The 144,179-nt window shown below is 41.3% G+C and overlaps 1 protein-coding gene and 1 long non-coding RNA gene across 3 annotated transcripts; both read left to right on the top strand.

Annotated features, from left to right (window-relative positions):
• Window positions 1–19,095: 19,095 nt before the first annotated feature.
• LOC120714632 (ephrin-A5b-like) lies at window positions 19,096–106,610 on the top strand. Of its 2 annotated transcripts, XM_040000964.1 has the most exons (5): window positions 19,098–20,003; window positions 88,162–88,454; window positions 99,160–99,225; window positions 99,362–99,442; window positions 101,464–106,610. In XM_040000964.1, exons 1-5 carry the CDS (start codon window positions 19,879–19,881, stop codon window positions 101,586–101,588), a joined length of 690 nt encoding a protein of 229 aa, XP_039856898.1. In that variant the 5' UTR covers window positions 19,098–19,878; the 3' UTR covers window positions 101,589–106,610. The 2 variants fall into 2 exon arrangements, with proteins under 2 accessions (XP_039856899.1, XP_039856898.1); XM_040000965.1 differs by lacking the exon at window positions 99,362–99,442 and having other exon boundaries at window positions 19,096–20,003.
• Window positions 35,331–67,476, top strand: LOC120714633. Its single transcript, XR_005691450.1, has 2 exons — window positions 35,331–44,902; window positions 44,968–67,476. It is a non-coding gene; the product is annotated as an uncharacterized LOC120714633 (long non-coding RNA).
• Window positions 106,611–144,179: the final 37,569 nt, after the last annotated feature.

A 144,179-nucleotide genomic window follows, 5' to 3' on the forward strand; every position in this document is an offset into this window, starting at 1 on the left:
TGAAGCCCACCTAGATGCCGAGGTGGTGCTGACACAGTGCTTTGACCTGCCTGCGGATGGGGGCGAGCGAAAAATCGTTTCTATTTTGGGACAAGTGAAAAATGGTTTCCATCTTGAGATCACCATTATCATGAGCTGCAATAACAGATAGCTGTGTAAACACTCAGAGGAGCCAGGAGACAATGTAATGGTCATATTATCATAAGAAAACAATGACTATTTATATCCACATGCATGCACACTCTATGATGAAGCTATAATATTTCAGAGAAGAAGAATCATGTGATCCCGTACTATCATGCAGCCTTATGAAAAGGAGAACAGTTGGGTTCCATCACAGTTTTTCAGGAGGCAGAGAAACCAACAAACTGCTTATTGTAAATTTATTCATTGACCAAACTGGCATATGAAATGCAAACCATTTCCATAAAGCGGCAAAAAGAGGCAGATGCAATACAAAGCTAATGGCTGCACTAGTAAAGTTGTTGTTTCAGTGCACTAATAGACTCTTGAGGATAAACTGTTGTTCAGAAGTCGTAGAAAGAAAATGACGTAATTATTCTGACAAATTAAATCATGTGGACCCCTGCTTTTGTCCTTAAGTTTTGATAGTCTCCATTAATGCAATTCGAAACAATTACTTGTCTCACTTTATTGGATTTCTTTGTAAAAGTTGCAGCAGATCCTCATATAAGTCCTTCCAAATGGTCCATGTGACTGCAGAGAAACAGGGTGTGTGAAAATCCCACTTTTACAATGGAGGCTATTAAGTTTAGTTGACTGTAACTGTTTTGTGGTGGTCAGGGAAAAGTCATTGTCATGGTAGATGGGATACATTGGGTTCTTTTCTCTTTAACCCAGCTCACTTCAGTCCATTATGTTTTGTTTCATCGTGACAAGGTTACAATAACCAGGCACCTCAGTGCCGCCAAATGCTGATTACCTTGAACTATCGCTGCCAGCTCCCATTCAGCCTCCCTATGAATCACTTCTGCTACATCCATTGTGTGACACAAACCAGAGATAGTGAGGAATTTACTCTCTCTGTGCACCTCTGCTGTCAGGAATGTCAAAGTTTCGTTCTTCTGGGGCTGGAAAATATATTTTCAGATCGAAACAATTTTTATTAGAAGACACTTGGTTTTTTTGAGCCCAAGAGATGCTGAAATATTTCTTAATGATCATCCAGTTCAATAAGCTCACCAAGATTGTAGTCAAGGGACTCAACCTTCTTAAAGACATGTGACCCATGCTTCCACTTTAAGCAGTCCCACACAGATTTACCCAATAATCCTTGCTGACAATTCACCAGCGAGAGCTTTCAGGATGGTAAAGGAGATTAGCTAAACAAATACAGCACCTTTTGGAGGCTAAATCTTTCTTCAAGGAGACTGGTGAGGAAAAGGCCTCTGTGCAGGGTAATAAAGACAATGAATGGTGTGCGTGTGTGACGACAGGATGATCAGATAGCTACCGAGGACAGCCTGTGCCCTGGAAAATCACACATTTCATCTTTACAGCATTCAAGCGTTACTCACTGTTGAAGTGTCCTTGAGCAAAAGCTTTATGCAAAAATTGAAGAACAAAAAACAGAAAAACAGTGACTTGCTTTTACAAGCCTCTGATCCTCTGGTGTCTATGACCTTTTTGAGAGTAATACAGGTAACAAGGTTTTTCTTTTGCTTTGTGTAAAAACAGGGAATTAAATAAAGGAGCCACAAGGTCTCCACCTGGAGATCAATAGGGTGCATTAAAACACTGACGAATTATGACTTTTGAGAGTGGTGGATAACTAATACAGTTTCATCATTCTTGCAACTTAATAAATGAGATTATAAGATGATCTGAATGTTATTATGGGTTTTCTCTTTTTTCCCCTCACTGCAACGTGCAGTGACATGAAAACCTCAAGGATGGACATCACATCAATTGTACCTTGTTGGAAAAAATAGTATTCATAGAGCAGTCCTTCAAGTACAAATCACCATAAAACAGAAATATATGTAAACGAAAACTCTGTCAGTCCCAATTCATGTTCAGCTAAGCCATTGTGGAAGTGTCAAAAATCTGCATTCTGCAGTGGCAAAAGCAAGTTCCTGCATAAACAACCCCTCTTCTCACTTAAGACTCAATTAATACATTCCTGTTCAATTTACACTTTATTAGAAACACTGGTTCAGCTGCTCACCAACACACCTAATCAGCCAGACTGCTTCAAGCTGATGAGCAATAGTATCCTAAATAACCACTCATTACAACCAAGGTATGACTTTGACCATAGCACGGTTGTTGGTACCAGAGACGCCACTCTACTGGGATTTTTCCCCTCAAACATTTCTAGGCTTCACAGGGAATGGTCCAAAAAAGTAAATATCCATTGAGTTCTCTGGCAGAAAATCTCTTGATGCTGGAGTTTAGAGGAGAATGGCCAGACTGCTGTGAGCTGACAGGAATGCATCAGTAACCACTTGTTACAAACGAGGTATGAAGAAGAGCATCTCTGAATGCACAGTACATCAAGCCCTGAAACAAGCAGACTTGCAGCAGCAGAAGACCATACCTGGGGTCACACCTGTCTGCTAATATGAGAAAACTGTTATTTGTTTTCTTTAATTTGGCAAAAGTGACAAACAATCACACTATGCTCTCACTATCCTTCATGCAGTGTGAGAAACACAACCCAGTCCATATGTCCTTGGAGAGACTGTCTGAAAAATACAGGCTGTTATCCTTGTTTCCCTTTCCTTACCTGATACGATGGCCACTCTTCACCTTCTAGGAAAGCATAAAAAATAGCTACAAACACAATTTGATTTTAACATGGTCAGACAGCAAACCTGAAGAATTTGTCCTGAGAGACTACACAACAGCTCTTATTCTAGCCTGAGAGTAATATGTAAAATTGTCACATTTTGAGAGGGGCTAAAATAAATCTGAAAGATATAAGCATGTTTTTGGCCCTCGGCTCTCACTGCTGCTAGTGAGAGCCGAGGGAAACAACACACACCTGTGCTTTCTTACCTGATATTGTTCGCTCCTCTTATCCTTATTTGTTTTCAGAATTACACTTACTTGTATCACATCTCTTTACGGTTGGTTGGGTTTTTTTCTTAGGTTTTGAAAAGACAAGCGTTTCCTTTGAGAGTTTATCTATTTGCTTTGTGATTGCCTCCTTATATCTCCTCTCTGTCTCACTCAGATAAATGTGTTTCATTTTTGTTGTGGAAATTGTTATAAGAAGCTCTGCCATCAGCTGCCTCAATGGTCTACTTGGAATCTTTCTTCACAGGTGTACAGAGAGCTGAACTGTGTAATTTTGTCTAAACAGAACAATTTAGTGTATGAAATAGTTTGGGGTATAATTTTGACTTAATGTGGGGACCTCCTGATGATTACTAGTGTACCAGCAGTGCCAGTCTATAGTAGTAAAGGCAATTTTAGCTGCAGATGTAGTTCTTGGTGCAAAAATGTTTACCATCTGTTATCTGTAAGAATTCTCAAAAAGACGATAGTTTTGTTCATTAATTAATTAACTTATTGAGCCCACAATCCTTTCTAGTCAGTCAAGGTGCACAGGTTTTCACACAGGCTGAAAGACTGGTCTGGTACCCTCAGGTTGCTTGGGAAAAATATGTATAATACTGATTTCTCTCCACATTTCTATTAAACTTACCTCCAGCTAAGCTTCCTAGATTCATGCAATATCTGACCTTTTTGTTATATCTGTTGTCTTTGATGCTTACTCTAACTTGAGACCAGAAGAGTCCTTGTTGCTGCTCTTCCAGCCGTAAACCGGGGTATGCCCCCTTTAGGGGACGCCCAAAAACAGAGCAGATCTACAAAATTGCAAATTTTACATAAGCTAGTCAAAACTGGCAGTTGGCATTGTGCAGCTATGCTTCTTTAACTGTACTCCAACACCTTGTGCCAAGCGGAGATTTATTTTAGTTTGTACCTGTGATCTGTGAAGCAAGACACATATAAAAGAAGCATCCAATTAATGGTCCTCTACTCCAGGCATTTGGAGGCAAACACTAATGCGAACTCCCATTAACTCCCAACATGAATGACACTCACCATTGCCCAATGAAATTTCTGTAACCGGGTACTAAATTGTGATTTATTTATTTTTATGAGGAAACTGCTCTGAGGCATTGTGGGAGATGGAGTTATTCAGTTAATGTAGTTTAACAACGACAAACAAGACGTGTCTCGTTTTCGTGTTCAAAATTCATGTAACTGTATTTCAAACGTGGAGCGTAATGTTGGTCTTCTGTTGCTGCCGGTGAATTTTGGTGCTGTCGGGTTAATGGAGGTGCTTTGTGTTTACGTCATTTTGTCGATTTCTTTTATATGCTCTTTTATTTGCTTGCAGTTTTAGCTGTGTTTGGTTTGTGTGAGGCTTTAGCTTTCAAAAGAGACCTGGTGTAGAGGTCCATGAAACTGGATGTCCCCCCCCACCCTGCCCCGGTACTGTGGGCGTTGGGGTTTAAGGGTTTTTTAACGAATAAATAAATAGATAATACTGGTCTCAGTAGACACAATGAAAAAGAAACTCACAAAGCAAACCTTTACAAATAGGCTCAGCTATAATTTGCACACTAACAAAGGTTAGACACACATCCAGTAATTGGGCAATCGAGGGAAAAACAGATTTACACGTCAAATGTCAATAATAAATCTGTAGCTGGACACTCATAGCATCAAAAGTCTTTATCATAACACTTTCCAGCTAACAGCACTGGCTGTTATGAAAGGCACTTTTACAGCATATCTTTGATGATCAAGAGCAAAACAAGCATCAGATTATCAATGAACACTTAATAACACTCTAACAGTCATTTATGCTGACAGCATGGTGACAGAGCATGAGAAGGGGGGGGGGGGGGGGGCATCTACGGCTAATACTCAGGATATATCCTCAAACTTTTCACCGTGCAATTATTATCCAAGAAATTCTGAATTGATTCACTAAATAGTGACATAGTTGATGCTTGCTCTTTTATATAGAAATGAAACCAGCTGGAAAACGGCTGAGTCAAAGCCCCTATTGCTAACAGATGAGTTCCAGAGGAGCTGCACTCATCAGCGCTGACTGACTCAGACTGATTGCATCACGTTGGCAGTAAATAATGTGAATAAATTAGACAAACCTTCACCAGCCTAGCTGACGGGGATTGTAGTATAAGGCAGACCGTGATTGTTTGGAGACGGGTTGACTCACATCAGGCGACCTGTGCAACTGCCTCGTGATCGAAAGTGGTTGCCTAGAGTTTAATGCTGTTGTATGCTCCACTTCTTAGTGACCAGCTAGTTGCTACAACTATTTGCAGTTGGTCTTCAACTGCACAAAAAAAAAAAAAAAAAAAATCAGTGCGATCATCACTAATGTTGCTGTCCTGTTTTGTTGTAGCCCATCCGAGCATAGCACTTTCATGCTTTGTGGTTTGCTTTTATCAGATCATTGCGAGGCTCTCCAGGAAATAATACTGAGCTGATACTAAATCAGTATCTGTCAGCAGATTTGTCATTGACATATATTGTGTAAATCTTTTTCTTATTAAAGTATTTCATAAAATTTGAATTCATCATAATAAAAAAAATACTGTAGCTATAAAAAAGTGGAAAATCAGTGTCCAGAAATCAGTGGATTCAAGGTTGTAAGTATTCCACACACTGCAGTGAGACTGTATTAGCTGTTATTCATATCTGTGCAGTGAATGCAATGCAGTAAATAAAACTTGTTAACCAAGCTAGACAAGGCTACCTGAAAACTTCTAAAGATGAAGCTTAAAAAACAGAGATCCATGATGGCTTCACTTCGATGGAGACACAAGTTAATGACAAAGGCATCAAAATGTACAAAAGACTTATCATGCCACGCCTCCAGCATAATTCACTGCTTCATTAGCCCATATGTTCAATATGTTTTTAATCATATTCAACAAAAAAACCACAAAAATAATTATATTGTATTACACTGCACTAGTTTACCTTGTAGACTCGCTACATGATAGAAGTAGTTCCAAACATGCAGATATTTTGCAGCTCTCTCTCCTCAGAGTCCGACTGTGCCGCTCTGCTGGGCTGGCACAGATGCCTGTGATCCATCATTACCAGCTACAGCCAATGCGAAGTCACCTCATCCCCACACTATCTCTGCAGGCTGTCTGCTAATTAGGGGAAGCACAGAGTTGTGAAGTAGCTGCGGTGTAATAAAATAACATCTACAGTTCGAGTTATGCGCACGCTCCCAACGTGGAGCAGTGATATTTTAGCTCGCTGAGGGTATGTTTAAATATGCCGTTATATCAAAAGTTTTCCTCCAAAATTAGATAACTTCCACTGGAAGCAGCACAAAATTGAAATTAAATGGAAAAGTGTATTCCAGTAAATAGCTCAAGCTGGAAGTTAAGAGCTCAGTGACACATGCTTTTAAAAAGTCCATGCAGCATGATTTAAAATGAGAAAAATCATGCTGATGAATGATTTATCATTGTGTATTTCTATTTTTTTCCCCAGGCTGTATTTTATTACAATTATGTGTCACCACTTGTCAGAAACCAATTTTAATTTTTCACAGCAAACAAATGCCAGTAAATGTTGATGACTGCTTTCAGCTGATCTTTGAAGTGACATTGGGTGTATCGCCCACATAGCGGTGTAAAACCACATGTCCTACCAATTGCTGAAATGCTACCGGTGCTGCACCTGGCAGCTGCTTTCTGTTGGCTGTTTCACAGCTTCACAATGATTTGGTTGCTCGCAGGATGCCATGCACAGATTCTTGGTGCTGCGCCAAACTTTGAAAGCCAGAGATACACAAATGAGGAAGGGTAGGGCTGACGTGCCATATCTGGTGCTCCGGGGATTAAATTAAATCATGTTGCAATCCACATAAGGGTCTTTGTCAGGTCTAAATGTCGTAATCTAATAGAATCCTGGGAGGGAGATACAAGCTGTAAGTACTTGTTCTTTATTTAATGGTATTTAGCACTCAGGGGGTATATGGCTATGTTTCTTGTGAACCATCTCCACTAGTATGCTTTAAAAGAATGCAATGTGTTTGAGATGAGCTGGCTGTTTTTTAATGTAAATTTTCAGCATTTTTAGCTTCAGTATCAGCTAAAAATGCTGTATCAGCTGATACTGAGTCATATCATCCTCAGTATCAGCCTGTTCTCACTCCTGGTTGAGGGCTGTATTGCATAAAATATGGCCAGAAGTATGCAGACAAATGAGCGTTACATCTTCCTATTTCCAATACTGCCATACTGTCTAAGCGTCAAGTGTCTTAAACTTACCTTAAACTTACCTGGATGTGCTTTGGCATTTGCGCTGATACACCAAAGTTAGTGAATAATGATGGGAGCCTTTCACTGTAATTCATGTAAAGCAGCTCTCAGTGTCATATTTAAAAGCATGTTTACAATGAATCCTGTGGAGTGGCATATGTTAAAAGTGAAAGCAATACTGTTGCAGCAGATGGCTTCTGCTCCCAGAGCCTGGTTCTGCCAGAGGTTTCTTCCTGTTAAAAGGGAGTTTTTCCTTCCCACTGTTGCCAAGTGCTTGCTCAAAGGGGGTCAGATGATTGTTTTCTCTAGTCTACCTTACAATATAAACCACCTTGAGGTGACTGCTGTTGTGATTTGGCTCTATATAAATAACATTAAATTGCACTGAACTGAAAACACAAAGTGAAGCACACAAAACAATATGATCCACGGGTCTCTTTGCTGCCACATTTCTGACATATTGCTCTGCTGCATTTTAAAGTGCCAAATGTGAAATTAATCAGTCTTTAAAAGAAATGAACTGTTATCTCTCGCTGTTCACTGTTGCCATGGTTGGTGCATCACTCATGGAGACCAAAGGAGAGTTTACATCTGGTGGCAGTGTTTTATGCGTTGACTTTATGCTGATCGCATAGGATAAAATACATAGAACAGGGCTCAGTTAGCCAAAATACCTGTCTACGTCTGTTCTCACGGGCACAAAAGACCATATAGTGTGAAAAAGTAGATTGCCCTTTCCATGACTGTTTCATGTTTTCTTGTGAGACTGAGCTAATTTACATCATAAAAGCAGCCTCACATTAAATGTATACAAAAGCATGTGGTCACGGTTTCATTTTATTTGGTGGTTGAGATTTTTTCAAGACATTAAACAGATGGTCAGGACTAATGTGTAAAACATTTTCTAGATATGCATTTAAATGAAATATGCACACACACAAAAGGAAGAAAATAAAGACCAAAAAGCAAAACTTAAAAATGAACCATGTATTATCAGTAGACAGTTTTACAATAAGACCCAAACAATTATCTGAAACACCATTACTGTCAAAACAGAAAATATATTGTCCGTACATTTGATATGCATTAAAAAGTCTTTGGGTTATTTTTAAATAAAAAATGTCCAGCTCCTAAAACAGGAAGGCTTGCTGACTTTCTTACTTGTCTTTTGCAATCAGAAGCTCATTATTGTTTTAAAGTATTAAAATAAGAGATCTCTATACAATGTGTTTAAAAACCAAATGATAAACTTTGAAGATAATCACTTTGATAAATCTGTGAACGATAATTAGCTGCAGCTCAGCTGTAAGTTTCCCCGTGGCTGGCCTGGTTATACTTGAACTATAACATAGCCCACATCAACGCTGCCACTCAGCAGCTGATTTTTTTACTATTAAGTGTTTTTTGCTGAACTATTCTGGAACTCTCTCCTGCAATTATTTGATGTTTCCATTTAAAATTTTGAGGGGCGCTTTGTCAGCCTGACTGCAGCACAAATCATTTATTTCCAAAATCTGTATTAAAGGCCACCAGCTTTATTGAAAAATGTCTGTTTCATTTTCACACAGACCTTCCCAGAGGGGGATCAGATAGCTGTCGGAAGCAGAGCCAGACAATGTAGTCCCTCCTACCCCCCCACTCCCCTCTAGGACAATGACCCGCCACCGTATGTCCCTCCCACCCCCTCCTTTTTCATCCCGCAGACATATGAGCTCATGAGTTCCCTCGATCATTATCTTCAGATCAATTTTAGCGTGCATGAAGCAATTTTGTCTGATTCACCGCTCCCCAATGTCCTGTTCACGAGCAAGTGCCCACTTCAGCCACAGATACCTTAAACCAAAGGCTAATGAATTAAAGCTAACTGGACTAATTTTAAATCATTTTTCATTGGATGAACTGAAAGGTGTAAGTGCACCGCGTATAATTAATCACATAAATTGCATAAATTAGCTCAGAGAGCTTTTTCTTATTTACATGTTCCACATATTTCATTGTACAAAATGTTTTGCTGTTCTTTTAAGAGGGGTCTTAGACCTGGCCACTTGGACAAAAAATACAGTCCAATCTATGTAAATATCTTTAGCTATTTTCCATTCTGTTATTATTCCTCTACCCAAATCTAATCCGGACTCCTGCAGCTTTAGAAATAAGCTAATTTCAGGCTGACAAAATTATGTTATGAGAATGGGAGTGACTGGATTGACAGAAAGGGCAATAAGGGACGATCAATGTGCAGATCCACGCTGGACTTTTAGCCCCACATTATAGAATTCCCCGAGGCAGATTTATCTTCGATTTTCATGACATTTAGACACTCGTTGTAGTCTTTGGAACAGTAACCCACAGCTGCGACTCTTCCCAGTTCATCCAGTTCAGCCCTGCTTTCCCACACAGGAACTGAATGATCAGTGCCGTGCTGAGAATCTCTGAGGGCCGAGGGCCTCAGAAAAAAAAAAAAAAAAAAAAAAAAAAAAGGAGAAACTCTTCTCCTGTGAAAGGGTGAAGGACTTCTTTCAGTTATTTTATTTTGATTCGCTGGAAGGGTTCTTCATCAGACTAAAGCTCCCTGGTCTGAAACGTAAAGCCGACTCACAAGTACATTCTTTCTAGTGGTCAATAGGGTGTGACTGCTCCAGTTGTAAAAACTACAAGATCTGTGATCTCAGTAAACACTTGCCTGATGAGTTTACGACCTCAAACGCTAGTTTCAAGCCTATGAATTGAACATGATGTTCATTTTGTAAATTATGGTTCTCCTTAGCATCCAGAAAGATACCCTTAACAGAGTATGACTAAGACTGTACTGTATGATCATGTAGTTTCAGAGCCACCCTGCATTTCAGAGAGCTAAAATGATGGTGACAACAAAGACACAGCTCAATCCTTCAAAAACCAGACTCTGCTAACCAGAGGGAGATGTCACGGATACCTTCTCTTCTATACAGTCTACGCCAGAAATGAAGCACTTCGGTCATTCTCGACTGCGTTTCAGAGCACTTTTGTTTATCACTGCTGTACTTTGTCCAATGACAAGGGTACTTGTGCAAAACAGCGAACTGGTCTTAAAGGCATTTTTGGCACACACAAATACTCCTTTGATGTGACATTAAGGCAACAATAGTTCCAGTTCATGAAGGCTATAAAGAAAGGGAGCTTTCATCACCTTCTGCCACTGGTATAAATGTACAAATCTGGTGAGAACCTCCCCCATCAGCATAGCAAGCATTCCAGTGTCAGCAGCCCTCAGTCTGAATGACTTTAAGCAAGGCGGGCTCCATGGGTCACAGGCATCACTTACCTACATGCAGGAAAACATCTCTGTGAAAACATGGATGGAGAGAAGTTTTTTTTTTCCTCCATAAAAACATGTAAGAGATGTATGTGTGTGCATATGTATATTTTTGTGAATTTGCACCCTCTGGCTTTTGTGCACAAGTGTGAGTTTGTGTGTTTGTGTTTGCAGAGGTCATGTATACAGAAGAGTTCAATCAGGTGCCACACACAGACCTACAAGTGCAGATTCAACGGGAATAACTCAGACCTCCCACGTCTTTCTGCGTCTGAGTCAACCTGTCATCATGCATCTTCCTCACACCCCACCACCCCCTCTCTCAACTCCTATTTCACCTTAATTTGTGTATTCTTCACCGCGGCCAAATCTTTTATTAGAGGCTATTCTTCTTCTAACCTTAACATCTAAAACCTACGTGGAGCAGTGTAGCGAGGCCAGCTGGTAAGGCTCAGGCAGGAGTTTTCGACAGAGCGATGAAGGAGAAGAGGCCGAGGAATAAACTAGTCCCTCAAGGGAGATATAAACATTTACTTTTCCATAAGGGGATGGTCGTAGCGTTGCAAGCAGTTGGAAAAGAGGCACAGAGAAAAAAAAAGGTGAAAGTAAAAGGAAGCAAGATAGATAGAAATGGAAGTGTGTGACTCATCAGTGTCCCTTAAAGCAGTTTATTCAAACGACAGCAGCTGACCTGGACACTTCTTTTCTAAAATCCTTTTAAAAACAAGCAGAGCAGATCATGTAAAAGTGACTGTAACCACCATCAGGTATTAAACTGCAGTGACCAGAATGCATTCTGTCTTTAATGAGAAGTTTTAACATTTAACCCTGACTTACCCCCAAAAATCTAAGCAGTATGCTTTGCTGCGTCTGTTATTTTTTTATTGGGCTAACTTATATTTTTTTTTTTTAATCCACCTAACGTCACTTTGTATGGAGCAAAGAGCCACATAGTCTGCACTCCCAACGAGCTGTTGGTAACACCACATTTAAATGTATTTATAGATCAATAATTAGTGGCTGATTTGCAGGCCAGGCTGTAATTATTTGGACTGTTACACTCGTCTTTGTTCTTTAAGCTCCGCACTTCAGCATTCAATTTGACATTTAAAAAATGGACACTAATAAAGTCCTTAGTCTCATCTGCTTTCATGGGGATTTTGCACATGGAGATGGGAAAACAGCATACAGGCGCTGTCCCACGCCTACGTCCTCCCATAACAGCGCAAACACAAGGTTGTAACCAACTGAATGAATCTTTCCTCATTTTAGGTCGACAAAGGTTAATTCAAAACTTTTCTTTGACTTTCCAGATGCGCCACGTTGCACAATGTAACCAACTTTATGTAAATGAGGAGCGTGCTATTCGACACCCCCCTCGCTCAAAATGCAACGCGACACCACAAGAATGCATTGCATGACTGCTCACACAGGCTGTGAATTCTAAGTGTGGAAATGATGGCCCCTGTGGACATGTACCTTCACAGGAAAGAGGTTGCATGCAGCTCAGTTATTGCAATAACTATATAAAAAAGGACAGTAAGTGGTGATGTCAGGCAATAAAAGGTGATGGATAACATTCATTAGATAAGAAAGAAATGCCAGTGAACAAACCTCAGAATGTGCCTCTATGGTCCTTGGAGAATGCTCTTGTAAGGAGCTAACATCAGAGACTAAGGCTTGCAGTATTTCTGTGTGGATAGATTTGGATTGCATGAAAAGAAATGTCCTCTGCATTTTTTACCCACAAAGTAAGCTCATACATTTGATTCATATTTTACTTGCAAAAACTGAAAATCTATGCAGAGGTGGGAAACCAGGCAAGGTTTGAAGTCTTTCATCATAACCATGTCTGCCTTTAGACCTGGTTGGATGAAACAAACGAGTCTAAAGCGGTTTGCTTTGAGTATTACTTGCATATATTTCCTCCCCAAGTGTTTCTTTTCCCACTCATATGGAAAACAATTTAATAAAACATTTAATCACTCTAACAAAAGTCTTAGAAAAGTTGATATGAACACAGATACTTTCATGTAATTTTGTTGTATGCGATTGGGATGCATCTGCTTTATGAATGGAGTCAAGCTCAGCTGCATATGTATTAGATCTTGATCTCAGTGCCCTTTTATTAGGTTTTAGTTTTTCTTATAAGCTATTGTAGCCACTTCAGTTGACCATGCATCACTGATGACTTTGAATATTCATTTTCATCACTCTCTTTGGTACACACCGTAAAAACTATAAGAAAATAAAACAAAAAGTTTACAGCACACTTCCCTCTGTCTTTTTCAAAATCTCTCATGTTTGCGTGCGACAAGAAAAAATCCCAAATATGCTGAAAGCGGCCGGTGCCTCTATAATGCTTTTCTATTTCAACTGAGCAAGCGTTTTGTTTTTCAAAGCACTTTTTACAGACCTCATTCATATTTTACAGACCTCATTCCCTACTAGCGCTTTTTTCTATACTTAACCATCTTGTCTAGTATTTCCAAACACACTTGTACAGATGCATTTAGTCACTTAAGGTTCAGTAGCTTGAAAATACTTCAGCATGCAGACTGGAGTGACCGGAGATCGATCCACTACTTTTCCATTTGGTAGACAACCTGCTCTACCTCTTAAAGCCGTGTTGCATAAAGTCACTCAAAATAGGTGTTACTGTCCAAATAAAGGTATATAGGCAACATCGCATGCAGTATAAACAAGTTAAGGAGACACAAATCCCTTTGGGGTTGTGTCAGGAAGGACATCTAGCATAAAAATCTGCCAAATAAGGAAGCAGCTGAAAGCAGCTTTTACATAGAATGTAAACAAATAAAGGCTGCACCTGTGCACCTGGACCACATGCAAATTAAGGTTGTTTTGGGACTGTATGTGTTTCCTCTGCATCTGTTCTAGCTCTCACCACAATGTCGTGCTCTCGACTAAACTTCGGTCATATGACCAGTTACAATCTACATGAACCAAACGTTACATAAAGGCCACATTTTCCCTCTTATTTTATACAGTTTTGATCATTTTTTAATAACTGAACTGTGTAAAATGTTTCTGGAACAGTTACGACTGCTTTTGCCTGCCTATAGGTGTCTCACATCTGCAAGCCACTTTGCAACCCACCTCTACCCAACTCTTCTTCATGCTGTGTCTGACACATAGTATAAAAGACTGAAGTAGCTGTGAAGCTGTGATGTCACCAATTGGTTTATCTCTACTTCATCTGTTCTGAAGTAGAGATGAGCATTCAAGCCATCGCCCTCTGCAACTGGATATGATGAAAGAGAAGGTGAGCTGACTATGAGACCACAGTTTCAAAAGATCAAGGTTACAGCTGTGCTGTCCCCATAGACTTCTCTAGAAAGGGAAGTATTTTTGCAACCTCAGGCATCGCCCTTAAATCCAGCTTTAAGGCACTTCTGCATTGGCTTCGGAAGCTACAGTACGCCCCTTTTTTATACCGTCTGTGGCCCTGTCCTGTGCTGAGGTGTCGCTGCTGCTCTCCTGGGTCACAGAATCGAATCAGGCTGCCAAATACAAAATTATAGGACAGAAGATAGGATTGAGCTTCTAAAGACTGTTGTTAATGTATAGCTTTTTCTTTTGTTTCATGTTTTTTCTCCACATCATATAAATATAAATTGGAAATATAAAGTCAAGATTTCACTTAAGATCTTTTTTAGCCGTGCATACACAAAGCCCGAATTAATCAACAAAACATAAATGACTCAAGCTGTTACAGCAGATATTTAACTTTTAGTAATAAAAAGAAGCAATTTGTTCAGTTCTTTGGTTGCAAGATAGAAATATTGAAATGGATTTTTCTTTACAGAGCACAACGTGATTACAGTCTGTTTACCAGCTGCTAATGGAAGAGGACTGGGAGGCTGTAATGCCTGTGTCACTACATAAACACTCAGTGGCACTTTGATGGTGCTCCTTTATTGCAGATTGCATTCATAAACAACAGGGGGAAAAAAAAAAGCTGAACAATCTGCACCCTCGCTCTGCTTATGTGTGTGTGTGATTCAGAACTCCTGTGGAAAAACTGTGTGTGATATATACATCAAAATGAAATCTCATTCCTCTCTGTGTGTGACAGTCGAATCATAAGGCCATGAGAAACATTAGGATGCTGTGTGTTGTGCTGGCAGCCCCACTGACCCTAATTTATAATGACTCCATTGTCTTGGGGAACACAGACGTATATCAGGCATAAATGAAGTAGGACAGGCACTTTAGCTGGGGAGATGAGGTGATTATAGCTCATGGATTAGTCTGCCTGGGTGAGGTGGATCATCAGCCCCGGGGTGTGCGCACACACATACACACATGCATGCACATGCACAAAAGTAGAATACGCTCAAACACGCACACACACAAATCACTTGACCAGCCGGTTTGCGTATGCACACTGATGAGTTTGCAAGACGCACACAAGCATGCACACTTGTGCACACACAATAACCTCACAAGAAAGCCAAACCAAACACAGCGTACGGTGGATTTACTGTAAACAAAGCCAACGGGAACATGAGCACAGCGTTGCCGAGTTCGGGTTCAGCTTGCTCCCAGCCTTCTTAGGATGTGTGGTGCACAGCAGGCGTGTGTCACGGTCGTTTCACGAGATTTTTTTCCCATGACTTTATGTATTTGCATGTGGTTCTTTGCCAGTTACAGGAACAGAGAGCTGTTTCATAATGGCAGTACAAGTGTAGTCAGACTTAATTCAGTAATCCAGGAAGTTTTGTTTGATTGAGGTGGTTTAAAAAGTTTGACCTTAGATATAATTAAAGAATATTCCTTAGAAAAACAAGTCATGGTAAATATAGCGCTTTTCTAGTCCCTAAGGACGCCAAAGCACTTTCGCAACCAGTCATCCACCCACTGGTGATGGTAAGCTACATTGTAGCCACAGCCACCCTGGGGCACACTGACAGAGGGCGAGGCTGCCGGACACTGACGCCACCGGGGCCTCTGACCACCACCAGTAGGCAACAGGTGAAGTGTCTTGCCCAAGGACACAACATCCGCAACTGTCCAAGCTGGGGTTCGAACCGGCAACCTTCCGATTACAAGGCAAACTCCCAACTCTTGAGCCACGATCGCCCGAATCCAGTCATGTCCTTGTCTGGATTAAGATTGTCCAGTGTTACAGCCAATCCAGGCTGGAACACTGTTTTCTCTGGAGTTACTCCTTGGAAAGCTCTTCTTTACTGCTGAGCTGTGAACATGAACCTTCTTTATACCAAAAACTTTGTGGTTGAAAATAAACCTGTTGCTGAAGTGCACTTCCTCCCATGTCCACTTGAGGCTCTCTTCAAAACTGAGTTAATTCCCACAGACTACCATGTGGGCAGCTGTGGCTACAACTGTAGCTTGCCTCCACCAGTGTGTGAATGGGTGGATGACTGGGTATGTAAAGCGCTATGGGGTCCCTAGGGGGGACTAGTAAAAAGCGCTATACAAATACAGGCCATTTACCATTTAAAATTACTTTACAGCAGAAATAAACATCATTACAGACTTTTACCCAAACAGTTTTGATCTCGGGTTGCTGCACACTACTTAATAGGCTAATTCAGGTCACTAGCATGACACTTCCACTGGTATTTGAAGCCTTTTTAATTATTTATCTGACACACTGTTTATAAGGTTGGGGAAACCTGCAGTCAGCTGAGACTGAAGAAGTCACTTGGATGAGTGACAAAACGTTTCTCCCACAGAAAACGCTACGTTCAGATCAACAGAATCAACCTTTTGGGATTTACTTACCTGGATGATTGAGTATCCATCAAGACATATTTATCTGACAGATAATACAGGTTAGGATCATCCAAGAAGTTTGGATTCCATTGTTTTGGTGAGTGAAATTCAAGTTAGTTGTAGGTAATGCAGCCATATGGGTTCAACTTGCTTACCAACTTAGCTATAACTAGACCATATCTTAGAGCTCTGAAACACAAAAATGATAAAAAGTCAACTGAAAAAGAGTTTTCACCGGACTCTCTGCAGTCCTGTGAAGAACTAAGTCCAGCCTTACCGCTTCCATAGGAATTAAGAAGGTAAATAGCAGCCAGGTTCTGATAATCGAATGAACCTGATTAAGTGATCATCCGGAATCTGACAAAACTTCTTTAAAAGCAGGAGTTTTGGGGTGTTGTGGGGATGTGGTAACACAATGCATATATGGTTTTTCCAAATTCACCCAGCAATGTTCAGAGAAACTTCAGAAAACCTAAGCGGTGTTTCTACAAGCTCTTGAGTCATGGGCTGTACTTACTTAGAGTCAAACTTTCTCTTTTACATGACTGTAGTAGCCCACAAAACAATAGAAGATCTAATGGTACTGACATCAATCTTTTCTATAGTCTGTGGTTTATACTTACTGTTTGTAAGAACATACTGTGGAGCACCCAGGTGTCAGGTTCAGTGCAGAGCAGCATTTTCTTTCATGCTGGAAGATACTGATGACAGGAGCTCTATAAGTGAAGATGTTCCCAAAGCTAGCGATGAGGATGAAATGGTTTATTTGCCATTTCTCAGAAAACTGATGAACGCCCACCTACCCAGCATCAAATGACAGAGACAGATACCAGCTAACATCTGAACATGCAACAGGCACTCTTGGAGAACACTGCACATAAAAGACTCAGTGGATAAAAACATATTGAAGCCATCTTTCTCTGAGGCAGCTGTGTGAACCACTTAACCACTCAGCTGCGGAGTCCCACTCAGAAAAACATTTGATTTGATTTACTGTATAAGGCATTTGATGTGATAATTCGATGTGATATCTACCCTATGCCCTTTCACTTTCACATCATTTCAAGCTGCTCTCACCCCAAAGCTTGCCTCCTGGTAAAATAAGAAAAGAGTGGGGGTGGTGGGTATCTCATCATGTGGAGGGAAAAAAAGTATTTTCTTCTCATTCATTTAACTGTTGCTTTTATTGAAGCAATTTCACATTGTGCTCTGAGTAGTTTTTAAAAACTGAGCTAAACTTTGAAGGAGGCGAGATGGAGTTCAGCCGGCCTTTTTCAGCTGGAATAAATCAAGCTGTTAGTGAACAGAAGCCACAGTGTGAAGAGCGACTGTTTAGTGTCTTAGTGCAGTTTACAATCCTCTTGCTGAGCCCAGTGGCACTCAGACGAGCTTCCTCGGTGGTACTGTTGTTATAAGGAGGATTAGTTCAACCACCAGGCTGAGCTCTATCTGCGTCTGCCTCGCTGCGGCAAGAAAATCTCACCTGATGACATTTATGTAGCCTAAACACCCCGAAACACACAATTTACTTTAATTAGTTAATATAATCTCGTCTCTCATGAGCACAGTGTTGCAATCTTCCTTAAAAAAAACTGACCCTCCGTGGATCCTCGTGATCTGTGGAGCTTTTCCTGTGACCACCACTACGTGGCGCACTGAGTCATAAACTCAAACCAGCACACACGGCAGGGTGCACATGCACAGCACTGGAAGCTATGAAACAAAGGTCTTATAATGCCTGTGTGTGGCCATGGAAAAAAATGAAAGAGAATAAAAAATAAACCCGGTTTCCATTTGTTCAGACAATAAAATATGTGGCTATTTAGAGAAAATGGAAATGTTGTTTTTTCTCTCCAAGAAAACAAGAGAAAACTCTGCCAGCAGAGCGCTTGAGATCGTTTTACAGGTTTGAGAATGGCAGCTTCCCAAGTGAAAACAGTGCTTTCGGGGGAAAAAACAGAAAATGAAATTAAAAAGCTTGTTTTCAGGCCACCAGAAGAGCTCTTTATTGACATAATTATGTCAGTAAATCCATTAAACGACTGTTTGAAACGGAATCTGCACGCTGATGTCACATTTGAATAAAACTTTTCAAGTAGAAAATGAAACTTGGACACTGGGAGAATGGCTGCTTAGTGAAAATGAAGCTGAACCAGTGAAAGTGGCTGGTTGCGCAGCGATCTGAGGTCTGTCTGCGGGCCTGTGGGAAGCCCGCACACACCAGCCACCCCCATCAATACCTCCCTCAAACCCTCTCACCCCCTCGAGTAGCAGAAGATGTGTTGTTTTTGAAAGCGAAACGCACGTCGTTCAAAAATCCAAAGCCGATGGGAGCGCGCGTACCCGTGAAACTGTACACTGCAAGAAATATCTGCAACAACAAACACCGCTGCAGCGGCTCGGCTCCAAAACCCCACCGTGAAGAACTTGATTATGACCCCCACCTCCCCCGTGCACGAGCACGGGACAAATAATATGGTGAATTTGTGAGGTTGGATCATTTTTTCATTCAAAAAAACGATCTCCTCGGGGGGAAATGGTTTATTTAAAAGTGGGAAAAAAGCAAAAATAGCCGATGAATCCAGGTTTTATTTGACTTATTTTCCTGGGAAAAGAGAATCAAGAAGACTGAACAGTCCGAGCTCTAGCCTCTCAACTGTCGAGATTTTTTTCCAGTGTTCCCCGGCTGGCCCAGTAGGAGAGAGAGAGAGAGAGAGAGAGAGGGAGAGAGGGGGGGGGGTAGAGGAGGAGAAGGGGGGTTGGTCCGGGAGAGCATGGCAGCGGGAGCCACACGGCGCTGCTTTTACTTGCTTCGCACCGCTTCTGGCGCGCTCTCGGTTACGTGGCAGAGCGGCTCGTCGGGGGACATTTAACCTGAAGACCGCGCGCGTTTCCACGAGAGCTTTGTTATCTCGTGCTGTTGCTCTCGGTCGCTTGGATAGGAGAGATCGGACAGCTGCGGATTCAGCCGGAGCTCAAGCTGCTGCTTTGAGTGGTTGTCGCTGGATCCACGGGGAGCCAGAGGAGAGGTCCCGAGCTGGCGAGAGCGGCGACACGGGGACTGGGTGTCTGCGCTTTTTCTTTTTAAAACCTCTGCGCTACCAGGAACACTTTCCCGCTGCTTCTTTTATTCTAAAAGACACGCGCACACACACATATATATTATTCTTCTGTACTGCGTAGATTGCGCAGGGCTGCCTCCTGTTTTGAACTGTTTCACTGCGAGTTGGAGAAACTGTTCGCTGCGCGGTGCGGAGTTGAGCCGTGGCTGAAACGGTGATTTTGTGGCGTCTCTTGACTTAAAGTAGATCCGATCGAGGAAATGATCTGACTGCTAAAACCCCAAGTTGCTGCTTTAAATGAAGAAGACGGCGTTTAAGCTCCAGGTACAGAAGAATAGAGCTCCATCTTTAAGGAAATAAAAGTGGACTGTCATTCACACAGGCACCACCAGCACACATCAGAGCTTTTAAACCTGATCCAAGAAGGACTTTCGGCCAATTTTCAGTTCATCGGAGTTCCACAGCAATTATGCCGCAGGTGGACATGATCCTCTTCCTCATCCTCATCATTGGGATGTGCGTGTACAGCCAGGACCCTGCTTCCAAGGTGGTGTCCGACCGCTACGCCGTCTTCTGGAACAGAACCAACCCCAAGTAAGTAATCCTGCTATCCCACAGGGACGCAGCGACACGGAGCGGGGAGAGGGGGCTCCCTGTGCCCCGCAGGAGCGCCCTGTGCGCTGCCCCGTGTGCAGCAGTGCAAAAGGCTGATTGATCGGTTGAGGTGGTTACACTCTCAGCTCCATTTGTGGCATTACAGGTGCGCGCAACTGAAGGTAATGCACTTTAGGAAGCAAAGCAAAAAACCCAATTAAATACTGATAATTTAATGGCTCAGCCGTTATCACACCTGTTTGTGTCCATGATGTAACGTTTGCCTTTGAAGTGCCACCATTTTTAAATCTTCAAACGCAAGCCTGGCAGATTGCTCGCTGCCTCACTCACCTTAATAATTGTTGTCGTTGTTGATGGATTGTTGCATTGATTGAAGATTAATTGCCCCTCATGTCTGAGTCTTCTTTGTAATGAACCGTGCACATTTAGCAGCATAAATCTCCCCGTGACAGCTCCTCAACAACAAGGTGTTTTTACACAGGCTGTCATTTACGTGCTGTTATCCATTAATGCTCACTGTTTGCTCCACATTATCAGGCTGGAAATTTGAATGCAGAAGTGTTACAAGTGCTGCTGGGAATGCGTTACTGTGCTGCTTTAAAAATAATGCTGAGCCGCTTGCAGTCTGCTGTCATCGATTAGAAATGACAGGATCATTTTGGTGCCAAATGGAGACTCATCCTGTGAGGGATTGCTGATATTCCCTGTCAGCTTAGGGTTAATGTTATTGATCTATCGCACTATCGCTGATAAATTGTAATCTGATGTGTTTCTTGCTTCCTGTTTGAGAGGTTTCTCCCAGAAACTTTTGCTCGGATCCTGAGGTGACATTTCTCCTCAGAAACTTCCTCTTGCTTGTGTCTGGGCGCCTCCCTCCCTCAGTGACTCAGTGCTTCACTTTTCCACCTTCAGCACCGGAGCACATAGTGATATGATGAGTGTTTGTCACTTTGTTTCAGCTTGAATACTTTCTTTATTAGCAGGCTGCAGTTTCAGAATGAGTCAATAAATAAATATTATATCAACATTTGCTCAGGGGCCAGGAACTGGTTTCTGGGCTTCAACAGTCAAAACACACATCAAGAGCCTTTGTATGTCTTTGTAATGGTCACCCTGAGGGCAAGTGTGTGTTACGGAGGAGTTAAACTGACAGGATGTTAATGATAGAAATGCAAATGCTGCAGCGGTGACATCAAAGGAGGTGATGCAGTTCTTGCTCTGCTGCTAACAGAAAGATATCTGAGTCTGATAACAGCCTTCTGTCACACTTGCTGGCTGCAGGTCCTCTCCTCCCTCCATTTTTGGCATTGAAGCAGTTCCCAGTTCCCAAGTCTAGTTTCTTGGTTGCCATGCTTCCCCCCCCCCCCCCACCCCCTTATCCAAGTGTCCCCTCCGCCTCGTCCGCCCTCCTCCTGGCCCATGCTGGGGCAGACAATAAGCGGGTACACAGGGGTATTTCAGCAGCGGCCAAGGCACAGCGTGGCGCTCAGTCTTGTGAGAGATCCACACATGCTGAGGTCACACACTTGGTAGTAACCAGGCAAGTTGCGGGTTAAGCAGCACAGAGGGGACCGTTGTCAGGGTCAAAACCAGGGCAGTACCGCTGGCCATGGGGCCCGATGACGGGCCCAGCACGGCACCCTGCCTGGGCTTTGTCTCGACAGAATAGGGACTAAATAAATGAGTAACTCTAAATGACTGTCTCCTTTTCTCATTCATGACTTTAATCTAAACCTGACCCTTGCTGTATAATGTAAAAGAGGGCCATGCTAAAAAGCCCAGGGGCCCCTGACCTGCAGCAGAACTTAAGAGTATTCCATACAAGCTGGCGGGTGCTGAATCCCCGCTGTTTAATGTAACCATACTCAGTGTTGGAGTCCTGGGAACCTGCTGCGGTACAGTCCCAACTTCCAGATGAGCTTTCTTACCCCCCTCTTCTCCTGTTTCTGCTGCATATTTGACCAAAGTGAGGAAAAATGGCATCCGGAGCAGCAGTCCATACTCAGCCATTCATGAAATGCCCTACAGGAGCTCTGGAATTGAAATGGGAAGTGAGTCGTGAAAAATGGAAATGCTTTGACATTTTCATGTTTTTTCCATTGTTTCAGAGGAGCTGGAAGGAGCCCTTTTTTGTAATTTCGATAAACGTTGCGTTCGTGTTTGCCTTGCTTTCATCTTGGGGAACAATCTTCCTGCGCTGATGCTCGGTGCTGATTAGGCTCAGATGAGCGGGACTTGGAGCGGCGGTGGAGGGATTTACAGCCCTCAGGATGGCTCAGCCTTGCCTGGAGTTTGAAAAGCTTTCACAGTCGGTGACAGCGAGTCGCTGTGCTTGTATAAGCTACTTAATGAAATTAAAGAGAACTCCAGTATCAGGGAGACTTGTTAAAAAGAAACAGCTCACACATAATTGATATAATGACTTATAGTTATTTTTTTAAATGTTAAATCTCTCAAAAAGAACTAAAAAGACTTCAGATTATTGTCAGCTAAATCTGTCTGGTGTAGAGGCTGGAGGAGACAGGAACAATCTGTCCCATTAGTTTAAGGGGGTGTTAGCCGTGACGCACTTGGCTGCTATGCTGCTTTGGAAAGCAGCTAATTTGGATATAAACTTTAAAAATGCTGGTGTTTTACATAAATCTGCAAAGAGTGTGTGTCTCCTCTTAGGTCAGATATTGTCTGTGTGGTGGCCGTGCCGTTTGAGAAGGTTAATAAGAACTGTGTACTTAATAAATTGTTCATAAAATATGAGTTTATTAAAGGAATTATGTGTATCGACAGATGTGTAGAAAGCAATTTTGCAGACAAACTTTTGTGTTCTCAGGTTGCAAAACATTTTTCTGCTATTCACATTTACAGCCCAACCCTGATGGAAGATTTAGTGAGATTTACAGATGCACTAATATTCATAGTAACACACCTCAGGGCGTTTTAGGACCTTGTTTCTGCAAAGTGATCCATTACTATTAGTATATTAGTGCATTAAAGCCAGTAAAACAGGCATATTGTGTCCATTACGTTATCTTTTGGGCCAGTTGAAACTCTCCTATGGTCCTGACACATGATATCATGAGACTATCCGCTTCTCTCAGGGTGTAACGGACCATTCCTGCTGCTCCGTAGAGCGGCGTTTTAGCCAGCTAGCCAGCTGCGAGCATGAAGATCCATTTGAGTGAGTCCACATCGTCAAGTGATGCTGAGCCCCAGCCACTTAAATCTGCGTTGGGATTATTCTGGGGTTCCTTGGAAGATTTTCTCCTCTGTAAGAAGTCTCTGGCCCCAAAAAACACGAGAACCTCTCATTTAGAAGGAGAGAAACATATGATCAAAAATAAAAAAAGTTTTTGAAATGTTGTTGGTGTATTTTCAGGTATTACGGTTAACTGCTGCTGCAATCTGCTTTAAAAAGTTGTACCAAATGTTTAAGAAATAACTTTAAATGTTTAGTTGAGCAGATCTTGGAGTGCCAACAAATATTTGTTAATGTCAAAGTAATAAAGCATTAATAACTTATCTATTACTATTAATTTAACGTCTATCCTACCTTATGAAGTGTTTTCCTGTGAAGGTTTTAATGCTCATAACAGTATGGAGACCACCTTTAGTAATAACTATATGAAGTATGATGTGAAAACTAGCAATAAATCCAGTTGTGGCTTACAGGCCCTCAATAAATTTTATGAGATTATATTATTAAATGTTCACCTAGTGTGATCCATCCTCATAAATGTAACATATGAAGCGTTTATTAAAAAAGTAACAGCAGGGTAAAAACAGCCCAGTCAAGGCAAGAAACCTGGAAAACAAAAACTGCAGCTTTTCCTTGTGGAAACACTCATGTAAGAAAAATGAGCCACAGATGTTCCTTGTCAGCTTAGCCGGCTGTGTCAGTAACCAAATGATGGAATAAAGTGAACGAGTTGGGTATTTAGTGCTGCTCTGACAAGGAGCTATTAGCGAATTCCCCGCTCACCAGCTATTTAGCTGCTTCATTAAAGCCCACCCGGGTCCATATGGCCTGCATGCAGGCGTTGCCTTCGCCCAAGGTGTTTATTTGTTGCTGATAGGTGGGATCAACTGAGAATCAGGGCTGAGTTCCGACCCTAATCTCCCAAGCTGTTTGTGTCTCCGATGCCATGGAAACTGATACCCCTCGTCATCAAAGAACCTCATTGGGTGGGACTAACGACCTGACAGCTGGGCAGAGAGGGATTCCAGCATTCAGGGGGAGCACTGTCACCCCAGGGGTTTCCTTTAATCCTTGATAATGCTCATCCAAAGCTTTCCACAGCAGATGCAACATATTTCTCCATAAGATAGTCAAAGAATCAGTGGCCTATTTTCATGTTTAAGTGTTCACTTAAAAGACCTCTGTGATGATTGGCCGTTTGGAGTGAAACCCTCCGCGTGCACAGTTCTCCTCATGGCAGAATGACCTCCGATATTTGTTTTTCCTACACCGCTCTCTTTTTAATCTCCACTTAAAGAAACAATACTCCATTTTTCACTTGGTGGCGAGTTGATGTTGTGATAGTTTCCCAGTGGCATTGTGAGTTGCCCCATTTGCATTGTTCCCAGTGTTTACCCTCGCTTTCCCCTCTCAGCCTTTTCCCGGCTCCCTGCTGCTTGGTTCCGCTTGGATTAAAAACGGACACAAAAAGGCAACCATGTCCAAATATTGACTGGGTCTCAGGACCGTAGTCCTCTCCCAGCGCTGGCACAGAACGCCTGAAAGGCCGCTATTGTTCCACTCGTACTCAGCAGCCCATAGCCGGCTTTTTAGCTATGCAGAGACAGAGAGGAGGAGGAGGAGACGGGAGAGGTGGAAGTGAAGAGTGTGCGTGTGCTATCTAAGGTGGGGCAGGGGATTTCTACGGAGAAACTTACGCATAAGAGGCCAGAGGCTACAGCAGGGGAACAGTGTCCAGGCCGCGGCATCCCAGGGTGGGGTCAGAATCAGTGTTTCCACCCTGAGGAAGTATCAGTCTCAAAAGGCATCAAAGAGAGCAGAGCAAATGTGATTTCCTGCACCAGGGGCTTCAGAAACTGTCAATAAACTGAGCACGAGAGGCATCTTATCTGAGGTTTACCTTCCATTTTATTACAGAGTGCAGAAGCATTAAGCCCGCTCGCAGCACTTCAGTCTCTCAGTGCATGAAATGAAAGAGCGTCAAATCTCAGATAAGAAATCTCCCATATTCAACTTCTCATATGTCCGTTTCCTACCACTCTGTGTACTTTAATCAGTAGTACCTTACAGAATGTACTTCAGGAAGGCTGAACCTTCAGGTCAATTAAACCGGGAGCTTTATAGTCTCAGTTTTCTGCAAAGAGGGGGAAAGCTTTCCTGCGGAGACCCGTCAATCTACATGCCGTCTGTGACTGCCTGGAGAGTGAAGCTGCCTCAATCCCCCCTTTATGCTCTGACTAAAGACTCCCTCATGGTACTGCGTTGGTGCTATGCGGAGCTTTGCATATATACATCTACCTGTTATAGTAGTTGACTGCCACTTGGGGGCTGTTTCATAAATATGTGGAATGCCTGGAAATATAGACAACTGCAAAAAGGTTTATGGTTTAAGCCAATCTTTCAGCCTGAGCGTGGTCACTGCTAATGGGTGACTAGCTGTTGGCCTTTTGTAGGAACGACCACAAATGTGTCTCCATCGCTTCTGTTGTTGGTTCAACTCCCACAATTCTAACACACTGTCATCAGCCTGGGACCATAAATCAGCCTTAATAAGGGCACGGCCCCAGGCTGCCAGGGAGTGACTGACAGGAAGCAGTGACTAAAGCTTGTGTAGTGGGTTTACTGGTTTACAGCAGTATCTCTTTTGTGGTCCAGCACAGTGAATGCACTGTAGATACAGCAACATATCGATGCATCTCATTTTCCTTCGCCATTTTTGTTTTTCATTGCCAGATTTTCCATCTTTTTTGATTCTAAATAGTTTTAGTTTCGTATTCGTGAGAGAAAAAAAAAAACAGCTGACAGTGCAGCACCACGACACCAAACAGATTGCAAGAGAAATCAGCTCACTTTAAGAATTTTCAGGAATCAATGCTGGAGAAAAATCACACTTAGTGGAAAAAATTATCTGTTGACCAAAATTTGAATACAACCTAATTTCAGCAAAGCAGGGGAAAAGGCTGATAGTAGTCTAGATGACTGTGTGTTAAATTACTGCAGTTCTCCAAAAATTTTAAGTAAAATTACTCCAAGAGTCAGAAAAATCTAAAGTAGTGCAAAAAAAAAAAATTCTAAGAAGTATAATTTCATGGTACACGATTAGATGGTTTTATGGGATAAACATTGATATATTGAAAGAATAATAAGCTATGCATAATTCAGAAATGATTAAAATCAATCATTAAATCTCCAATAAAGCACCTCAGGAAACCTGAAAATGTCTTTGCATGTAAAATAATAATGAAAAATCTCCTTTACATCATCAAAAGACTTTTTAAAGAATAATGCCACTTCTTGGATTTAAAGAAGTGGAAAAAAAAAGTCAGCCAATGAGGTATTAATTTAATTCGAGATACTTGTGAACGTGTGGTAAGAATTTTCTAACGCTTAGTATTTGCGAAAAATACCAAAATGAAAAACATCTGCCGAACACAATAAATTCAACTTGTTTTCAGTACAAATCAACGTTTCAAGTGTTTCGAAAGAAAGAAGAAAAAAGCAACTCAAGAGCATTAAAAGTGTATTTTCACAAAAGTTTAAAAGAAAAACGGCCTTATAGTTTTATAGTACAGTGTGAGTTACTTTTACTACAAATTCTCTCAAATCATTCTTTCTTGAAAAAGATCAAAATAGTTCAATTAAAATCATAGAGGAAAGAAAAACTACCCAGTTCTTGAATTTTATAAAGCGAAAAAATCTGCCCTTGCAGCATAACTAAAAATTCACACACATGTAAAATGTATGTGAATGTCGATATTATGCTTGTTAATTTGCACGAATGAAGAAAAAAGTCAGTTTGTTGCACTTTTAGGTTTCTTGAAATAGACTAAAAAGGCGGTGCTAGAGTCTAGAGTGGCTCTTGACATATAGAAAAATGTGCTTACTGTACATTTGAAAATGTATACTTTGCATCAACATGCGTCAGTTTTGTGAGGAATTCAGTAAAAGTGAGTGCAAGTTGAAAAAAGACAGAAAACGGTAAATATCATCTTTCGGTTTAAGAAAAGTGGAAAGTAGAAAAATGCTTATGCAACAAAACTTGTGTCAAGTTTTAGAAAAAGAAACCCGAATAAGGCAAAATGCCATTAAAAGTTTTTTGATCTAGTGAAAGTAAAGAATGAGCCAGAGCCTTTCACACATTGTCCTGTCAGTCATGCAAATCTGCTCAGAATCTAGACCAAGAAAAGGCAGATTACAGGACCAGACTCTAGAAAGGATCAATAAATCATGTCTAGATCGGTACAATTAGATTTTTGTAGGTGATTTTTAAAAGTTGTGATTAAAGATGAACCAGAAAGAATGTAAAATGTGAAAAATACCAATTTGTTTCAGGGAACCGGTTGTAATATATATATTTTTCAGATTTTTTCCCTTTGTGTTTAAGAAATAAAACTTTAACTGTGACTTAGCAGATCCTCGATAAGATCCATAAGAGTTCAGATCAGATACTGTGAGAGTTTGGCTTCTTGCGTTTGATATGCGTGACAGTCACTGTGTTAGTGGGAGACTCTTCAGGCCTGATCTCACACCGTCTCACTCCACTGCACAGAGCTTCACTTTTCTGCCGTTTTAATCTTAGCGGGCCTTTTTTGTGTGTATGTGTGTGTGTGTGCTCTTTAAATGTGAGTGGTGAAATGGCATCCCCTGTGTCTTTGTAGGCACCGGTGAGGGTATTAGCAAAGAGGCTCTAAGGGGCTTAAGAGGTCAGCCTCCCCTTTGTGTGGAGACACAAAACACTTCCTGTGAGACCCTTCACCCCTCTCTGTTCTTCCCTCAGAAAGCCAGGCCCTGCCTGACCATTCACATTAATCAGTCTTAACTCCTAATGACTGCAGTAAAGCTTCAAAAAAGTGCCTCCAAAAAAGTCCTAAGAGCCACTAAGCTGCTAACAGACTGGGCACGGCTGCCGCTGTTTGCAGGGCATCACTTAATATCAAAGATGGCAGGGTGGTTGCTCAGCCATCCTGGCGTCCCTTTCCGGACTCCAAAAACTGTCGAGACGTGCGTGCCGATTGTTTCTTAAATTGTGTGCCACCGTTCACACTAAAATCATCAGTTTTGGAGGAAAATGTGTGGGTACTGTGTGAATTATTGAGCCAGATTACCTCATGCAAACCCAGCGCCAGTCAACTTTAATCCATTTTTCTTGATTGTAATGCGTTTTTTGGCCTCACTCTATGTTGTTTCTTACCAGAAAGTAAGAAGAAGAAAAGTGCTGGAAACAAAAGTTCAAATGAAGTTGCTTAACTGGGACTTTTCAGGAGTTACGACCGATAAAATGACTTGACAACAGTGATAAATTTTTGCTTTAATGAAGTTAAAGGTGTATTTTACTAAGTAAATGAATCAGGTGGAAAAGTTTTCTTTGACATGTTTGGATTATTTAAAAGTGAATTAGTCTCCTTGAGCTTTTTTTTTTTTTTTTAGACTGATAAGGATAAAGGTTTGATTTTTTTCTGACTCAGCAAAGAAAAAGGTTTTGCTGTCTCCTCTGGTTTAAGACAAATGGATGTAATGAGAAAATTGGCACTTCGGTGGATTCAAATCATACACAATTACATCTGAAACCTAAACTGGCTTCAGATATATGCTTGATGAAAAGCAAATGTGATCATTTTGACAGCAGGGGCCAAACCTCCAAGTCAGTGTTTCTGGAACTAAATTTGGGTCAGTGCGGCTTTTGGAGGGAGGCCTGAAACGAAAAGTATGCGTACCTCCTCAATGGGACGATATTTCCTGATTTTAAACGGCTGCTGACTTTGGGTTTTCTGTGTATTTTGGAAGAAATTAGACAAAGCTGATGTGTGAGCGTGTTACTGTTCCAGTCAGTTTGTTGAATCATGTGTGATTCACAGAGCGATGAAGCTCTCAGAGCTTCACGTACCATAGGCATATTTTTTTTGTTGGTTTTAGCCACAAAGACAAACCAAAATATCCCTGATGAACCAAAAGCTTTTGTGGGAGACTCTGCTGCTGCCTAATTGCTTTTGTTTCTCGGGTTCAAATGTCTCGTGTAATCGTTTTGGTATGGGGGTTTATCTGATGCTGGTTAAGAGCTGTGATTTTTTTCATACCACAACAGAGAAGGCTTTTTAGCTGTTTGGCCATTTTCAGACTCCTGCGGTGACAAATATTGACTGTTATTTATCTGCATGTGTTGTTTAGTGAACTTGGTGTGGCTTTGCGGGACCTTTCGTGGGGCTCGCCGGCCTGTTGAAACTCAAAAGTGTTTCCTCCTGTTGGATTTCAGCAGACTTGGTGCTTTGGGACCCATGAAATATTAAAAAAGCTGTTTGTGATCTCACGATAGAGCCTGGACAAACCTTCACACGCAAACCAGGAGAAATCCAGGTCAGGACCGCCATGACTTTAGCACAAGGGTCGACACGATGTTGGCCTTTTTAAAAAAAATTATTATTTCTCACAAATCCTTTCCTGGCCTCTGTTGCTTTGGTGATGAATGACTGTGATTAAATTGTTTTTGGTATTTTATCACTGTACAGCTCGAACTTCAGGGCCATTAATTGAAATCTCAGACTGCCAAGATCTGTACACTTTCCATAGACGTGGCTGACTGACTTCCCCTCCTCTTCGCCTTTTTCTCTGCGGTGTGTGGCGGAGCGGTGCAGCACAGGCAGCCATTTTCCAAATTCGACTCCATTTTGTTTCTGGGGGAAAAAAAGTAGGTTACGAATCCCGGGCTATCACACGAGCAGTTTCTGATGTTTTCTCATTCCACACTACTGATCCTGGCGTATTTTACGCCTCCTACCGAGTCCTTAAAGTCAGGTTTTCTTCAATCGAGCGCAAAGAATCTTTTAAAATATTCCTTGTTTTTTTTTCCCCGAGAATCTTTTAAACGATTCCTTTTTTCAAGAATATTTTAAAAGTTTCGTTCTGACGTCTGGTGAAAATGAGATTTTTTTCTGCGTTGCCAAAATTCATTTTCACTTCTCTGAAGATAATTCAGGTTTTTTGGACTCGGTTATGGAGGGAAATTATTTGACAAATAGAATTTTTGTATTACTGGAGATAAAAATGTTTATTGTACGTCTGGAGCTTAAACTTTAAAAGAAAATAGATAAAGGCTAAAAGCAGCAGAGTAACTATCAAACTTAGCATGAAACACTAAACGAGACGACTGCAACTTTTCCCGCCCTTAAAAAGAGTCAAAAAGACTCGACATGTGCACTGAAATGAAACCAGATTAAACAAATCTTGGAAAATGACGTGGCTTCTAGTGTAGTTTTGATTTCTTGAGGCTTTTTCGAGCACTCCAGCCTCGAATGAATCAAAATTCAAGTCCAGTTAGAAAGAAGCTAGTTCAACAATGAGAGCAGGAAAAGTTTAGCATCTTAAAATTCTGCTTTTTCACCTTGTTGTTCATGCTGCTTCTGATTGACCCACTAACACAATGCTGAGCGTACACGCTGCGTTTGATTTTTGCACGAACCCTTTGGTGTGCGCCGCCACAGCTGCCCTTACATGAGCTGGTACCTTGGCTCATATCACTGGTCGCAGCAATGGCAGCAGCACGGTGGGAACACGCGGGCAGACGCTGCGAGCGCTCGCGCTGATGATCCCCTTTTATGTCTTGGCTCCATCAGGGCTCTGAGTTATTCTAGTGCATAATTGATGGAGGAGTTAGAATAGCAGAAGTAATGCGATGAGAGGGTGCAGCCAAGCGGAGCGAGGGATCGCGTGCGTGGGGCTGCAAACATTGCAGGGGACGAGAGGAGGGCATCTGGCGTAACAGGTCCCAGCGCTGAGTCGACGCAGCCTATGTCACCGTCTCAGCCAATCGCTGCTCTCCTCTTCCCTGCCAATGAGACTTCTCCGCCGGAGCGGAGTACTACGTTCTCATGAATCACACAAGAAGCTGTTATCAGCTGTTATTACCCCTCTTATGCACTGGTTTTAATCTTCAACTTGACGATGTGTAGCTAAGATAAATTTAGTGGTAGTTCTACTCTGATTGGTTTGGAATGCAGTAAATAACTTTGGGGTATTTTTGGCCCCAGAAGGCTTTCTTTGTCCCCGTAGTGCATTTCTTTAGGTCGACTGCGGGATCAGCAGGGACAGGGTGGATATCACACCTAGACGAGCACCTACAAAGAAAAACTAATGGCCCAACAAGCCCGCATTGTCTGTTTAACAAAAGGGACAAGGTCACAGATAACCTGCCACATCCGACATCAAAGACTCTGAGGAAAGGCTTAAAGAACAGGCGAGGAGACGGCTAAAGTTTCACTGCGGTTTAACGTCAAATAGTTATTAGACCAACAGGAAAGTAAAGGGATAAATGAACTGAATATTAAAAACACTCACAAAAAGTTTTCTTTAATTTCTTGGAGAAAGAAGTTACGTTCAGACTTAAATAAAACCTACAAATATTCAATTTACAAAGGTAGTCATGAGTTAATACTTGATTTAATCCAGCTCATAAATCACTCTAATTTACCCTTGCATACATGAAAATGTAGCTGTTTTTGATGAGGGTTTTTTAAAGTTTCAGGGAATTGGAATGATGGAATGAACGGATTAAGTCAAGAAAATTCCCCAACGTTAAAAATACTTAAACATTAATCACTGCTTTTGCTGAAAAATTACTGCTTTAAAAAGAAAATATAGGATTAGAGTGAACTAAGTGGAAAATATGTTGATTATTGCAGTTTAATAAGCACAGCCAAACCACCGATTTTCTATAAAACCTTTCATGGAACTAGTTTCTCTTACTCAGACCATATGATTCCTACATATACTGAGTTTGTTGTGTTTGAATTAGTCTCTTATGCAGTGTTTTAAAGTGCAAAATCGCTCACAGCTAATGGGAATTTATTGCAGCTTCACAGGCATAGAAAGTGTTTTTTTTAATTATCCAGCAGGCAGCGTAATAAAAACAGTAAGTTGTGCAGAGTTTTTGCGTGTGGCTCTGCAGACAGTAGCCGGTGGCTGAAGTCGGCTCTGAAACACAGACCTGTCCAGCGGAGCACTTAGAGGCCACTGGACCGGGAGTGTGCCTATTAAGATCATAAAATCTCGCTCATAAAGATGTTTTATTTGTTTCCTGAATGTGCCGGCTGCTTAGGTTTCCATCAGAAGTCTTTATGGCTCAGTACTCATATTTCTGTCTCTGGACGGAGGTGACTATTAAGTTTTAGTGCACTTCTGTAAGTTTCAAAAGCCTGGTCACCAAAAGTTCACTAATTATTTTTTCTTTGCATCAATGTACTTAAAAAAAAAAACAAAAAAATACAACTCGATGTTGTGGAATAAAAATCACAGAAGGGTGTCATTTATTTTCTTTTTTTTATGTCAGGTTATATATTTGTTACAGGGAAGAGAAGTTAAAAAATATTTTTTTCGTTAAATGTATAGTTTTAGCAACTTTAAGTAAATGTACAAAACTATATTAATAACTGTACTTGCATCTACAATAAATATGATCATATGTCTTCATATGTCTTTTACATAGTCAAACAAAAAACAGTTATACATTTGTAACTAAAATATGTAAAAAAAGTACAATTTATATCAACATACATGTATTTTTATTAAAAATAATTGAAGTTCATATTTTTCTCTGAAACTCAATTCATAGTTCATATGTATACATATATATTTATTATACAAGGTGTGTCAAAATAAGTTTTAAAGATATTATTTTTAGCACACATAAATAGCATTTCAAAACAGTCTTGAGCATTGATATGTAAGTTTGTAGTTTACTAGTTGTGTTAGACTTTTAATGTGACATATGACAGTATGGTGCTGTAAACTTGATTTAAATAATAAAATTCGAAAGAAATTAAATATAATGTTAAAGTCAAAGATTTTAATAATTTAGGAACATTTTTTATACCATGAAAAAATGTTAAAACAAAAATGTAGTCAATGTAAGCCTCCATTTATGTTTTAAATTTTCATTCAAATGTGGATTTTTTTTTAAACTTTCAATAAAGCATTCAGATGTTTAAATCTTATGACTGCTTAGCCTAAATTATGGGGGGGAAAAATTTCTTTGATCATTTTTCAAAGGCGAACTGGATTTGGAATGAACCTCGCCTTAATGCCACCACGTCTCGTTGGCGCTGGTTTCCCCTTCTGTCGCTTTACCTCAATTTCACTTATTTTGAACCTCTCTGATTATTGGCTGGAATAAAAGGAAAGAATTGATTGAAGAAGAAGAGGATGGGGGGAAAATGGACTTGATGTATGGGTGTCGAAGTCCTGTGACTGCTTCTTTGGGTCACATGGTCTTTCCAGAAGTAGTGCTGGTGAGGTCTAGACACGCGATACACAGGGGGGTTAGAGAAACACGCCGGCTAAGACGTCACACACATTTACCATCCACCAATCCACTCCTGTATGGAGGCAGACCCATTCTAAATTTTGCCCAGCAACCCAGCAGTGTAGTGGGAGATGTGGTGCTGTGGTGCAGCACGACTCTTTGACACACTTCTTGACTTTTCCAATTAGTAGCTATTATTTAGCGATTATTTGAAATCACTGCAAATAAAATTTTGATTCTGTGTGGGCCGAAAGTTTGCGTCAACTTTGTTATAATGATGTTAATTGTTATTTCGGGTGAAATCAAATCAACTTACGAGGCCAAAGCCCCAGCTGAGAAGTCTTTTTTTAACAATCTGGCGATATTTCGTCCATGTCGTTAAAAACCTTCAAAATGTTCAAAATTAGGTTAAAACCCTGCACACTACAGTGAAAATGGGTAAAATGCAAATTTGATCCAAGCACCCCCCCACCACCTTCCCTGATACCCCCACCACTGCACCCATAAGGAAAAAAAAAACTGGGTGTGTTCTTGTAGAAAGTCACCAATCAGGATTAAATCATAACCCCTCAGCAGCCAATGAGCCATGGACCAGCTGTGCTTTCATTGGCCCGCAGAGCACTGATAACCAGAACTGTGCCAGATACACCAGGGTAGAAATAACCCAGAATTACTGTAGCCTGAAGGGAGCAAAGCTCTTAATGCAGCATGTTGAATCCATGCTGCAGTAGCCTGCTGCTTTCTGGGAGATGTAAACTGTATGGTTACTATGTACTGTGGCACACATACACACTGTTGCAGTGCCCATGACGTGATAGAAATGTTAGATGGTTACATGGAGCTGAGTTTGCTTTTTTTGCTTCCACACCTCCTTACTTACTCTGATTTTTATTTCTCACTTTGCTTTTTAATGAGAATCCAAAACGAATGACGACAAAACCGAATTTGCAAAATACTAACGTGTAGCTGCAATATGACTTTATTAGAGAAACTGCCTTTGTATAGGTCAGGGTTAAATCAGTGCATGTGGGGACCCTGTTTTAGAAACACAAACTCTAATATTGAAAATGTATGCTGTCTCCCAGCTTTGCTGTCCAAATGTTAAAATATGTCAGAAGTCACAGAACTTCGATGGAAAAAAGTTAGACAAAAAATTGAAAATTCACTTAAGAAAAAAAGTAAATATATATATATATAATAGAAAATGTTTCTCTCTGTTAGCTAGCTTTTGCTCAAAAGTAGCTGGAACAGCTTTCTAAGTCTTGTATTGTGTTTGTCATAATCCCAAAATGTCTTTTTGGTTTGCCAAAAGTATTTATTATAATTGAAAAAGTTGTTAAGTCCCTACAAAACAGGTGCTGTATCCCTGTAGAATTTCCATGTATAATAATTTGAAGAAGAATTTGCATGTATAATATGAAAACCTTGTTTAGTAAAATACTGAAATGCATGTGAATCTGTGCATGCGTGAAACTAACACATTTTCATATAATTGTGTAAATATGTTGCTAAACTTAGAAACTGACCATGTAGATTGATGTTATTTTCTCTTCATATTCAAATTTTGGTGATTTTGACCAAAAAATGTGTTTAGCATCATTTTAGAATTTGTAAAAATCCTAGGCTTTGTAGAGCTTTAGTTTTTATTTACACTCCAAAATATCCATCCATCCATCCATCTTCATCCGCTTATCCGAGGTCGGGTCGCGGGGGTAGCAGCCTAAGCAAAGAGGTCCAGACCTCCCTCTCCCCAGCCACCTCCTCCAGCTTGTCCGGGGGAATACCAAGGCGTTCCCAGGCCAGCCGAGAGATATAATCCAAAATATGTTTAATTTAATTTGCCATTTATACAAGCTCACAGTAAAGCAGCAGAAAGCTGTTGTAAAGCAATATCAATAAAATTTGGGCCTCATTCCCAATTTTTTTTTCTTTTTTTGTAGGAACTCTTTTAAGCTAGCATGTCGTAAACCAAGCAAGCGTACATCATAAAAATATATGAGGATTAACAGCAAAGCTGCGCTAAAAAAACAAAAACAAGACAACAGTTCAGATTTTTAGTACATTTAGGACTTTCGTATTGGCTAACCCTGCTGTCCAGATGTTAGTCGACCAGCTGTTGCTGCTCTGCTATCAGAAATGAGAAGGGCAATTAAACCTTCTCAGACTTGACAGCTTTGTTCTACCGTGTAAAAAAGAAAGAATCCACTTTTACCCCTGGCTGCTCTGATAACTCCTCAGCTCTCGGCCAGGATTGAGCTGAGGTCCCTTCCTCCATGTGTGCAGCACACACCCAGTGGACATTTGTTAAAGCTTGAGGTTATTTAAAAATATTTTCCTCAGCTTTTTTTTTCTCTTTGCTTTTTGCATATTTCAGTACAGTATCAACTTGCTGAAAACACAAATGTTTTAAGCCTTAGTCCAAATCTGGAGCAGTTTTGTGACCAGATCCTCGGAGCAAATTGCTTTGGTTGTGATCCTGTAAGAAGAAGTTCAGGTGCTGCACAGATGAAAGTCAGCGCATTGGGGACTTTAATTTGGCGGTGTGCTCTGTGGCTGCAGACACACATTTAATCTGCTGTGGAAAATGAGTGTGCAGACTTTGGGGAGACTTTTACACACGCTCAAAGGCCATGCATGTCTGCACACAGAGGAAAACACACACACACACACACGGATGCAGACTTGTGTGCAGGGTGTCATATGTTTATCCTGTAAGTCAGCTGTTTGATCATAATTTGTGATTAATCAGCCATGAGAGCTTTCGAATTAAGAGCAGCTTTTCATGTCAGAGTAACTGCAGCCTAATCCGTCTGGCCTTGCCCAAATGCTTTCTAGTTTAGCGAGCAGATGACACAGAGCAGGGTGCTCATGCTCGTACGTACGGAGTCTCTTATAGCGAGAGTGGCAGGGATTGACTTCTGCCTCACTGATTAAATGTGTGTTTTGGGGGATACTTTCCATTTCGGGAGAGTCTGCTTTCACATTTAGACACTTTCATTTATATACAGTCAAGCAGGTGAGGAACCTGAGGAGCCTCTCTTTCTGGAAAGCAGAAACTGAAGGAAAATTACTCCATATTAAAAAAAACAAAGTGCAACGAGATGGATGCTTTAGAAGGTGTCAAAGTAGAATTACTCCACAAAAATAAGATTTCTTGTACCAGTCTTTCAGGGAAACTTGTCAGAAAACACTACATGTTCAAGTAGCGTCACTTCATTGTTTCCAAAACATTTATACCTTTAAAAACTTCACATCTTCCTTTTCATTCCGCAGGAATAACATGGAGTAAATAGACTAGCATGTGGCTGATAGCGCTAATAATTTGTCTCTCTCGATTTTTTCCAGCTTAGTTCGCGATTTGGAAGATAATTTAGCTCCTTTATTTTTTAATCGTGTAATGAATGGACTAAAGTAATAAAATATTTGTTACGCATGGACTGTTTGTACACTAATGTCTGGTTCTACGCTATTATAGTCGAATACGATATAAATGCTGATTCTTTTAGGAAATTTAAATGACCATTTACGATACAATACGGCATTTGTTTCGATGAAAGTTCGTTAAAAGAGGATCGTTTAGAGGTGTTGTAATGATTTTTGTGGATGTGTAATATGGCCGACTAAAGTCTTATGATTTAGCTAATAAATGTGCGAGTATTACCAAGACCCTTGTACTGCTCAATCATGTAATGCCACAGTATTTTGCTACGATGGTTAATACAGCAGCATTCCTGTAACTGTAGGGGAACGGTGACAATGCTCATCTTTCCATGCCCATGAAAGATCAGACTGAATTCGTGGTATGAGGTAAGGACATTCACTTATCTTTCACACAGACATTACTATAGGATTACTATAGAAACACTCAAATGGCAATATAATGGTAACCAAACAGCTGGCAGTATTATACTGTAAAGCTTGCCTGCTATGCAGCACAGCGGGTTGTGCTAAAAAACTGTTATTCTATTTTGCGGTAAGTATACACTAAAATAACAGTTAAAAGCATCTGGACTTCTGCAAAAATTTTATTTCTTAAAGTTCTTTTTTGGGTGAAACTGATCCTAATTTCCAAGATGATTCAGTTTGAAGCTAGGCTTTGATTCCAGACTGTGAAGTCTTCAATCCAAAGATTTGCAGACTCCCCTCCCATCTGGTAGAGTCAAGTCACAGCTCGGTTAGACCCAGACATTTGCTCAAAGCATAATGTGGACAAAGGGTGGACAGCGGCTCAGGCTAGTGCAGCTCTGATTTTCCTGTCATTTCTGCCACACGCTGCAGGATCAGCTGCAAAAATATCAGATCCTGCCATAAGGAACACTTGGCACATATGTATTAAGAAACAATTTCCCCCTAATCGCATGGGTTATATTGCCATTAAAATGCATCAAACTCACCCTGCATGGCATGCCCCGGGCACACTGTTCCCTCCCCACAAATGTTTCTCCTACTGCCCTTTTGTTCCGCTCCAGAATGGAGTTGACGCGTGTGAAACCGAACGTGATACCAGGGGCCCGAGAGTTCATTATTCCCTGCTGTTCTCACGGGGCGAGTGAAAAATCACTCCTTTGTGCCAAGGAAGAAAGAGCCTTCCTCTGACCTCATGGTTGCGCAGTGTAATGTGAAAAGGCCGAGAGGTTTGTGTGGTGTAGCCACACCCACTCTGTTGTGGAGCCGCCATGGAATCCGACCGGGGTCCCTCGTCTCTGAGAGTGAGAGCTACGGAAAAAAACCCTGCCTTTTGTAAACAAATGTTTGGATCCCTCATCATATACCACACTAATTGGACTTTGGCTGCTCACAGCATCTTTTTTGGGGGGGAGATGGGGGGTTCATTTTCTGCCTTCTCCGTACACTGACCACTTCAGACCACAGCCACTCTCCAATTAGGCTCTCTCTTTTAACAGACATCTTTTTTCCTTTTCACTTTCTCTGTGCTGCAGTGCTGTGCAGTACCAGATAAGTTGGAATTATAGGTTTCTTGATGTCTCCTCAGTTAGGGGCTCTCCTCTCCTCGTCACATCTCTCAGAAAGTCGACCAGCTTCAAACACAGTCCTCTCTTCATCAAAGTGGCTGCAGAAAGTTTCTTAAGTGCAGATCCTGTACGGTGGTGGATCTGAAGAGGCGTTCTCAAAGCTACAATCTGAATGCTACCAGATGACATAATGACCCACAGGAGCCTGCTGCCTTTCAGGTGTTACTTAAAGCTGTGTGTGGTATGTTTATATCTGTGTGTGTGTATATCTGAATGCCATAAGCATACACAAATACAAAAACTTCTTTTTTGGGGGAACACCTTGAAATGCTTGTTTTGTTAAAGTGAAAAAAAAAATAACTACACTTAGTGGCCACTTTTTTAAGTACACTTTGTTAGTGGTGGGTTGGACCCTGTTTTTTCCTTCAGAGCTGCCTTCACTCTCTGTGGTGCAGTTTCAGTGCAATGATGGAAACATTCCTCAGAGATTTTGGTCCATATTCATAACAACAGCATCACACCAAGCTGTGACTCTCATTTCACTGCATCCTAAAGGTGGATGACTGTGGAGGCCATTTTTGTAGAGTAAAGTTTGAGATGATTTGAGCTTTGGGACAGTATGTTACTCTGCTGAAGTCATCACACTGTAGTTGCAAAGGAATGGACGTGGTCAGCAACAATACTCAGGCTGTGGTATTTAAACGATGCTCGCTTGTTCCATGGTTGGTTTATGGTTTCCTGTTTCTAGCAGACAGAATTTGGACTCGGTGTGGTCTTCTGCTGCTATAGCTCATCCGCTTTGAGGTTTGACATATTGTGCAATCAGAGATGCTCTTCTGCATATCTTGGTTGTTACAAATTTTTATTTGAGTTACTGTTCCCCATCCCCTGAAAATTCCAGAGTTCATTGTGTGGGAAATTACCAGGAGATCCAGAGTTTCTGAAATAACCAGACCAGCCTGTCTGGCACCAACAACAACGCCCTGGTCAAAGTCACTGAATTAATTTTTCTTCCTGATTCTGATGCTCAGGTTGAACTTTAGCAGGTCATATCGACCCTGTCTGGATGCCAGAATGCACTGAGTTATTGTGATTTTCCAATACATTTGGGTTAACTAGTAGTATACCTAACAGGTGTGTCGGACAAAGTGGCTAGAGAGTGTATTTCCTGAAGAGAATCCCACTGTATTTCTTTTTTCTGGTTAGGCAATCTGCCATCATTTCTTGAAAAACAACAATTTCCATGAGTTTTATCCAAAAACACACTTCAGAATAAATTTGATAAAGTTAATGGGTAAAATTGGAATAATTTAGTTTTAATGAGCCCAAAACTGGTAAAATTCTCAACGAGCAACCAAAGATTATTACATTTCAAAATGACCATTAGACATCAATAACAGAAAGCAATGTCTCCAAATTCTTTCGACTCTAGACGAGAAATGGTCTCATTTTTAGAATATCTTGAAAAAACAATGTAATCAGTTTTTACGGTTTGATAAACCAAATTATTAAACTGTAAACAAATATGAGGGAGCTTTTTGGATGCTAATGTTGGCTTATTCAAGATTTTGACAACACTTATTTTATGGAAATTTCCTGAAGCTACAATACTTTTTTCCTAGACAACTTTTGCAAAACAATAACAGATTAAAAAATTACCTTAAATGATTTATGATTTTGCCACAGCTGCTAAAATCTTTTGCTTTACTCCATGATTTTTTTTCCTTTTAAAATTCCTGCTGATGCCAAATACTTAAATGCAAAATCCTTCACTGCAATCTGCAGCTTCTTCACGCATTCAATGTTTAGTTTTTACGAAACGTTTTAAAGTTTTAAGGCGTAATAATGCACCAAAGATGGTAATGTTTCTGCAGCAGCTGCTAAAAGCTTTGGCAGATCCTGCCCGGATCTGAGGCTGTAATGGAGTTTTCATAGAAAATCCCACTAACTGTGTGATATATGATCGCCAGCTTTAATCACTCATAATTATGACACGACTCAACCAAACCAGCGCTCACATAAGGTTGATTTTGGAAGCAGTTCCGACGTTCCATGCAGCACCTCCATCTTTCCGTCGTCTCCCACCTCCCCCATATAGCACTGCCTTCTTAGCCAGGAATGTGAAAACGGCGCATTTCTACAGAGCTAAACCTTCATGGGAAAAACGTTGCTTCTTCAGTGGAGGAAGAACTGTTAATGGATTAAGGCGCTGCTGTTTCCCACCCGGGGGGCCAAGCCGCGATCGTACCGCGGTTTATTCAAGCTACATGTCCCCCCTGCATGTGCACGCAGGCTAATAGGCATGGCTAGCGTAGTGCAGCTTTAGACCCTGGTCCTCCGCCATGAACTTGGCTTTCCTGCCCCTCTTCACCCCATTCATGTCAGCAGGCCCTGGCATTCTTGTTGGGCTTTTTTTAAATGTGTGCACTTTGGGCGGCGATGAAAGGAGTCGGGAGAACACGGGATCTTAAATCACTTAATGAGGGGAGACAGGCAACGCTTTTGTCCAGCTTGTTCTGGAGCTACGTCCAGCCAAAGGCCTCTAACGGGCTCTGACACCTCGCTCTGCTGCAGACCTAAGTGTGTGTGTGTGTGTGTGTGTGTTGGTACATTGCCAACATTGCTTCAGCCAGCTTGGCTTCTGCGTCCTTACAAATTTTTGCTCTTCATCTCAGCATTCATTCGCATTTCCTCACCAGTCTCGCATGTTTATTTGGTCTATTTCGTGTCTTTGGGCAGCGGGAAGCATATTTGAGTGTGCGGTGAGGGTTAAGTGGGAGTTAGAAAGAACCCTCATCATGGGTTAGGCACGGTGTGGAGGACAGGGTCGCTCCCTGTGGGTGTTTGGCCTTGGCCTACACTTAGCATGTGCCGACTGCAACAGAGCATGGAGGAAAAAGCCAGAGAAGGAAATAAACAAGTGGCAGCAGAGTCTGACGTGCTCATGTTTGGTCATTATCATAGCCTTGAATTAACCAACGCAAGCCTCTGTTGATCCGATGAGCTAAACACACAAATATGTTAATGGTGGGTGTTTAAAACTGTTAAACACTTTAATGAGCCCCAAAAGTGGATAAGCTTGTTTCCAAGTTCATTTTCTCAGATACTGAAAGTCATGCAACCCTCACTTTGTGTTTTACAGGGTGTATCAAGAAGAAGAATCCGATTTCAAAAGGCTATTTTTTTTAAAGTGGTGGACATAGAAGCGTGCAGTAAATTTTAAAATACATGGCTGAATACAAAGAGTGTGTGACCCTCCAGATGCACGGCATGTGTCCAAACTCATCCCGTCCTTTTTGTGAGCATGTCTGGATTCACTGCAGCCACTGCTGTTTTTGTGGTACCTACTGGTAACCATGTGAAACTCATGAATCCCCTCTTTCTAACACTACGTGTTTCGATCATTACCGGTGAACAGCTGCGGAATTAAAACACTTTGAAATCGTATGATTATTTTTGAGATGCCCTGTATTTTAGCAGCTTAAGCTCAAATTCAGAATCTGAGTAGTAGCCGTTTGAGCAGTACTATTAGCCATAAGGTGATTTTCCTTTTACAAATAACTACAAAAGAAGGTAGAATAATTTTTGTGTTTTTGTCCTTGCAATCATATTGTCGTGTCTGCCTCCTTGGGCACCAGCTGCTCTTAATAAACTAATTGATAATTATTTTTTTCATGTCAGTAAAATAGTATATAAAAATTGGACATCGGACATGTACAAAGGGACAGCTCTACTAAAACGAACAAAATAGCTCGCTATTCTCCAAATAGCACTTACATGACATTCACACACACACACACACACACACACACACACACACACACACACACACACACACACACACACACACACACACACACACACACAAAGAGTTCCCATCTCTTATGCACAATCCTGTCTCTGCATTCTCTTTGCAATTACAGATGCCAAAACCCAGTTTGCACTGGTGCAATGCGGAAGTCTTGTATACAATATTAGGATAGTATGTGCTCACATACTGCTGCTTGTTAGGTATTAGAAAGTCAGCTGAAATTGGCACATTAGCACCAATGCCAAGCTTTGAGATTTTAGGTCCTCGGTATCCACCAGCACTGAATTCACACCGTGTTGCCAGAATGTGTATTAAAATTTTGAAAATAAGTTCTTGAAAGATTATTGCGACATGGGAGCATGGGAACGTGTAACTAATCAAATAACTCGATTACTAAATGAGCCGAGCCTCAGATGCAAGAATTCTCAGATAGTTAACCTCACTCCGTGTTGCCTGTCGTTACACCATTTGGATGCAAGATTTGGTAAGATATTTGCCGCGGCTTGCCGAGGAGTTAAAAACTCAGAAAAAAACAGCTGCAGAGGCTCCTTTTAATTAGCAGTTGCATAAAGGTCTGGAGAAATAGTACCCTTAGTCTATGCAGCTGTGTAGTGTCACGATGCTCTTGGTTGAAACACAATCAAGAGCATTGTGGCAATGAATATCCATGGCTCATTAAGATCACATTTTATATCGCGACTACTGCTTCTGTCTATATATATGCATTTTATGAATGCCTCGGCCATCAACTTTTGTCCCTCAAATGACTCTACATGTGTGGGGTTGTCTTGAACCGTTTTGTTATTATTATTTTTATTTGGCAGCCAGATTTCAAATCAGACTTAATTACAAGATTGCTCATGTGTTTCCCCCCTGACTTAATTGCTCATATTTATTATTTTTAGAGAATTATAAACCTGTCGTAATTCCCAGGGTGACAAATACTGTGATTTTTTTTTTTTTTATTGTGGCTGGCATCTTACATATACACACAGGAAGGTCTTTGACATTGGTGCCTAAATTAAACCAGGTAGCTCTGGTACCTAAGCCTAAGAAAACAGTGAGCAAAAACAAGGCAAAGCCATCACGTTTATGCAGTCGGTATAGCTTTGAACAGGTTATTTTCTTTTGGGAGTCCAACAATGCCCGGCACAAATGCCCAAAAAAGTCCTCATCCTTGTTTTTTTTTGTTTTTATTTTATATACGGTACCCTTTTTTAAAATAGTTTTTTGCCCTAGTGGTCACATTAGAAGCAGTAATGGTGTCCACTGAACATCAAAGCTATCGATGTCTCCTCCTTTATTTAGATAGTGGCTTGTTAGCTGCCCAGTGGTGTTACCAAGATGGTTGGATTTGCTTGTAGAGCCACTATTATTGGAGATGATCTGAGATGCCACTTTCTTTGATAAAAAAGTTGTATTTGATAACCAGCTGGAGTTGCTTGATAATAGGACTATGAACTTGTCTCTGCTTCAGTACCACCGCAGTCATAATTAGGATCAGTATTTCTGGGCAGTCATGGGTCAGTTTTTAAGTCCAGCCCTCCACCAGCTGACATCACTGACCATGAAACATCCCCCACCCCTCGTTTACCTCCGTCTTCAAATCAAGGGCCAGCTCTCTCTCACTTCCTCGACACCCACTGCTCCACACTCCTCCAGCCGTGAGATGAGCTGCTCTCTCTCTGCTGTCTCTGCCACTGCTAGTTAAGTCTATTCACCTCCCTCAGTCCATTTTCACTCGTGCGCCGCTCTTAACACTCTCCCACATTCTTCACCCTGTACTCCTTCCTCCCCCATTTTCCTCTGACATTTCTACCCAAGGTGCGTGTTAGCGCTGGGATGGCTGTGTGGATTTGACACTCGTACTCCCTTCTCTGGCTCTCTCTCTCTCTCTCTCTCTCACTAATTCATTGTCTCTCACTGTCTGCCGCCATCTCCCTCTCCTCCCTGTTTCGCACATGCTGCACGCACGTATTTCACACATGCTCACGCACACACTGACTGCCTGGCAGTTACAGGACACCTTTCAGTGTTTCTCTCTTGTTCTCGATGTGTAAATGAGTTTTTGTGAACTCCTCTTCATTAGACTCGGCGCTTTTTTAAGGCCGCTTTGGGTGCCCTGGTACCAAACTCGCCTGGGATGACCCATTAGCATATCAGTTGCAAACAGCCACCACAGAGCTGCTGTGCATGTGTGTATTCACATGTGAGTGATTGCATGTCTCCAGAAAGTCAAGATTTATAAGTCGTCCTCAATTTAGCTTCTCTACAGCCGATTCTTGGCTGTTAGACCTCACTGTTGTTTTCAGCTGGCTCAAGTCCGGTTCTTTTCACACTCCTCCAAAACAAAAGAATGGCTTGAAGTTCCCATGGTAAATCACATTTACATTTTAGGCCTCAGGCAGCATTACAACAGACATCATGAGACTGGCTGTTTTAGACTCACATGGGCACTGCATTAAAAACCCATAATGGGCTAAACTTCTTTGCCACAGGTGCTGGTGAGATTTAAAACTAAAAAGAAAGTAAATTTAAAGGCTTGTATCACATGAGTATAATTTACAGCGGTTTATATTGCGGCGAGGCATGATGTTACAACCCTGCAACGTGAAGAAATTTCCTCAGGCTTCTATTTGTTTGAGAGTGTATGTGAATTAGAGGTCAAGATGTAGGCGTGCAATATGATGGTCTCCAACATAAAACTTAGAGGTGTAAATCAACTTCTTACGGAAACAAAAGGAGCAACAGATGATGCTGCTGTATTTTTTGGCAGCACACAGGGATCTTATTGGATGAAGCCAGGAAAGATTTTTGATGCTTTGTTGCTAGGATGCTAAAGAGTTGGCTATGACTGGATCAGCTGGTTAAAGGTAAACATATACATATAGCATGTAAATAACACAAGCGATAAGAGGTTTAAAAACAGCAGGCTACATGTCTTTCAAACACCATTAAGGCATATGCTTCCATTTGCTCTCTTAGATGACGTTTATTCCTATATTGTGACGGTCCAAAGCCAAACTAGGCACAAGGGTTGGAAATTGGCAATAGCTGTAAATCTGTTCAGCACATCAGTTTCATCTTCTGTATTGAAACGAAGTTAAACTGCATCATTTGTTTAAAATAATAATTGAAGCATTTCTGTTGGTTGACAGACAGAGTGAAGGGCACAGTATTCTTATTGGTGAAAAGTAACCATTTTAATATGATATCAGTTGTTTAAAGTTATAGCATGTTATGTTGGGGACCTCACGCCTATAGAGCCCTGACCCACACACCCCTGAGGGTCCCAGGACCCCACTTTGAAAACCACTGACCAAATAGGCATGGTGTCATTTCATTCCAGTTATGTCCCACTGTAAAGCACATTTAATACACTGTGAATGCACCATGAAGCTGACTTATAGTATTAGCCCTTATTTTAACAGCCTTTTTGTCCTTTATGATGAAACTTTTACCCTTATTATTATTATTATTATTATTATTATTATTATTATAGGGTGGAAACTGTAATTGATAAACCTGTAGCCATTGCTAATGTGGTTTTCTAAACTCAGATTGTTTATTTCAAAAAAAAATTTCACAAATTAAGACTTTTTTTATTTAATAATTTTAATGATCTGCAATTTTGGAACAACATTGATTTTTTGTTAGCATTAAAAAACAGCCGGTGCTATAGTGTTTAAATGAAATGCTCTTTAAACAAGTGAAGCTGAAGGCATGAAGGATCCTGAACCCGGTTTCAGGATCCCCGGCAGCGCTTTTGGACTTTTCCAGATGTTTACTAGACTAAATGACAAGTTTATGCAAAAAAGAAAAGAAAAGAAAAAAAAGAAGCACCAGCTAAACCGCAGTCCACCCAAGTAGTGGCTCAGGAACAAATCCCAATTTCCAGAGACTATTCGTGCCAAGCAGCCTTCTGCCAGTGCTGCCACATCTGTGCCTACTCAAAAGTTTTCTCGCTACATTCCTCGTCCTAGAAATATGTAGATATGTTTTCAATCAGAGGATCCCGGAGGGCTTTGGGCTTTAAGACAATGTGATTGTGATTTGATCATTTTTTTCCACATTTTTTTAATACAGAATTTTTCTCAGGCTTTTAAATTAAACTTTTTATTTTAGTTATGTGATTATTTATGTAAACACACCTTTAGCATTTTTGGCACTAGACTGCTGTCAGCCAACATCAAAAAGTGCAGAGTGTGAATTGCTCATATAAATATGGATTTGTGCTTGTGCGAGCAGACTACAAACAGACATTGTGTACCTTGCTTTGGAACCTCTTTGCAAGGCATTTGAATGGGCGGCTTGATAGGCCATGAGACCATGAGAAACACCCGACATGAAAGCCGTCGTCTGCACACCAAGGAAATTCTGCTGACACCTAATCACAAAAAGAGAGGAGTGAAAAAAAATCAGCCGGAGTCCACAGCGATCTCCATGGGTTATCTTGAGGGAGCGTAACCTTTGTGACATTGATAGGATTGTACACAAAAGAAGGCGCTGCGCTTGTGCATGCACCAACACACACAACTGCACCAGCCTTCTTTCACTGGGTTTTTTAGGGGTGTGGGTTTGCTGGGCTCTGAAGCTGCAGCAGAAGTGATGGATGTCAGGTTGCCCTCTGTCGCTGTTTTACTCGACTCGCCTTAATGGACCTTTTACAGACTCAAGTGAAATTGATGGGAAAACTACTTCAAAAAAATGAATCGGGGCTCTTTTCTCTTTTCTCAGGTTTGCAACCGCAGAGCGCCTTATCAACACCTAATATTTTACATGCAGTAAAACCTCCCGTAAAAATCTGTTTCTCTTTACCCCATATAGCTGGTCAGAGCTTAAGGAGCTGGAAGTCAGACTCAGGCTGGAAGGCACCCAGTGAAACCAGTCACTCCTCTCCTCTCACAATTATTTCTCAGTCTTTTTCTTTCTCATCATTTGACAGAATGTTCTCATGTCAGGCCAAACATGTGATTCCCTTTAAGCTCTGCCCTTAAGCAGCTGATAGTCCAGACATTTTCTCTCAAGACAGACAGTGGAGACAGAGAGAGGCGCGACTATTTATTATATTTACTTGTCTATGGAAAGCGGCTATTTCTAGTGGAGGTGTAAGGCCGACTTGATGAGGTGTTTAAAACGGCGGGATAACACCCATACCAGGGCGCTATGACAGCCTCCCTGTACCCCTGATGGACTGCATTAATGTTTTTTATGTCAAGTAAATAGTTTGGAATAGTCAAAAAATGGCCACACCAAAGGACCAACTGCTACGAATCTGATGCAATTAATTATTTTGATACTGAAACACAATCCAAGGTTGACACCCTTAATGTGGCTGGCCAAAATCCCAACAAACTCCACATATAAGCAAAATTTTCTGCTCGGTCTGGCCTAATCCTACAGACATTTGACTTTAGGATAGGAAACCATATGTCTGGAAACTTATCGGCTATCATCTGGTGATTTATCCTCCAGGAAGAGTGATTAATATTCTCAAGCCTCTGGTGTAGCCAGCAGATATCTAGGCCAGGACTTCCTGTTCTTTCCATCATATACAAATCACGACAGGAATTGAATCATTGGCAGACATCTTTTTGAGATTGAACCTCCCTCCATCGCTCTTTTCCTCGTAATGTGAACAAAGCATTCAAAAATCTGACTGATGGCTATAACTCTGATTAAATATGGAAACCCATCATTTGCAAAAATCTTGGCTGTTGTCTACATCTAATGCAGATTGTCGTCATCCCTAACTATTCCAAAATTGGCGATCAGGATGACCAAATCACATTACCTGTCTAATAATCCATTGGTTTAAATGGCAAAAGGTCCCTGTAGGACCATAGCAATGTGTTTCCCATTTACACCAATAGCAACAAAGCAACTATTGGTAGCAATATGGAGTGTTGTACTCTGCCCAGGACTCAGGCTATATATAAACTGTTAAAATGGTGGATTCTCCTGTTAAAAAACGTTTAAAATAATGAGGACCGTGGGAACCAAAAGCTCTTCAGGCTTCAGGCTGCTCTAACCACTTGATGTAAGAGAGTTTTTTCTACTCTTGGATCTATGTGATGTCAAAGAGACTGGATATCTCTAATATGGTCATCTCAAGCACACAGCTCAGCCTCTGTGGACAGCCAGTGCAAAGAAAGTTGACTTAAAGGGAGAAAAGCTAAAACATCTTGTTTAGACAGGGGAACTGAAGGGCTGCATGAAGGCCCAGTGTAAGATATAAGGACATTTTTGAACTTTAAATCAAATACTACTCTACTGCTACTCCATTATATTAGGAGCTACTCAAGTATAGAAACAATACGTCCCAATTAAGGTGTTTTAATGCTCAATATAACATCCTGTTGGAAAATTATTCACATCACGTGTGAATATTAGTAATAATCATAAGTTGTTGTATAATTCCAGCCAGGCTGTATGTAGCCATTCATAGCAGTGCTCTCTGTTGTTAATATAAAAGTGCAAGAAATAGATATGCATTGAAATCCATCTTTATGAAATGTGCTTCATCTTAATAATGCCATTTCACTGGACCTTTAATTTGTTTCTCTTGACAAGTTTTTTGTGCAGAAGCAGTGACTGTGAAAACAAGCATAGAGGAAGAAAAATAGAAGATGGTGGTAGGGGAGACAAAGGCGGAGGGGTGGACACAGGTAAAGCACCACCTGAGGAGAGCAGAGCAGATTGAATCCACTCAGATCTTTAGCTTTTCTGAGACTCTCTCAGCAGAGTCCAGGGTCCCGCCATGTGCACCGAATCACGACCTAATCTCACGTCTGCCGCCTCTTCACCCATGCTGCTCGGCCTCTCGATGCGCATGTGTTTGATGGCTCTCGACTCTGAAGTGCGTTTGTTGATATGTTGATATCGTTTCTGCCCGAGTCAACACCTGCGGCGAGTAATGGCGACATAACAAGCCCGATCTGATCAGAGGTACATGCGTGTTTGCACACGTGTGTTTAATGATCTTGTGTGTGATCAGCCTCTGGCTCAGAGATAAGAAGGCAAACAGCCCACAGGAAGTCGCTCCGCACACCCAGCCGGAGACAGACTCCTGTTCAAGCGCAAGTGTCAGATTCTCGGCGTGAATGCATCGTGTTTGGACCATGGGCGGTTTTGTTGATGTCATATTTCTTTGTATGACCATTAGTCAATCTGCACAGATGCTGCTGTTAATGTGAAACACGTTCAGATAGAACGACGAGCACAAATTTGTTACTTTTAGTCGAGATTTGTGTCGCCCAGTTTGTAGAGAATTTATTCTTTTCTTCTGCACTGTCTTCACGATATCTGGCTCCTATTGGGGATTGAAGACATCTACCGGCACTTTTGTTCACACTGTATTTTGTGCTGATTTTTCATGTGGTTGTGTAGTGTAAATTTTGTGGCATGTCCCTGCAGTGGTGCAGCTGTGTTAAAAGCTTGCTGGCATGTACGTTTCCTCTTACCCCTGAATCCAAAGAAGTTCTTCGCAGCAAGGCGTCAGAACGGGATGTGGATGAGTTAAATGAGACACGGATTTTTTTTGTTTGTTTTAGAACTCTTACCTTTTCACACCAGCTGGGATAATTTGCTTGACTAGGGAGAAATTATTGGACTCATCCCAGCCTATGTGGCGATACCTTCTATAAACCAGGATGAGCATGTTGGGGTGAAACAGAAGAAGAAATCAGCTATTTTAGGGGTCACCATCTGATCATCTGAGGCCACTGCTTAGTTTCATTATGAATAAATATAGGTCCAGAAATTTCAAAAGGAGGGATTTACATGAACTAGCATGCACATGAAGCTCCACTGACTACCAGTACAGAACAGAGAAGCTCCGATTACAACGTGCACAGAGAGTGTGACTTCATTCGCAGCTAAGGAGGCCATTAATCCATTAAGTGTTCACTAAACAAATAGTTGTTTGCTGCTAATGTTCACAATCTCATGTATATATAACCTTTAAATCTGAAGAGCTACATTAGTAAGAACTGCAGTGACAGCAGGAAATGATTGATGGTAGCATGATGTTGAGATCAAATGACAAGGCATTAAGAGGAAAACCAACATCAGTGCATTATTGGTTCCACTTTGCTCGTGTTATTTTGCGCCTCGATGTCAGCAGAGGTCAGTCGGTCTTGACCCGCTGAACCTCTGTTCTTCATGAGTCCACAAAAACTTCGGGTGTCACTCAAACGATGGCCTCCCCCCCCCCGCCTCCACCCGTCCCTCAGCCATTGTCTAAATGTCATCTGGCAAACAAAACGCCTGTTCATACAGAGCCGGAACAAAACACAGCATCCTCCGTTCACACTGCGACTGTCAAACACTCCCAGCAAACGCTGCCACCTCCTGAAAAACACGCCTGTCTCGTCTCTTTCTCTCTTTTTTTTTTAATTATCGGGGGCAGAGAACTTCTCACCCCAGATCAAAGGGGGTATCACAGCAAACATGGCAGAGATCCCAATCCTGAAACCCATCCTGTGTGTGTGTGCGTGAAAGAGAGAGTGTGTATGATTTGTGCATGGAGGCCATGAAAAAGCCCATTGTGGTTGCGCCAGTGTGCCTAATTAGTGTGTACACAACTATGTCAGTCGTTCTGTGATCTCCTCTTGTTCGGCTGTTGTGTGGGGCTCTATTGTGAGCCGAGTGGGAACACCGAGGGAAATGTAGATCTCTGTGTGTCCCCTATAGTAGTGTGTGTGTTATCAGAGACACACATCAGCGTTCCCGTCTGTCTGGTTGCGGTCTCGTCTTTGCCTCACCCGGCGAGCTCAGCGTCTTGGATGCAGCTTGATTTACAGCTGCGAGGCCCCGCGGCTCCAGGATCGGGTGGCGCTGCTGCCCTGTGTGCCAGCCGGGGCCTCGAGGAGTCAAGTTCAGCCTGCCTGTTTACTTTATGCACTTTAATAACTAACTTTATGCCCTTATCAACGGGTCTGAGGCCACTGTCTCTTTTTATCGTGCAGCTCCAGGGTCTGGTTTCCCCAATGTACCCGAAGGTCTCGCCTGACTTTTATTTGAGAACATGCATGAGTTGCTCAGATAACGCTTGCATTTGGGTTTTTTCATCAAAGCTAGTTAAAAGATAGTATCCTCTAAGTCAGTGGCGATAAGTAAACAGGTTTGATGAGTTTTAAAGTTTTAAACTTGACACTGAGAATTAAAAATCACTTTAGCTGGAAATTCTCAGGAGGACTTTGCTGACTTTTAGTACAGCCTCAAACAGATGCTGAACTTTTATCTTCAGCAAGAATAAGTGCAAAATCTTTGTGTTGTTCAAGTCAGGGGTTCAATACTAATAATATTCATTTTTATTTTCACCTTCTTTTTTGGCTGCAGTGTTAAATACACTCCCCAAGTGTATGAAATGCAAAATAAAAAAAAACAACAACACCTGAAAAGAGGAGACGAATTCAAGCCTTTGATATGAAATTGTATAAAAATGCATTCCCATCACCCAGGGATGCCAGGTTACAAAACAGAAGAGACATTTTTGTTCGATAGTTTCCCTCGAAAACAAAGCTCGGCGAGTTCAAACTGTTGGAAGATTAACTTTGACTTAATCTAATGTTTTCTGTTCCCCCCTGCCCTGTTTGCGCAGATGAAAGAGCTGACTGAATGGGCTTTGTACTGGATGAGGGATAAGACTATTGTCTGGACTTGGCTATTGTCACAATGCCCAAGGATTTTCAGTTTACCTTGTCGGTGTTTGAGCTGCCAGGTTTTACACCATGGAGACAAACTGTCTGACTTAGTGGAGTTTCTTTCATGCATTTCTTTTCATTTCTCAAAGTTTATTTGCAAATAAGATATCCTGTTGGGATGAAGATCATTTGATATTCCCCTGATAAAAAGGGCTCCAAATTACAACCGTGTCACTTTGCCACATGAAGTGTTGTTTTAGTGATAAACCATGTGTCTCCAAGTTTGGTATTTTTGAAAGATGACATCCTCAAAAGGAAAAGGGAGAAAAAAAGCCTTCAAACAGCCCATTCTGGTGATGCATGAGACGGCACCGCAGGAGCTAGATAGATGGGAGGAGGAGTTAACACCCCTATCTTGTTTTTGTGCTGATATCAGTAATCAGTATAATTCTGCAGTTGTGACTTGATAAAAATCTCGTTGTCGAGCAAAACTTTTCAGGAGGATAAAGCGTGCATTTGATCTCCTGTAAACACTTTAAGATGGATTCACCGTGTTGAAGCTCCATGCCGCCTGTCTCCACTAGAAAAAAAGAAATAATAAAATACAGGAGTATGTGTGGTGGTGTACTGGAAGACAAAGCAACATGAAGATAACACTGAGGTGTGTTATCATTCTTTGATGTTCTGGTATAGCTCTTTGAGTGTGTGTGAGTACGTCCTGCTTTATCAGCACACAGAGATGTGAGGGGGCCTGACCTTATCGCTGCGTCTCTTCAACCTCCTACATCCCATCCTCCCTTTCTGCTCTTGAGATCGTCAATACAGACACGCGCACACACCCAAACAAAGCAGATCAGAGGAAATGCTCTAAAACAGTTCAATACATCCATCAGTGACACTCTTTGATGGGAGAGGATGGCCGCCAGTGTGTAGTGACGCATCCCGGCAGCTGATATCGATGAATCTCTGGATGTCGATGTTGTGGACCGAGTGGGAAGGCCCCATCACTGACCTGTGGTCACTTAGAGAGGAGAGCCTGTGGTGGTAATGGATTTTTAAGCCATGCTTACCTGTGCTGTGCTACAAATGGTGTGAGAGTTAGCTTGCTTTGCTGTTTACTGAGCGTGTGTGTAAATGCAGCGATTGAACGCTGCCAGAAAGCAAGTGATTTACAGCTCAATACTGCGCCTGAACGCACCCTGTGCGGAAACATGCAACACTGAAGCTGCTGCCCTGCTAACATCCGCCTCATGCTGCTCCTGTACAGGCGACGTGAAGGCTGTCTTTATTTCCTGTCTTATCTCTAGGAAACCCTGCATTCACCTTGCTTGCACAATGTTAGAGTCAATAATCTCAATAATGCTAAACTTATAGAAAACAGGAACTTGTGGTTTCCTGTGTGCAATGGAAAATTATACCAACTAAACAGCTTACTACATCTTATGCATTGTTCAAAGCTGCATTCTATTATGGAAACATTTTAATCAGCACACATACAGGCAATGGAAATTTTCTAAAGCTGAAAATAAATCTTCTAATCGTCTGCACAATGACAACCATATTAGGACACATAGAAACAATAAAAGCATGTGACTTTGCTCAAATGACAATTTTAAAATAATCAACTCTAACATGTTTGTTTCTAAAAAATCTTCGTCGTCTAGATAATTTACATTAGTTTGACTTGGAACACCAACTTTATTGTCTTTTTTTTTCTCATATTACATCTTTAAATATTTAAAACTCTTACATTTATTATTGGAATTTTGGACCCCTAAAAATTATCTATCTATCTATCTATCTATCTATCTATCTATCTATGAATGATATAAATAAACACACACACATACATAGAGAGAGAGAAATATTGTAACATTTACTGGCACATCACCTTTTAGGTGTTTTTTTCCTTTTCCATATGCATGACTTAATCATCATTAGATAATGAAAATGAAAAAAGAAAAAAAAAAGTAGCTTTTCACCACTATTAGCACACTTGAACTTTTAACAATTTCAGCACTGCGTGGCTAATTAGCATGAGCAACTTGATCGCATAGCTAATTATCTTAACATATATCTGTTACCAAATGTTTTTCTCAATTTCTAATTCTCAGTCTATATTTTCACACAGTCTACAGCAACACAAAACCTGCTATTAAATTGGTCAAACTGAAGCTCAGTCGAACTATATTTCTCTCAAAGCTACGTTAACAAACCACTAGTGTCCCCGCAGCTACATAATCCTTCTCTTTTGTCTGTGTCTGTTAGTTTTAAAATATCACATTATTGCTTCTATTAGTAAAGAAATGAGACCAAGTGTAAAGCATAATGGCAACAAGGTTTATTGCGACATGAACAGCCAAGACTGTAGCCTCGCTGTCTACATTATACATTTAAAATAGTGATTTAAGTGTGTGGATAATATTTGAGAAATTTTAAAATCAATCACTGTTTAGTTAAAAGTCTGCTTTTTGAGCAAATAAAAAATCCGTGTTCTCAAGTGCACAGCAAACATCTTCTATGTTAATAAAGTTTAAAAGCAGACTGCTGCCTGATTATATTAAATACATCAGAGCACATGTTGTTCGTGCTGCTTTCTCCTCTGAACTCCATGTTTTTTTAATCGATCACATCGGCTTCTCTTGTCATCACTGTGCTGGGATGTGTTGTTCGTGACCTTCGGGCTTGCGTCTTTGGTATGAATCTCTATGCCATTTATTTGACGATTTTTGAGGTCTAGTTTCCCAGGGCTCGGTGAAGTCTGCTCGACTGTTTGATTTAAGGCTGTTATTTTCGCCCATCATTTCTCCACCGGAGGAGAAGGCCTTAATTTATGTCCTGTTTTTTGCAGTGCGACTATGCGGTCGCAGGCCTCATCTGTTTTAAAGCATGGAGGGGAAGTCATTCTGTAACCTCCACGCACGTGTGACTCGTTAGCTAACATGGCTATTAGCCACAGTTAATTCCTTTCTCCTTCGTTGCTGAAGGCCTTCCGAGAGACACATAAATATCCTGAGTGGAAAAATTTAAAAATGAGGACACGTGACTCCGATCGCTTCCTGACCACCAGCTGCCCATCTAAGCACTTTTCGGTTACGACAAAGACCTTCGCATACTTCATAACCACTGACACCGTGTTACAGTGGAGAAAAGGGACGTTCCCGGGTGTCACTTGGTCCTGATCAGAGTGAGATTTACGGTGACCTGACCCAGGAAACGCCAGCACGGGGTGGCTGGAATTATCCCAGGTTGACTCCTTTAGGGAGTGACTGCTAGAGGTCAGGGTGAGAGATCTAGATTTATATAGCCTGAGCTACATGCTGTACAGGCTCTTTCTCCATTTAGCTAATGGGCCTGCTGTCATAATAACCATCCTTTCAGGGGGGAAGAGTTATGGCCTCATTGTCTTCCTGCTAAAGTTGTTTGTGCGTTTTCTTCTTGGAAAGCTGTGAGAGCCGAAGGTTGGCCGCTTATGTAAGGAGGGTTGCTGGAGCTGCAAAAGCTACATTAGTGTCCTGAACGCTAAAAACATTGGGCCCATATTATAGTCCCACTATCACCCGAAGTTTTCACGTGTTCAGTAGCATCGTGAATGTGATTTCTTAAAGCAATCTGTCCAAAAAAAGAAAGAAAAACTGAAGCATATTCATACCTCATGGTACTGTAAGAGGGTGGGTTGAACCCACTTTACCATCCTGTCATTTTTAACATGAAAAAATAAAAATGAAACAACAGTTGTGTTAGTATTCAAAAGAAGAAACGCAAAGATTTTGTCAGCGTTCAACAACTGCAGCTCCTGCAAGATTTACACAGAATGCCAATACCTAAAGGGCGACACACACCAGCCGTGTCACGCAGCATCGTGTCATTTAATGCCGTTGGCGCGCACACCAAATGTGCCGTGCAGACCGAAGAAATAGTCAAGCATATGCCAAACGTGATAAAACTGCTGTTTTTCTACATCATTGCCTTATGTTAGGGTGACATTGTCACATATCAGCCCACGGTCACGCCCAATGGTGAGTGGGCTTACAGAGAACACCATGACGCTCTGGTGTTGTGAGTCATGTCCTCACATTGAACACAGCGTGTTACCCTTAAGTCATGGAATAAATCCTAAATACCCGTAACGCATCTGATTACGTTTGCAGGTGACGAGAAACAAAATGCAGAAACAAAATTATTCAGAGTTTTGTTGTTCTTCTCGAGAGCCTGAGTGGGTCGCTGTGTCAGCTCATCATCATTTTTAACCTCAATTTAAACATAAATGCAGTACATAGCTAATAACCGTTGCCACGGTTTTATCTTTTGAAATGTATTATTGGACAGTAGCTGAAAGTAAAGTTTCAATCACGAATTTCATTGCAAATTAGAACATTAATAATACACTCTAATAAATGGCTGTGAAAATACGGTAACTTACCGTTCTTAGTGACAGTATGGGCTCAGTATTATAGCTGTTTGAGGAAAATTTATTAATAGCAAACTACTCTATGTATTCATGTTGTAATAAAGTAGGCAGACACTTTCAGGTGCTCCGTTTGTGCCCAAGGTGGTTACCACAGTGGTCGGATCCACATATTCCGGGGGCCCTTCCTGTTGCAACGCTAACATTTATCCAGGCTTGCGACCGGAACTGGGGAAACAGAGCTTTCTAGCCTCTGAGGGTGGGCTTCTGTTTCCTTTCAGTTGTGATCGGCACATCAGACAAAGGTGACAAACAATACGCTATTATTTATTTTTCAGAGGAGTCAGATGAGTTTAATCTCACTGTGATGTTCAAGCTCGCCCATAACTCATCCGAGTGACTCATGATGCGTTCGAGTTGTGCCGTCTCACTGAGCAGCGAACAGCAAACTTAAGATAAATTAAAAGCCAGTGGATTCAAACCTGGGGCCTTCTCGTGAGGCAACTATGATACCCAACTATGATACAAGCAGGTTTGTTTGGTGTAAATTGACCGTAGGTGTGAGCATGAGCGTGAACGGTCGTCTGTCTTTGTTAGCCTTGTGGCAGACTGGAACAGTCCAGGGCGTACCCTGACTCTCGTCCTATGACAGCTGTGATAGGTGCCAGATTTCTTGTTGTGGGTGGTTGTTAAAATATTAAATATGACGTTGTGGTGCAGAGTTGATGAATTGCAACAAAAGCTGATATTTTGTTGAGATCATACAGTTTGAGCCTCTGTTAGGCAGGAACTTTCTACTGCAGTCTACTTTGTACTTTTACATTAATAAGCTCAACTCAAGGAACATTAAAATAATGGCCATAAACAGTACTGTACTGTAACTGACCAGGAAAATGTGTTTTGAAGTCACGCAAATGCAAGTGACAACACATCTAAAATGAAGATATTTTAAACTGGAAAAACTTGCAGGCTGACTCTACATATGGTGCATTTGAAGCAGCATAAACAACGTTATGGCGTTTCACAGCAAAACAAACAGCTAACCAGGAAATCAGAGGAGTAGTTAAATAACATTGCAGTCAAGCAAAGGCAAACACACACAGAGCAAATGGACTATGAAACAACAAATTCCTCTTTGTTTTATACAGTGACACAGGTTAGCACGAGACACATCTGTGCCACATTCCTCTCCCATTCTCAGAAACGCGCCGTAGCCTCCAGCTAACCCCAGCTACTACGGATTAGCAATGCCACGCTGGCTAACAGCACAATACAAAGTGTTGAGTGGAGCTAACAGGCTGTTCTGCGGCTGTATGCGGAGCAGGTGTGTTGGAAAAACTTTAAACACGTATTCATGCACAGTGACATTTATCATAGTCTTATCACAAACCCGCACAAAAAAAGCACATACTGGCCAGATGGGTGGTTATAGATCGGCACGGGCCATGTGCCAGCAAGCGGCATGGTCATTAGAGGGGAAAGGGTGTGCAGAAAGAAGCCAGTGAGATTGCGAGGGAAGCCTGAACCTCCTGGGAGCTATTCCTCTCTCTGCCTCTGTGTATCACATTAGGAGGAACATAAAACTTTATATTGTCTTAGATGAGATTTTAACTTTGTTTTAGACTGGGTCTCGCCCCAGAATTAATGTCGGCCTCTGGACCAGCACTGAGCTGATGCACTACTAAAAATCCCCACTGAGACCAATGCTAATTACATTGTGTGACATCTCAGGTGCAGCCTGCAAAACGCTGAGGGAAGCTGGAGCAAATACACTTTTTTTTCTCCCTTTTCTGCCAGCAGCCATTTCATCTGTGAGAGTAATGTGTTTTTGGTATTGGAAATTTTATTCTGTGGGACAGATCATCCAAATCTGTCAGGAAAAATGAGCTGGATTCAAATGACTGGTCAGATTTGTGGCCTTTTTAATATATTCTTTGTATTATTGCGGTTTATATGTCAGCATCAGTTTCCGCTAGTCGAATCCCAATCCTCTTATCAAATCTAATTAGGTTTAGTTTTTATCCTGTGGAAGAAACTAAAGCTATAAATAACTTGAACTTCTTGGTGTGTTATCAGCTTTTGTTGGTTAAGGAGGCAGAAACACTACAATTTTTCTGTGGTAGCCTAATAAATGGCCATAATCTGTAAACTGAATCAGGTCCAGGCTAACTAGTGTTATTTTTCACAAAGCTTGCTCCAAAGTATTTGGAGTCCAGAGGCAGAACTAATTACTGGCTTAAAATATTTATATGATACGCATGAAAGTTTAACAAGAGATTATCCTGCAATTAATGTGACATAATGGTCTACGTTGTTCCTCAAGTGAAAAGTCAGCACTCTGTTAGGCTTGCTACCCTGCTAACCTTGATGAGTTCATGTTAAAGACTTAAATAAAAGGTTTTATTGAGATACTTATTAGCTTCAGAGCTGATACAATCCAAGAACCAAGGCCACATCTGCCATTTCAGTACTCTTAGATAAGTTGGGGAAAAGGACTTGGGAGTTGGAGTTGTTTATGAGGAATTGCAAAACCGTTTGGGCCAGATTCTTCCATATTCCAGTCCTAGTAACAGATGACAGTGTAAATTTATTGCTTCAATTTATTTTTTTTACGCGTGTGTGCACGCTTCTGTGTGTATGTGGCGTATTTATTTAGGTAGTAAATCCCCGGCAGGCAGGACCGAGCCTGGCAGTGTAGCTGTGTGTCAGGACTTACTCATCGGTGTTTGGGGAAGGGATTACGGGGGATGAGAGACCTACATTCACACAAAACAGGATGAAGGGAACAACACGGCGAGAGCGAAGGAGTCCATTTACTAACAGCAGACAAGTTCTCCGCCTGTCTCTTCTTCTCTTTTGTTCTCCTGCGCCATTTAGCGAGCGCTTTCATCCGAAGTGCCTCACCGTACCATGCGTGCATGCATTTTTAGCACTGGTGGCTCCACTGGGAATGCAGCACCAGCCCCTCCTCACCTCCGCTACCCTGGCGGCGGCGGTGCCATGCTCTGCCAGTTGAGCTATGCGGGACCACACACATGCACGTCTTTCCTCCTCGTTAGTCCTTGCTTCTGTAAATTATTAGAATAATGTCCTGCTATTTGCGACAGCTGCTTCAGTCACAGCTGAAACACATCTACTGTGGTGGGCACGCTGTTGGATGAAAAACGCATGCAGATACAGTTTTTGCAAGAGTTTTACTGGAAGCGGTCAAAGCTCATTGTTTGCAATGTTTCATAAATGTGCTTGGATAGCATTGTTATTGTTATAGAACATGGTTATAATTGATACACAAATGAGTATGTAATCTGGCAGATGTTGCTTATAGTCCTGAACCTAAAATGAATCATCAGTCAGGCCAGGTCTATACAGAATAATACCACCTTTCAGCTCATTGTTTTGGTTTTCCTGAAAGTAACCCACAGAGCAATTTGGTGTTGATAAGACGTCTAAAAGCACAGCTCACTGGTTCAAAGTGGTTTGGTGTGTGTTAAATTTGACTCTAAGGTGGATATTTTGCTGCTATGTTTTCAACAAAAAAAGTGCAAATATAAATGTTCCAAGCAGGAGTCTTAATCAGTTCACTAACAATAGTAACTTACCAAGATAATTTACTGTATGACAGAAACACAACAGTTTTATATTGGCGACTGTTAGGCAGCGTGACGATCCAGAGCTACAACATCTATTCTATAAATTGAGTCTGGTGCTCACCAGAAAAACTACAAAAAACTAATTAGCTAGCTACTAGTTAGCAACTTAGACTTTACTGGAAGTTTTGGGATGACCAAAAATGAGGCTAACAGGAGAGTGAAAATTGGACTATACATAGTAGGCTAAGAGAATAGAAACACACTCCAAATTAAGTCTAATCTTGCTCTGTCTATACCAGAGGTGGGCAATTAACTTTCCCAAGGGGCCTGTTGTGGAGGGCTGTGCCAATAAGCTGAACTCTAGTCTGCACGATATCAGTGTGGCCCTCCACAACGGTCCCAGTTTCTGATCTTGGTAAAATGAATTGCCCTGGTCTACGCTTTAAACTATTTGCTAACAGGTTGATGTGCACTTCTGTTGATATCATCAAGTTTAAAAGATTGGTGGCATGCTTGCTACTTGCTTCAACCAACCAACAGTATATGTCTAATAACTATTTCCAGAAATCAAGAAATTATGCAAGAAATTAGACACTAAATAACAAGTGTGAAGTCAATAGCATGCTTTCCTCCTCCACTCTTGTTTTTTCTTTGTCCTCTGTTCTATCAGTCTGTCGTTGGTCCTCTACAGCTCACCCAGACCTGTCAGCCCTAAATCAGGGGAACAGATGAGAAACAAATGGGTTTTGTCTTGCACACATGAGGGAGGGAGATACGCTTATCAGTGCTTTAGTGGTGGGCTTTACCCAATGCACCACCACTGCCCCGAGCCACAGCTGCCCCTTTAACTTTCTCCATTCCTTCTCTTCCTCTACCTGCCATTTTATCTGAAGAATGTGGGAATGTTGTAAGGCTGGGGATAGAGGGAAAGGGAAAGAGGGATAAAGAGAGGGGAAAGCATGGTGTTTTTGGGTGTTGACAGGTCTCTTCTCTACACCGACACCTTCTCCTGAGCCGAGGCGGATTAGAGCCTCATTGGAGGCCAGTAGATCTCCTCCTCCATGACTCTCATTTTCCCAGGCACCCTTCAACCCATTACCAGTCCCCCTCTTCTTCTGCCTTAAACCAGCCACTAGTCCTTATTCTCAGAGGTGGAGTGGGGCTTAACTTGTTCCTGGCATTCTGGCAAATTTCACCCGAATGGAAAGTAAAGCTGGCACTTCTCGGATTAAACTAAAGATGGTTCAGATGGTTCTCCCCCCGACTACACCATTTTCTAAGGCGACAACAAGATTGTTTTAAATTAGAGGCCAAGAGGTTCTTTGCAAGCTGCCATATGTTTAATTTATACTTCTGAGTTCAATTTTCATAGATCCTACAACATATACTAGTGGCTGACACCATTTGCAGAATTTATAAGTGTTGCTGTGCAATTTCAGCAACACAAGATTTATCTGCGCCAAGGTTTCTCTCACGAGTTCAAAAGACGGCAGCACTGACTGACCCAGCTGAGTCGTGTCGGGCTGTGTTAAAGCAAGGAAAAATATTCTATAATATACACATGTTGCAAGATTTGTAAACTCTTTAGGTTTACAAACGCACCTTGGAAGCGCATGAAGTTGTGCCACTTGTGCCTACTTAGTCTGAAGGTCGCTGCGGTCAGTACATGTGCTGAAGAGAGAGGACTGTGGAAGCAAACACTGGCGCTCTTTGCTCGGGATCCACTTGGGACCATTTAAAAACTCATCGACTGTAATATCATCCTATTGTGCAGCGTTTACTGTCAACACCATCCACTTAAAGCAGCCACAGATGCGCATATCGTCCGTCGCTGGCACCGAATCTGTGACATGTCATTTGTGGACCGGTGCCGCTGACCGCCAGGCCACCCCGATGCTCTCATCCATTTACGGCGAGGCTCTGAGTGCTTCAGTCATGACAAGGGGGCCCAGAGGCAGAGCTGGCAGAGCCCATGAGTGTTTGTGAGTGTTGGTTAGTGAGTGATTGAACGCAGCTCCCTGTGATGTGTGTGTCAGAGGCACAAGAAAAAAAAAAGAAATTGTGTCAAACATTTGGGCATGCGTGTGTTGAATGATTCCGCTGATAGATGCTTCATTTGCAGCTTGCAAGCCTTCATTGTGTGCGTGCAAATGCAAATGTGTGGGGATGTGTGTGCGCACCTTTGTAGGCATACATCTATGAACTTCATTGCGGTGTTAATAAGAAGCAGATACGCCTGGAGGGGTGTGGGTATTTGTGTTTGTGTGCGCGCGTGTGTGTGTTGTGTGCATATGAGTATGAGTTCTCATCTCCGGTGTCAGATCAGTGGTGCAAAGAGAGGAAACGCAGAGGTGAATATTTATTCCAAATGGGGGAAATTCCTCTTTATGAAGACAAACAGAGGATGAAACAACGCCGGAAAGGAATTTCAGAATTAAAGAGCTGTCGAAAATTCATTAGCAGTTATTAAGATGTACTAGTTTCCTCTGTTTTAATCATCTGTGCTGTGATCTTCTATCTTATTTGCATTAAATGCATGCAAACGGCTTGACAAGGGAGCATTTTTATGATCACCAAGAATCAATTCATTACAGAGAAACATTAAATGCAGAAGAATTTGTTTTAATGACGCCGCCACGGGGACCTTATGACAACAGTTTATTCCAAAACATATGGCAAAACATAAATAGGATCTCATGTGGGCACAGAAAAACTCAATGTGCAGAGTATACATTTACATTTGCATATAAATATTCACTTCTCTCTAACTGTGTGTTTTTTTTTTACTTATTAAAAGACAAGAATTGACAGGTGTTGTGCACATTAACCACAAAAAGTCAATTATGTCTACTCCCTTGCTTATTATCTCGTGTAATTTTTCCTCCTGCCCTCCCCTTCCTGTTCCTTCTTCTGACTGATATGAAGCCAAGTGAGTACAGCTGGTTTGTGACCCTTCAGTGGGGTCTCTGGCTCCTCCTTGAATCCCCCAAACCCTACTCTGATTCTTGTCTGCTTGTAGCTGGGGAAACCATACGAGCGCGAGGATAGCACTTTAGCACGAAGGCGAAACACTCCAGTACAGGTGCCAGAATTCTGACTTTGGTCTCAGGAGGAAGTTTGATATTGAGGTGTGTGATGTGACTTTGATACCACAATGATACCAGTGGTTTCTTTTAAGTGTTATACCAATACCCAAGAAACTTTAGCTGCTTTCCATACTTTCCATTTGAATCCAGTGCTGAAATGTCAATGGTCAAAAAGCAAACTATTTACGCTTTTATAAGCTTTTTAGCCTTTATTGAGAAAGGCCGGTTAACTCGAAAGCTGGGAAAAGGCACTCAGAAAATATCCTGGGGCAGATTCAAACCCGGGGCTCTGCAACAGCTCTGCATCGTGGGTCACCTGTTCGATCCAATGAGCTAATTTGGCAATCATGTCACTTTTTTTCCTGTCAGCCAGGACAACTTTAAAAATAGTGTCATTCAAATAAGTATAGTTGTGTCATTTTTAACTCAAACCAAGTTGTTTTTAATAATAATGAATTATTCTTATTCTAATGAAGTGTAAAAATGTGTAACACCTCAAACTGGGGTCTCTGATATGAGTTACATGAGTTACGCTTTAGTTACACAAGTGTAAAATCAGAATTTTGATGAGATGGGACTAAAAGAAACAAAACTCTGCTCAGGTACGAGGCAACAAGAGCTGGAAATTAGTACTCAGGAATGTGAAAAAATGCGAAAACTTGCATCCAGAATGTGTCACGAATAATCAAATCATATTAGAGGTCATAACTTCCATGGGTCTGTGCTCTGTATTTGGTTTTAGATGTAAAAAAAATCTTTTAATTTTCCCGTTTTACTTTCTTTTAAGTATGCCATGCATATATATATATTTTTTGTTTATTTTTAGTTTCATTAGCAGTCCAAGTTCTGTTTGCAAAGCACATTTGAGCTCGCTTTGGTTGCCTGAAGTGCAATACAGTGGATGCAGTCCCTGTTTTCCTGTTACATCAGCAGAACGGGAAAACAGGGACTGTGTTTACCAATCTCAAAAATCATGTGATTCGTCTTTATAAACAGTAGCTGTCACACAGGTAAGGAAATCTTAACTTTAATCTACTGGCTACACTTGAACCCTGATAAATCGTCTGTTGACCCTAAGGCCAAACTCCACAAACTAGGGTTCACTGTATGTGAGCTGTTACTGTGGCTATATTTCTATATAAATTGGACGGTTAATGTAAGGTTGAGTCCACCCAGTTGAAAACAACATAAATGTGACCAGAAACACATGATTTAAAATGTCACCAAGCAATAAATAGAAAGGTGGATCCCACACTGTGTGAACTGTTGATTTTCTTACATAAGAAGATTAGCCTAATGGTTCCCAGGTTATTCAGTGTAAACTGACTTGTAACATGCCTGTCCAGCTGTATTGATCTGAACTGTACTTGTACTAAGATTTTGTTAGGTAGCCCGATAGCAGAAAGATGATACCCCCCTTTCTCGCCTTCAGCGCTCTGACTGGTGTACTGTTTCATCTGCTAGTGGAAGCAGCTGCCAAGTAGCATGGCATCAAACCTATTTGAGACTGAAGAAGATTGAATATGCCTGCTACTGCCAGCAGTTCAGGGTAGATAAGATATTTCCTTTTGATATAAGTGAACTGCTGTAAATATGTGAAAAAGAATAAATCTCTTTTGTTCTACTTCCAATTAAGGGCTTATCTGAAGTCCGTTGCTGTTTTCTCTTACACGCCGTTTAGCTAAGAAGCTCTCATTAGTGATGGCCTCACTCCAAGTGATAACAACTCGTGCTGAATCAGTTTGTTTTGTTCAAACAGTGAAAAAATGAGGATTGGATGGGCCAAAACAAAATGAAGGACAAAAAAAATATCCAAACATCACCCCTCCTTTTTAAATAAAATAATTTATCAAGAAAAAAAAAGAGAAGAGCCCGAGATCCAGGTCTGATAGGTGAAAAAGGTCAGAAAGGCCGTTTACATTCTCCTCATGTGCAGTCTGTCTGAAACCTGCTTCACATCTGCTGCTGAGATGAAAAGAGCAACGCTGTTCCTCCCAATTAAGACCCCCTAACACACACATCACCACCACCACCGCTGTGTCCGTCTGTCTGACTCGAGCTTTGTCCACCCAGATGTCACCGTGTGTCTGTCTGTAGTGTTGTAATACAGCGTGAGTACATTTTTATTACTGCTGTGAAGAACAAGACATACTACACTCCAGTCAAACCCTGAATGTGGGATTTATGACAACTATCACAACTCTATTGTTATTGTGAAGACATTTTAAAATGATAAAGCATAGTCTTTTTAAATTTGGGGGGTTTAAAAGTGTACTTAACAGTAATTATCAGTAGTAATACCAGTGTCACCAGTGTAGGCCCCTACACTTTTAAGACACACAGCTTTATTATTAGACATTTTTAAATGTCAGTTGTATCTGTTACTTGCTCAAAGATCCAGCAAGTTGCAGTGATTTAAATGTACAGTATTCAACATTCTCAACGATGATATAAGTGCAGCAGATTAGCTGACAACAAGCAATCCTAAGGCATGATTTTTCACTCGGCTCTGAGCTGAACAGAAGTCGTTTTCCCTCCGAGAAGTTGTGCTGTTTCTTGGAAACAAAGCTCCTGAATCTCGAGGCTGGAGCGGCCGCCAGCCTCCATCTGCGTCCCTGCAGCTCCGGCTCTTGTCACTTGACACCATCTGCATGCTAACAGGCCCGTGAGAGCCTCTTCAGGCCAGCCGGGCACACACTGCAGGGCCCTGCGCTGTCCGGTGACAAGTGTGGTGGGACGAGAGCCAGGAGGCACACAGGAATGCAGCAGGCACCGTGGGTGTGTGCGTGTTTCTCTCTCCCTCTCTCTTGCTCGTTGAAGGCAATTCTTATTGTTTCCTTAGTTTGTTTGCCTCTGGCTAACCTGCGTCACTTCCAGAATCTCAACCAGCTTGCCTTTCACTTTGTTTTCATGTCACACCAGCTGCCTTGCTGACTGTTTGTCCTTAAATATCTTAATTATTATTTCTCAAGGATGGAATTCATTTATGTGATAGTTCTTTTAAATTCAAGTGTCATCCTTGCCCCATGTCATGCCCAAACTCTGAAATAATTCAACTGAAACTAGCTGCTTTGAGAAGGTTTAACGTAAAAAGCTCATAAAGGAAAAACAGAGAGAGATGAAAGAGGATTGGGGCCACTAAAAAAATAAATAAATAAAAAGATTTGTGGGTTTGTGCTTTTTTTCTTTCAAAATTATGAGAGAAAACTCATAATTCTGGCTTTTTGCCTCAAAGGTCAGAGAAAAAGAAAAGTCTGATTTTTAAAGAAAAAGACAGAATTCTGAAGAGTTTTTCTCAGAACTAAGATAAATAATAAATTTGGAGAACAAATATTGAAACGAAATAAATTATATTGGGTGATTTTACGTGTAAATTAATGCAAAAGATTCATTATTGAAATTGTACCTTGCACGCGAATGAAATGAAATAGGAAACATGGTCAGTCTTATTTTTTATTTTTATTTTTTTTAAATCTTTTAAATAAAAATTAACATTTTTTAACATATCCAAAACATAACCCATGTCTGGTTTTGGATTAACTTACTTAACCAGATCCTAAAGTCTGCCAGGATCAAGCAGTAAAGTCTTTCTATTGTTATCTAGGAGCGATAATTTCCAAAGGAGGAGGTAATGTGGTTGATCAGCAGACCTATAATTTTAATAGGGATCTGCTAAACAATGAGAAACATGCAAGACTAATGAATCTGTTGCTTATCGCACAGCTAGACTGTCGTGTTTTATCAATAAGATGGATTTTTTTGCATGTGCCTGCCATCACTCCTGACTTGAGCTCAGTCGTTTTGAGGGATTATGGGGATTTGAGTCTTTAGATGCATGTGAGAGCAGTTGACCTGCGTGTGACGGCTGCAGCCTCGGCTGCACAGCTATACTACACTTCTCTCCGAGCGTTTGACACCTGGAAAGGTCATATGTGCATACATACAACCACAAACACAGGCATTTGATAAACACGCGGTTCCTCAAATGTGCTTCCTTCGACCTCGGCTCACACACAAAAACACACCCACCCAAACACACAGAGCACTCAGTGAAGCCACCTGTGTGAACAGTGCTCAGGTTGGAGTAGTTTGCATTACCTGAATGATTATCGCTCAGGCTGTCAGAGCAGCATAAAGGCTTTGTTGAGGTGGATTAGCTGCCTGTAGGGCAGGGCTCGAGTTTCTCCCTGGGTTAGGCTCAGCAAGCGCCTAATGACAGAAGGAAGGTGCACTCTGTGACCTGTAGGTGTTAAACCGAGACCTCTTCTCGGCTGCGATGACCTGGCCCTGCGATGGGACAGGTTGAATGTGCGAGATGACATCTCCACTGCAGCCACAAAGCCAGCGAACTTTGCCAGCATTAGCAACACTCAAGTTAATCTGAATGCAGCGGTGGCTAGACTGAATTGTTCCTTTGTCTTACAAAAACAGTAGTTGATATCCGTGCAAGGGGGAAAAAAGGAGTTCATTTGAACTAAATAAATGGGCCGCTCCTGCTCAGTTGATTGCTCAGCTAATTAATCATTAGGCTCTTTGGTCAACCAAAAAATCTTTAGACAATTAGTCATCTTAAAGGTCTTTTTTTAAAAGAGGAAAGACCTATTAGTCTGTCGTTACTGGAAAAAATATGGGAGAGATTAATCTTTGGATTAAGGAACAATGAAATCGTTTTAAGTTTTTTTTTTCTAATTTCCTGTTAAGAAAAATTGTAATGAATTCTTCTAAAAAAGATTAATTTAGTGCTAATTACAGGAAAACTGAGGCAATTTTCAGGTGCTGCATGTGAAAATAATAAATACTAGTTCATTGCTACGAGTCATCCTACAGCAGGTCAGCAGAAAAATTACCCTACATGCAATTTAGCAAGTTCCAGTAAGTCTCTGAACTTTACCTCCGCTTTTGCTCAGTTTGTCAGCTAACAGTGTTTGACTTTATAATGTTATGCGCCTAAGAATCTGCTGCCAACGGTGTCTTTTAAAGTGTAACTGTAAAGTGTAACCTCAAAAACTACAAGTCCACCAAATGCCTGATTATGAGTGTAACAGGAGAATGCAGGAGTGCAGGGACGGATAATTGAAGTGACGGTGTGTTTAGGAATATGTGTCACATACATGACATATAAGAGAAATATTTCAGAGAGTGGGATAAACAGGGTTAATAGCTACTCACAGCTATTTTACCCTGGGGCCCTCACACAGTTGAAACAACCAGACTTCCTGTCATGTAGTTTTCATCAGCATGCCCTATAAATAGTGTAAAAATAAAGGAAAATAATTGATTTGAGAAATTGTTTCACTGATGGCGTTCAGGATGTTTAAAAGTTAAGTCTTTGTTGAAAAATGGCTTCAGCAGCATATTTATCTCTGCACTGAGTTATGTTCTTCGCTTTGATAATATTTAATTGAATCCAAACAGCACTGTGTTGAATAACATAAAAAATGTCCAAATGTTTGTCTCTCTGTGATTACAGTGGCGCTGGGTTAGCTGCTGAAAGGCTCCCTGTCCATGTAATTGGCTGTTGTTCGGAGGGTAAACACTATCTGAGGAGTGTTGAGCCCGTGAAGTGTTCTCGGTGTGCGTTTGTGTGTGTCTGCGTTAACGTGGTGAGTGCTGAGAGCAGTGTGTGCACAGTACTCTGTGTGTGCTGACTGATGCTGGATCCAAGTCATTTTAAACTCTGGCCCTCTGTCTGATTCACGCACAGAGATTTGCTGATTTTTGGTGACACTTATCTTGTGTCACACCAGCATCACTGACTCTGAGATAAGCCCACATTTATTTAATAACCTCGAAAAGCAAAAAGATATTCTAGATTTCTAAGGATTATCACTGACTTTCAGTCAGGCTCTGCTGTCTTTAGAGTATTTTAGTTTTAAATTTAAAGATTAGCATAGTTAAAATTAAATTAACATTTTTTTACGTGTCATTTGAATATTTCACCTCTGTCTCAGAAATTGCCAGGTTGTAATCTAGGCAATATTCTATATATAGGTTTGATGCTGCCTTTAAATGGATGTTCCATGTTGGTTTCATTATACAACCATTGTGTTGTTCCCTTCTTAAAAACAGTAACACATGTGTATATATATAGCAAAGTGGGCCTGCCATTTTTAAACTGATAGATCAGCGTCTAAGTTAAAATCTTTAATGTTTTTATACATATCCACAGCCATGGTATTGTAGGTAGTCTGCAATGCATAGCCATAAGTTGTTAACAGAAATTAGCATGCTAACATGCTAAAAGAGACAGAAAACAAAGCATCATGCTATCTGTGTTTGCATGCAGTGTTGCCAACTTAGCGACTTTGTCGCTATATTTAGCGAGTTTTCAGACCCCCTTAGCGACTTTTTTCTAAAAAAGCGACTAGCGACAAATCTGGCGACTTTTTCTGGTATTACTGGAGACTTATTTATGACGACTTTTTGACGTGAAAACGCGCATCGCTCTTACTCTCAACAGGCAGCGGTGCTGCCTTGGGCACCTCACCCGTGCCAAAGCGCTCCCAGGCGGAGGATAGTCCTCCCCCAGGTGTTATCAGGGCAGGAGACGTTCACACCTGTGCATCCAAACAGCAAATGAATCGCGCATGGGCGAAGCCGCTGCTTCCGCACTGACTGTAACGCAGTCAGTTCTTTTACTGTTATGCTGTTTTGTGGATCACAAGGTTTAAAACTACTTATAAACTCTCACACACAAAGTAACTCCACCAGAGCGCCAATTTCGGGTCACTTTTGCCGGTCCAGGCCCGGATAAAGGAGCAGGGTTGGAACTGTGACATTAAAAAACAATAATTGCTAAAAGAAATTTAATTTGTAGTTCTAAATAAATTCTAACTGCATTTAGGACGTTTTTTACTCACTTTATGTCTCTTCCACAATGTTATTTCTCTCTCCAACAACTTAGGTTACAATTATATTAGCATGACCAATTGTGCAAATTAGGTGATGACGTCATTTGGCGACTTCTAGCGACTTTTAGGACAGCCAATAGCGATTTTCCTTATTGAGGAGTTGGCAACACTGTTTGCATGTTAAATTACACAGAGTACAACTGAGCTAAAACAGGAGTGATGTGCTGTTTTTTCTTTGTACCAGCTACAAATTGAGCAGTTGTGTTTGCAACCATATGTAATGTACAGCTGAGAGGTGATAAAAGTGTGGACTTTTTCTAAAGCTGACAGAGATGAAATTGGCTACAATTTAGTGATTGTTCTCAGTTGGTCAAAGCTGCCCTTTATTTAATTGCTAATTTGATTGCTAAAAGTCAAGGAACTATCTATCTGTAATGCTAGTTAATAGGGGTGCAACAATACTTGTATTGATATTGAACCATTCGATACAGTGCTTTCGGTTCGGTACGCATATGTATCGAACAATACAAAATTTTTAATTTATTTTATCAACTTTTCTTCTGACGATGCTGTCTGTGTTGAGCGCTCAGTGGATCTGCGTTCGACTACTCCGCCTAGGCTGCACTGTCGAGTGCAGATCCACTGAGCGCAGCGCAAGCTAGCAAGACAGAAGCTAAGCTCGTTGCAACATGGCAGCTGCCTCAACGCTACCCGAAATTGAACCTCCCCCACCCTCATTCAGATCTGGCGTTTGGAACTATCTTGGTTTTCATGTGAAGTATGACCCTGATGGTAAGCGCGTCATGGACAAAAGTAAAACAGTATGTCGGATGTGCCACGCAATGCTCAATTGGTGGGAACTAGTGCGTTAGCGCAGTTAGCTTATTAACGTGTTGACGCCGAATTTTGTGTATCGTTGCACCCCTACTAGTTAAGTAGCTAACAGAAGCAGATTTTACCATCAGATGTTGATGTTAATTAGCCATTGTGGCATGATATATTGGTATTTCTACTTGTTAAAATATTGTATGCACTAGAATTTCCCAGTAGCTGTACAGTTTCATGCTTAGGGTTAGGTTACACACTGTGTAAGGAAATATGTACAAAATACAGTCTACTGCTTGATGAAAGTATCTGAATTTAGACACCCTGCTTTTTATACCTAGAACTTCTGCAGAGTTTCATAAAGACAAACATGCTGACATGGAGCAGTTGTTGAATTTATCTGACATATTAGCTATGTTGGTGTTGTATAGCACATACATGTGTTTGGAGGGCTACAAACACAACAACCAGCTTATCCGAGCATCGTTGGCAGAGCATAACAAGCATAACATTTTTAAAATGCATCGTGTTATTATCTCATTAAAAACTAACAAATAACTATACAAAACAAATGTTAGGGGAATCTAACATAAATATTGGTCAATATATCAGATTTTTAAATCATCAAATATCAGCATTGGTATCAGTCTTAAAAATCCTGTATTGATCGGGCTCCACTTTAAAGTGTTTCTTTTGAAATTATATACGCTCTATAAGTGAATCATGCATTACCACAGGTCAGCAGCAGTACTAGATCATGATGTGATTTTAATGAAACAGGATACCAGTTTATTGAGTTGCTGCCCCTCCCTGGTCAAATAACAGCAGCATTGATTAAGCTGTAAAACTCTTCTCTGAGCTCTGGTAATTGGTGGAGAGATCAAACCTGTGGCTGTTTTGACAACCGGATGGTTTCTCCCACCGCTAATCGTCCCTACTCCTCTGGCTTCAAACCCTGAAGGACAGGAAGGATGTACATTAAGGGCTGAAGTACTCAAAGTCGTAAAAAGTAATGACAGTGTCTGCTGGTACTGGCGAGCAGCTGCAGTCCAACCGTGTGCCTACAGTCCATTATTTGAAGACAACGTGTGAGTGGTCGTATCTTTTTACAATGTTCCTAATGGTTATGGATGAAAATGATGGCACACATGATGACGGCGCTCTTTCCACAAGGCGATAATGGCGGTCACATGCCATTTAGGACAGGAGAGAGCGGGTTGCTAATGGCAGTGAAAGGGCAGAGAGAGGGAGGAAGAGGCAGAAGGTTCGGGGCTGTATTAAAATGATCAGAGATGGCAGCCCTGAGAGGGAGTGAAAGAAGAGCAGGCGGAAAGATGAAGAAAGGGATGCTAGCGTAAAATGAGCACAGAGGAAGGGTTAAGATGGCAAGTCTAGCCCTGCTCTGCTCTCTCCGTCTCCCCAGGGGGTATATGAGAGATGAGAATGCCTATCATTCAGTGAAGGGGAGTATATTTATCCAACCCTCCACCCCAAGACTCCCATTGAATGTGTTTGAGCTCTTTTCCTCTTTTAAATCTTTCATTTTCAATTTTCTTTCTTCATTTTTCCTCTCCTCTTTTTTCCGCTTATACATCTCCCATTGTCTCCTTGTCTGTGAAACTGCTGCTCTCCTATGCCACGAAGCACAGAATTGATGATTGTTCAACTATAATTAAATCAATAGTGCAATATCAAAATATATTAATGTACAGTAAGCTATATTCAGTACCGTTCCATTTTATTTATTACGTGCCAGTTCACAGTACCAGTCATCTCAAGGCTTGTTAAATTTCAGGTAAAGCCAACAATTTAATAGTCCTTTTTGAGCAAGCAGTTGGAGAAAGCGGGCAAAAGTATAGAAAATTTACATTCAAAATGTCAAAAATGTTTAGAGTTATCTGAAACTGTGAAACAGCAATTTTCATTAAAAGAAAACTTTATTGACCACTAGGGGCAGCAAACTGAGCTGTGCTGGAAATGCACGAGCGGGAGATTAACTATTTTTTGAAGTGCAACCAAGCATCATTTGTTATGGCAAAATGTTTGAACACAGAAGATTAAAGAAGACAGTTAGCAGCAGCTATCCTCGGTCTCTTTCATTCCTGGGAGCATCTGTCTTCCGTATCAGTATTTACACCCTCGGATCATTGTCTTTGAATTCCTTGCATGAGTGCTGACCTGATAATGACTCAGTCTTCATGTGAATACGTATATTCGAGTGCACCCATTTAGCAATGGATATTTGGCCCAGATCAGCAGTTTTTTTATAGGTCACATTTGGCCTTGACTGAGAGTGAGCCTGACTGCCTCAGCTCAGTCACAACTTTGCCTCATAGAAGCTAAACATCAGGTGTGCTGTGGCATTTTAAGCCACATCTGGTCCACAAATTACCCATTTCAAGCTAAGATTGTGATTTTTAGTTCACATTTAGCTCACAGACCATTTACCAGTATCATAACTTAGCTATAAGTTAGACGAGAACAGGTCCAAATGTGTCCCCTGCCTGAGAGGTGTTTGTTCTGTGTTGCCCTAACTGGTCACTGATGCTTTGCTATTAGTAGCACTTGGCTGGGGAACCTAGCTAAGCTGACAAGAATCAAACCTACTCGGACAAGTGTTTCTCAGACTACAGTACGTCTACAAGCACAGCACCAAGTCTCTATCAATTATTAAACAAGGCTATAGAAGCTTTATTGAAATGCTGTTCAGCCAACATTTACATTTAGCCCAGACATAAAAGAACCATCACGATGATAAAGGAATCATCCTGCAACTCATAAAGCTCACTTGAACCATTGTTTCCTTATCCTTGTTTTTGTTTAGTTTTCTTGACTCAACAAATTATCTCTTCCTCTCCATTTTTGGTCTCCAATCACACATTTCAGTTCAGCCTGAGCCAAATCTTGATATTTCTTTTCTTTTTCTTCTTCTTATTTTCCGACTCACAAACGAGCGTAGGCAGTGACGGTGTCGCGAGCAACTGTCAGAGTGAGACAGAGAAGAGAGTCTGAACAGCAGGCTAGTATCTTCTCTCCAATAACAATTACATCAAGTGGTGTGTTAAATGAGGTGGCCCACGGTTCAGGGGCTAGGGCTAATCACTGCAGTCTGCTCCCTAAAATACAGCGATAATGACGGGTGGATGGGAGGATTTAGTTGCCGGCAAATGCCTAATTTAACCCAGGCGCCTACTGTACGTGGAGAGAAAGGCACCATGAATGAAAAGAAAAAAGACATTTCTGACAAAAAAAAAGGAGACACACATCTGTCTTACGTCTCCTTCCCTTTGGCGAGGTGTGGAGGTTAAAAAGTCATCTGCTTGTGTTCTCAGATGGAAGCCGGCCCGCGGTGAGGTGATCTATCAACGGCGGCTCTATCTCTCCTTTACGGCCCTCTCTCCATCATCACATAGCCGCAGTAAATCCTTCCTCAATCTGACGTGCAGCTGCTGACATGTGGTTCCTATCTAGCCATTTCACCACTGGCCCGGATTCAGCTGAGGTGGCGCTCATCGTCACCGCCATCACCGATCGCTGATCCGGGGTCAGTTGTAAAGTTCAGCGAGCAGGCCGGAGAAAGACCGGATGTCAGGTGTTGCGAAACATTTGACGAGGACGTGTTTGTGGACCACATGTTTCTTGGGATGTGATGAGGATGTGAGTTTATTGAAACCTTTGAAAGGGCGTGTCTGTGTATGTGAGGGGGCTTGGCTTTGTTTAATGCTGGTCAGCTGTTGGATAGCAGCTGGTGATATTTTTTTTGGCCAGTCCACCGTATTGGACAGGTCGGCTTTGTCCTGAGCCAGATTTCTGCTGCTCAGAATAATATGAGCCGGGTCTGCAAAAGTCACGTATGTGTGGGCGGATTTCACGTTTTTCTCTTAAATTTTGTATCCAGGGAGAATTTACCACTTTCAACAGTACGATATATAACTGTTGGCTTTACTTTGGACCGTTTCCACATTAACGACACTGAGTTAACAAAAAGACTTCATTTCTCTTACCTTCAGTGGTTTTTAGTTAACATTTTCTTGCATTTTTCCAGAATTTGAGATACTGATGCCATATTTGTAGTACAACTATTCTCAATAGTACTGGGCTTCCCAGGAACCATTTCCCAATAATCCAGAGCTGCTTGAGTATATATTACTAGATTGTACTTTCTGTCACAAAACTCTCCATGCCGCTGCTTTTTGATTTATTTAAAACTTAAATGTTCATCACTTTTGTGGCCGCAAACACTTGGAAAAAAAATCAAGGCCTTAATTCTTCTTGACGTTATTCTTGTTAGTCACAAATCTGTCTTCCTAAACTTTTGTCTCCTGCTGCCTCTGTGTGCATCAGCATCAGCAGGTATGTATTCACGTGAAATTCTGGAGCACCTCTCACCTTCATTTATGCTCCTTAGCAGCAGGAAACCGCTTTATATGCATTGAAATTTGCCCACTGGAGGTCCTAAAAGATGGGCCATTACCTCACCGAGTGTACGACTCTCACTACGCCGAATATGTGAAAGAGGAACATGGCCTCCATCGGCGCTGACACTGGAATGCTGCGGTGGGTGTGAATATGAAATACAGACTCTTAAGGAGGAGCATGCGAAACTGAACCCAGGACTTCTAAAGGCGGCGCGTGTGAATCCGAGCCAAGGCTCTCTTAAGGCGGTATGCGCAGATCTGAGATAGTCTCCGGTTTGAGAGCTGATGGACGAGACTCTGACAGACATTCTGTGTCATGGGGATGAGGCGGAGGGGGCCTCTCAGGGGCAGATTGAGCGGACCAGGTGGTACAGTTTGGCGTTGGCATGCAGAGCACTCAGGGGATCCTTCTATGTTTAGCCTTTACATGATATTACATGTGCTGTTTTTTCTCGACCTGCTGTTGGGTGTAAAGTGGAGTGAGCCCACCGACGTCCTTACAATGAACACATCAAACTTTATGAGTCTTTAGAACTTTAGTAATCGCCCTGCACCAATTGGAACCTTACATTATAAAAGAAGATATAGAAAAACTTCATTAATTAGATTTAATTTAAATCTGATTTAACTAGTTTAGAATTTCTGCTTTTATTTTTCAAAGCTAAAATCAATGTAAATGAAGTTTGCGGATCTTTTTTGAGGACTTCAGATCAACTAATTACATTATTTACAGACATCCCAGTATGCATCGTTTCAGTTAGTTTCAATAAAATATATATATTCACTGTTTTCTGGATTAATATTAGGGTGATGCTTTGTAAACTTCATTCGTACCTGTGTTTTTAGATTTCGAATATGTTTAACAGTCTTAGTGGGATAATCTTTTCCCACGTTTCTTCAGTTTTCAGTTTTGCAATAGCAATCACAAGACTACATCATGGATGGATGGATAGATGGATGACTGGTGAAATGATGTGACTCAGTTATTTTCTTCTGTATTTCCAGGAAACTCTGAACAACAATTACTCCCTACTTTTTTCTTAAAATCTTCAACACAATGAGTGGCAACTTAATAACTGTAGTAACACATTCTCAATTTGCCTTGTAATTAGTATCAAATTGCATGGGACTTTTGAAGTCTCCTAGTAATTTTCATCAGCAGCAGCAGGATGTTTCCAGACTTCTGCCAAAAAAAAAAAAAACCTCTATGGGGGGAAAAAACTGCTGGCTAATTTTTGTGAAATTAATTGGGAAAGATTCCTGGAAATCATAAGGGGAATACAGGAGCCATGAAATAAACTGTTCCCAGGTTTTTTAGCTGATTTCACCAGAAGAATCTTGAGGGACCACCATGACATGAGAGTCACAGTAATCATGATAATCACAAAAAATTATAGAGGCAAACGAACAGAGAAAACTGTGAGCAGTGCCTTTCCAAAGAAAAGCTTCTCAGCATGAATGGACAACAAGGATTTTGAGGAATGGGAAGCAGTGGTGTTTCGAGCCTGTAAAATCCATTGAGACTGTGAATGTTAAATTGGGCCAAACAAACTCAGAAAGACACACATTCACACACAGACCTCCTAGTTTGTATAAAAGACCTGTGGGAGTTTTAAATCAGGGATGTGCTCGTTCCCAGTCCCCTCCTTTGCGTCCTTTTGGTTTTTCTCACATTATTTTGGCTTCTTCTTCCACTAGTTAATCCTTCACTCTGCCGCTTCCATTTTATCCTCTCTCGCTCTCTTGTCTTTAGGCCTCACATACAACCCTCCATCTCCACCCCTCCACCTCCAGAACCTTGAACACAACAATTTTTCCAAGCCTGAGTTTTTAGCATTTCACCATCTCCCCACAGAACGCCTATTACTCAGCCAAGTCAGCTCCACCGCACTTTGATGTGTGTGAGACCTCACTGGTGGATAAGTGCTGGTGTTGGTGTGTGTGTTTGCATGCAGTCGTACTGGGGTGTGTGTGCGTGTGTGTGAATGCATTGCAGGCTTGTTATGGGCGGGTGATTGAGTCCAGACGTTGTGGGCTCCTCTCGTCACCGTTGTCCCTCCCCTCCGACACCACCACCAACCAGTCCTGGTTGTGGGTTCAGAGTGTTTTGGGCCCAGGGCGGCCTGGAGGGACAGGGCCATGGCTCCCTGGGGTGCAGTAAAGTGATAGGGCTGCACAGGGGGTTAGGATCGCCCCTGGGGAGCGAGGTCAGAGGTCAGAGTCTTGGCCTCGCAGTGGGGATCAGGGCCATGTTAGTTAAACATGCTTCAGGTGGGGCCTTCCTGTAGAAATCACTGCTGCTTAGGCTAGCTCGCATCTGGCTTTCTGTCTGGTTTCTGCGTGCACGTGCACTAGTTTTGCTTGTTTGTATCGCTGCTTTACTCCTTTGTGTTACTTTTTATGGCTAAACTTTCTTTTTTAATGTCCTACTTATATTAAAGAGAGTAGAAACAGGGATATTAGCATTGATATCCAACTAACAAGCCTAAATAAATACATACTAAGTATTTTTGCATACTACGTCTGGTGCTTGGACTCACCATACATTTGTGCTACATGAAATTATTAAGACAAATATGTTAAAGACAGAAATATTTGCCTCATTCCGCTGGAAAGATGGAGCAAGGAAGGTTTTTTTCTCCTGACTTCATGTGCTGACTGATGCTCCAATTCTACTTTAAGTTTTTGAAAATCTAGCCGCACGAGGCATGACGTTCGTCAACAGCTCATGTGAACGAGTGCACGAATGGACCACGCAGTTTGTGGTTTTCCATTTGTGTTTGGCACTTTTTCTGCACTAACCTTAAGGTCCAGAATGGAATAAGAAAAATAAAACACGAAGGTTTTTCAGAAAATACAACAATCATGATTTCAGCCTATTCTTCCAAGAGTGTTATAGAGACAGGAAATGACTTTAACTGGTGGCCATAGATGTGAATTCTTTCATTTTAAAAAGAAAATGAGTCTTTTTGTAAAGTATAATGTTGCATTTTCTGAAATTTTGTTGTTTTTTGTTTTGTTTTGTGGTTATGATGTGGACCTCAGAGTAGAACGATATGTAGGAATGCTAAAGAGCCAGCTAAGGCTGAATTGAGTAAACGTTTTGGCTGACGTGTCTCCTCCTAATGTTCATTTAGCAGTCTGGCTCCTTGTTGAACATATTAAACTTGCAAAGTATTAAATTAAAGCATAGTTGTGTAATAGCGCCAAACCTGTTACGCAGCTATGCATACAGAGCTCAGAGTGTATGTCAGCAGTTGGTGGTTGTTGGCTTGAGGGTAGCTGTTGGTGAGGCAAGAAAATAAAAAACATGAAAAAACATTACTGCACCACAAAGAGGGATTTTTTTTTCTTAAGGATTATAAAAATAGCAGCAGTGGCATCAAACATCTCTACATGCTATTCTAACATAATGTGGCCTCTTTAAAATAACTACTTTGGCTTTATTTCATTCAGTTCTAACTTTAAAAAGCTTTTTGTTTAATTGAATCTAGTTCCTATGTAATTTCATTTTGTTAACTTCATAACACATATTACAAATTACCAATATAATCAAAAGTTTAAATAAATAATAGGGCTGGTTTAATGTGGATATTTGTTGATCATTTAAAGCAGGGCAAAAAAGAAAGAAATGAACTTTATTGATTCAGTAAAGTCAGCCCATTAAGTGGAAGACAATGAAATGCCTGCAGAACACAAAGATGGCAGGGAGAGAGCGGGACTCCTGTCTATAGCAGCAAAAAACAGAATAAATGAAGCATGAAGCATTTCATGGGGAATTGAGTTTTTTAAGAGACTTTTTAAACTTCACCTTCCATCCCTCAGCAGCTTCTAAGATGGACGACAGCGAGGTCAGGCCGTCACCTGGGCTCAGACACTGACCAAACACTGGTTCTCAAGCTGAATAATGGGCTGTCACTAACCCCTGACCTCAGCTCAGAGTCTAAGGTGTCAGATCGATATCAGCCGAGCACGCTGAGCGTCTCGTCTGACGGGAGGCGTCCCGGGATGTTCAGCCACTGAACCCTGCACGAGCGCACACACTCACTCCGTGTGCTCGGGATCGTGCTCGCCACCAGAATCACGTGCACACGCGTGCGCATATCTGCAGCGCCTCGCAGATTGTTCCTCCATCCACTTGGGCAGGTGCTGATGGGACATATGCTAGCCGGGTTATTTTAACCAAACCTGCTGTGGGCCTCCTGGAGTCATGTGACATTAGAAGTACTTGTGTGTCTGCGCTCATGTTTAGTGCTTGTTTGCCTGCTTGCACACACTCTCAGGTATGTTTGTTAAAAGCGGCAATTCCATGGCTGGAGCGCTGTGTTGCTGTAAACTGCGGTCATGGAAACCTGAACAAGCATCTTTAGCACAGAGGGGGTTTATGAGTCGCTCTGTCGGCCCCTTGGGGTTTTACACTGACTGAATGATGGAGCCCTGCTGTGTGTGCGTCTGTGTGCTGACTCACACTCACCCCATGCTTCCATTGCTGCTTTGACCTCCTTGACACCAGAATAGCGCTGTCAGTAATTAACCTGCCTCATTCATGTAAGACAGGAGGAGAATCGCTTGTCTCTCTCAGTTTGTGCACAGTCAGAAATACTCATCTGAAAGGGTCGGGTCACTCAGAGTCGCTCGGCAGCAGTCTGACCAGCAACAACTTGTTTTAAAAGTGGAATAATTCGCGATCAGCTTATTATCAGCTGATCGCTCCACACGAACATTAATCAGAGTTTTATATTTCATTTCAGGAGACCCATATGGGACTCAGACTGTAAAAGTACTCAAAAAGTTATGTTTTTAAACTACTATATTGAGCAGCAAATTAGCTGCACACATTAGAAATCTGCCCACGAGCTAGAATTGCATTCAGCATATATATAGTGAGTAATTATCTTAGTATAAATTATTACTTGGATATTAAGAGACATTCCAGTAATTTGCACTTGAGATGTAGGCAGGGATGCTGGAAGCAGGAGGGCTGAGGGGCCACTGGGGTTCCCGCTTCATTAGGTCAAGTAAGCAAACACAATATTAGGTCTTATGTTTAACATCAGAAGTTTGATTTTTTTTTTCTCCCTAAATCTAATAAAGAGGACATTGCATTGTTGGCTACAGTGACTACAGTGAGTTCTCTTTGGCGCGTTTGAGCCTTTTTAAATTGTTGTGAAGAGACAACTTTAAATTAAAGGCGCCTTTCAGGCCCCGCTTCATGTTGCTGTTCTGTTCTTCTGGAGGAATTTTGTAAAGTCAGAGAAAATAACCCTGATTATATCACACTGAGGTCATCGGGGTAACGCGAATTTCAGGCTGTTGAGTGTTGAGTTTGTAATAAGTGGGCATTTACCAGGAAAACAAGGCCTCTAATGGAAAAATGCTGCATTAGTCGCATTATGTGAAATGTAGCCTGTCTCGTGCTTGGGTCCAGCTTTTCCATTTTCCAAGGAATGTTAAATTGAACATAAAGTTCTTTCCAAGAAATTAAAGATGTGAAAAATAAGGCTTTATTTAAAGTGTGCGTGTTTAGCAAACTTAACATTGCAAAACATCTTGGAAACACTATTTTGAGAGTTCAGCATCACCTTTAGTAATTAGTTTGTTCTCAAAGTTTGCGCTGGTACATGAAGTGCTCAGAAACAGGAGCTTTGTGGTAAGTTTGGTTAGAGTACGTGAAGCTTTACGTAGATCCTTGTCTGTCTGTCGGAGCTCCTGCAGCTGCGTTGAAGGACGAGTTAGCAGTTGACACAGTCAAGACCGCCAGGAACCAACGACGAACTGTCCACTCTCGTTGCTCCCATCTCATCCAGCCTCTGTTCTCCCTTTCTGAACTATCTGAGGTGCCTTCCCACAAGCAACAATGTGTTTTCAATCAGAGGCCAATTATTCACCTCCACTGGTTTTGTTCCCAGCAGAAAAAAGAGAAGCAGAAAACGGGGAACTGTCTATACTTTACAGGCTCCATTTTTCCCATCTCTCTGCTGTCAGCACCCAGCCGGCCTGAGCCCTCTGGCAGACACATTATGTGTTTAAATGCAGTCTGTGCCTATGTGAGTGTGTTTGTGAGTCTATGGACAGATGTGTGTGTATATAATTAGCCACCTAAGTAATGGTGGCTTTAACTTTCCAGAGGCGGAAAGCTGTGAATGATTGGACAGGTGGAGGGAGGGCGATCAAGACCTCCCAACCCTGAGGGCAACGGGGTGGACAGACCCCATCTGGTGACATCACATTACATGATCAGGACCTTATCGGGCCCATTAAGGGCTCCCCCTTGAGGGTGCGACTGGGAACTACAGACTCTGTGGAAAAGTAAGAAGCAGCGTGAGGTCTGCACTCTGCGGTTGTTGCATTTGCATCTTTCAAGTGTTTGTGTGACAGGAGCTTCATGTGTTTCTGTGGGCTCAAAGCATTGATTCTTTTCTCTTTTTGTGGAATAACCCTGGGAAGCTGCCCCTCGTGTGACCCACCGTGTTCATTAGGAAAACAACAGGGCGGCTTTATCCTGTTCTCCTCCTTCCACTCGTCTTCTACTGTTTTCTTTTTCCCGATCAGGTCTTACCGTTTATCAGTCTTCCATTTGATTTTCTCCTCCTCCACTCTTCTGTTTTACCCTCTTTTCTTTGATAACTACTTCGGTTTATTTTCCCGTCTTTCATTTTGCTCCCGCTTCCTTTCTTTTGTTTAACCTCACTTCCTCCACTCCCTGTCTTTGCCCCCTCTACTCCCTCGTCCTCACTCCTGTTTCCCGTTTTGTTTCTCCAAGAACTTTCCAGTTTGTTTTGTTATCTCTGAATTTCCTACAGGGCAGTGTTGTAACTTCTGTGCAGTCAAGGTTGTGGCTACATTAAGAAATCTTCACGAGGTTGTGTACTTTTTGATGGGTGGTTTTAGTTCTTGTAGGTTTACTTTTACAAAGTTTTTACTGTCATTTTTTCAGTTTTAAAGAAAACATTTTTTCAGACCCAAAAAAATTTAACTATGTCAAAGAGATATGTTCTGAGGAAGGTAAAGGAGACGTGTGCAGACTAGGGATGCACTGATATATCAGCCCATTAGTTGACTTATATTGGCCTTTTGGGACATAGGATGATGTTTTCTGATGTAAGTGGCTGATAATTGTGGACATTTAACCAGGATGAAGTCAGAGTGATGAAAAACTGAAAAACTTTTAACTGAAGATTTCTTTATTTCACTGCACAAACAGAAGAATAAAAAAGAATAAAAACAAAAATAAAACATCAGTAAGTGCATCAGTCATAGGTTAAATTATTTTAAACACAAATACCAACCCAGATTTTCACAATCGGTGCTTCCTGAGTGCAGACGGGGGTTTTTTTTTTTCCTTTTATTCGTGGCAATAAAATAAAAAGTAAATACATATAGGTCTCACTCTCTGCCAGAACATAATTCCTGGCAGCAAAGAGAGGGCCTGAAACATCATTTAAAACCCTCATGTTGGGAAATAAAACAGTAATGCTTTATTTACGGTCCTGCTGTTTCTCAAGACTTTCCTCCAACGTTTCCTGGAACCAAAAAAAAAAAAAGCTTTGTAATATGGGAGAAAAGCGAAAGCAAACAACGTTCTTCTAGAGATTCGTGAGCACCGTTGTTTGTCACAGAGAAAGAAATCAAACCTTTAATGCAATAGATATCAAAAAATCTGAATAGTGCAAAGGCACCTTTTCTTGTTTTCTTTCCTCTTTTCACACCCTTCCTCCACCTCTCGCTCTCTCTCTGTGTTGTGGTTTCTCTCTAATCTGGCTCGGCCATTCCCTACCTGTGCCAGGCCACGGAGTGACACAAACACACCAGATGGGGATAGAGAAAGCAAACAAAGTGGGAGAGCTGACTGAAAAGAGGGATTATCCATAGATGTGTGCTTTGTTAAGAGCTCCGGTTACTGATTCATTGATTAAACCCCTCTAACTGGGCATGAGTAATTCAGCCAATCGGGGATCATTAATCCCTAAGACAAATGGACTAAGGTGCTTTTGTTTAGTTAATGGCTCATTATGACACATTTATAACTAATACTGAACTGTTGAACCAGGATTTTTTTTTTCTGCTAAGGTCTAATCGTTCTTTCTGCCTCCTGCTATCAAACCCCAAAGCCTTGTTCAGCCTTCGACACCTCCCGCTGCTCAGAGCAACAGCAAAAGGAAAAACATAACTGTTGAAATTGCCTCGATCAGCCCTGTGAAGGCTTAATGACTCACTAAATAGCCTATAACAACAAAGCCATTTAGAAAAACAGATGAATAAATCTTTTTTGATGAAAATGAAGAAACCCTATTGCTGGTGACTGAGAAAGCAGTTGAGGCTTTTTAGCTGGGTAAAAAAAAAAGAAAAGTTTCTTTCAGACGCTTCAGTCCAGCCCAGAATGGGGGTCCTTCTAGTCTTAAGTTAGATGAAGTAGAGATCAGAGCAGAGATCAGCAGGAGACAGACTTTGGTTAAAAGAAGAAACCCGAAGGCAGTGAGGGCTGTAATCTCATTTATTCCACTACATCGCGGGTCTGGCGGTGCGTTTATGGCTCTGCGTCTTATCAATATTTCACTTGTGCCACTCAAAAACGTCCGTACAGCCTCCATCTGGCAAACATCTGGCTCATCTGCTGGCGCTCTCGCTTCTCTCACCCCGCATTTTATCGTCTTTCGCAGTAAACACCTACAGTCCATATGCAGCCCGCTTTTCGCAGCACATGTTTGGCTCTGCTCGGAGCTAGAATCCAATCCTGTGTTTCACAGTCTGACCGTAAACGAGCAGCAGAGAGAAGCGCATCCAAGACACGAGTAAGAAACCGGTCATTCAAACTACATTTACAGGCAGGCAGGGGTGCACGCTGTTTCAGGGGGCACCCTCTCTCTGCTTAGAGAACATTTTTTGGCAAAAAGAAATATGTCAAGATTAAATCGTGAATGGTTTCACCAACAGCTGTTGATCGATCATGGGCTGTGAATAAAAGCCAAAACTGAGAAATAAAGGTGCCGCCTCAAATCCTCTCCCCGACCCAGGTGTCTGAGGAATGTTTTGACACCCCACCCTCCCTAATCCCTATTCCATGCAATATCTTTCTAGTTTATTTATTGCAAACTTTCTAGATCATTTGAGAAGCACCCTATAATAAATTGCCTGTATTGATCTTTTATGGCTGGAAGCTTTAGGCAGGATTCAGACAGCCGTTCCAGCGAGCGGCATGTGAACTCCAGCATAGTTTTACACCCAGCATTTAAAGTGCAGCATTGTCTCGAGGGTGGCTCTTCTCTGTCGTTGTAGCTGCCCTAATGACTGAAGCACATTTTCTTATTGTCACATTGTTTGGCTCACATAATGTCACACAGTGCTGTCGGACTGTGATTTACAGCCCAAGTGTTGTGTCACTCTAACACTGTGGTTTGTTGCAGAAATTTCAACTGAATTTCTTGCAGGAAAAGGTTTAGCAAGAAAGCCGTGTGAGCAGCTTCTTACAACATCTAAATGTAAAAATTTATCACCGTGTGCCAGATTTATGTTCAACTGGATTATTGAAGTGAAAAAGAACATTTCTTGATTGATTATTGAAGAGCAATCAAGACATTTTCTGGACTACATACACCCATGGGACACTTCATTAGTTACACCTTGCTAGTACTGTGTTGGACCCCTTTTTGCCTTAAGTTTTCATGGCACAGCTTCAACAAGGTGCTGGAAAGATTCCTCAGAGGTTCTGCTCCTAACTCACATGACAGCGTCACACGGTGGCTGCAGATTTGTCAGCTGCACATCCATAATGAGAATCTCCTGTTCCACCACATCCCACAGGTGCTCTATTGGACTGGGATTTGGTGACTGTGGAGGCCATTTGAGGACAGTGAACTCATTGTTGTGTTCAGCAAACTAGTTTGAGATGATATGAGCTTTGTTACGTGGCACCTTATCCTGCTGGATGCAGCCATCAGAAGTAATAGTTGTGCTTCCACTCCAATAAAGAGGAGATGATGTATGCAGTGTTTAAACTTTCAAATTTCAAGAGAAACTTATTCTTGCATAAAGTCTTACAGTTTATATCCAAGAACAGTTTCACTTGGATAAAGTAGCTCCGGTTTATTCTAAATGCTGTTTAAAAATCTTTAAAAAAGAGTGGAATCTAACATCCCGAGTGAACTTGTTGTTTTGATTCCCCTGCACTTAAGCACCGAAGAAGTGAAGTGAAAGCAAATCAGTCACTGGAGACTAATTTTACCACGCTTGCTGATCCTTGAAGTAAACTCTGGCCCCTCTTCAGACATGATCCGGATGTATCTGGAAACAAATACTCAAGCCCGAGTAGGGTCACTGTCACTTTCACAAACTTTCTCCTCTTTTCTTTCACAAAGGAATTAGTTAGAAACTCTTTTTAATCCTGACTAATCTTAGCTGTTACTCTGGGGTCGTGTTTGATTGACAGCCTCTGACACTCACAGGGGCACAGCTATAGTTTACAGCTTTGTAAAGACACAGGACAAAGCAGTCTATCCCACTGTGCTTCTGGCTGAGGACATGATACTGTGGAGCCGGCTGACCCCTGGTAGTCATAATATCAGCAAGCGAGTCTGAAACTAAGGCGCGGGGAGGCCATGCTGAGACTGCCAAAGTGCTCAGCTGGTGCTCGAGGGGGGAAAAAAACTGGGAGAGAAAACAGGGCTTTGGTTTCACATTTGACCAGACTATAATTAGAGAGAGAAAAAGATTAGAATATGGCCAACGGTGCCACAAGACACCCATGCACCCCTATCATGCATACACACACATCCACTCATTTGTGGCCCTTGCAAACCCAGTGGGCTGGCCACTAATCCTGCAGCACATTTACAATCTGTAACAACAACCTGATACCCCCGGCAGGCCACGGCGAGCACACACGTCCCTTTATGCTGCTCATGTACGTGTCAGTAGCAACAGCTGCATCTAAAACCCTCCTTGTCTGTCTCACCTGGCCGCAGATCAGCTGATTGGTTTTCCCATTCCCTCGGTGAGGAGCAGAGACGGGCATAATATGTGATCTGTGGCCAGTGAGGGCCTGTGAAAAGTCAGGATAGAAAAACCCCCTACGGTGCTCTGGCGAGTTCACCCATATCGGATCATCAGCCTGCCGCATGCTCCAGCACGGTCTCTGGCCCCATCTCCCCTGACGGTCTTCGCTGTGTCAATGAACAGAGGTGGAGTATTGAAGACATCCGCAGTATGTCAGTGATACTGAACCGCGGGCCATTAGCAGCTATAGAGACACATCCAGCCGGCTGTCCAAGCCTAATCTGTCTCCGCTAAAAGCCTCAGAAATGCAACCTTATACGGCGCCTATGGGAATATATGTTTCCAATCGCTCTCCTCAGGAATGAATACCTGGCATATGTCGCTATTATACTTTTTCCCCACTTCTTGTGTCCACTCGGTGTACAGTAAACACAAGGGGCTGTTTCAAGGCGAGGCTTGAGAACAGGCCTCGTTTTCTCAGACTCACAGATTCCACAAGGGGCTCCTACATCATGCTGTCATATTGGAGCTAATGAAAATCGTATTCTACGCAGGGATCCTCTTAGCGCTGCAAAAGGCACATGCTAACCAGGGGGATTAGTCCTGTAATGCTAGGGGACTTTAATTTCAGCTCCAGCATAAGTCATTGCTGCTGAGTACTAACATTGATATATGGCTTAGGAGTGACTAGCATGTGTCAGGAGAGCTTTCTGCTCAGGCGGGTGCCTTGCGGAGGAACTCAGTTGAATCTCACAAGATGCTGGGGATGATTAAGGCTGACATGATGAGATCATGTAAACAAAACCAGAGCCTGCGTGCATCTTTTTGACGGTCCAGCCTGAGCACTTTTTCTTCAGCTGTGGCCTTGTTGAGTTGCCCAACTTTTCACCACTTGTCATCAGGTATTGCTGTATTCACAACTCTTTAGGGAAACGCATCATCGGTGAACATGATGGGTAGAGACTCCCCAAACAAATCAATAAATAACTTCCTGCACACTTAAACAGCTGCTCCTGGTGTACCCTTTAGCAAAGCACTGCTTCAGGGGATCTGAATGTTAAATGTGAAGAACAGCACAAACCAGGCAGCTGCGGAGAGCATGCATGCTCAGTGTATCTTCATTAGGCAAATACATGATTTGAAAGGTCAAGACCAGTAGTCACACTTTGTATGATGTTGCCAGGGGAATCATCTCTTCATGTAAATGTGCAGAACAATCATTACAGCCAATAATAAACCAAGTATGGTGGCATTATTGCTGCAACATAAAACCTGCCCTCACTCTTGATTATAAAGACAAATATTCCAAAAAGTCTTGCTTTTTTTTCAGTCATGTATGCCAAATGTGGTTCAGGATTTGACACTAAAATATTCCTCAGATAACATTTGCACAGTTGGCTTTTTTTCTTTATTATGGAATCAGGGACTTAACCTTGAAGGTTTGGGCCTGGTAAAAATCCCAGTGGGGTTTATAAATATTGTTAAAACTAACGCTTTACCTGCTTGAATAAAGGTTCCCACATTAAACCACAGACAGCAGTTACAGTAATGTCACCAACTGATTAGTAAAATCCTATTATGAAGAAACGAGATGTTTTCACTATAGTCATCTTGGTGTTTTGAAACATGTCAAGGGAGTGTTGGATCTGATTGTGAAACCGCATACTTACTGAGTAATGACTTTTCAACCACAAGTCGATAGCCAGTGTGCATATCGTGGACTGTCCTTCTTTCTCGCTCTTAGAATGACCAAAATGTACAGAATGGACTTTATTCATGACCCAAAATGAGTGACTGAGCCCATTAACTCATCAGGAAAGTGTTGAGAGGTTGAGGCTGAGGGTCTTTTTCCCATGGATTTCTATAGGACAGGAAGCCTTATTTCCCCCCCCCACCACCCACCAGCTGTATTGCCCCAAGGTGCCCATTAACAAGAATGCAGGTTTCAAAGCCCTTCCGTACTGGCTTCGCTTTTCAGACCCTGCAGCTATGTCTGTCTTTTAACACTCATAAGTATACTCATGGCGGTTATGTTTCTTCTGTTCCTTCCAGATTCTACCGGGGTGACTACCACATCGACGTCTGCATCAATGACTACCTTGACATCTACTGTCCGCACTACGTCGGCCCAGTTGCTGATGATCGAGCAGAGCGCTACGTCCTCTACATGGTGAACTACGACGGCTACAGCTCATGCGACCACAACTCCAAGGGCTTCAAGCGTTGGGAGTGCAACAGGCCTCTGTCGCCAAACGGACCGCTCAAGTTCTCAGAGAAATTCCAGCTCTTTACGCCCTTCTCCTTAGGCTTTGAGTTTCGCCCTGGCAGAGAGTATTATTATATCTGTGAGTATCTGCCTTTTGGATATTGCTAGCATTGCAGTCAGAATTAAATGCTTGATCCGATTTCTTTTTTTTTTCCTCATTTTTTTATGCATCAAATTAGTCCACATTATAGAAATTCAAAGCTCTTAATTTCAGTAATTTTCTACAAACCAAGAAGTTATTATTTTGGTATTGCTGCTAACTCAGTGGTACAGGTATACTATGTGCACACGTCACCACAATAAGAAGCTCCAAGTATGAAACACATCTGTAGACCAGTATGAAAGTTATCTTGGAATTTCGCAAAAAAGACATCAGTGTTCAAATATTGTTTTGCAAGTCCTTGGAACCAGGGCCAAACCAAAACACAAGCCAGAGGGAACAAAGTATCTCTACTGTTGAGGTCTCGCTCGAGGTGCCGTTTGTTGCTGACTGGCTGAGCTCAGTTTTCTCCTCCTCGTGAGAAGACTCGGAGAAAACAAGCAGCTGGGAAGTCATGTTTTCATAAGTGAAGTCAGTGCCCTGCAGGGCCAGAAGACATGGACTAAATGAGACACAGAGCGCTCGATGGTAGATTTGAGGTATTTAGCTGACACTTGTGGTCGGGAAAGACCCTCACTGGTACTGACATTAATAAGGAGTGGAAGAGTCAGTGGAAAGACTGCTTTGGCATCACAACAAAGATAATAAGATAATAGAGAATATGTAGAAAGCTTATTTCCCATACTTCCCCCACAGTGCTAGTGCAGCTTGGCAGCCTTGCCTCCAGACTGAGGTCACTGATTTAACCCGTCAAACAATAATTTCCACTTTTATTGTAAGAAAATATTTCGGAAACTTTAATGACACAGCCAGATCAAAGGTGACACCAGAGATTTTCGAAGGTACTAACTTTGAACATTCCTTTCCTTCCATGGATGTTTCCCCATGCTAGCATCTGGGATCTTAATATCATCAAGACTGCCGTCCTGCGAGTTCTACCGGATCTCATTCTGTATTTTCATTGCAGTATTTTGTATTGTGATATATTACCCGTCACTGGATGTTTCTGTTGGATCTCTGTGTCAATTGGCTAGTCTGTTTGACTCCATTCTCTTTATTGTTTAGGGAGATTGCGTTGTATTGATAGTGCTGCCAAAGAATTGTTGATGTTGTTGCAGTTCCTCAGATGTGGATAAGAAAAGTTATAGATTGCTTAATTCTGCTGCATTTGTTGAGTTGGCACTGAACTGACAGAAGCCAAGGTTTTCTGCAGATTGATGATGATTGATCATCGAAAGAGAGAGAAGAAAGGCAGAGAGACAGTCCATATGCCCGAAACTGCACAAAGCCATATGGACTTTATCTTGCTGACTCAGATTCATGACTCATCAATCAGATACTTGTTTCTTTTCTTTTTCCTCTGAGAACACAGGGTCTGACCACAGGATTAAATGACAAATGACAGACACCTCCAGGAGAATACCAATGCCCTACAGGCAGAACATCTCATGTGTCTGTAGTCAGGGAAAATGCTGGTTGCAGAGGTACTTCTGCAACATGGAAACATGTAAATCTCAGACCATGTATAATGAATTGCAGCTGTATGTTTATTTTGTGTCCATCTCTTTAAATATTTCATTATTTGAAATCTGGTGGGTGGACGGATGGACTGTCAAGTTTAGTGATGATGAATGGCAAGTCTCAGATGATGTGGAAAGAATCAATGTCAGGAGATATTTGCGTGTGAATACACAGAAGCATTAGGCAAGCGACAAGATTTTTGGTACTGGAAGTTCTCTGGTTGTGTTTAATAGTCCACCTTTATTCCCATCAGATTTGAGCAGGCTTTGGCTCGGCGATGCATAGAGCTAAGGAAAAAAATACAGACCATCACTTGACAATGATTTAGCTTTTCATCATTTTAATTTATATCTATTCATATATATTAACCAGTGAGACTGAAAGGGAAGCCTTGGCCTGGAAGACCCTTGGCTGTGCTGGAAGCTTCAAAATACCATTGCCTCCAAAGTGAGCTTTTAACTTCCACAGCATGTCTTTTATTTCCACAGCATGTCTTTTATCCTGTCTTCCTTCTCTCACCCCAACCGGTCGCAGCTGATGGCCGCCCCTCCCTGAGCCTGGTTCTGCCGGAGGTTTCTTCCTGTTAAAAGGGAGTTTTTCCTCCCCACTGTCGCCAAAGTGCTTGCTCATAGGGGGTCATATGACTGTTGGGTTTTTCTCTGTATCTATGAAGCGCCTTGAGGCGACTTTTGTTGTGATTTGGTGCTATATAAATAAAATTGAATTGAAAATTGAATTGAATTAACTCTTTCCTGCATAAAGGCAAAATTTAACAATGTCCTCTGTACCCTTAATGATAGGAAGAGCTCACCTTCACTAAGACCCGATGTAAGCCCAGTCCTTTTCTTCTATAATCAGGCCCAAAATATGACAGAAACCACTCAGTTCCAAAAAGAGCTTCAAAGGTTGCTCCTAGTAGGTTTTAAAGGGTGTAAAACTTCAAGTAAAACCAGACAGAGTTATCGGCAGGCCGATAGACCTGTAAATAGCTAATATTGGTTGATACTATCAATATCAGCATATTTATAAGTGCTAGTAAATGAAAATGTAAAAAGTAAAACAGAGGCGGGAGAAACACCCTCCAGCCACGTTATAAATGTTGACATCACATAGTTAGTCCACCAGAGGGCACCTTGCAACGTCCCTTTTTGCTCGAATTTGCACAATCGGTTGTTGTGTTTGTGATGTGGAACATGTTACAGAATTGGGCAAATCCAAGTGAGATACAATGCATTATACAATTTTTAAAATATATTTGTTTTATCACAGATACACAAAACATAAACAGACTTCCCTACCATAAACATTAATAACACTGTGTAGTTATTTAAATCTGCAAATATCAGTATCGGTTGTAAGAATTCTGTATTGGTTAGACCATACAGAAGCACCAACCTGTTTCTACCTGCTGTAAACATCCACCAGCATTTATGTAGAGTTATGTATTTTTTAACCGCCTAGAATATGTTTTTCTAATAATCATTCTCTTTTTTTGGAGCAGTTGTGGCTCAGGTGGTAGAGCGGGTCACCTACTGGTTGAAAGGTCGGTGGATTAATCCCTGACACTTCCAGTCTATGTTTTGCAGGATCCTTGGGCGAGATACTGAACCTTGAGTGCATCAACCAGAGTGTGCGTGTGAATGTTAGACAGGGCACCTTAGCATAAAGGAAGCACTGGATGAATGTGTGCAAGTGGGTAAATGTGAATTGCTCTTATTTTGGTCTCCACCAAGCATGGTTACTTACCTCTCCCTTTAGCATCTAAATGCTTAGAGACCAGTAATATTTCCTGTTGAGTGCTGGGGAAGTAGGGTGCAGTCTGTTTAATAAAGTGCTTTTCTCTGTAACTAAATGTTTGCGCAATTATTGATGGACAAAAGTACTTTTGTGTTTGTATTTACCACAAAAAAAAAGAAAAATATTAGCAGAAAGGAGATTTAAGTTTCTATACAGTGTAATGGTTAACATTAGCTTGACTTTAACCAGCACACCAACAAAACTTTAAGCACGGTAAACAAATATCTTTTTTTTGGTATGTCTACAGACATGTACATTTGACGTTTTTAAGCTATCGTTTGTGTTTGTTAAGTTTCAAATGAGCCGTGAAATCCTGAAATTTATACCAATGACAAAAAAAATATTTCTGTTTATACAAGAAACCCATATTTTTCCAGATGGATCCGGGTTTTCTTCTCCAGATTCCGAAATCCTGGCTGTGTTACATTAAACACTGTTTTATCAGCTGCTGATATCAGTGTCATATTGCATGTTGACATTATCCTGCACCGGCAAAGCCTAACAATAGTTGATAGTTAATACCGGTGTTATACATGTGGTTTGAGAAGCTGTTGTGTGGGCATGTAAATGACATATTGAGAGGAGTGTTCATGCTTGCTCGTCTCAGTGAAGACAGATACTCCTTTGTCCTCCTCTGCAGTGATTGTCACTCGCCTTAGGCTTGGCAAAGGGGGGGGGGGTGCATGTCAAATGGATGACACCTGCAGCTGCATGTGGACCAACCCTTCAGGCAGACAGACAGACAGACAGACTCTTAGGGGAAAGCCAACCTGGTGTGAAATCAGTACTATGGCTAGTCCTAGAAGGTCAAAGGTCACCAGTATGATGACGAGGTTTTTCTGCAAGCTTCTCCTGGCCTCAGAGGGCGGCATGTTTTTCTAATAGAGCCACAGTGGAGCAAGGGAAGCCTGATCCTAATCTCAGGGGATAGAAATCCAATTTTCAGAGGAGACAGTTGAGAGTCTGGCTCTCCCCGCGTGAGAGAGATGACTGTCTCCCTGTAAAGCCCTCCTGCTTCAAACGCCCGAGTCCCGCTCCGTACAGCCAGCGCAGATCTACATTGATAATGACGTGAACCTCGGCAGCACAGGACCCCAACAGTTCTCCTTTAGCTCCTCGCTGCTAACGCAAAAACAAAAGGCTTTGTTCCCCAAGATAAACCACAAGAAAAACATCTCTTCCCAGAGTATTTATTTCAGGATTTGTTTAATTTACCTCAGAGTCACACTGAAGCCCAGCCTTACACGCCATCCCAGTCTGTTTAGAGATATGGAATATGTGCTGCAGGTTTGGACTATGCGATTGCATTGATTCAGTCCACACAGTACATGACTGAATGTGCAAAGCGTGTCTAAGCGCGTGACCGGGAGGTTTACCGTTGTCTCGTCGTCAGATGACCTGACTATAGCTGGGGTCTAGAGTTGCAGGCAGAGCTGGAGTTACAGTCATGGGGAAGCACGGCTGTGTTGCTTGAGGAAAGAAAACCCAGACTGTGACCTCAGTGGTAGACACAAGAGAAAGGAGCAGAGACGGTCGGGTAATTGCATGTGTGTGGTGGAATCTGTGAAGCGATGGTGGCAAGGCAGGAGAGGAGGAGGGTGAGAGAATGCGATCAGAGAGTAACATTGTGACCTAATGCCAGGGAGTAAGAAATACAAGAAAAGAAAAGATTCTTCAACAGTTTTGCAACTGTACATTAGAAAAAAAGAGATCAAAGGAATAACAAGTTATCTAAAGGACACAAAAAAACAATGCATAACAGGATCTACTGATATATGACACCACAGAGTGCATTTTGAGGCGTACACCATGGTCACCTGCCAAAGGTAAATAAGAGCAGCTTTGTTTTATCCCTCCGGAGGCTATTCTGTTTTTTTTCCCTTCCACTTCCTTTTTGTGTATGCCCACTGCTGATTGTCTGACTGATCTGGCTGGTGCTCACATGGAAAGTAGGAAACTTTCACTTTCAACTGAATAGTTTTAATAGCAAAGAGTAGCAATGACGTTTACAAATTTTAAATTGATGAGAAATTATTTCCAAGCCTGTCTCAACCCAGGGTGTCAGTTACTGTAGTTCTATCACATACCTCTGCTGTCACAGAGGGTTTTCTTTGGCTGTGCATTAAGGCAAAGCCTGCAGCAATACTGGATGCTGAGAGATAACAGTCCTCCTCTAAAAGCTACAAAGTCCACAAGGTTGAAGGATGACAGTGGAGTAAATCACAAGTGTGTCAGTAAGGAAACCACTTGTAAACTTTGTGTTTTGCATTTTTCACCTTTTTTGCTTTTGTTCACGGGTAGGTTTAGGTACTAAATCCCATTTTTTAGGTTCAGTGAGCGTCTGTGTCGGCTTGTCTGAAGCAGGAATTATACTTTCCGCGTCCGCGAGTCCGTTAGGCTCTGCTCGGGTTCCAGTGATGTAAATTTTGTCATCTGACAGTACCCATGCCTGACTGTTTTTTCATCCACACAACCACACAATCGGAGGTCAAGGAGATATAACAGGAATGATTACTCGGGTCTTCAGCTGTCCATGTCCATGAAGTATAATCTGGGCTAAGGCTTCATTTCAACTTTTTTCAAATGTTTTGTAAAAAAAAAGTAATAATTTAATGGAAAAATAATCAAGAAGTTATTTTAAAGGCTAAAATGATTCTTATCTTAGTTGCAGCTCGAATCCGATAAGATTAAAAGAATGTCTCGGATGGAAAGTTGGGACAATTGTTTTTGTCTGTGTCCTTTCAGACGTTCCGTGCAAGTATGCAGAAATAAACTTTTTATAGCCATTGAGCAAAGTTAGAGTGAGATAACAAAAGCCAAGGAAAGCTAGACATAAGGAGCATGAGCGACATAAAGAGTCAGTCTGGCCAGTCGAGTTCAGTTCACTCAAGTTCTGTTCCAGCCACCGTTGGGCTGTGAGGTAAGTTACTCGATACCCGCGGACGCAGACAGAAGCAGCGTGATTGACAACGTTTCTGTCATTCATTTCCTCCCTCTGCTGCTTCACTTCCAATATTTCTCTCATGGTAAAGTTTAAAGATGATTTTTATCTCCTCTCACAGCCGCGCAGCATCTGATAAAATGCCTTTTTGAAATATGACGCCCCGGGTCATCTGCAACTGGAAATACCGACATGGTTTACTTTTATCAGGAATTTACCGCTGGGCTAGAATCTATCACATGGAGGGTCTGCGTGACGGGGTAGCCAAGTGTCCGTGGACAAATTGTGGAGACAGATGTACATACAGGAACCACAACATACATACATGTGCACATGCATGCTTATCAAGACATTTAGGGCGTGTGTGTGTTTGAACGGTCAGATCAAGAGCAGTTTGAGACACTTGACAGGCAGCAGGAAATGGCAGAGGTCGCTGTATCAAGGCACGTGAGGCGAAGCTAGAGAAAGAGAGGAAAAAATATTGTGGGACTAAGATAAGAAGGCAAGAAAAAGAAAAGCAAAATATATTATTGAGAAAAGTGCAAACCATTCGTCACAGCTGGTGACACCCTCAGCGCTCTATTAGCTGCTCGGACCCCGGTACTACTTGAAAACTAATTAGTTTTGTTAGCTCGGGAAAACAATCACAGCAAACATGCCCAACCCCAGAAACACACACAGGCACGCACACAAATTCTAATCTTTGCCTTTCACAATCAGGAACCAAAGGAAATGAGATTTCGAAGGTGAGCATAACAGTGTGCCACACATCTGCAGAAATGACTGCCCCTGGCCAAATTAGACTTGGAAATACGAGGGTGACATTGACATAAAATATAGAGCAGAAATGCTTTTACATCAGGATGAGAGGGAAGTTCAGACACCGAGATAAAGCTCTTCAGACCGAATTTAAAGGGAGATAAGAGTGGAATACCTCTGATGGAGAAACAATCGACCTTGTCAGATTGTTCGTTTCTACTGCTCCGCTGATGTTTATGAATGAAGGTAGATTTAGAGAGCTAAGAGGCCGCAAAGTGAATGCGAATAGATAACGCCGAGTGGATTTGGAACAGAAAAGCAATCTTGTAATGTAGCTATGCAATTTTTTTTTACCTTTCTGCTGTGTAGAGAGCTCTCTGTGCCTCCACTGGTCATGGCTGTGGAGCATGTCATAGAAATGGTATGGCTTTTTTAGGTAATACATCAGGAATACTGCAAACACCACGGTTACCTGTTAATAATTTTCCCTACAATAGGGTTCATTATCAGATAATTAGGCAGTTTGATCAACTTCATCTGGGACTTAGGTGATTCGGAATTATTGAAGAATGCAAATGCAGAAGGTCCGACTACAAATAAAGTATCTCGCTGATATGACTAGGCTGAAAATATCAAAGCTTCAAAACTGGTAAAACGTCCTTTTTTAAAGCCAAACTCCTTGAATATTAAACACAAACAGCAATACAAGAAGTATCCAGTTTTTTTAAAAGGGTGATCACAGTTATGACCAGACATTCGATGTCAGCTAAATACAGTTCGATACTAAGAGCAAAGTAAACAGTTTCCATCACATCACACATCCATCGTTACCCATCTCAGTGGTTTAAAGAACTCCAGTCCCTATAATTTTGCAATAGGATGGTTAGATTTGGTTCCACAGATTCAGGTAACAAAGACCTCTTTTCCCGCAGTGCAGTTGCTTTGTTGGTGCAGAACCTTTTTAGCTTTGAGAACCCATTATTGTGCAGCATTACAAGCTTAAGTTGTATGTCTTTGTGTGCTGCATCTGCCAATCCTGGTAGTCCTTTCCGTTGCCACTAATGTCAGTAGGTCTAAATTTGGACCCAGCAGTTTTTGCGTTGCAATGCTGGTGCTGGATTTGCAAGTGCCACAGTCTTTTATCTATGGTGGACGTTTTCTGAGCCATTTCTAAATTGGGCAATGATACTTTGGTGGAAGAGGGATACAAGAGGTGTGATTGCTTCTAAAAGCGCCCATTTACCATCGTTGGATCCCTTTTAGAATCATTATTAAAAATATGCATGTCATGCTTGGCCAGTTTCCACAAAGGCTTTAGCTAAAGACACCACCAAAACATTTTAAAGCATGCTATAATCAAGCTGGAGTTGTCTACTGTTAAATGCAATTACTTAATTTGGATGTGTGGCCTGATATAGGTGTCTGTCTGTGTAGCACATTGGTTATACAGAAACAATAATTATGGGGATTGTAACCATTATAGAGGCTAGGGAGACGACAGCGACGAAACTGCACATACAGGGAGTGCAGAATTATTAGGCAAATGAGTATTTTGTCCACATCATCCTCTTCATGCATGTTGTCTTACTCCAAGCTGTATAGGCTCGAAAGCCTACTACCAATTAAGCATATTAGGTGATGTGCATCTCTGTAATGAGAAGGGGTGTGGTCTAATGACATCAACACCCTATATCAGGTGTGCATAATTATTTGGCAAAATGGGTCAAAAGAAGGACTTGACAGGCTCAGAAAAGTCAAAAATAGTGAGATATCTTGCAGAGGGATGCAGCAGTCTCAAAATTGCAAAGCTTCTGAAGCGTGATCATCGAACAATCAAGCGTTTCATTCAAAATAGTCAACAGGGTCGCAAGAAGCGTGTGGAAAAACCAAGGCGCCAAATAACTGCCCATGAACTGAGAAAAGTCAAGCGTGCAGCTGCCAAGATGCCACTTGCCACCAGTTTGGCCATATTTCAGAGCTGCAACATCACTGGAGTGCCCAAAAGCACAAGGTGTGCAATACTCAGAGACATGGCCAAGGTAAGAAAGGCTGAAAGACGACCACCACTGAACAAGACACACAAGCTGAACGTCAAGACTGGGCCAAGAAATATCTCAAGACTGGTTTTTCTAAGGTTTTATGGACTGATGAAATGAGAGTGAGTCTTGATGGGCCAGATGGATGGGCCCGTGGCTGGATTGGTAAAGGGCAGAGAGCTCCAGTCCGACTCAGACGCCAGCAAGGTGGAGGTGGAGTACTGGTTTGGGCTGGTATCATCAAAGATGAGCTTGTGGGGCCTTTTCGGGTTGAGGATGGAGTCAAGCTCAACTCCCAGTCCTACTGCCAGTTTCTGGAAGACACCTTCTTCAAGCAGTGGTACAGGAAGAAGTCTGCATCCTTCAAGAAAAACATGATTTTCATGCAGGACAATGCTCCATCACACGCGTCCAAGTACTCCACAGCGTGGCTGGCAAGAAAGGGTATAAAAGAAGAAAAACTAATGACATGGCCTCCTTGTTCACCTGATCTGAACCCCATTGAGAGCCTGTGGTCCATCATCAAATGTGAGATTTACAAGGAGGGAAAACAGTACACCTCTCTGAACAGTGTCTGGGAGGCTGTGGTTGCTGCTGCACGCAATGTTGATGGTGAACAGATCAAAACACTGACAGAATCCATGGATGGCAGGCTTTTGAGTGTCCTTGCAAAGAAAGGTGGCTATATTGGTCGCTGATTTGTTTTTGTTTTGTTTTTGAATGTCAGAGATGTATATTTGTGAATGTGGAGATGTTATATTGGTTTCACAGGTAAAAATAAATAATTGAAATGGGTATATATTTGTTTTTTGTTAAGTTGCCTAATAATTATACACAGTAATAGTCACCTGCACACACAGATATCCCCCTAAAATAGCTAAAACTAAAAACAAACTAAAAACTACTTCCAAAAACATTCAGCTTTGATATTAATGAGTTTTTTGGGTTCATTGAGAACATGGTTGTTGTTCAATAATAAAATTATTCCTCAAAAATACAACTTGCCTAATAATTCTGCACTCCCCGTAGGTCATGTGCAGATTGGTTGCTAAACAGAAACGGGAATGCACAAAGATAAACCATCAAAGACATGGATGAGAAGCACAAACAATGGCTGGAGATTTTTTATTTTTCATGCTTGGTTTCACAGCACTACAAAGCTCTTTGTGTTTTGACTTTTATCTTCTATGCAGCAGGTGGCGAGTTAAAGACTCAACAACAGCGCAAACGTGAACAAGCATAGCCCACATTGCCAGTTGTTTCAAATAGTTTTGACTCTGCCCCCAACTTCCAGACACATGTCTGCAAACTGCAAAGCTCTCTTTAGCACCGGCACATCTGAGTGGCTGGTGTTTGGGTTGCGTGTTAGAATGAAGCCTGATAGGGTGCAGCGCTGATACTCGTGCTCTCAAAGCTGTTTTATTACAAAGTATAAAGGTATCTTTTGTCAAATTAAGAAGTTCAAGTGTGGTAATAATAGTGACATTTTAACTGACATTTTAATTCAGAATGACATTTCCCCTGATCACGCAGCAGTAGATTAGATCAAGGAAGGTATTTCGATATCTGAAACTGAAGCTGGCATGTTTGAAGTGCCTTTGTTTCTTAACTCCGTGTGATGTGTCCACAGCCTCCATCTCTGACGACAGAGGAAGAAGGAGCTGCCTTCGACTCAAAGTCTTCGTCAGACCTCAGAGTGAGTCCCAGATTGTTGTGTCTGCTCTGCCTGGTTTTCCATTCTTTATGTGTGCCAGCGTGTGATCGGACTGCGCGCGTGTGACGTTCAACTCGTCTAATCTACACATCTCCTCTCTCCTCTTTGTTTTTCTTAGACAATTGTGTGAAAAACTCTGGGACCGTGGAAGAAGGAGTCAATTTTGATGATAATAGTCACAACTCCCTAGAACCTGGAGGTTGGTGGGAATATACTGTACAGTTCATGATGTTTGTCAGTGTGTGATGGTGACGGAATCATGTGGGATAGATAAAGATTATTCTGAACACGTGGTGATGGGCAGATTAACCATCGAGTCAGAGGTTTGGATGACGTTAGTCAATAAAATGATCGACAAAAATTTAGTTGATAGACTGGCATTCAGGTAATCGTGATATACCGAGATTTGGATTTGCATCACTATTTCCCAGTGTGTCACTTAAATGCAAAGCTGGAGGATGAAGTAGGTTAGCTATGATTAGCAGAAAAAAAATGGCGGCTCCTTTTAATTCAGTTAAATGTAGGTGTCGTGTCTTGACTAGGTGTCGTGACTTCCTGGAGTCTTTGGTGGCTGCAGTATCAGGTGACATAGACATGAAAGAAAAAAACTTGGACATAGGGCAAATGGATAGATTTTTTAGATGGAGCTTTGAATAGAGTTAAGGTATTAGGTGCAAGGCGTAACTCTAAAATTGCACCCATAACAAGGAACTAGCAAAATCTGATGTTTTTAGCCATCTTCTATGACAGGACATTGTTTTAGCACCCAGCATTTCCAATAAGGCAATAAAAAGCTTAGTTAGCTGTGTGTTAGCAGGCTAGTTAGTTAAGGCATTTGTAAATATAGCAACATTACTCACTGCATACAGGTTAAATATTGTCAAAATTTGCTTTAAGCTTAATTTAATCTTTTAGTGCCACTTGTCTTATGCCTGGGATCCACTTTTGTCACATGCAAGGCTTGTTGTTTTGTTCATCAGTTTAGAAAAGCTCAGTTCTTTGTTCTTCAACGTGTTTCTAGTGCATCCCACCAAACTGCAGCTTTTAGGCATTTATCAGTTGACTTTTGATAGCAGTTAGACATGACAAGGAGGCCTCTAAACTAAAAAAAAAGGCAGTCGAAAACCATGACTCTTTCCTTCTCTGTTGCTGGTGGGACTTTCTTGGGCTCCATCTCTATATAAAACATTTGTAAAGCTCTTTCTGAATCATTTGTTGCCTTTTAAGATATTTCTGTCACAAAAGGGAAAACAGTGGTTGGAGACCATGGCCAAAATTATTGCCACCATTAGCAATGAACTCGCAATCTCATTGACTTTAAAAGACAGACTCAATCTGCTACCAATTTGTGGTTGAATTGGGTCAAGTTACAGGCAATCTGTTGGAGATTAAAATTAGCAATAATCGCAATTTGTTGTCTGCAAACACAGAAATTTGTATTAACCAGAAAACTATATTCAGTCCAACCAGAACCTCATAGATATAAAACAGAAATTCAGAAAATTCTTCATAAATAGAAACGTAACTTCTGCAGGACAGCAATTTAACCACACACGGCTGGTCTGCTAACGATTCATTAGTGGGTCAAATACACCTTCCAACCAGTCGCTGCAGGCCCCCCCTCCCTGAGCCTGGTTCTACTGGAGGGCTCTTCCTGTTAAAAGGGAGTTTTTCCTTCCCACTGTCACCAAGCACTTGCTTAAAGGGGCTTGTTTGATTGTTGATGTTTTATGTGCTATTGTAGGGTCTCTGCCTTACAATATAAAGTGCTTTTAGGTGGCTGGGCCATATATAAATGAAACTGTATTAACCTCCTAGGACCTGGCGTCCACATATGTGGACATCCCATTTTGGGTTATTTAGACCAAAATACTCAATTTTGCTCTACAAGGTCTACCTGATATCCACTTACGAGGACATTATACTGCTACTGTTCTATCGAAATTTTAAACGAATATCCTCATATGTGGCTCTCATTTTTCTTAGAAACAAAAATCAGGTAAAAAAAAAAAATCTGGTAATTCTTTGTTTTTACATTCATTGGTTCCCAATATGCCCAAATATCAAAGAGAAATGAAAAATGCATGCCGTGGAAGAGTGCAGGTCTTAGGAGGTTAAAATACACAATCAAAATTTTGCATGAGGGAGCCTTCTTCTCAAAATCATCATACAATTTCAGCTTTCCCTGTTAACTGTTCATTTTCATCTGTTTGCTCTTAGATGGCGTCAGTCACGAGTCACCAGAGCCAGCAAGAAGGGATGTGAACTCCGCTGGACGGTGCCAGACTTCAGTTCTCCTGCTCAGCTCCACCCTCATACTCCTGGCTGTCATCTTGTCTTTATAGCGGCGAGATGTAGAAATCAGGGATGGACTGTCCTAACTGGAGCACAGGCCGCTCTACCCTGTAACCTCTCCCCTCAAGGAGCACTTTTAAAAGAAAAAATGAAATAAATAAAAAAAATTAAAACAAATCACTGACAATCTCTCGTTACAAAGAGAGAGGAAGGGACTTCGGTGCTGAAGCCTTTGATGTTTTTTGACTTTGTAAAATGCCAACTAGTTTGATTTTTGACTTTCTGGCGAGTGCCGATGGTCGTGGCGCCCCAAGGTGAAAGCGTCTTTTACCTATTCGCCTCTCTACCATTTAAAGTATGCAGATATTACACCTTTTTTTTGCATTTAAAACAAGCACAGAAACATGCTTTTAAACATATAAACACACAGGACACAATGTCTACACAATCAGTACACTTTTTAACGCGAATGGCAAAGAAGCACAGCAGGACCCCTCTGAAGTTTACAGATGAACTCTGTTTTTTGTTTTGTTTTTTACATTACATAACCTCCAACATGTAACATGATTAAATCTCACTTCAACGTGGAAGAAGATCCTGGAGCGGCACATCGGCAAAAAGGAAAACAAAGAAAGATGCTATTTGTTGGAGACTGTTGGTACAGGCGTGGAGGTACGGGGCGGGCCTTTGATGGATTAACCTCTCTCTCAGGTTAAAAAGGATGCATTGTCTCAGACTGTGGAGGACCCTTTATGAGAGATTTAAAAAAAAGAAAAAGTTAAAGAAGCACTCATCTTTTAGTGTTTGGATAGGAGGCAATTTTAATGGTTGATTAATGTATGTGTTTGTTTTATTTTTTAATAATTCACATAACTCAATTGTAGCAGCCAACACGGGTGTACAGTAAAATATTTGAATGGCGCGTAGACAACGATACGGTCTTTTGCCTGGCGAAATGTATTTTCCTATTTATTGTGAAGTCCTTGTGCTTTTTTCTGTTCTGGTTCAGTCTGTAAGTACAGTAGAAAGGCAATAAAAAACAAACACCCTTACCCGTTAAGTTAGTTTATATTACCCACAGTTTATTTGATACCATTAAACAAAAAAAAAAAAACCAACAACACAGTTTTACGTATCTGTTTGGACTGCTCGCTGATGATGGTTTTTAATTGTTTTTAACAAAGTCCGGGAAGAAGAGGAAAAAAAAAAGTCTGATGTGCTATCAGGGTGTAGAAATCGTAGAATATTTGTGTTTGAAATGTCATTAAATGAATGTCACAAATGTAGTTTTACTGTTACACTATTGTTTTTGTGAATCACTGTCATAACACAAACTATTGTAAATAGAAGGCAAAGTTCCTACAAAGTTCAGGGATGTGTCCATGCCTAACACGAGGTCCATTTTTTCTTTGTTTCTAAATCAGGGAGAATTCTCTTCCCTAAAATAAAGTAGAAATTTTATGTGGCGAAAAAAGTTTCAGTGAGATGGTGGGCGAATTACAAAGCAGGTGGAAGAAGTGTGCGTAGGATGGTCGGGACTGTGATTCATTTACCCTCTTTGATGTCGTGTAAAGTGGCGTCTGTACAGAAAATACACCGGGGGCACCCTTGTACCAGTTATTTCTGGAATGAAAAAATCGACCACCAGGGGAGATGGAATAAACACGAGGTGGTGTCCTGTTCTCTTGGGGCAAACTGAAACTGACCTGAGAGAAGGGGGGAAAGAGACGAAGAGGGCGAGATGTGAAGAACTGTAGTGCCCCTGCTGAGATCAATAATGCTCTTCTATTTTCTCCTCATGTGGCAGGAACATGTGGTAAACGGATCCTACCGTCACATTCACTCCGCGCCAAATAACACAGCCTTGCTAATGTCACTGCTAAAGAACAACACCTGTACTGCCTGCTTGCTGGAAGCACGGGAGTGTTAGGGCCACTTTGGGTTAAAATAAACCAAGTTAGGGAAAGAAACTGAAGTTTTGGTAAGAAAAGATAGTAATTACATAGCACATTTTTTAGGTTCAAAGATGCAAATGAAAGAGATGCAATTTTTTTTTTTTTTTGATTGGCTCCTGTGCTAAATATACATCTAGATCAGAGGTGGGCCCCTGGCCCATTCTGGCCCGTGGCAAAGGAAACTAAATGGAAGGCCTGCATAGGTTAAGTGTATTTTTACAAGTTTTACAGCTTTTTCTATTGATAAAGACACCCCCCCCCCCCCATACACACACACACTCACACTATAACATACAACAATAGACAAAATATAAATGACAGAAAAGTTCCTGTTTTCCACAAACTACTTTAAAATTTTCATTTTTTTGTCCAGTCCACAGTAAAAGAAAAAAAAAAAAGACATTTTCTATTAATTAACAAAAACTTTTTCAATAATTTTACACATATAATGTAGTGTCACTGGTTCCCCCCACTTGAGTTGCCCTGGCTTAGAGATAGACTGTCGAGATTTATCTTGAATATAATGGAACTCAACTATGTTATCCTTGTTATCCTCAAAAGGCGCCAAAAATATACATTTAAAAAACTTGGCAGAAATTCTTTGCAAACCTTCTTTTGACCAGGAACTATTTTTTTCAAATTACAACAGCCAGTTAAAGAAGGCATGCAGTTAGCTAACATCAGATTCATCTGAGGCAGGCATGCCATGTCACGAGCACGTAATAAGACGTCACTTGCTTGCTAGGTGGTGTTCGTAGAAAGAAAATACTTCTTGCATAAAGTTTTTATTAAATAACTAGAAAGAGATACCTCTGGAGGTTTTCAAACATATACTTTTGGGACTTTTGTTTTAGTTCTGTTATAAATATGTGTATCACTAATATGCTGAAAAAGTTGGGCGACTGGGGTAATGATTTCAGTCTACAAGGATAAGTAGTGTAAGTAGTTAAATCTGGCCCTAACACTCCATCATAGTGCACCACACCTGTGGCATAGAAGAAAAACAACAGTGTGTAACTTGTTGCATAGTTTATAAGTTGCTCCCTTAAATACCGAAGACAAGACCAAAAAAAATTAATAGCTTTGAGTTTTCAATTTGATCCTCTGTGCCTGACAGATACAAGGACCACTCTTTCAGAATGGCTGGTAAACTGAAGCTGATGTTTAAAACTGATGGAGTGTCCCTTTAAATTATAACTTATTTAATTTATAATTACTTCCTCAAATTTTCAATATAGTGCATTGGGGGTTTTTTTTCATTTAATTCTGTGAAATTATCACCTCTCCTCAGGGACACAACGGGAAGAAGATGGGGGATTTTTCTGAAAAAGCATAAATTTGTTACTTTACATAACATTTGCACTAAATAATCTCAAATTAGGCTATTTGCCCCCTTTACCATCGGCATGCTTCACTTTCTAAACAAAAACTTTATTTAATGGGGACCTATTGTGCTCAATTTTAACTTTCTTGTGATTGGCTCCCGCTTACAACCAAGTTTGAAACCTGGGGCTTCTGTGCTAAGACGACCATATTAGGGTTATCCACCCTCTATGATATCATACAGAACCAAAAGAGGAAAAACTCGTCTGAAACAGTGTTTAGAGCAATCTGAAGCCTGAGCTTTGGCCTCACGTGGATTACTTGTACATACTTATGTCATTATTTGAATCTTTAGCCATGCTTAATGTGAGCACCCAACATTGTAATAGTTTATATGCATGACAGAAATGAAGAAAACGCATATTAGGTCTTATTAAAAATTAAGCTAAGAACTTGAGACAGACAAGAATAGAGTATAAAAGCATTATTTTCAGGAGATTCAGGAAATTAATAGTTTGAGGTGAAAGGTTATTAATATAGCGGCACAACAAGTACGCTGCACATCTGAATTAGTTAACAGATTTCTTTTCTGTCATTTTCTTCAAGAGCTTAGTAAGATTTAAATAACATTTTCCTCCTTGGTCACAGCTTGGCCACTCGCCTCTCCATGAACATCAGTCCTGTTTTTTAAGCCTGGCCAACATTAAAAGTCCACTCTCATTGAAATCATCGCCTCCTGCCACACCATGTTGAGAAACCCTCCCGAAACAATCTGTTTGTTTTGTGGATACTGTGTATCCAACAGTTAGCGTGTTATAACACACAGTGTTAGATACTCCTTTTTTCTCGTCCCACACCTCTTTTAAAGGGCGATTTACCTGACATATTAACGTTCTTTGGGAAGAAAAATGTTTGATACAAAAAAATGCAAACTTTCATTTTATAGGTCTTTTATATGAAGCAAGAAAAACAAACAAGTATCATCATTGCACCCACTATCTGTAAAATATGTTTGTGCAAATGTGGCACATATCGAACATGCAGTACGGTTACAATCATGACTCAAATGGCCTGACAAGAGTACAAATGGATGTCCAAGAGCTCGAAAAATTTGTGTTTCCTTTTGTTTTCTTAAACCACTCTTGTTTTGTTTTTTTAAATTGTTGCATCCAAAGTGTCTTTAAAGGTCCAGGATGTTCTTTATTTCCGTTTGCTTATCTACACCTCCAGCTGTTTCTGACATGTAACAACAATAATCAGTGTAAAAGCTCAATGTGTTAGTGGCAGAAAAAGACAGTCCCACTAAAAATGCTGATGTTTCGTGTGTTTTTGAGCAAACTGTGCTGCGAGGAGGGCGGGTAACATGCTCTAACCTGATTTTGTTATAATGTAGCTTCAAGCTAACACCACTGTTTCTGTTTGCAGCATCTGTTTCCCATCTTCTGTATCTGAAATACAGATGTGTGCTTTTTTTCTTCTGTTGGTCCATCTAGCAGTGGGAAGCTTTTTGTTAGCCACAACTGTGTTTTCCCCTCCCCCAAGTAGACGTGGATGTGCCACCAAACTGCACATTTCTTTAAAACATTGTAGTAACTGTACCTTGTGCCTATACAAGTCCCATCCTCTCCTGTACTCATCTAAACTATTCTAATGTCTGTTTCCTGCTCAGTCCTTCACTAGATTTTTCTACAAAACTACAAAAAAAAAGGCAATTTCTTTGTAAATACACGTGTTGGAGCAGCTATGACTAACTAAAACAAAAAAGATTTAATAAATATTTCTTTGTCGTTGTAATTATCGTGTCTGATTTGTTTTATTAATCGTTATGGAAATGAGTGACAGCTTGTGAAACAGAAAGAACATCAAAAAGGCGTGAAAGCTCCGTCGCGGCAGCGCGAGCAAGCACTGGATGTTTGTCTTGGTTGTCGCTTGGTGCATAATCACACAGGCCGAGTCCGAGGGAAGTGGATGAACAGCTGTTTCTCCATAATCTGGAGGTAATTCAGTCTGAAAAAGCACAAAACAGAAACAGCTTCAATTAATCTTGCAGGGAATGTGCAGCGCTTTGGGGAGCTCTGCCAAGAAAACTCCGTCTCACACGCTCTTTTGCTCCTCACTCCGCTCTGCCTCTCCTGCTGTCTGACTTAATTTCTCAATTTCTGTCCTTCTTACCCTCTTTTTGTACCTGTGGTGAGTTTGCAACCTTTAACTGGCTCATTTCATATAATCTAGATCAAGGTTTTTGCCAAATTTAAATAACCTGGAGAGACAATGTAGGCAAGGTGTCTGAAATAAATCTTAACATTTATTTCATGGGAAATGCGTAAATATACCTAAAGGACAGAGTATCTTGACTACCAACATAGATTGCATATAAAAGATGGCTGTAGCTTCTGTGATGTCAGCCACTTGTTCGTAAATCCTGTTATGAAGTGTTTTCACCTTCACTTGGTGTTTTGAAACCAGATGTGAAGAGCGAGGGGCGGCTCGGACTGTGATTGGGTTGTTAGCCCAAGAGCACACCCTGGACAATCCTTCAAACTCTAATAATGACCAGAATTTATAAAACATCGTGTTTTATTCAGTATGGCCTGAAGCTAGAGATTTAACCAATAAACTCATCATGAAAGCAGTTGTTGAAGTCACCCTAGACGGAGTATTTCCTAGACTTGGGTAAAAGTTAGGCCTAGGGTTGAGGTTGTCACCAATGATGACTCAGATCTTAATTATTAGTTATTATTAGTCTCTGTCTTCCTCCCCTCACCCCCAACTGGTTGCGGCCGCCCCTCCCTGAACCTGGTTCTGCCAGAGGTTTCTTCCTGTTAAAAGGGAGTTTTTCCTTCCTAGTGTTGTCAAGTGCTTGCTCAAAGGGGGTTGGTTTGATTGTTGGGGTTTCATTATTGTAGGGTTTTACCTTTACAATATAAAGCACCTTGAGGCAACTGCTGTTGTGATTCGGTGCTATATAAATATAATTGAATTGAATCTTAGAGCAGAAACTTGTACAACCTTCTTTAACCTTAAGTGGGCCAGACCAGTGAAACTCCCTTTGCTATCAATGTAAATGCATTTCACTACACATTTAATCTGTGAGGTCTTAATACGAGTGCAATTTCAACAGTACGTCTCAGTTTTTCTACATGACAAATGTGTAAAACTGCAGATAAAAATTCTGGTAGCTCAGTGGCTAGACAAATGTTTTAGTAGGTATTTCTACAGTACGCAGTGAAAAACAAGAATTTTTCTGTCTTCAGATTGTTCTACTACTATCCATTACATTACTTTGGAAAAGGTGAAGGACTCTATTTTCCTAGGTTTTACAGCTTTTCCAATTGATAGACCTCCTCCACTGCAATTCATACTACACCAAAGCCTTTCAGTGGGTCAGATTGGAGTCTTTGCCAGGCTGATTCTGGCACCCAGGCCTAATGTTTAACACTGCTTCACATGGACAAGGAGCAGTTTAAGGAAGTGCAAGACTAAATTTCTAAAGATAAGAAGTTCTGAGAGACATTTATAATGCAGAAGAGGCAGCTGGGTACAGTTAGTCAAGGTAAAAACTGTCTGAAAGTTGCCTATAAAATATGTGTATATATATATATATATATATATATAATTGTTAAGATAGTGCATTCACCTTTGACAGTGTGACAGTTTGCAATTAACCATCTAATATAAAAAGCCACACACAACCATCAACGGGCAGAGGCAAATGACATTTCACATCTTTTGAATGTTTTTGGCTGGTGCACCTGCACTTCAGATATTACGTGTTTGACCTTTTTGAGATCTTCCCTCCTGTTGTTTTGGCAACTCATCGAACCACTGATTGGCAGACCTCTTCAGATTTGCAGATTTTTGCTGCTCATTGTTATTCAAACGATGATCCACACCTTTACAGACAGGCTGAGACTGGCATTGCTTTAGCCATGATCGCTTTGCAGTATTTTGGCTGTTTCCTGTGGCCTTCGCATTTCCTTACTGACAAACGCCAGATTGTGGGAATGTCTTGAACTGGACTTCCCACTGATATCCAGACTCTTGTTATCTTTGTTTTGGGTCTGAGTGAAATATATCTGTGAGACGCTCACACTTCCTGTTCTGTCTGCTGTGTGCTTATGAACTGCGATTATAAGTAAGCCGTTATGAATACGGTGTCAGGACATAAACATGCCATCAGGAGTAACCATTCTAGGATTCTGCTTATATTCTAACTCTTATTGTATGATTACAGAGGATAAATCCAAGAACATGTTCACAGTGACGGGATTACCTACAGACAGATTCACTTTATCTGCTCTGCTGTTCCATAGATCAACTTAAGCTGCTAATTATTGTGAGGGATGATTTCTTTACAACTCACTGTATTTCCAATGCACCCCCCCCCCCCCCATTTTTTTTGTAATTAACAGCCTTGTTTTAGCATTTTAGCAGTTTTTAAACTGTCACAATGGGGGGAGATTTCAGTGCTGAGCATGAGCTCACAGTTGATCATCTGTGTGTAATCCTGGATTAAGCCACCTGAGAGAGTCAGGGAGGATGGGAAGAGGATGGTTGAATGGGAAGCCCATTTCTTTAAACCAGTAAAGGCCTAGAAGCTGTTTTCTGTCAGCTTCTCTATCTGCAGCGCACCTCACACATCAGATGCCTTAGCAGGAGGTGGAAGGAATGTCACTTTCATTAACTCAGCTGTGATGATACCCGCTACCTTGAGACAATATCAGCCTCAGGAAGTGGAGTCTGCTAGTTTTTATTTAGTCTTCGAGCACTGGAGATAAAGTGGAGACTGAAATAGCGGCTGCAGTGGGAGCTCTCGTTTTCCGGATAGTCCAAAACTATTTGGACAATGCTCCTTAATATTTGTGGTTCACATAATGTTTTAGACAGTGCTTTACATGATTTGTGTTTTATCCTTTCCTGTTCCAGCGCCACAATGCTCAATGCCTTGCCTTCCTTATACTTGTTGATACCTTTTAAAACAATCAAACTCTGGCTGTTCTCTGTTACTCAGGCTCTCTTGTGCTGTGTGCATTTGGTGTTGCAGGAGATCCTATGTGGAAATGTTGGACATTTTATGTCCTCCAGAAAGCAGATTAAGTAAAAACTTTCAATTTGTTAGCCCTGGAATAAGAGAAACTCTGGGTTTTCTTTCCCAGAAAGAGAGCTAACTTGAGCTCAGTGTTAGATGTGAGGATGCCTCACTGCTCACTGGTAGATTTGATTTTGAGGCAGTGAAACTCCCTTTGCTATTAATGTAAATGCTGAACCAGCTGATTGATTCATTCATGTAGTTGCTGTCAAAGCAAATGCCAAAGTGCAATAATTTGCAGTAGTTCATGTTCTTTTAAAAAAAAAAAAAATACTGGTTTGTTGTTATATTTGACATGAGCCTGTCTGTCACTAATGTGAAATCTACACATGTGTTATCTTTCTCACTAACTCTGTGGACAGTAAAGCAGCTGTCAGGCTGTCAGCGAGTTCCCCTGCAGTGAAACGTTTAGTGTGTGGTGGCAATTGCTATTAAAATAAAAATAAATCTATAAGCTTTAGACGCATAACACACCAATCAATGATCAATCATTTGTTAGGCTGTCACACGATGTGGTCATACTGATGGAAGAATGTGTCATCTTAGCTGGTGTCTTAGGGATGATTTGAATATTTCTGTGAGAATTAGGCTGAAATGATTCTAAAACAGGACAAGATGTTGTTTAAAATGAGTTTTTAAATGCTGCAGAGAGTCTGATTGTATAGTAACTGGATTTCTTGTCATTAAAACATACATCAAACACCAAATTGAAAGGTGTAATCTATGAAAATTTAAAAACTAAACCTCAACATGGTTTCCGCTGAAAAAATCACCTAAACATATGCATGAAAACAGCCTGGACACAAGTTTGTGGACCTGTGAGATTAATCAGCAAACTTGTGTTCAGGCTGTTTTCCTGTATATTTTCATCTCCTCTTTCCCATCTGCATTTTGTCCCCATCATGTTACAGTTCAATAATTAGATTTAAAAATCAAATGTAAAATTTGGTAGGATTCCAGCTTCATCTAATAATGAAAATGAAAGTCGGGTAAATGATTGAGTGGATCACGCTGATGAAAATGACTCTTTTCTCCTTCCTCCTCCTTCCAATTTCATATTCATCAAGCCATCCGCATCCGTTTTGGTCTCCTTGGCTGGTTCAGGGTTGCGGTGGGGCTGGAGCCTGTCCCAGCTGTCACACAGGTGGGGTGCACCCTGTAATGGTCGCCAGCCTGTTGCAGGGCGAACACAGAGACACAACTATTTACACTCCCATTCACACCTGATTGCATATCTTTGGACTTTGGGAGGGAACTTGCCCAGACAAGGAAAGGCCCGAGCTGGCCAGTGGATTAAATCCCAGGAACCCCATCTCAGAATTGATGCGACTGAGAGTTCAATAAGGAGAGATCATTAAAGAATAGAATAACTGAACGTAATTGATTGAAAATAGAGAATTCTATTAAGCTATTTGGCATTAAGACGCCCTGATGCCCCATCATAGCTGTCATGGTCCTGGGTCGGTGACCCAGTGCTTTAAGTTTATTATTATCATTTTCCAGTTTATTATTATGATGATTATTATTGTTTGAGTTCTACATGTTATATTCGGTCTGCCTCTGAGTCTGTATCTCTGTCTGTCTATGGTGTCACCCCGTCTGGTTGTGAATCTGTCTGTTTAGTTCAGCGTCTTGTCTGGTTCCCTGTGTCTGAGTTTCCTGTTTTATTGTGAAGGTCTGTGTCGTATGTGAGTGTGCTCAGTTTAGTTTCCCCTGTCTCGTCAGCTGTGATTTCTCCCAGGTGTGTTCCCCTCCTGTCTCTCATCCCTTGATTACTGCCGTCTGTGTATTTAAGCCCTGTGTTTCTCTGTGTCAGTGTTGCGTCGTACCCTCAACTTGCTGTGTGTTTGTATGGCCTGTCCTCCAGCACCTCGTTTTAGAGTTTTGTTTTGCTTTTGTAAGTTTTATTTTGTGAATCATTCCTCCAGCAATAAAGCTGCGTTTTCAGTTTATTCCCGTCTCCAAGAGTCCTGCAATTTTGGGTCCACCACTTCTGCTTGCCTGCCACGCAGCCAACCATGACAATAACATAACTGAATCCCACAGGTGACAGGAATTAAGAAAGGACACTGTGGAGTCTAAACACTTGTGGTGGTGAAGATGACGAAGCACGTGAACAGGGAAAGGCAGAAGAGGAGTGTCAGGCAAGAAAATGATTGAACTAGAGCAGTTATGTCAGCATTGAGTTAGATAGCATGGGAAAGTGGACGTCAAGAGTAGACCAGCAACCAAACACCCAGGAAAGCAAATGAGTGATTACAGAGCTTCCTTACAGAACTTATTTACAAGCTTTACTTTGTTGGAGCTACTCTTAGAGACAGCATTCAAAACATTTTTGAATGCTTGCAGGGAAACATCCGGACAGGTCGTCTGAATCTGTTATTACAACTTACAGTTGTGTTGCAAAGAGAAGCGACCACTAGTGCTCAGTGTGTCAGCTCCTTAAGAGGACGCACAGCTGGAAACATTTTTAACTTGGGAAGCAAAGGATTGTTCGGGTCAAAATACATGCTTTTACTATCCTCCTTAGCTATTGTGTTGTACTCAGAGAATTTGTGCCATCAGCTATATTTTTTTTAAATCAAAATATGTTCCAAATATTGCATCACAGCCATGTATTAGCATTTCCTTAGAAGTCTGTTACATTTGGGCCACATCTGGATGGAAACCCACCTACACTGGCAGACTATTTGGGACTATTGGACCTTTCCTGTGGATGTCCTGATGCCTGTCAGGTTTTCAAAGTTAAACAGCAGCCTTATCCCAAATTCAACACATCTGTGAGTGCAACATCAGCCTCCACACACGCACAATCATCCTGCTGACTGGGAAGTAAAAGGACAGGACAACCCCTCCCTGCCAAGCAACGTTAAAGAGTTCCAGGTCCGACTTCAGGCACGAAACTGTGATTACACATATGTAAACATTGATTGTTGGTGCTGTTAAGTGGATCAGTGACATCTGCCTTGTGTCTCAACAGACTCATGGTAAGAATTTATGATTTAATCTAACAGTATCCATCTCATAAGGCAAAACATTTACATAGTCTGATCCGGGTATTACATTGGAGGGGAGGGGGAAAAAAACAGCTGATGGATGTGTATATTTGGGATATGGCTATGTCCTCTAGAATAAAATAAATAAGGGCTTAAGGGATACACATTGACTAGCACTGAGGTTAAAATGTGATGCAAGGCTGGCCTGAAATATTTCAAAATCTAACATACTTAAGAGACGAGAAGGTTATGAGTTTGACACCTTCTAATTCATGACCCTTCATTTCCCTGATTAATTTTCCTTTCGTCTTGGTCTTGAGAACGTCTCGTGAGACTCGTGTTAATTTGATCTCACGGGAGGGCCCCCCCTATAATATCTCCACTTTAATTCTCAACGCTTCCTTTTAAAACTTTTATTCCTGTCCTCTCCAATTTAGCTGAAGGCTCGAGCAGATGGAATGGGGCGACGGGCCACGGTAAATGAATCATTTTAGGGGAGTGAGACGTTAATATCAGCAGCCAAACAATCGCAACCCCTCTTCAGAATCTGTGACCTTCAACCGCGTGGCACTACAGCCGCAAACCCCGAGGACAAACTCATTTCAGAAATCATCATGGAAAATCATGTTGGCCGTGTGCGTGGACAGCCGGGGACAGGCTGTATTACTGAACTCCCCCGTCTTCCCATAATAGAGACCACACAATGGCACGCCGGCCAATTCTCTGCCCTGCTGTTAAAATGAAGCCCTATTCAGTTTTATGTAGGCCATCTGTAAGTCTACTCAAACCTAAAAATAAAGACTGAGTGGAATAGAACATATTCATTGCGCTGTAGACTGCTCCGAGATGAATGGGATCTCTGAAAGAGGGAGCGATGAAAACACAGAGCATAACACAGTGATTGACTCAAGGCCACTGAAACTGGCTAAATCTATTATTCAGACACATATATGACTGCAGGGCATTAAAGGGAAAAAGGAAAAAAAAGGAATCAATAATTGCAAAATTGCCTCTTGTAGCGGTGCAGCACAGTATGGAAAATTGTGATTGATCATTAGTTATTCCTCTCTACATTAAAGCCCCCAAATCCTATTTGGTCTGCCATGTATCTCTGTGTTGTGTTTTGTGTGTTAGAAAAAATAGCCGTTGCATTAAATCAGTGCGCCACAGCCATGTGGTTCTGCACAAAGGCCAGCAGGATGTTCTGCTGCATTGGCTGTTTTTATATATTTTTTGAGAAGCAAATGATGTGGTGGTTTTTGCAGGTCGCTCCCAAAAAATGTACAGTACAGCACTTTACCAAAGGTTAGGAAAAGCAGCTGTTTATTTATAGACAGTGTAAAAGTGAAGCCAGTGGTGGATCTAGAAATTTTTCCATCGCAGGGCAATGGGGGGCAAAGCACGGACAGGAGGTCTCGGCAGGGCTGTACTGCAGAGGGGGCAGTGGCCCCACCCTTGCCCCCCTGTAGATCCGGCCCTGGTTGAAGAAAATGTTGAAGTGCATCAAAACTGCAATGGACAGGAGGAGGCATTTGGCTACAAAAAACCATCCAGTTGTTAGAAATCTATGGAAAAAACAGTTCTCTTCTCCCTTGATCTACAGCATCAGTAAACAGCGTCCTGATGAGATTAAAGTGTCAGTTGTTAGTTTCAAATCTTACTAAATAAAAAAAAAAATGAACTTCATTTTTTAAAATTATTAAATTTAAAAATTATAAGCTATATTAGAGTCAAAGAGAACAAAGCATGGTAGGCTACTCTATACTCTATATGAAAGCTGTAGGTGTTTGGATAAGAAATAGCATTAACAGTAGCAGTGTTGATGTAGTATACAGCAAGTGTTTTGAAACACCTGAAGCCTCTGTGCAATCTTCAGCAGCATGTTACAGTAACTGTTACACAACAACAACATGAAGCTGAAACACATGGGACAACAGAGGCTGCAGGCAGTCCACAGGCAGGTGTTCTCCCAGCCCGGGGCCTCGGGAGGCCACCTGGCTCTCAGGAACACACACGCGCACACGCGCGCGCGCACACACACACACACACACACACACACACACACACACACACACACACACACACACACACACACACTACATGACTTCAGAGGACATTGCTTTGATTTACATTTGTTTCCTGGTAACATACTGTCAACTTAACCAGTACTTGTCTAAATATAATCCTAACTTTAGCTCACATCTTCAGCTTGACGATTCACCTTAAAGAGGCTTCTTTTTTGTCCACAAAAAGTGGCTACGTAAACAGATCTAGGTCCCCACAACATGAGGAATACCTAGACAACACACGCACACACAAACACGCACGCACACACACACACGGTTACTGTATGCAGAAACACGCAATTCCCAACAATGTCACTACATGGGATCCCAGGAGCCATCTCACAGACAGGGCACACGTACAACACGCACACAAACAGCTAGTCGCAGCAGAGACGACCCCCGCCCAAGTATAATTGGTGAAAAGTGGTACAGAGTAACTGGAACAGTCACAGGAGCTGTGTGAGTAAATCTGGAGCAGGTGGTTGCGAGTTCATGTGCATTACATTTCTTGTTATGCGCTGAATTTGAATTAAAACATGAGAATGATGAACTGGCAGAAACACGGTTTGGGTGGCTCGCTCGTGGTTCGGTACTCATGAGCAGTTTATCAAATCATCAATCAGGAGCCTTCTTTACACACTTCACTGGATTTGTGAAGTGTTATTATTGACACTTATGAACTTGAGGACTAAATAACAATTAAAAAGGTCACAAAAATACAGAACAAATATGAAACTGAAGCAGAAGTATTTAACCCAGTCATCTGGAGCAGGATACCATGGAGTATAATCTGACAGCAATGACTACACTATAACAGGTAACAGAATGTTTACTCTGGTAAACACACAACTTAAAAGTACCCCCCAAAAGGAACATTTAGACCTTTTAGGTGACTTTTTATTATATTTTTAATTGCATAATATTTTATTTCATCGTGTTTGAACTTTATCAGCCTCTATATAATTTACTACTGGTAGCTAATTGTGGTGCTATTAAAAAAAAAATCTTTGGACTTCTTAATTGACACTTTTTTCCTTTTCTTTCAGTTTGTGATTCCAAAACTGAGGGAAGCAAATCTAAAGTCCTTTTCTCCACTTCTCAAGTGAGGCAAATTGCACCACTTTGATGTTGTCTTAAGTGCCTTGCTGAATAACTTGAGGCACAAACAGTGGTTTTATGCTCATTTTGAATTAATGGAGTGTCTACATCCATTTGTGGCTAAATAAAGGACTGGAAATGACACCTTGTGACTTTTAATCCTGATTCTGAACCAAGATCTTATTTCTCACAATTACATTGAGAGTCCTATTAAAGCCCTACACAGCTTTCCATAAGCATCCCAAGTCAATGCAGAAGTAAAATCTGCAGTTCCTCTAGTGGCCACTTGAGGCCAGCTCCAATAGAAAGCCGATCCAAAGAGATATTTCCTCCTTCATAAATATTGCAAGGGATAAACATTTTTCTCAGCATGGCTGCTGTAGCTGATTGGTATCATGTGGCCTGCCAAGCCAACCTAAACTAATTTCCCCCCATTTTTGTGTTGTTGGTGCATTTTTAATAGAAATAATACAAATAATGTGGCTTGCTGTGTGGCATTGATCAGCCAAGAAAAAAAATGGTCACTTTGTGTACTCACTAGGAGTACTCTAGTCCACTGAGCAGATGAGAGACATATCTCCAGTGTGCCCTCCGTCTATTCCAGGACCAGCTCCCACTCTGCCAGAGCTGGGTAAGGTGGTTGTTTAAGAGCACCTGGTGGCCCAGCAATAATCCACAGAACCTAGCCAGGCTTAACACAAACAAGCCATCTTGTGAGTCCAGTGCGACGTGGACTGGGTTGTGGTTAAAGGTAGAGGCTATGCAATCTAATCTCTGGCTGTTTAAAACTAAATTTACAGCCATGAAACATCACTTCTGTGGTAGCTTTAAAACTTCATGTTAAATAGCACATTTAGGGCTTGTAAAGATAAGGTTATCAGATCCCAACAACATAAATGTGGGGCAAAGCTTTGGTTCCAGAAAACCAAGATGTGGAAATGTGGACTGTGTAGTCTGGAGTGTTTACTCTGTCAAAGACTAAAAACCTGTCCATGTGGGGTTTTTTTTCTTTGTAGGTGCCTTCCATGCTTTAGGAACATTCCTATAAGGGAATGCACAAACACACTTGTTCCAGAAGCATCCAGCCTCAAATTCTGCAGATGTTACAGCTAATGTGAACAGTGACCAGATGATGTTGATGATGGTTTGAAGTATCAACCTTTAACAAATGCAGCCTTAATGTAAACTGCTGGAAGCTGTTTAAAAATTTAGCGATTGCTGGCGAGGGGTCTGTAAATGTCAGGGATAAGGAGAAAAGGACCAAAGCACTGAACTGCTGAAACAGTGTCCTGTCTAGCAGTCAGTTTTCATTGATTTTTAAGAACAAATTAAACATGTTAACATCCACATTAAGGGGGAAAAAAAATCTAGTTGTGTCTTAACCACAAAGTTCTTTTAGTCTGACAGTGTGTAATTAGCTTCACTGCTGCTGTCTGATCTGTGAGAATCAATGGTTTGATAATTAAGGGGTCACGCTTAATGCCAATTTAATAAAAGGGCACAAACTCTAATCAGCTGATCAGCTCAAGTGGTGTAAGCATGTATTTAAAAGCTCAACTGTCCCATCCTGTTGCTGCTGCTAAACAAGCAATTACATCACCTCAGCTCCATCCCCCCCCCAGCACTTGTGCTTGTTCTGTCTCCAACTCCGTCCTCAATGTACTAACGTTTGTTTGACTTTTAAGTTCATTTATTGTCCCTCTAAGAAAAAGAGAAAACGTCTCTCAGACGTTAAACAATTCAACTGATCCTCAGGGGCAGGAGGAAAAGTTGGAAAAAGTCAACATGATGGGAGCGAGGAGGGGGGGTTACTCGGGGTTAAAAGGGCTTTCCTCCAATTTACAGTGTTTTTATGGTTGGATGGCAGGTTTCCTCCCAGTAGTGCTCAACATCCGGCAGCCCACAATACACCATGAAGCAAATTCAAACGTCACTTTTCATAGAAGTAAAGTGTAAATAAAATCTCTGTACACATGCACCGTGTGTGTGTGTGTGTGTGTGTGTGGTCACATGAGGTGATATGCATTTATCGGGGAAATCAAGGAAGTCTCTGGCTTACAGAGCAGGAAACACACAGCTCCTTATAAAAGCCACACCTGCAGCGACAGGACCGCAATCACGGCAGCTGATCGCAGGTGTGTCCACTCAAATCATTTAAAGCACTATGTCGTAAAGGAGGTGGACACACACGGAGTCGGGGGAGGGGGGGTATTTTTACAGCAAGGTTGTGGTTTAAGAACATGCAAAAGCAAATTGTGTTTCTACAGCTTGTTTTAAATCTGTGTTGTTCAGGCAAGAAATGCACTTTAAAAATTATTTCTTAAGCAAAACAGTACTTGAGTACTTGTATAGTATCTTCCCTGAAAATGTCTCATTCTACAGTTTGTCTCACTCTTTAAAAAAGTGGAAAATATTAATATGCGTGCCTTTATTCCTTCTGGGGCTTGTTGATAAATTTAGGGCTGCCAACTTCTGGGTTCAGCTTGGAGTGACAGTTATCCCCTCAGCATGGGGTGGTGGGGCAAGTCTGTGGGCGCTCTCCCACATTCAAAAAAAGAAAAATGAAGGAAATTCTGGATATTTTTCTTTTTTTAAACATATGCACAGAACGTCATGGATAAACCAAGAAAAACCCCTAGATTAGTTGGACTGAAAACCAAGAATGCATCAAGAACAGGATCGGGACAGCTGGCTTGAGCATAGCTGTTAAGAGAGCTTTGCCAGCATAACTGCTACTGAAACCGTATCTGTTTACTCAGGAGACATAAGTACTATTGACCTCTGTTTCATAATTGTCTGTTAATTGCTGCATTAGTTTTTTTGTGGACTACTTTATGCTCCAGCAGAGCCTGGTAAATTAGATGGTGACACAGCTAACAGTGTGGGATAGCTTGCTCTTATCTTGACTCTGCAGCTTCTTCTTTTTTCTGTTAAAGGAAGATGTTGTTACTGGCCAGCTATTTATTTCAAAGGGTCTGAATAAAAAAAATAAATTAAAAAAAAAAAAAAAAAAAGTGTGTGTGTGTGTGTGTGTGTGTGTGTGTGTGTGTGTGTGTGTTTTTAAATTTGAACTTGGTGATCTCTGACAAGGCAAGTAAAGTAAAGTGGTTTTCCTTTTGGGACACATGCCTGTAATCAGGGGTTAAAGTGAAATCTGGCAGTTGACAGAACTCAAGTTGCGTAGCAGGACAGCACGAGGAAATAACTCACGTAGAAATAAGCCACATAATTTCTATTGTGAGCTCTCTTAGTGAACAGGTGATTGGCTGTGTTCCAGCCAACTACAGTGTAAAAACCTCATTACACAAACCATTATGGCTCCTTTCCAGCCCCTAGCTATGATAAAGGTGGGATTTGGCAAGTGACGAACACAGTCAGCTTCAATTCAAACTGATCAAAGCAAATCCTGTTACTCAGCAGCTATGCTTAAAAGCATCTGAACACTGAAGTTTCATTATTCTTTATTTTATTTTCTGTATTTTACTTTGAAGCATTATTTAAATGAACTTTTAAAAAGTAATCTGGACATTAAAAATGTATGAACAGAAAATGATGTGAAATTATTGCAGATTTTCTGCACAAATAAGCTTGTAAAAGCTTTTCCCCTGTAAGTTATATGTCTGCCACTATCACTGCAGCTACAAAATTCTCCATTGAGAATTGAGTGATGTGTCTCTCCTCTATTTCTGCTTCTGTTATAAACTTTGCAGGGTAGGGTTTGAATCCTCCCTCCAACCTGTTCCCCTTAAGTTGCGGGTGGAGTTGATGGGCTGGCTCTGCAAGAGATCAGTCTTCCTGCTTGCGCTATCTTTTCCACACCTTTTTCAACCTGAGTAATAAAGAGTCTAGTGTTTAAAGGCTGGATGGTATAACTATTCTCTACTAGTTTGTCCTTGTCATTATGGTGACACTATGGCTCTTCCTTGTTAACTGCTAGTAAGACAACCTGCCAAGAACCTCCAGCCAAATCCTCCTGCTTCAGTCTTTCACCTGTTACCAGATCTCCACCTGCCAGTTGAGTAGCCCTCCAGAACCCCTTTTTAGGAATTGAGCAAGTAAGCTAGTGCATCAATATTCTCTTCTACTCACCCTCGTAGTTGCTAATACACTCTCTCTCTCCTCTGGTAGTTTTTGGGTCACCCCCTGTGAAATATCCAGCCTCCCCAGTCATTCACCAGTTGTTTGGAAATGCCCGTCCTTCAATACACCTTTTTACACTGCTGATCGTTAGAGTCTGCTTTAATGAAAAACATGATTGATGTGACCCAGGACGTATACTAGCAGTGACTGAGGATATCATGGTTTGTCCTGCACCATCGTAAATCATATCATCACACTGCAAACTACCCATTTTAGACTACGTCCACACTAGCCTGGATAGATTTGAAAAAACAAAAAAAGATTAGTCTGAAAATGCCCCGCTCCCCACTAGCGTTTTCACTCGTTATCACAGAGTTGTGCGTCCACATTGAAACGGTCAAAAACGCTTACGTTCCAGTACTGCGCATGCGTGAAGCGCAAGAAGATTCAGCCTGCCTCATTTCTGTCTGCCGTTTATTTACTTTACGGCTCGTTGAAACGTCACGGCAAACTGTCGAGGAAAAGCAGAGTTTTTTTAAATGAGACGAACAATGAGGTGGAGTTGTTGCTGCGAGTAACACAAAAGTACAAAGTTGCAAAAGCGAGTGAGAATTAAATAATTTGAAGAAAAGCTATCTGGAGCATGTACAGACTGATATTAATCTTTAATTTGGCTGTCAAAATTCAGAGCAAACAAAACAACGGCTGTATAATTCCCTCCTATCTTTGTTTAATTGGTCACATGAAAATGCATAAAATGCATCATCGTTTTAGAAAGTCTCCGTTTTCACTGTCCACACTGTGACACAAACGCAGCGTCTTCAAATGTATACATTTTCGAGAGCGTTTTCAAAACGCTGCATTTTTCCTTGGGAAAACGCCATCTCAGTGTGGACTGGAGGCCAAAACGGAGAGAAAACGATGCGTGCATTCGTGTGGACGTAGACTTAGATTTCATTTACAATCTAGTATAAACTTTAAGGCTACGTCCACACGTACATGGGTATTTTTGAAAACTGAGATTTTCCGTTTTCGTTTTAAAAAATAATCCCGTCTGTAATGTTCGAACTCTTATTTTGAAATCACCGGAAGTAGATAGGTACGCCGGCTGGTGTTCATGTGCTAGCTTAGCAGTTTACAGTGGTGTGGATGCGTTGTTATATATTTACAGAATAAAAGAATCTATATGACGACTCCGAGGCGATTTCTTCATAAGCAGTGAAGACACAACATGGTGTCAGAGTGAGTAACTCCTCAGCGGACCCACTCGAAAAAAATAAAAAAAGGAAGAAAATGGAAGCCTACGGTGTACCAGCCCTGAGAATGGACTGGGACTCGTCCAACCTACCCGACACCTGGCGCCTCTTCGAACAGCATGTGGAGCTAATGTTTTCTGGACCACTCAAAGACAAGTCAGAGGAACAAAAGTGCAGCTTTCTACTTTTGTGGATCGGAGACAAAGGACGAGATATAAGTAATACGTGGAACCTAACAGAAGACAAAGCTAAGGTGCTACAAACGTATTACAACGGCTTCACAACGTACCTCACGCCGAAAGCTAACCCTATATTCGCCAGATACAAATTCCACGAAAAAACACAAGACAGCGGTGAGTCTTTTGAGCACTTCGTCACAGAGCTAAAACTCCTTGTTAAAGACTGTGATTATGAAAAAAGTGAAGAAATAAGTGAAGAAATGGTCAGAGACAGAATAGTTTTTGGAACCAACTCTCCTCACGTCAGAGAGAAGCTACTCAGCCAAGGACGGACTCTTACGCTAGACATAGCCCGCTCCTATGAGCTAGCACAGTCACAGCTAAAAGCTATGACTAACGACAACCATGAAGTGCATGCTGTACGCAGTGTTGGGAAGGTTACTTTTAAAATGTATTCCATTACAGAATACATGCCCCAAAATGTATTCTGTAACGTATTCCGTTACGTTACTCAATGACAGTAATGTATTCTGAATACTTTGGATTACTTAATATATTATCATGCTTTTTACAACAACGTGAATGTACTATTGCTGTGTGATTTATTACTATTACTGAAGGTCCGCGACTCCGAACTGTAGTAAAGGGACCTCTGACTAATACGGCGGGGTCCCTGTCGGCTCGTAGCCGAAAAATAGCTTTACTTTGTTGTGTGGGTCAACTTTTCTTGCGAGAGACAGTGAGAGGCGTTGAAAGACTGCTCCAACGGAACTTATTGTTTTCGGAGGAAAACACGAACACGGTGTACAGTCGAGTCTTAATAGCTTACTTACAACTGGGCTCGTCAGGCACTCTTCTTGGCTGAAGTGGTTATTATTATATTTGCATGCTTCCAGCTCCCGTTTTTTCTCGATGACAACTCGTACCTTTCCACTCCCCTTTTTCTCCCTCCTCGCGCTCACAGACCCATAACGTGTATGGCAGTCCATTCTCCCTGCAACACGGACTACACTACCCATGATGCTACATTCTTTAGAGCTATGCTTGTAGCATTCTGCCTGTTAGCTTAGCACAACAACAACAACAACGAAAAGGCGCTCTCTCACCCAGGAAACACACAGTCGCAGAGAGAGAGAGAGCGTCGCCCTGTAACCATGGCAACCATAACGCTGCCGCCTGGAACAACAGAACGTAGCTGTCAAACAAAACCCAAACAGTCCTGATCCGCGACAAAATGAAACAGGAAAGTACCGCAGTGTAATCCATTTATTTCAACAAAGTAACTGTATTCTGAATACCACCTTTTTAAACGGTAACTGTAACGGAATACAGTTACTCATATTTTGTATTTTAAATACGTAACGGCGGTACATGTATTCCGTTACTCCCCAACACTGGCTGTACGTCGCAAAGGCGCAAAACCACAAAACTTACCGCGAACCAGCAAAGCAAGTGAAAGTTTCAGACACCAAAACAAAGCCTGCATGGCATGTGGGAGGAATCACGACAAACGAACTGATTGCCCAGCCAAAGGAAAGCAGTGTCTGAAATGCAATAAATTCAACCACTTTGCAAAAGTATGCAGATCTAAGAGCAACGTGGAAAGAAAAACAGGACACAGAGAGGTGCACACTGTACTAGAGGCTAACGATTCAGAGCCAGAGCTGTTCATAGACACCATAGCTGCAGAGGATAATGGAGACAGTCCATTTGCAGACATACTACTGGGACCAAATAAGATAAAACTCACCTCCAAGTTGGTCACTGGAGCACAAGTGAACATCATACCAGCCAACACTTTCCAAATGCTACAAACTCCACTCAGGGAGGACAAGGACAAACTGTTTGGCTATGGGGGCCACCCACTCAAAGTCAACGGACACTGTGAGTTGATTAGCAGATACAAAGACCGAAAATCAGAACAGACGTTTCATGTTGTTGACTGCACCGGCCCACCAATATTAGGCTTCAGAGCATGCAAAGCCCTCGGACTCATTAAGGTTGTGTACGCAGTAACGGAGAGCATGGAAGCAGGGCAGCCCACCAAAGCACCAGACATCATGAGCGAATATTCTGATGTTTTCAAAGGCATTGGGGAATTCCAAGGTGAGTGCAGTTTCACCGTGGACCGGACTGTCGCACCAGTCGTGTGCCCACCAAGAAGAGTGCCTTTTGCCCTCAGAGATCGGGTCAAATCAGAGCTGGACAATATGGAAAGAGACAAGATTATCCAAAAAGTCACAGAGCCCTCCAAATCGGTCAATGCTCTGGTAATCTGTGAGAACCCGAAAAGACCCAAACTCTGGCTGTGCCTGGACCCAAGACCTCTAAATAAAGCCATAATGAGACCACACTATCCACTCCCCACTCTTGAGGATGTGACACACAAGCTTACAGGTGCAAACTTTTTCAGCATCCTCGACGCACGTTCTGGCTATTGGGCCATCAAGCTAAGTGAAGAGTCATCCTTTTGGACTACTTTCAACACAATCTTCGGCAGATACCGTTTCCTCAGACTCTCCTTTGGCATTGTGTCTGCTCAAGATGAGTTCCAGAGGAGGATTGACGAGACATATGAAGGCCTGGAAGGAGTGGCAGGCATCGTTGACGACATCATTGTGTTCAGAAAAACAAAAGAGGAACACGACAAGAACCTCAAAACCATGCTCAACCGCACGAGAGAGGTTTAAAACTCAATCCTGAAAAGTGCCGCATCTGTGTTACAGAGTTGAGTTTTTTCGGACATAAGCTCACAACCAACGGGCTGAAACCAGACCCACTCAAGGTAAAAGCTATCAAAAACATGAAACCTCCAGAAAACGCTGCAGAGCTGGAAACAATCCTTGGCATGGTGAATTATCTCGCCAGATTCGCCCCAAACCTGGCAGAAATGAGCGCACCACTAAGACTGTTGCTGCGCCAAGACATGCTGTTCAAATGGGAAGAAGAACACGCGCGTGCTTTCCAGCAAATCAAAGACACCCTTACTGCCGAACCAGGGCCAGTGCTTGCATATTTCAACTCTCAAAAGGAAGTAACTCTACAAGTAGACGCATCTAAAAATGGACTAGGTGCAACAGTCATGCAAGAAGGAAGGCCGGTCACATACGCTTCAAAACTGCTTAACAAAACAGAGCAAAACTACGCCCAAATAGAGAAAGAACTCTACGCCGTCCTCTATGGCTGTAAAAGATTTCATGACTACATCTACGGACGTCATATTACAGTTGAGTCGGATCACAAGCCACTGGAAAGTATACTACGCAAACCTCTAGCCTTGGCACCGCCTCGACTACAACGTATGCTGCTTGCTCTTCAGAAGTACAGCATAACACTTGTCCACAGACCTGGAAAAGAGATCCCAGTAGCAGACACGCTATCAAGAAAGTCAATAGACGACAGTGGCAGCTCACTAAGTGAGGAAATGGAAACACAAGTGCACACAATCATCCGGATAGCACAAGTGAGCACAGAGAAACTGGAATGCATCAAAACTGCCACGGCCCAAGACGAACAACTCTCTACCCTCAAACGCATCATCCGGTCAGGCTGGCTAGAGACACGCAAAAAGTGCCCAGAACTTGTCAGTGAGTACTGGAACCATCGTGATGAAATCACTGAGGCAGATGGACTTCTCCTGAAAGGTGAAAGAATAATAATTCCGCACTCACTGAGAAAAGACATGCTGCAACGAATACACACTGGACATTTTGGAGTCGAAAAGAGCAAACACAGGGCACGAGACATAATGTTCTGGCCAGGCATGAGCAAACAGATTGAACAGACAGTTATGAAATGTGACATCTGCCAAACGCATCGCAGCTCGAACCAAAAAGAGCCCATGCTGTCTCAAGAAATCCCAGAGAACCCATGGCAAACTGTGGGGACCGATTTGTTCTCATGGAACTCTGAAAACTACATTGTCATTTGTGACTACTTAAGCAGATACTTTGAACTCGAGCGCCTGCCAAACATCACCACAGCAGCTGTGATTCACAAGATGAAAGCCACATTCTCCAGACATGGCATTCCGAAGAAAGTCATAAGCGACAACGGACCATGTTACAGCTCACAAGAGTTCAGACGTTTTGCGGAGTACTGGGGATTCCAGCATATTACATCAAGCCCACGTTACCCTCAGAGCAACGGTTTAGCTGAAAAGACTGTCCAAACTGCAAAACGTATACTGACAAAAGCAAAACAGGACAAGATGGATCCCTACTTGAGCTTGCTGGAGTACAGGAACACGCCTGTTGATGGCCTTAAATCCCCAGCCCAAATCCTCATGAGCCGTAGATTGCGCTCCATTTTGCCCTCAACAACTACATAGCTCCGCCCTCGGGTCACCCCACAAAGCCTTGTGCAAGAAAGATGGGAGGAATGTCAACTCCGTCAGAAAAGACATTATGACACATCCGCCCGACCCCTACCGACACCGCGGGCTGGCGCACTAATACGCTACCAACAAGAAGATGGGACATGGCAGCCAGCCACTATTGTCAAACCAGCAGAGACCCCACGCAGCTATAACATCAAAACAGGTGATGGTCAACTCCTGAGACGCAATCACCGACACCTCGTCAGCGCCCAGGACACCTCGCCACGCACTCCCACACAAACTGGCGTTTGTGATGACACGCAAACCACTCAAGACATTGTTCCAGAGACCAGGTCTCCCCACCACACTCCAACTACAATGACTGAACCCTGCCCTCGCACCAGATTCGGCCGTGCAATCAAGCCAAGGCAGGTTCTTGATTTGTAACCCCCCCCCAAAAAAAGAGACACTTATGCAGCAGAAACTAAAAAGAGTGTTGAAATGTTTGGAAACTTAGGAAGTGTTGAAATGTTTGAAAAATAAAAAATGTTTAGAATACACATACAGCAGCACAGCATATTGAAACTTAGAAGTATATTGTTTACATCTTATTATAGTCTCACTACCAGGGAAGCATTTTTGTTTGTTAAAGGGAGATGTAATGTTCGAACTCTTATTTTGAAATCACCGGAAGTAGATAGGTACACCGGCTGGTGTTCATGTGCTAGCTTAGCAGTTTACAGTGGTGTGGATGCGTTGTTATATATTTACGGAATAAAAGAATCTATATGACGACTCCGAGGCGATTTCTTCATAAGCAGTGAAGACACAACGCCGTCCACACGTAAACGCAGAAATGAAGGAAAACGCTGCTAGGAACATGCCAAAGCAACAGGTGGCGATATATTCCTAACCGTGTAGAAATGTTGGCTAATCAGAAGTCTAGAAGCCTCGGTGGGAAATAGTAAACAAAGATGGGGCACAGAAGCAGAACCTAGTCGTATGTGTGCAGTGTTGCCAACTTAGCAATTTTGTCGCTATATTTAGCGAGTTTTCAGGCCCCTTAGCGACTTTTTTTTCTAAAAAGCGACTAGCGACAAATCTGGCGACTTTTTCTGGTGTTATTGGAGACTTATTTATGACGACTTTTTGATGTGAAAGAGCGTGTTGCTCTTACTCTCAACAAGCAGCGGTGCTGCCGTGGGCACCTCACCCGTGCTAAAGCACTCACGGGCGGAGGATAGTCCTCCCCCAGCTGCAAGCGATGTTCACACCTATGCGTCCAAACTGCAAATGAATCGCGCATGGGCGAAGCCGCTGCTCCCGCACTGACTGTAACGCAGTCAGTTTTTCTTTTACTGTTATGCTGTTTTGTGGATCACAAGGTTTAAAACTACTTATAAACTCTCACACACAAAGTAACTCCACCAGAGTGCCTATTTCGGGTCACTTTTGCCAGTCAAAGCCCGGATAAAGAAGCAGGGTTGGAATTGTGACATTAAAAAACAATAATTGCTAAAAGAAATTTAATTTGTAGTTCTAAATAAATTCTAAATGCATTTAGGACGTTTTTTGCTCACTTTATGTCTCTTCCACGATGTTATTTCTCTCTCCAACAACATAGGTTACAATTATATTAGCATGACCAATTATGCAAATTAGGTGATGACGTCATTTAGCGACTTCTAGCGACTTTTAGGACAGCCAATAGCGATTTTCCTTACTGAGGAGTTGGCAACACTGTGTGTGTGGAGGGAGAGTAACTGTGTGTGTATATGTAAGCATTTAAACACTGCAGAGAGTAAAATTAACAGTAACAGTACTGTAGAAATTCATTTCACCAAAACAATAACGTGGCGCAGTATAACGTCAAAAAAGGCGCACACCTTTGACGCTGCATTTTCTCCGTTTACCTCGTCCACACGTAAATGCAAAAACGGAGTTTTCAAAAATATCCACCCTGGCAGGCGTTTTTAGAAATCTCCGTTTTCAGTGACCGAAAACGCCATTTACGTGTGGATGGAAGGTGCAAACGCATAGAAAAATCTGCGTTTTCAAAAATACCCGGGTACGTGTGGACGTAGCCTAAGAGCCTGCACTCAGGTATTTGAAATTGTCTGCCATTCCAAAATAAATAAATAAGTAAGTTACTCATTTTGTGCTCTGCTCTCTTCTGTGGTGCTAGCTTGATGCTGAAGTACTGCAAACACAATTTTATTGACATTTGAGCCATATAAAATGAACCCGCTTCAGTGTATTTTGTACTAAACTCTCTATTAGATTTAATTACTCATTAACCAAAGGTGCTGGAGCACCATTCGTGTTCATTCCAGTCCACTTTAACACCTTCCTGTAAATGGCCTTTACAATAGTTGGTGCCTGCTGCTCTGTAAGACACACTGCTTACCTTACCTGGGTGTGACGGCAGCAGACACTCTTGCTTTTCATTTTGACACCTGTATTTTTTTTTCAGGATTTTTGACTGTAGTGAAAGGTGTCAGCTGTATAATGTTGCTGCTAGGGTGTCAAGATGAGTATTAGCTGGTCTTTTTCCTACTTATTTTTGCTGTGTCGCACAGCCTAAGGGCCACTCTGGGAAATGAGAATCACACCAAGACTCAGACTCACGTAGTCTAATACCATGTTGTTTCGTCAAATGTGTCACATACAGCAGTTTCAATTTAATCCACATAAAGCCCACTACTACTCATTAAAAAAAAAACCAAACAAAAGTTTATTAGCCTTTGTGTATTTTGATTGCAGCTCTACAAGAAACAGCCAAATAATGATACACAAGGCTTAATATAACACCCACTGAGGAATTTAATAAAACAATATTACAATTTTACAATGCTGTAAAAGCAACATGTAAAAAATTGTTTGGGTCTTCTTCAATTTAATTGCTGTGTAAGAAGTTTCAACAAAGGTCTTTGCTGGTGTAGTTCACCTGTAGCATGACCAGTCAACTGCCATCATATGGGCTGTGTGAAACTGAAACTCGCCTTCAAAGATCCATCACTCACATTTGGCTTGAGGAAACCTGCTGTGACCAAGGACAAAACAAAGACAGTGCTATTTTTACAGTCAAAACACACTAAGGAGTAATGGAGACCACCTGGGTAGCAAGAAACAGTTGACAACAATCAAGACAACAAGCAAGGGGGAAGTCAAATGAAACACAGCCAAAGAAGACAACCAGCTATCAAAATAAAACAGGAAATCACAGACTAAGATACTTAATTTTGACAAAGAAAAACACATAGGGGAAGGGCTAGTGAAATAACAGACTCTTAGATCTTGACACTCTCTTTATACTTTGTAAATACTTCGGTAGCTCGCTTGCAAGTGCCGTCGATGTGCACCTGTGTGTTTAGTCTGAGTTATGTACACAGCGTGAGCATTATTGTGCAGACAATAGCTGCAATTCAAACTTTATTGAAAACCTAAAGTGTTACACAATGTTTTCTTTTTTTGAAGGGTCAAATTTAGCCAGTGGACCTCAATTTTGACACACAATGTAGTTTAACAGCAACCTCAGTTTTCTATTTTTCACCAAAAATATTGAGGATTATCAACCACTTTGGATGTGTGAAAATCATATAGGATCACGTAAATAAGGCCCCATCCACACAGGCCTAGAGATAGACCTGTGAACATCTGTCAACGATTGGTTGTGTGTGTGTGTGTGTGTGTGTGTGTGTGTGTGTGTGTGTGTGTGTGGGAGGGGGGAGTATTCCCCGTCGAGTTACAAGCAAGTGATCACTGCAGAGGTGTAGTGAAACTGTGAGAAGTGTGACACAAATGGGAAATGGGGATTGTTTACCTTCAAAGTAAAAGTTGTGCTTTTTGAAACATGTTGGCTTGACTTGATTTGTATTCTACTTTTCACTTTTATCACCGCTCAGCTAGCTTAGCAACTATTTGCAAACAACCATGAAAACAACCCTGGCAATTTGCTAGAAACCAAAACAATTGCCAGGAGATTGTGAAGGTTCTGCACCAACAGAGTGGCAGCCAGCACCCTCCAGGAACCACAGTGGTAGTATCCTGTCCAGTATGAAGGCCAAATCTCAAGCAATGCGTGCATGACGTCACAAGAGAAACACCAAGCACAGCAGTTTGGCGAGCTAGCGGTCAGATCGGCACCATGTAACGCTCTGAAAAAGACATTCAGCCAGAAAATGCTGGTGTTTTTCCATCTCTTACCCAGCTCTCGTAAATTCTTCTACAAAACACACATGTTCTTGAATCCAGAAGTTCTTCCTGTTTTTTATGTTTAACAATCCATTTTACTGCGTTACATTGTTGCAGCTGTGTTCTTTCAGGGTTTTGTTGCAGGGAAATTCCTGTGCAGACACATACCACCACCATACATAGCTGCACTGCTGGTTTATAGTGTGATGAGCTGTTTAGGAGCACTGCAGCCTGGTCAGAACTTCTGTTAAATGGAAAAAAAGAAAAAACAAAAACAAAACAGATGATGTACCTCAGTGCAAATAAAGATGTTGGTATTCCCAATAATTCAATTATTGCAATTAAAGAGAGGACTTATTACTACACTGACAGCTACTGCAATTTTTTAAAGGTAGACTGGGCTTACTAGAGAGTGCATTGAAGTACAGATTAGCTTAGATGCCTGCATGATTTCATTATCATTACTCAGTTGTCTTTTCATTTCAATCATAAAAAACAATAGGATGTTTCAAGTGTATATAGTGTCAAAGACCTCATGATGGTTTCTGAAACCATATTTAACTCTAGATGCAGCTTTTCTGAATTGTGTCCAGCAGCATTTTGACTGATGCCTTTATTAATGTTGCTTGTTAGATAAAAGGTACCTTTTTATATGGAAACCTATAAGTTAAAATACTAAAGGTACACCACAGAGTATTGAACCTGTAGAGTTTTACAGGCAGTCTGTTAAACTTGACTCTAATTACATTGGGTAATTACTGTCAAATAACAGACTAATAAAAAACTAGGATTTCACTTTAACTGAAACACAACCCTTTTTGGATGTTGTATGCATCATAACAAGCCATGATAATCTGTTAAAATGCTCCAGTGGCGCACATACAGTATGAATGAGGCCTACAAGATGCTTATAGGCTACAGTTAACTGTGTTGGGGCATATGTGAATCAACATGACCATTCTGCAACTCAGTTATTCAGTTATCCAGGTGGATGAGTTATAACCCCACACACAGAGTGGTCATGAGCAGAGAAACTACCTATAAAAGCCAAATGTGCTTTTTAATTTGGAAAGGGTCAGTGATTCAACTTTAAAGCTAGTCCTCAAATGGCCACTGGTGGAACTGCAGTTTGTGCCACTTCCATTTTGGCATCATTTGTCTACTCCGGAGGTTGCCCATGGGTCTAGGAACAGTTCTTGGATTGGGATAAAATAAAAAAATATATGTATGGCCCTTCTTAACAGTAACCCTGTGTGTTGAAAAATGATGAGTTTGGAGTTGCAGCCCCTGGCACTCCTGCATAACCCAGTTTGCCAGGGCAGAGATGCCAGAAGGTGAATTAGCCACGCCAGCAACTGGATAAATCCTAAAGACTTTAGTAAATGTATTTACTTTCATCTTGCGCCATCATGAGGTCATCATTTCAATTTGGCTGCAATGTCCCCATAGATGGAGGGTACTGAAGGAGAAATATGATGACTGGATTACTCTGCTTGTGCGTTTGAGATGTGTTTTTAATTTCAAAATGAAAACAAATGGAAATGGAGAGAGGGAAAAATGGAAAAAAGTCTTAACAAAACCTCACAGGCTATTAATGTAATGTCCCTGAGTCATCACTATGAAGATGCAGAAGAATTTTTAATAAATGCCATATGTATACAGATTTATATGTGATATCTTGTGGTCATTCGTTATCCCTTGGGTTCAGTGTGTCCTGCAGATTAATAGATAACTCCAGCTAATGGGAGCAAAATAAATAATCTGCCTGACAGGAGAGTTTATTAAAAAAAGTTAATTAGAAAGCAGCCACCCTGTGGAAGGTCTGAGCATTCTCAGAGTTTATGACCTTATACACAAAAACCTTAAACAGATGAAAGATGGGGAGGGGGGGTTAGCAAGCAACCTCACAATGCCCCACAGACAGGAGCACATGGAGCACACGCTCAGCCGGTGTTTAGTCTCCGACATTCCTCGCTTTTGTGAGCCACAGTTTGAATTCCCTCCTCCACTTCTGTTTGACATTCCTTCCTTTCATGCCCCTTTTCTTTGTTAATTGCCCTGAATGTTTTTATTGCATGGCTAATTAGCATAGCTTTACAGTGAGGTGACACCTGGTTCTGTTTCCCATGCCACAGTACAGTGTCGCTAACCAGCCCGGGGACAGGGAGTCTAACAGTTGTGTGGTGGCTTGCAGACGCCTGCTCACATAGTTTGATGGATGAGTAACTGCGGCCCATTTGTAATGCAGTGCCATTAACAGGCACCAGTCCCGGGGCTGAACAGTTCAGACTGCTGATTATCACCAATGAGAAACAAAGCTGCACTTAAACTTTTTGTGAACTCTGGTTTGGGCATTTCTATCACTCGTATCATTTCTGTAATTATGGAACAGTTTATCTTAACTGTCCTGTATTAAGAGGAGCATTTTAGTAATATTTGTTTATGCTAGCTTTCCTCAAGACCCTACACACATTTGTTTGGTTGAAACAGTACATTTAAAAGTACTCAGGTTTTTTTTTTTCAGGCTGATGCTCGGAAGTAGTGCTAATGATGATTTAAGTGGTGTCCATGAACATTTACATGAAATGTAAAACAACAGCTGGCCTTATTCTAAATACATCTTGACAAAAAAGAAAGAAAGGAATCGACCAAACCCACGTCCTGAAAGATCAGCTGATACAGATAACTGTACAAACTTGTCTGACAGTTTCTGATATGTGCAAAAGTCTACCTAGATAAATATTATACCTGGTTATTTTTTAAAAATTGTTGTATAATATTTTGTCAGTCTTTGTTTTGAATGCATTTTTCAGTACATCATTTAAGTGCTTAAAAAGAGATTCTCAAAAAGCAGTACATGTTCAACCCTGCCATCAGTGCCACCATGCTGTACCTGACTCATGTGTACGATTGTTCTTCTGACTGCACAGAGGTACCGCGATCAGGTGCTCCAACCCGTACTTATGCCATTCTTGTGGCAGCACCCCACCCTGTGGTTGTTGCAGCATGACAATACCCACCCACACAATATCAGAGCAGTGCAGCCTTTCTGGATCAGGAGTACATACAGAAACTTCCCTAGCATTCAGTCCTTATAGGTATCTTTCTACTATCCTCCTCAGTCACACAAACCTTCGTTATACCCTTCTACACAACATCCATGAACCTTCTCTGTGGTCCTCCTCTTTTCCTCCTGCCTGGCAGCTCCAAATCAGATCTTTGGGTATTGTAGGTCCTCCTCACCAAAGCTATTGCCAAGGCTCTAAGTTCCTTTAAGTGCACTGTGCTTATACACTGCATTTAAAGATGAATATCTGCTTAGGGTCTGAAAGTAATGCCAATGCAGAAGTGTTATTTCACTGAGTGAATGGCATTCTTAGGAAAAAGACCCCAAATCTCACTTAATCTGTGACCTTACTGAACCTGTTTCCTGATGAGTTTGTTACAATCACTACTTTCAAGTGTTACTATATACAGCATGATGTTTTTTTTTTATTATGCTTCCATTAGGGCAGCATGCTTACTTTTGACTGAAGACACAACTATATTGGCACGCAATGTCACTCAGTGTTCTGTCACTCATCAAGTGTAGTTTGAAAACACAAAGATGGCAGCAGCCCAACCATTTTCAGCCCGAGGCTTCAAAACTGGATTTCACTGGATTTCCATTTGGTGATGTCACAATGACTACACCAATCTTTCATATACAGTCTGTGTTTGCGATTCCCAGCAGTGTCACAGCACCAGGAAAATTCCAGTGCTTACATATCCATAAATGTGTCAAAATTCCCTTTGAGTGTTTCCTTTTGAAAATGTGTTATTTAAATTTTTTTTTTTGTTTCCTCAGAATTTTTGAACCCTTGTAACTAAAATATACTTAAGGGCTGAAAAATAAGCTCTCTTAATTTTTACTGATAGAATCACGTCTGGAAGATGAGCCTGGTACCAAAATAGTAGTAAAAAATAAAAAAAGACTTTTCATATGCTGCAACCTGTTTCAGCCACTCAGCTACTTTTGGAAGTTTAGCCAAAATACTTTTTCCAAGTTTCCTCCAGTGAGTTACCAGGAAGAAAAAAAGGATAAAACATGCTGAGATTTCTGTTTAAAATCATGAGTTCTGGAGTGGGTCTAAAATTGATTTGTTTGCAGTTTTTAAAGAACTCAAATGTGTTCAACAGCTCTGAAAAGTTCGTGTGGTTAAATTATGGGGGCTCAATAATGCACAAAGGGAGAAAAAAACAACACCAAAACAAAAATAAATAAAATAAAAAATAGGATTTTTTATACAGACAGCCATTCACACTCACAAGCGCAATTTAGATTCACCAATTAACCCCATTAACTGCATTTTTTTTGGACTGTGGGGGGAAGCAGGTGTACCTGGAGAGAACCCACGCAGACACAGGAAGTTAAGTAGCACAGAGGAAAATATTCATCAGACTGTGAAAAAAATGTTACATTTTCCAGCGTTGGTACTTGGTCCTGCGAGATATATACATTACCACTGTCCTATCTACACATTAGCCAACAATAACCATTTAAAGAAAGTGCAGTGACTGTAGCATAGTAAAAGATCTTTTTGCGTATTTTCTTTATTTTATCATACTTCAGGCATGAAATCTGTAAGATGGACAGGCTGATTGTGCCATCCTTTCCTTCTTATTCGTACAGCAGCATCCATTTACAGTAGCACAATCTTTTGTGGCAACTGTAACTGAGTAAGGGGTGGGAATTCAAGGAGGTCTCACAGATGTAAAAATAGCAAATTTAAAAATAATTTACTTACAACCCCCCCCCCAAATAAAATTCTTATAATAAAAACAGCACGGGCTAGGCAAGCTAAAACTATAAAAAGGCAAATTAACAAGAATCAGTGGTAATAGATCCTTCTTATTTCCTTCTAGCCTTTCTGACTCATGCCAAGGCAATATGTATTACTATTAGATGATTTTTCAGCTGTTCATCCAATGCAAGACGTGGTTCTGATTGGATATTACTGTCACTGGTCACGGTCATGTGACCTATCACACGTGATTTAAGATGATGCCGCCCTGTGATTCACTGTCTGAACAGTATGTATGCTTGAAACATCATATACTATAAGCTGCAATGAATAAGGAAAATGGAGTTTTGCAGTGTGTGAACCATTAAATCTTTTCTGTGTTTAAGTGTTTTTCAGGTCTGCACCAGCCCCACATGGCAGTGAGGATGTGCATATATATATATATATATATATATATATATATATATATATATATATTTATTTTTTATTTATTTATTTTTTTTCCCTGTTTTATCAGTGGGAATATTTTTAGTTTAAAAGCAAACACGACTGTGAGGCTTGCCACCTGTTAGGAATGGACTGAATCTTAAAGGCTAAGTGTGCTGACCTCTTGTGTAGAAAGGAAACAACTGGCAGTAATTCACCCCAAGCGACACCAATTCTTCTGTAGAAACTGCAGAGGGACAGTAGTCATTGGCCATGGGCAGAGGTCTAAACTCTGACCCGCATCCAGATCTGACTGCACATCAAGTAATTTCCTCAGCTTCTGTGTGTCTCCAACAATGACTGACTGCTTTCTGAGCTCTCTTCCCCCTGCTTTCATCTCCTTTCCTAAAAACCAACCCCTCCTTTGCTCCATCACTTCATGGATGCCGATTAAAGTTTATTACCACCCATTACGTTCGGTTCTCTGCTATGTTGCTTTGCTGTGTCTCTTAAAGGATGGACAGGTGGGCAGGTGTGATATATAATTTTTTTTTTTTTTTTTTTTTTTTTTTTTTTTTTTTTTTTTACTGATTGGGAAGACATGCTTTCAAAACTAAAAAGAACATTTCAAAATGAAAGCATGCAAATGAGAAAAAAATTAAAAATATTGTTTTTTTCCCAAAATAATAAATTACTTCCACAGTGTGACACAACCAAAACAAGAAGAAGAAAAAAAACATTTTTATTTTGCACAATAGCAATGGGTATATTTCATTAAGTAGCTAACAAAGTGGACCCTTGAACAACTGAGTTAAAAGTGGAAACTCTTTCCAAGAAAAAGAATAGAAAGCAAAGAGGAAAAGGGAAATAAACAGTGAGTAAAGAGTAAATAGTTATAGATAGGCATTTCCACAGCAGAGCGATCTGTGGCACCTGAGTGGTAGAAATCAGCATTAAGTGGTATAATTTCCACTAGATCAGTAAGTAAGAAAATAACCATACTTCATACAAACAAACAAGCAATCAGCTCAGCAGCTTAGTAAATGGTTTAGGAGGCTTTTTCTGTTGTCACTTGATATAAAAATAGATCACAGTGACTATAACTAAAAATACACAAACAGTAATTGTAGCTAACTAGCTAAACAATCTTTCAGCAAGGCAAACTGTCCAGTGTCTCTGTTATGATTTCTTTACTAGTCTGCTCTCATAATTTACAGAAGGGGCGAGAATTTCATGAGAAAATATTGCTAAAATTCCAGTGCACATTGTTAAATGACAGTAGGAATAAATTTGACTCAGTCTGGGGGTTAAAAGTTGATTCATAATCGGTGTGGAGTTGTGCAGATGTTTGTACGCTTTGACTCTCACAGTGCTGGAATGCTCTGGAAGTGTTTATAGTCTGGTGTTTACTCTGATCTGTACTGTCTGAGGACACGGGTGTCTTTATGCCAAATGAAAAGCATACTTAATTTCCAAAACAATGATTCTTTGGACTCGGCAGTCCATCCCAGCACCACGACTTTTCCGTGTGCTGTTTCCAAACTATGGTCAACAGTGTAAACTCATAGGAGAGTGAAAATGAATATTTGTCTTGGCATCCAGAGTGCCAGGGAGAAAATTAGCCATGTGTTAGAAATAACAGCATAACTGTCAAAGCCCTACAGTAATGTACAGGCCTGCTCTCCTGGAACAGGCGAGGTGTGAAGGAAAGGAGACGGGAAAAGCACTGTGTGCTGTCAACAGACACAGCAGTTTGGTAGTTAAGGACAAGGGTCACCTGCATCTTCCAAAAAGTTTCTGTTCCTGAACACAAGCCCTGCCCTCTTCAAGTCAGGCCGTTAGTTTATACTGGAAAAATATTTTGCGTATCAGTGCCTGGATGTAAAAATACCCTATCACTCACTGTAATAACTCTGGAATTCAATACACAGCTCACTCGATCATTGCAGAACAACACAAAGTTAAGTTAAACTTCAGGGAGGGTGCCCTGGAGAGGCACAAAGATAACCACCAAAAAGGGAATAGTTTTTAAGGTGGTGGCCGCAGACCATCGCTCCTTCCTTATCTTCTAGATGCTTAGAAGTAAGCAAAGAGAGTAGATGTGGGGAACAGGAAAATGAAGAAGGAATTAAGGAAAATTGGGAAGAAAAGAGGGACAGTGTGAATAGAAAGTAAAAGGAAAGGCAATGAAATTTATATATATATTTTTAAAAAATCAAGGTATAAAGCCACCGAGCTTAAATGATTGTCAAAAAACGAATAAGGAAGGGAGAAGATGAAGGCTTGTGCAGATTTGTATAAATTTATGTCATTAATGATGTCCTAAACCTAACCTCAGTGCTTACTTTCCCTGCCATTTTACAGTGTAACAAACTAAACTAAAAGATTAAAATGTTTAAAAAACATTACACGCAAAGTGCATCTAAATTGTCGTTCTATTTATTTATAACCTTCCAATAGCCATCGTCTCTTTGATCTGCTTCCAGATCACAAAATGAAAGCAATTACATTCTATTCATTATAGATTAAAAATTTGCCTTCATAAAAAACCAACAATTCTCTAGGCGCATACACCAGACAGTCATAGAGAGGAAAAAAAACTTTTACAAGAAGAAACCTCAGAGAGCAAGCTCTGGGAGGGCATCCATCTGCCTCGACTGGGGAGGCTGGAAAGAAGAAAAAAAGGGGGAAAAAACAAGAGTGGAAGAAAAGAGGAGGGGAAAAAGGGAAAGAGAAATGGAAACTTGGAAAAACAAATCACAAAGGGACTGGGAAGGAAATGAGGAAAGAGAGCAATGATGGAGGGAAATATAAAAAAAAACACACAGAAGGAATAAAAGGCTGTAACTAAGAGGGAGACAAAGTTTTTCAGAAAGTGATTGCACATTGAATGCAACTTTATTAAAATGACCATGAGTCAAAACAAAACCCACAAAACCTATTGAGCTTTTCTTTCTCCTTTTGTGGCAATATATCAGTGTGTTTTGTTTTTGTTTTCCAGAGATTTATATTTGATAGAAACAAAGTATTTTCATTGTTAAAGATCAGTCAGATTGCTCATGTTGTTTTAGCTGCAGGAAACGGCAGATTACTGGAAAAAAGATGGAGAGCCAGTTGGATTTCCTCCGTCTGCTGTGCTGCACTGTGAGATTCACACTAATATCGCGCTGCTGCGGCTGCACTTCAAGGTCACAGCTTGGAAAACACGTTGAAGGTTATGGTGTGCAATTTATGAAGTAGTTAGGTCTTAAATTTGCACTTTTTTACCCCAATTCTCTTTATAAGCGTGCACACAGGAGACGATTCTACAATCTGTGAAGTCACTGAAAAGTGAAATGCTCTGAAACGTTTGAGCTGTGTTGGCGGATGTGGTGCTTAAATGAGAGGAGCTGCCAAAATTCACATCTTCAATCACGAGTCACAGAAAGCTGTGGGTTCTTATTGGTCAGTCATTGCGGTTAACTTTGCAATTTGGTTTTATCAAGGAAGCAGTTGGATGTGTTCAGATTGGAAACAATATAAAAGATGAACATAGGCACCAGCAGCACAGAGGGGGAGGATGGGTCCGCTGTGTGATGTCTGTTAGCAGAGATGAGACCAAACAGACACAGACTGGCTTCAGCTGGCTGTTCTGGGACAGCTGTTGGTCAAAGTGGCCATGGTCTTTAAAGGAGATTTACTCTTCTTTGTTAAACCTATGCTGTAGGTACATCGTGACTGCAGGGCCTTCTGAAACTCTGCGCCGTAATGTGACATGTATCTCTCTAGAAATGTAATTGCATATCATGATGACACAGGCATAAATTCCATCTACAGAGTTGGTCTCTTCAGAAGGCTACGCCGGAGGCTCTATATATTCAACACAAAAGGAGAAATAAACTTTTTTTAATGTAAAAAGAGTTGTTATGGAGGGAGAGATTATCTACAGAAGCCGAATTCATGTTGTTGTACCAGACTGAAATCCAGATGCAAAGTTGGGCATAATATGGAAGTTAGGATCAACTCATTTCTGGAGCAAGCCTCAACTGGCCACTTGTAGAACTGCAATTTCTGGCATTTCAGACTCAGCTTTATTTATCAGCTCCAGGGCTTGTCATTTAGTTTAATTGGTGGACTGACATATGTGATGTTTTCATCTTTCATTCAGAGCTTTCAGAAGTTTTAATATCGGTTCACAACACATATTTGGTTATTCAACCTGTTACCTTTTGTCTAACAGATTGGACTGATTGGATGTTGCCTCTGTAACTATATGAGAAGAAATATTTTTTCTTTTTTTTGTTCCGTTATTTATATTTTTCTCTATTTAGTTAGCTTTTGGACTCAGATTAATATGAAACATAATAATATTTTGTGTTGTTAATTATCAGTGATTAAACTGATACACTTTCAACAGTTGCATTATTAATGTGATAATCCAAAATTTAATAATATATTTGTAAAAAAGTGTTGGCTATTATGTGAAATTAGCCTTTCTGAATAATAAGTATTACAATTTTATTCAGAAAGCAGAAATATGGGCTTCAGACATATGCAACCGCTGTCCTTGCTGGTTGTATGAACAACAGTGCATTCAAGTGCGGATAATCGAGCACATGTAACAGAGGTTTGATGATAAAGATTATGAAAGTAGACAGGAACAGACAACAGGCAGGGTGGCGAGCATGGGAGCCTGTAGCAAGAAAGATAACATGACATGGGGAACAGGGAACAGGTGAGTGGGCGTGTACTCAGGAAGGTGGAAACACGCTGTGTGCTGTCACTATGTGGAGAATTAGGTTGGGACCAGTGGGAAAAACTGATGGTGTCTGGTGGATATATGGAGAACAGGAGAAGCAACTATAGAGAAAGATGTAAGAGAGAGGGCAAGAGAGGAAAATGAGAGATTATTACGATTAAGATTTGTTTTTAGTGTAGCAGCAGCACAGCCCACATGACCACAACCAAAGAAAGCAGATCTACTGGAGCTCACAAAACTGTATAGTTTCCCAGTCCTTTCCCCACACTGCAACACTTCACTGGATTTTAAGGCTCCCCCACCTGCCAAATCCCACTCCCCTGCTTCTGTTTGGTCAGAGTTTCCTTTAGTACTGCTGCCTTGACACAGTGTTTGCAGTAATACACTGGGCTCACTGCCAGTTTGTCACATATCGGCACCTGGTCAGGACCCCTTGGCATCATATTAGAAAGCACTGGGTACTCTTCTTGCACAGTTAATGGTATGAACGGGCATATTTTAGCTCAAAAGAAGATCTTTTCCTCAGTCTAATCAGTGAATAAATGCTAAACTTAACGCAGAAGGATAAATCTTCAAAATCAGAGAGTGCCTGATAGTCTTAATGTCCCTCAAACAAGACTGTCTGCTTTGATGCCAACGACACCTCGAGTATAAGATACTAAAGGTACTTTCAAGCTGTTTTGTCAGAACCACTGAAATTTCATATTCATGAGCGCCACTTGTCTAACAGACGTCGATGGTACTTTATGTACTTGAGTCAGCTTGTGAATCCGTGAATTTAAAGGAGACTGTCTATACTATAGCAGTGCAGCTTTGACTTTAATGTAAAATCTGATCATCTTCCACTGTTACATGCCATTTAAACACGATGCCAGATTTATACACTGAAAGTTTTCTTTCATGGGCTTCAGTGGCTGCATGGTGTAGTGGTTCAACTAACAAGCAAAGGATCCCTGGTTGACTCCCAAGAGAAGACACAAATCCCTTGGGGGTTACATCATGAAGGGCATAAAAGTCTGCCAAATCAAATATGCAGAGCTACCCGCTGTGGCGACCCCCTTGTGAATAAGGGAGCAGCTGATAGTAGTGTTTCTTCTTCTTTATCACCATAAAAAGCAGGTCTTAATTTCATACCAAAATCTTATATCCACTGTCAGTCAGACTTTTGGTTTGTCCTAGCGGAACAAAAAGATCCACATCAAACAAGCAGGTTTAATGCCACTCCTAACGGATACTGTTGGTATTTTCACCTCTGGTTGTTGCTCAGCATCAGAGAATCAGTGGCAGATTTGGTGTCATTCTCAGGTTGTTTTCATCCAAACACACAGAACAGAGCCAGCGTGTATGAAAGCGGCCTCCCCAGAAGTATCAAAGATGCGGCTGGCTCTTTGTCAAGACAAAGACGTAATGAGATCTTAGCTGCTCTGAGTCAGCCCCCGAGAGTTTCCCCCCCACCAAACGTCCGGGGCCAGCCGTAGGTCAAGCCTCGCCTTGTGATTTATGTTTTTCTTTATCAGATGTAATGAGTGCTCTCACAATTAGCTGGAGACACGCTATCAGAGTCCAGCTCCGTGTCAGCGCTGACCCTTGAAGACACAGCTGCCTCTTAACGATGGTCGGGGTGAGCCCGTGATTTCTGGTTTTAATGGGCGGAAATCGCAGTTTTGCCCGCTGCAGCCGTGGCTCGTTACGCCGCCTCACGAGACTGACTCTCACCTCGTCACTGTGGAACATGGCCGTCTTTTTTTTTTTTTCTGGCCCGCATCCTGCTGCAGTCTTTGAGGTTTTTTGTGGCCTTGTAAATCACCTTTGGTAGGACCTCCTCACTGCTCGTAGGTGTCAATGATGACAAATAAGAAAAACTGGAAACAGAACAGGAAAAAAGATGAATTAACTACACTGGTTTTTCTAAATGCCTGTAAATAATGAGCATGAACAGTAAAATGCATTTAGGTGGAAAATAAAATGTGACATGGGTAGAAGCAACCAATAAGCTTTCAGTAATGCTAAACATGCTTGACATTTGCTCCTGTGCATTTAAGTATTTAAGCCTGTACAAAGCATGCAATGTCATTACCGCATAAAAAGGTTAAGCGGTCTTGCGTTCTGCCCAGATAGCCTCAATTTCATATGGAGCCACAGTAAAGCAAGTGAGCTAATTTATAATTTAACATCCTGGTATTGTAATCACAGTTTTTAAAAGTTTCATCTATTCCTGTATGATCAATTGAAATTATTACTGGAAGGCAGGACTGGGTAAAATCTGATTCTAGTCCAATGCAAAGCAATTTTCAGACCAAAGGGATGATATCAATATTAATAATAATGTTAAGATGAATGCATTAAACTACTTAAAAATCCACATTTGTTGTTTTTAGCGGTTTCATTCCTTCACAGGAAGAGGGGGTGGAGCAGTGCACATGTGTGGATGTGAGCATAAAAATAAAATGCATCCTTTAATTCGGAAGCACTGCAGGTTAAGACAAGTTTTACACTCATTGCTATTAATAGTCCTGATCCTTGTGCCAATACAGACCAATACAGGAAGGTCAGCTCTGTGATTGGCTGCAAACCAAACACTAATGAAGCTGTGGTGGAGATGAGGTCACCCAACAAACTGTTAAGCTGCTTTCATGCAGGATGCGGCATGCACTGCGGTGGTCACCAAGTTCAGCGATACAGAGGAAAACAGGCAGAGTTTTCAAAACTTCCAGTAGGATATGAGTCTGTTTTCTAACCTTAGAGCTTTAATAGATCTGTCAAGCTACATTTTTCCTCCTGTGGTCTCCACACAAACTCAAACTGCATTTATCTTCCCTGCCCGCTGCCAACTGGATACCTCGTCTCTTGTGGCCAAGCAGACAGTTGTCACAGCAGAAGGCAAGTTCAAAACTGTTAAACTCAATAGTTTTATTTCAGACTCTGTACTCTAACCTGGCTACTGTAACACAGGAATTTCCCAGATTTTGCGATAAATAACACATATCTTATATTTATTTCCTTATCTGTCTTATATCAACATTCCTCTAAGAAAGAGTATTATTTATGAAAAGCAAGTCATTCCCAACTGCAGCTAGACTCATATGATTGTGTTTGTTTTCACTTATTTACACTGGGAGAACACAGATTGGCTTGCATAATGGTGATCTGTTGGTTTATTTCATTTTCCCCCTCCCCCATGTTCTTTGCTCATATTTATTCTGGTAAACAACATGAATAAATATTGGTAGAACGACTATGAGGTTTATTACAAAATATAGTTGAAATGCAGCATGTATAATTTTAGGAGGGCCTGTGTAGTTTCTTTACTCTGAGTGGATAAGCGGCCTCTTAAGTAAATTCAAAGGGCAAGCAAAAGGTAGCTGCTGGGGTTGCTCCAATTAACCCTACCTAAGGCTAGTATTACGGTCGTTAGTCAAAAAAGGTAATATATTATCCGTGACTCACTTTTGTTTTAGTAGTGTAGTATGTTACTTAATTAGTCCCAGGAGAAAGTAAATATTTTCAGTACTTTCACATTGCTCTGTAACATGGCCTGAAATGCATTGCCATATATTTACAGTCACACACAGTGGTACAGATCCCTCAAAATTTAGAAATGAGTGAGTTTTTTTTTTTTTTTTCTATTAATGTATCATATTCACACCTGGTGCGTCATGAGTCATGCTTCAGCTTAACCCCCGAAACACAATCCAATCAGAGGCACTATAGGGTGGGCCCATAGAATCTTTTCAAAGTAAAAGCCAAGTATAGCACATAGTATATATTTTTCTGTTTTTAATTCGTGTTTATTTTTTATTGTATTTTTTTAAAGACCTCTGTGACCTCATAGCTGATCATCATTATCTCAGTTGTTCTCCTGACTTAAGTTTGGTCCGTTTGCAGCATCCTGCCAAGCGATTGCATTTGTCCCTGACCATCGAGAATCCTTACGGCAACTTTTATCGAGTGGAAAGAAGTTAGCATTCATCCTCCACCTTCACTGTTATTATGCTAACATAGCTGTGTCGCTAGCGATCACGTAGCACATCGTTATATATATGCTAGCCAAACTAAAGTAACCCTACAAAGGCCACTGCTGTTTACTTTCCTGTCTTCATTTATGTCAGAAGTGATAGCAGAGCTGTACGCCTTAATTT

This window comes from Simochromis diagramma, unplaced genomic scaffold, assembly GCF_900408965.1.
Source record: "Simochromis diagramma unplaced genomic scaffold, fSimDia1.1 OVJJ01000596.1, whole genome shotgun sequence".
Taxonomy (NCBI): domain Eukaryota; kingdom Metazoa; phylum Chordata; class Actinopteri; order Cichliformes; family Cichlidae; genus Simochromis; species Simochromis diagramma.

Coding starts and splice junctions, on each gene's coding strand:
- LOC120714632 (XM_040000964.1), top strand. CDS start 19,879: ATGCCGCAGGTGGACATGATCCTCTTCCTCATCCTCATCATTGGGATG. Junction 20,004..88,161: donor TGGAACAGAACCAACCCCAA/GTAAGTAATCCT, acceptor TGTTCCTTCCAG/ATTCTACCGGGGTGACTACC. Junction 99,443..101,463: donor CAACTCCCTAGAACCTGGAG/GTTGGTGGGAAT, acceptor GTTTGCTCTTAG/ATGGCGTCAGTCACGAGTCA.